The sequence below is a fragment of the Mugil cephalus genome, chromosome 14 (assembly GCF_022458985.1).
Source record: "Mugil cephalus isolate CIBA_MC_2020 chromosome 14, CIBA_Mcephalus_1.1, whole genome shotgun sequence".
In the NCBI taxonomy this organism is placed as follows: Eukaryota; Metazoa; Chordata; class Actinopteri; order Mugiliformes; family Mugilidae; genus Mugil; species Mugil cephalus.
This window is the reverse complement of record NC_061783.1, coordinates 6,380,961-6,525,139: the sequence shown is the minus strand read 5'-3', so window position 1 is coordinate 6,525,139 and position 144,179 is coordinate 6,380,961. Positions and strand designations below refer to the sequence as shown.

Below are 144,179 nucleotides of genomic sequence, written 5' to 3'. Positions count from 1 at the left end.
TCAGACACATTAAACCTACATCGCGTATCTTAAGCATGGCTGATGCTACATGAAAGTGTCAGATGATGGCATATACGTCTGATACCTTTTTAGCATGTCTTTTTTAGCGCTAGAGAAGTGGACAATAGTCATGTCCATGGTCTCCACACCATGGTGCAGATGACGTGTGTGACATCCAGTTAGTGCTTCGACAGTCGCGTCAACTGCTGCGCCGTCCTAACAACGACAAAGAGGTCAGGAGAGATCAAGTTTGACACCAGGATGTCAGCCTGGTTTTTAATTGCCTGGAGCCCTCCCACTGTAGTGTGTAACTAAAGTGGTGAACATACTGTTCACTGTACTGCGCAAGGGAAAAAATATCACTTTGTCCTTTGACAAAAAGACAAGCTCAGCACAAAGCCACACGTGCAGCATGCAAGAAAATTGCCCAACACCGCATAAATCCCCTCATCTTGCACTTTTCTGAAATTGACTTCCTAAAATCAATTTTTCTAACAATCACATCCACTCCACGCACTGACTGGCCAAGACACTTCCAAGCTGCGTCTTTCATTTTTTCATGTGTAAAAACCTTTCAAGGAGACATTTTTTACGGTTTTGAGTGCGGCCAGTCGGCTATACAATCTTTACCTTTAAGAGGTAATGCTGGTTCGTTTTAATTATACCCCCAATCCCACTATCACTCTCTCTTTCCCTTACTTCAGGTTTTCTTCCCCACTTCTGACCCCCCCTTTGAAATTCTTTGACCTTAGTTGCTCTTACTTTGTTTCTCTTATCCTTCTGTTTGTCACTTGTACCCTCCTTATGCTGCGCTGTAGTTAGCACATATGGTTTCAGCATCCCTCTCGCTTCATGACAGCATCCAGCTGCCACTCTCCAGAGAGAAGTCCCTGGCACTGAATATCTGACAAGGACTTCCATACCTTGTCATGACTGAAAACAGACTGGACGGGCACAAGGGAGACCTAGACAATAGGCAGACGGTCATAATGTTACGTCTGATTGGTGTATATCCAAATGGCTAGGTCAAACACAGCCCCTTCTTTTCAGTCAGTTAATGGCATATGACAAACCTGCCAATAGAATACGAGCAGTTGATCCTGGTCTCTTTCCCTTATGAGGACATATACACACAAATGTTTAGCTCGGTAGTGTGCCAGTATTAACATCCTGAGCAATCTGATCACAAGTGGTCAGCTTTAGTAAAGGCGTGAACACAGCCGATAGGCATTCAGGATGCATGAGAGTGGATTAGGTGGTGTGGGTATGTTCCTTTAGTAGTGTAAACACACGTGCATGCTGGGTGCTTGTGGTGTTACTAACGGCTGTGATCACAGCAATTTATATACAGGTAGTAATAGCTATTTGATAGTATTTAAAAAGGTGTGGGCAGCAAACACGGCAGATATGACAATGGAATATGAGATATAATTTCTTTTCAAATAATTTTCAAAACGGAGGTGTTTTAAACACTACGCCTTCAGGTGCATCTAATTTAAAAAAAAAAAAAATTGTTCTGAAGCACACTCTCTCTTTTGTTCCATACCCAAGAGCTTCCATTTAATTGTGCGTCTGTAACCGGCTGTAGCACCATGGACACTTCCAAGGAAGCACTATCTGAAAGTGCTCGCCATTATCCTCTTTTCTACAATTCACAGCATCTCGGCTTTCTCTGTAATGGAAGGCTTTTTGTCCGGTGCTCGATTGACTTTCAGAACAGACAGAGCGACGTTGCTCTTGAGACGTGGCCGCATGACAGGTCGCGTGAACTAGTTAGCTCAAGACATTACGTGACATGCTAAAGCACTGGAGGCGAGTGAGCGACTTCCAGAGGCTGCTGCTGGGCTGCTCTTTAAAATGTGGAATGATCTTGGTAGGTATGTCAAGCTTGGTTTGCACAAATTAGAAACACAGTATTTCCCAGTTACCTCTAGCAGTGTCCATTCACTTGGTTTTGTTCGTTCGTGGCGCATCACAGTGCCTGAACATAAATTCACCATGACCTCATTTTGTTGAGCTGGTGGCAAAATTTCAGATGTAAGCAAAACATTTTCATTCAAACCTACACTTTGATAAAAGGACTACTTTAGATCAATTTACATCAGCCCATAATAGTCTTTGCAGGCACAGTGAGTTGTGGAGCGGCAAAATAATAACTCAATTAAAGAGGCACTTTAAAATGGATGGGATTCTTGCAGAGGCTGGAAGGTTATTGGTCAGATTTATTCATACAAATGTTTATTTTTCAGTTCACATCCAGGTTCTCATTCCTTGTATTTGTGTGCACATATCTCGAAGACCAGATATCCCTTTAAATGTTTTTGTAGACAAAAGGGCCAAAAATAGCAGGGGACTCCCAGATGTTTTCTTGTCATGTTAATTATCCTGTTGTGGAGCGAGCGCGCCTCTTAACAGCTCTTTTACTGTCAGTACACAATGTACCACGCCATAGGGCTATAATTGGACTGAACTTTCTTGGTTTGCAGCAAAAATTACAGTATCTGTGGCCCTAGTCTGACTTCTAAGACAAGAACACAATGATGCAAATGACCTGCTTGTCTTTGTAATAGCTGTGAAAGATATGTTCAAAGATCCTTTGTTTTTTTTCTGTATCAAGGGTTTTATATTCTGCGGCACAGAAACCAGCGTAAATATTTGCATGTAATAACCCTCTCAGTATCTGGTTTACAGCAGAGATGGAGTTGCACTTCAGAAAGGATAGGGAAGGGTTTCAGGGAAGTGTGGCACGCTGGGCCACGAGGCTAAAATATGTGAAGCAATATCGTGCTTCATTCTGTTTTTACAGTGTCACTTATTTATTGTTATAATAAATATTGTGACTTTACAAAATGCAACTTTGATTAAGTGGCAGTAAAACTCCTGCCTGAGCTCACACTGATCGGATGATGGGGTTTTTAAAAACTCTCTAAAGGCCAAACTCAGCAACATTGTGTTTTAAAGGCACCCAGGACAGAAGTAAGAACGTTCGGCCAGGGTGAAATCTGAACACCTGCAGCCACAAGCGACGTTTTTACTTCCACCAGTTAAAAACTTTAAATTAGAAAATCAGTAACAGCTTTATTTTTAACATTATTACCAGGGAGCCTCTTAACCATGTTCCTCACTGACCTGGGTTGTGTTTTAATAACATACAGAATCAGGTGAAATGTGTGAACACACCGCCTACCAATTCAGTGCTTTTCTTTTCTTTTTATTAATTCCTACACTGTGGATTAACTAAAAAGGAACACATATGCAGTTATGTAGTAAAATGAAAGGTGTAAAGTTCAATTAATTTCAGTTTCATTTAGTGTCAGTACCAATACAAACTACCTCACACATCTTCATGAGGTTGTCACACCGAATAGATTTCAGTTAACTCGTCTCTCTTGTCAAGAGTCAATTTGTGCAATTTCTTGCCCTCTTAAAGCATTTGACACTATCATTTGTGTTGTGGTTAGGTAGGAATGGTAAACAGTTCTCTACAGCGAATAGCTCCATTCAGCTACCGTAATCCATGTTATGGCAAGAACCACTTAGCTGAAGTAAAGAGAAACTATTGTCCATCATTATATTAAAACATGAAGTTCAGTCAGTCGGTTAAATATACTGAATACATTCTCAAGTGCAGCTGCAAAAAACAGCAAGTAAAACCACCGCAGATCAGAGCCCACGTACAACTGTTCAGAGAAGACTACGTGAGTGAGAGCGAGACATGGTTGAACTCCAAGCAAAACCACTTGGGCCGAGAAACATAAGGACGTAAAAAAAGCCTGTAAAAAAAAAAGAATAAAAAATACAGAAAAAAAATACTGAATGAGACGTTGTGTCCCAGACTGATTGTGAAACAGGAAAGGTGTGGACAGGGTTAACGTGTTAATACATGCATATATATAAATATATATTATTTCAGTCAATATACACTCTTAGTCATTAAAGTGGGAGGAATGAGTGTGCCAACTGATGCCCACGGGGAATTTTTCTCTAGAACCTGCCACTGGATATTCCAACTCTGTTGACAGCAACTAAATACATTTTAATTTTATTTTTAGGCCACTGACATGTTTTATGACAGTAATCTCCTCTTGCAAGCTGTACTGAACACACTGCATGCTGTGAGTCTGAATGCATACACCTGTGCAGCAGGTATGTATTTCCACATCAATTCAGTCCTGTGGGAGGTGTATATTTCAGGAGCATTTCATATGTCAGTCTCACCATAATATGCTGAAGATGAATGCTGCGTATGGGAGGGATGGGCATCGATTTTCGAATATTCGAATAGTCATTAAATCACAAAAAATCGAATAGTTCATCGTATCTGAAAAAAAATGTATGTGGTATGCATGTGATGACAGAGGTGCGGAGCTAACGGCAAAAGTTTTTTGAGTGGCATTTGTTGAGCACGAGTCCCATCAAGAAAAACAAGAGGGGCATGTTAACGGGCTGTCTCTCAGGTATGTTCCCGCACAAGCACCTTTTGTACTGTGATAAGACATGTGTTCGGGGGTGGGGGGGGCTAGACCCTGTGAACACCTGGTGTCAGCCGGTAAACTTACTGCAGCTTAATTCAATCATAACAGGAAGATAACACGTGCGGCTTGCGGTGTGACTTCGAGGTTAAAAGGGATTGATGGCGGCTTGTGTGCTGCAGGAGGTGATATTGATCTCGACTCATGATCTCACATTGAGAAGAAGCTGGAGCTGATTTTAAGCAATGTGCTATTTAATTATTCGATAATTTCTTTAAACAGAATTTTTTCTTTTAATGGTACATGAGTTCATTGTTTTCCTTTAAGCCTCAGGGACATGTGCCTAAACAGACGTGTTTGTTGGTTTTGTGTCTGCTTGCGTTCAATAAAATGAATTCAAAGTCACGTTGACCAAGTGAGGATTTACCATCCACGCATGACAGATCTATGATCTAATCTCTATTACAATGAGCCACCAATGATAAATACATAATTGACAACGACAGTAATTTCCGTTGTTAAGTGATAAACTTTTATGGGTAATAGAAGTCATAATTGTAACCAGAAGCAGGCCTCTCCGCTCCTCTCGGCCTTCTGGACCTCACTATTACCTCACTATGCAATATTTTTGCAGGTTCCAGACTAAACTATAAACTCAGCTTGTATTTGATTAGCAGAAATGTGCTGCTCCATTATGCCTCACTCACCATCCAATCAGGAAATGAACTTTTTTCTACGTCAACATAGAGGAAGAAAAGTCCCAGGAGCCGACAGCACCGAATTTAACAACTGCGTCTGGGGCCTCCACTCAGTTGGCACTGTTTGCTCTTCAGTGATATTCAGTTTACTTTCTGAAAACCCATTTCCTATTGATACTGTTGATAGGTAGTCATCTTATCGTAAAGTCACGACTAAAAAAGACTAGAAAGAACTCTGCCAATAAGAAGATGTGCCAGCTGAACACTAAGATACTCTCTGTAATTGAAACTGATGACGAAAAAGAAAGAAACAACAACAACAACAAAGAAAATAACATGAAGAGTATTTAAAGCTGTGAATAGTCACTGTCACTCCGGGTGAAAACAAAATGAACACAGCCGTCTCGTTGAGCTGAAGGAGAACACTCTGTGTGCGAGGAGTGGCTACCAATTACGAGGACTCCAACTAAAAATGTTCATCGTCACGCAATGTGCTACAGTCACATACAAGAACACACACACACCCACAGGGTTGTGTATAACCTGAACATGATGCAGCATTTCTATTATTTATTCTGATGAATATCAAAGGATAAAATAATTACTGCTGCTATCTTTTTCTGTGGTCGTTAAGATCATTTAATTGGCACTAAAAACCACCGTGCAGTAATACAGGGCCTCAAATAGCTGCTTAGTCCTGCACAGATGGAGCAGCTTTAACTCAGTGAGATCTCTTTAGTTGCACTTGACTTAGCTGATTGCTTTCAAGGGTTGCATTCAGGCTCCACCGTTAGTTGATGATACCTTCATGCCTCCAGCTCCATTAACCCCTCTTTTTTAGCACTGTTGCTCTTCCACTGAGAATAATTAGGCTCCTTTTAACTAATCAACCCATTTTATTTATGTGTAGGTTTTGTGATAAACAAAAGCACACAAAAAAAGGCAGGTGGATCTGTTTCCTGGAAGACATTTTGCCACTCGTCCAAGTGACGATCCCAGAAACCAGAGGGAGTTGAGTTGCCTTTGCTTTAGCTTTGTTTTAGACACACCATCGGACGGATGTCTGAGAAGCTTCACATCTTCGTTCTGTGTTTCCCTTGTGTTTTCTGATACTTTACCGACTCTCCTGAGTGTATGTGCGTCTCTTGCAATCTTAAATCTTCTAACTAAATTAGCCTGGGTGTATTCTACTAACCATGCTAGCATTAACAGTTAACTAAAGCACATCCAATCACTGTGGAGCGTAAACGCGGCTACACTCAAAGCAGACTTCATGTACATGTACATACATTTATTATCACATTTTGCATTTTGGAACAGACTGACATTAATTGAAGAAGTGAGAAGACACACAAAAGCACAGCTAGCATACAGAGGAACGCTGGAACTTCTGCAACACTTTCACTGGACACCGGGAACAAATGAGACACCACGTGTTGCTCGGGTGTTTTTATCTTTGAGATGCGTATGAAACACTAAGTCCAAAGAACCCTCTGTTGGCCTCTATTTAATTTAAATTCATTTGTCTAGTATCATTACAACCCCAGCTGGTTAATACAACGAAGACCTAGAGAACTGCGAGAGAAAGGAAGCCAGTAAGGGACACTCAAAACACGATCAGGCAGCTGTTGGTAGGCAGCTGACGTCCGCATAACACATCACGAACACCACATTGCGAGAGGTAATGGAGTCATTCATAACAATGCAGAGGCTGCCGAGAGAACATCGAGTTGGCTCTATATCAAGAGAACAGATCTGTGGGAGGTTGCCACAAGGGAACAAGCTGAGGCCTGATAGCTCTCAGATGGGTTGCCTTGATGAGGGTGTTTGAGAGACACCCAATGTCAAAAGAAATACGTCACTAATTACGTGCCCCAGCCTGAGCTCAGAAAATGGATCTTCACAAAAAGAAAAGGGTTCCCAGGAACACAGTGGTTTCCCTAATTGTGAAATGAAGTCTGGAACCACCAGTAGTCTTTGTAGAGCTATCTGTCCAGCAAGGTTTCATAATAGAGCCAAAGGGGGCTGTCACAGAGGTCACCTGGGAAACAGCAGTCCCACCAACAGAGCTGCAGAAGTCCTCGATAAAGATGGGCAAACCCAGCAGAAGGATGACCATGTGAGCAGCACTCCGTCCTTTAGGCCTTTATGGATGATTTGAGTCTCCCAAATGGCATTAAAAGCACTGCAAGAGTGTGAGAGAGAGAGGAGTATCTGCATTCAGCTGGACAGCACCCTTCAAACACGTTTTCACATAGATATTTAAGTCAAGCTCTTCAGCGGGTAACCGCACACGGCCCCACTCATTAATCAGCCACCAGTGACCTTAAGATCTAGCTTCATATTGTGCGATTTCATATAAAAAAGTAATTGTGTGGCAAAGATGTTTAATTAGTGCTAATAAATGCAACACCAGTGATAAACCATCAACAGACATAAGTGACCGGGCACAAATTTAGAGCTTCAGATATTTGAATGTTATCATGCAATCTGTATGTGAGACATTTTTGGAGATAGATGCGGCGATGCAAACTGCAAAAGCGTTGCGGCCTTTTGCAAATGGAATCTTTACTGGATGTTTACATGAGGCCTTAGCAGGCAAACACAAGGATGCAATTGATCTGAGACAATGGGCCGGTAGCATCTTTAATCAGGTATTGACAGAAGTGTCCTTATTATTCAAATCTTGATCTTTGGACATGTGAATAAAAGGGCAAGTTGAAGATAGCCCATATGTGCCAGAAGGAAAAATAGAAATCCGTGTAGTGCTCGAAGTGATGACTAGTTAGATGTCCTTCCAGAGCAAGGGCATCTGGATATAAACTGATTTCTGATGCTTATAATGTGTGTAATTTTAATTAAGTGCAGAATAATTTGTAATTTGCACATAACTGATAAAGATAGCAAAGAGACTCAATACGTTTTGCATTTCTAAATGTATGGCCCTATGTGAAATTTGAAATTCTGTGTTTAGACCCCATAATTAATGTTTAATTTATTAAAAAAATTGAAATGACCAATGAAACCAGCAGAGACAAGACACAACTGACACACCTTCCAGGCAGGTTTTAAATATAGACAGAATACAGAAAGTTGTCTTTTTTGTGGGGCAGAAAGGGATCCTTACACAGACAGTGAGTCATTAATACGTGAACTAATCTGGAGAGGAGTAGTCTTAGATAAAATTCAAAGAAACATGCTGATGAAAAACAAAAGGAAACTTACTAAAGGCAATGAAACAATTTGTTAATTCCAGGTTAATTAAAAAAAAAAAAGTTGCATTTTTACAAAGGGCATCTAAACTACAATAGGAGATACGGTAGTTAAACATTAAACATCGGTTGGATTTCCACAGATGTGTTTAAGCCTCGACACTCTGGGCGATTAAATCTGAACTCAAAGTGCATCTTGCATCACCCGACGGAAGTACTAAAAGTTTTACCAGAGCAACCCATCCAGGTAGTTTTGTTATAGGTGAACACACAAGTCCGATCTGATCTCGTCTGTCCTAACGATCTGATTCGAGGATCAAATTGGATTTACCTGCAGTGTGAACTTTCAGAATGGTCTCTATGGATCAGGGTTGTTCCAGTGCATCCTACAGATACCTGATCAGTTTGGAAGTGAATTCTGAGGCCAGGTCAACACTTTGTGCTGTTCTTCATGTTTTTATTTGAGTTGGGGTTTTTTTCTATCTGGTGTAGTGTTTAGTATAGATACAATCATTTTAATGGGTGACTTTTATGTTCATGTGGACATGTCAGTGACAGCCTCAACTCTTCTTTTACTTCATTACTAGATTTAATCCGATTTCTCAGAAAGTAAGAAAACCAACTCATTGATCATGTCCTGACATATTTGTCAGGACATGTTTGTTTATTTTATCTGACCATTTTCCTGATAATATTTGAATTTACATTTACATTTACATTTACTTCGGTGCCTTGTGCCAATATAATGGACGACTACTAGAAAAAGTTTATTCCACAACAAAATGGTTGTTTTGTCGGGAGCAGCCTCGCTCAGCACAACTGCTAACAATGTTGCCTCTGAGAAAAAGAAGGTCATGTAACAGGCTCCTTGGCATAAATTGCTAATGCTCCGACAGAAAGCTGGAAAGAAAGTGGGATTCCACTAATACAGAAGCATGTACTGGAAAGATAGTTCGACTAAGTCCAACAGAATGCTGGGAAATCCTATTATCTATCATTAATATATGAAAAACACAACCCTAGATTTCTTTTCAGCGCCGCTGTAGCCCGGTTGACAAAGATTCTTGGCTCTGTTGAGTCATCTATTTTTTTAGCCCTCAGTAGTAATGACTTCCTGAGCTTCTTTACCAACAAAACTGCAGCCATTAGAGAAAAAAAGATTAAGACATTCCTCCCACAGCTTTCAAAGATGTAAGTACACATTAGAATGAGGCATTAGAAACATCTGTAGGATCTAATCTATACTTGGACTCCTTCTCTCCAAGCAATAATTACGGCATCTAAACCGTCAGCATGTCTTTAGACAAAGCCCAACTAAACTGCTCAAAGAGGACTTTCCAATCATCAACACTCAAATTAAATCAGACTAATTTACCTTTCGTATCCGGCTACGTGCCACAGTCAATTAGCGTTGCTGTAATCAAGCCTTAAAAAAAAAAGGTATAGATGTAGAGGCCACTACGAACTACAGGCCGATGAACAACTTCCGAGTCTGTACTCGTCCTACTAAATCTTAGTTCTACTCTTGACATTACTATTTTACTACAGATACTGGATCTTTCTTCCTGATAAAGGAAGTTTTTCCTTACCACCATCTACTTAGTGTATGCTCTGAGGTTTCAGGCTCTGGGTTCTGTAAAGTGTATTGAGGCAATTGCAATTGTTGTTGACACTATATAAATAAATCTGTATTGCAATGAAGTGAGTTGAGTTTAACTGAATGGAGTTGAACTGAATTGTCTTTGTCTTTATCTCTTCACCTCTTCACCTTGCCCAGCCTCATCTGTGTTAACCGGTTAACACCACATACATGCAGTATCGTCCCACTTAGTTTGCCAGGAGTACAGAAAGGACCTTTTCTTTTTTCCTCGTCACATTCCTCTGAGCCACCACTAGGCAGCAGCTATGTTAAGACTGGAGACTTGGTGAATGAGTACATGAATCAGTGGATGAAATGTGCTCTTCCAAATCTAAAAATCCATTCAAATCCTACCGCAGAAAACAGATTTGGTAAATGCACTGGCATTACAGCAGGAAACAATTGATCCTCAGGGACTTGTAGCCAACAGCAGCAGTATTATTGAATTCATTAACCAGATTGGACAGTCCTCTTGGTATGCATCCCGTATTTCACCCTGACCTGACAGGGCTCAATAGAGAGAAAGCGTGAGGAGGAAAAACTGCCTCCTCTTTCCTCCTTTAACTGAGGGATATAAATTTAAATTTAAATACAAGAAGAGGCTGCCAAAAGTTGTTTTAGGAATGGAATCGTGAATGAGGGCCACACCCTCTCCTCACTGTGGTAGTAGTGCCAGGAGAACTCCTACGTATTTCCCTGTCTGAGTGTGATTGATAATGTCTGGGCTTTGTCCTTTACGTCATTGCTCGTAGAGTAGCTCCACTCAGTGGTGCAGTCATTCAGGCCGGTTGGGAACAATGAACAGAGCATTTGAGTCATGCTGCAAAAATTCCTTGGCTCACATCATGAGCAACTTTGATTACTCTGAGAGTTATACAGATTTTCAGCGATTAGAGAAAGAAAATATGCTTAATACCTGGCACATTGCATGTTGCGTTTTCATTAGTAACCGCATCAGCTTCACATGAACACTTTCAGACGTGGAGGTCAGAGCAGAACATTTCATGAACGTTTTAACGAACAGTGTGATGGAACTGTGTCTCATGAGGACTGACCCAAGTAATGAAGTCCCCCCCCCCAGTCACAAAGGATAAGTCCATCAGCCGCTTGCCTCGGAAATTAACTGTTAACAGCCACCTCATCAGTGCTTCCCTGAGTTCAGTAAGCAGGTACATTTCAGCATCAGCTGTTCAGAGGACGAACTCCTGAAAGATCAAACTCCTGCAATAAAGCTACTACTGAGGGAGAGTTTCTACAATGCAGAAAATAATGTAAAAAATAAAATAAAAACTTGAACTTCACTGATTGGCTGTGTGTGCCCAAATATTTGTCTAGTTCTGTATCTTTATCCAAAACATGGGTACAACTCATTCGTAGTCAAAAATCTCAATTAGATCTTCCAAACAGTGCGTTTACATGCAGAGCTTGATCGAGCTATGCTCAAAATTCGACTTTCTCACTACAGTCCTTGTCTCAGTTTAAGTGCAGTGCAAGAAAATCGAATAACTGTTCCTCCACACTAGGTGGCGATACGTGTCTTTTCAGCGGGATAATACCACGTTAATACAGCCCGGCCCGATTTCCGGTTGACCCATTACATGATATAACAAACTAGAGTCGTTCATGAGGCGGACCGGCATTTCAAACAACCACCAGACGGATTTTTTTAATCTTATACGTAATGTTTGCGCTACTTCTGATGCAGGTAAGATCCACGCTATCCCTCAGACGGTTCTTCTAGTGGCTCCGTTTCTCTTCTTCTTCTGCGACCGGCTTTCTTGGACGTTTTTGTTCCGGGTCACACGCCAGCGATTGAAAACTTGCATTATCTAGGTGTCTCAATCGGATAATGAGAACTCCGATTTTAATCGGAGTAACGTGTTTACATGAGCTTAAGTTCTGCTGTTATAGTCCAATTAAGGCAATAATTCGTTTTTTTCACGTGCATGTAAATGCACTGACAGACTCTGTGTTTAGTCTGAATCAAGTCACTGGATGTACCGATCAGCCACAACATTAAACCCAGTGACAAGAGAGTTGAATAACACTGGCATGTAATGGCTTGGCCTGGTCTCCAAAGTCTCTTGATCCCAAACTGAACGAGAGTCTGTGGGGTGTCTGTGAAGGTTCAGTCATCCAGGTCACTGGTACTTGTAACTAATGACAATAAAGGGTTTTCATTCATTCAAGGTAATCCTGATAATCATGGTAAGGAGTTAAAAAAAAAAAAAAACTCCTTTAAACTCCCTTATACTCCTTTTTATCATCTGTGGGATGCACTGGAACACGTCTGATCCACAGAGGCCCCTCCCCCTCAACCCACCAGACCCAAAGACCCCCACTAACAACACTGTGTTGCCAGACACCACAGGACGCCCTCAGAAGGCCCATGTCCATTCTCTGATGAGTCAAAACGGTTCTGGAGCCACAAGGGAGACCTACACAATATTAGACATGTGGTCCTAAGTTATGCCTGATCGGTGTATATTTTAGATATTTATTATCACTATGCAAATTGTCTGAATAAAAAGAATTACTCCGTTGCTTAATGTCACTCTAGTGAACCACTAGGGAAACTAAACAATAGACTATGAATAACATTTGTTCAGTGTCAGGACTGGTCGAGGCCCCCTCATTCTAACATTACCATCCAAAAGGTAACAGTAAGGGAATAGTTAATGTACTGGCAAGTAATATGTACATTATCATAGCATGTCTGTTGTAGGATTTTAATCAGTGCTCTTTGTCTAAAATTTATCCTCTGGAGTTTGAGGATTTTCCCCTGTGTTTATCTTTGTTTATAGTGGCAAGACGTGTCCACCATACAGGACTACACCGACAAAAAATATTTATACCTGTGTGCTGGTGTGCAGGCCATTTTCCTCAATCGGCTCTGAAACTGGATTTAAAGCATAACGACAGCAATATTGATTTTATTGAGTAAGTAGTGACAGAGAGTGTGCCTCCTGTTTGTGAGTAGCTCAGAAACAGATGTACGGGAAGATAAGATAAGAGACATGAGCTAACAAGATAAACATACATCCAACAATCATTACATCTTCCATCTTCTATGTACAGGGAGGGATCAACACTAGCTATAAACAATAGATAAACAATAGCACAGCTGCAGCAGTTGATATATTTGTCTTTAAATATCTGATGGAGATGGTCTGACCGGATGCACACACCCATGCTGACTCAAAACAAAAAACATTTTCAGATTTTTTTTTTTAAACTTTTGATTATTTATTTATTTCCTACTGTTTTTTTATTATTATTATTATTAATCACTTCATGACTCCAGGACGCTGGAACTCAATGTTAAGCGTTCTTGAGGTGTGGTGGTCACCCAAGTTAAAACATGGGTGGAGGGAGGTGCCCACTTGAAAACCCCAGTGATGCACAGCATACAGCCTACTGCTGTTGGCTAGGCTAGTTAGCTGGCGTCTTCTTGTTGGCTGTTAGCTGGTAGCTGACTGCTAGCCTGCTGATTGGTTTTCAGTTGGACTGTGATTCTAAATGTGTTTTGCCTTGGATCTTGGCAATGGGTCCACTGCTGCACATGTGCTCTGTATACTCTACATTTACAAGACAAAACACGGTGACCTCTCACAGCAGAGTTGAATGAGCTGAAGGCCTACTCTTCATGGCCCAGCCTGGGTTAAAAGATCTCTGAAATGGAAAGACTTGATGGGTAAATTACAGAAACAACACCATGAACTGGAAACAGGGTGTTGAGGGATGTGCTGGAACAGATCCCAGAGGGCACCTTCAGAAGTTAAGGGTTGGAGAGGCACGCAATGGACCAGCAGCTTATTAGACAGGTGGTCTTATCTTCCACATGTGTGCGAGATCATCCCGATCATTTGGCTGCAAGGTTACGTTTTCAGTTTAGATGAATGAATACAATCCCCAAATCACTATTTGGGGACACTATAATGTATAAGATACTGTATAGTCACAGTTTTAGGACACAGTGAAATGATAACTCCAACTTTCTGAAACGATCACATTCTTCACTTGTATCTACACAATCAGGCATAACATTATGACCACTGACAGGAGAAAGGAACAACATTGACCACATTGACAGCAACATGGAGAAACATTAAAAAGAGCACAAGGTGCTGATCTGGCCTCCAGCTTCACTAGATCCCAAACTGATCAAATGGAACAAGCCTGATCCACATAGGCCCCTCCCCTCAACTCATAGGACCCAAAGGCCCCTACTGACTACATTCTGTTGCCACTACCACAGGACACAAAATAAGAAAGCACGAAATACTTGGAAGTAATTCTGAAAAAAAGAAAAGTCTAAGCTCAAGGTGCATTTCATAGCTTGTTCTAGAGGTGCTGAACCGATCAAACTGTATTCATCATCTGATGATTCAAAAATTTTGCTAAGGAAAAAGCTAAGGAAAAGTCAACCTTGAGCTAGGGTGTTTTTTATTATGTATAGAACAAGCTGTGTAAAAACAGACCTGTCGTGCTGCTTTCGGTAGCAGGATGTCCAGGTTGTTGGTGTGTTGGAGCGCACTGTGTGAACAAGCTGGAGGTCCACCTCATTTGGCCCGGTTGGCCGCTTGGGGTGCTTGTGCAGCGGGGGAGGAACTGACCTGCAGAGCATGACCCTCCCACGCCTCACGCCCCACCATCGCTGTCAGGTACACACAAGCGGCGGGTGATGCCATGTGTCGTGTCTCTGCTGAGTTAAAAGTGAATGACTCCTCTGCTCTCCAAGAAATAAAAAAGTTTCTTTTTCTGAGCTTGGTGTTTATCAAAAGCCTATTTGAGTTTTTATTTGTTATTTTTTTTAATCATTCAGTTTTTATCCTTTAGTGACACGGCACCTTAACACCGTGGTAAAGTTTAATATGTGTTAACGCCGCTGTTTGTTCAGGCCTGTGTGCAGTGAATTGCTGAATTGCAATTGGAAATCCACAACAATAAAACAATAAACTGTGCAGTCCAGTAAAATCTATTAAATCAGTTTGCCCAGCTTTATACTTAGCAAGCATTCATTTTACATCCTCATCTAATCCTAGGAAATGAAAAGGTGCAGATATAAAGTTTTATGAAGGCACGGGCTCTGAGGCACGGCCTTCAGTAGCTTCAGTGGTCAGTGGGACAAACACGGGAGCTGGTCTCTGGTCTTATGTCAAGCAGTTGAAGGGACGCGCAGGAATGAAAGCAAGCGAGGGTTGCGCCATGTACCGAATGTGTGGCAATGAGAGAGCGCCCTGCAATTACAGCTGACGCGTCCCATCTGTACCATCCTGATTAAAATTCCTCTAAATGCAGCCTTCACTTGCACTGAAAGACAGTCCCTCCTAAGCGGCTTCTGAAAGGTGATGCATTCCTCTCGTCGCAGATGTGCAGTCCAACTTCTGTAGCAAACCAGATTCCTGCAGATGTCACGTTGTGTGACTCATTCTTGTGTCATCCAAGAAAATTGAAGCTTCCCTACAACCTTCAACAACAAATTGCATTTTGTGCCGCGCATGATTTGTGTGTGTGTGTGTTTGTGTGTGTCCATTTGTGAGAAAAAAAAAATAAGTTGTTTTTTTTTTTCCACTCCATAAAGACACGCATAATTTCATTCTCCCACCGCTGCATTCGTCCTACTGTTCTATAGGTGCACTTGACATTCAGCAGGTAACAATAGTTTACTGATGTTGACGCTGTGAAGTGCAGATGACAATTGAGCGTCGATTTGTCCGAACGCCTCTCACTCTGGAAACAAACCCCACACACTGGGTTCTTGACGCTGGAGCCCAGCCACTTCATTTCCAGCACTCCACTCTAACGAAAGCCACGAGTGGAATATTTGGGTGTCAGTATTACGTTATGGCTGAATTGTCTGCAAATAAGATGTGTTAAATATTCTTCTTCTAACTTATTTGTTTTAAGGACTCCACATAGATAGTAATATATGTATCAGGTACATATCTGGATTGCGTCCAGTGAAATATTTTTGAGGGACGGTGGGTTTTGCATTTGAAGAATAATGAGGTTTTATTCTGCCCCGTCATTTAGGGAGCTTTTACATCTAGACCGTTCCAATTCTGAAGCGTTTCTCCATCAGGTGGGTTTGTTCAGGCTGGTGTGAGAACGGACAAATCGAGCTGAAATCAGTTACAGTCTGAGGTCTCAGCTCATTTACAATCACTCCGCAAAGCAATTCATTTGCAGTGTGAACAGATGTTACCCACAGACCGATATGACCAGCTTATAATTATGGTTTCTGGAAATCCAATTTTTCCCAAAATGATGGCCAATCAGTGTCCTAGCATGTCAGAAGTTTGTCGTGTACCCCGTGAACACGCTCCAAAACAAGGTTAAATGCAACACAGCGACAATATTGTTTCAGTCGCTCGCTGAGCCAGAGAAAAATATAGGTGTGAAAGTGTCCTTACTAACACGGCATTCCATAGTAAGGTGAGTCATCACAAGCAGTTAAGCCATGCTGTTTTTGCCGGAGGGTTTGCAAAAAACACATTGTGCTTTATGTTCTATAGCATCTTTAAATTCAACATGAGTCACCTCCCTCTTCACCAGTCGGAGGCTTTTCATACAAAGCATCAGCAGGAAAGGTTTGGTGCGCTTAGAACTTCTTCAGTATCATTCGAGGTAATCAGTAAATGGTGGAATGAGGCTGAAATCTAGGAATTCAAACAGAAATACACAAGTGAAACTAAACCCGAAAGTCGACTTCTTGAAACAAAGCTTCAGAGCGGGTCACAGGTTGGATGTGGACAGCCCTGAGAAGCTGTAGGACCACTCCAGCATAGCTTGGTGCAGCTTTATGGCTTGGGTAAAAAAAATAAATAAATAAGAGTCCAATTTCCCTCAGGACAACGATGCTCCTCCAAATTAGGAGCAAATGATAAAAGGCAGCAGGTTTTCACAATCACTGAAAACTGACCAAGGACCACAGGGACATGCAAACCCCTCTGCTGCAATTAAGCAGCACATAGAGAGAAGCTGGTGATGTTTCAGTAAACAATATAGGAGTATTGGACTGTGGAGGTGATAAGTGAGCCGAGTGGGAAGGCAAACCTGTTTAACTGTTGTGTCGCTGCCAATTGTCACTACAGCCCGCTGACTGAAAGACTGAGACTGCACATTGAAGCAGCTGAAATTAATTTCCTTCATCCCTTGAGACAAGGTAAGAACACGAAGAAACAGAAAGTCAAGTCAAAGCTACTTCTCCTTTTGCTTTCCTTGATTAGGATGCCCTCTGGCCACTTCCCTTTGGAGGTTTTCCGCATCTGGTGCGCTGGACGGATTATGTCTTATCTGGGCTGGGAAAGCCTTGGGATCTCACAGAGTGAACTGAAGGGCACAGGTGGGGAGAAGAACAGCTCTGCCGCCTCACTTTGACTGCTGCCACATTGACCCACGGCTGATAAGTGGTGGGACATGAACGGATGGATTTAAGTGAGGATGTGGATTTCCACATGTAATTAGACTTTTAAAAGAAAGTGTCTCCAGATTCTACGACTTTTGCCACACTCCTGCCATTTATGAAATCTGCACATAAATCTGGGTGTTTGGTGTCCTCAACTAACAATCATCATTTCCAGCACAACATGAGGTTAATGGCCAGCGAAGCACCGACTCTTTCCGAGTCACATTTACAGATCTATAGATCCAACAGAGTGGCTTTGATTCAGATTGACTACTGGTCATGTTACACCAGCATTCTTTGAACAGAGACACACAAACACTTTTTTCTCATAGGATATTTACTCTTTTGTTTTTGAGGGTATTTTTGGGGGGGAGTAATAATTTTAAGAAAGTATTTATATTTACAAACAATAGGTTCTAGTGTGTTGACGAAACAAAAAAAAGGAAGAAAAAGCAAGATGGTACTTCAGGTTTTAAAGCTGGCGTCAATGGCGTTTACTGTCTCTGAAAAGAAAAAGAGCAGCAGCAGATTAAGGCAATCCCCGTGGGATCACGCACACCCACTTCACGAGGTAGAAGTACTGGCTGCCTCGTCTACTGCTATACACATAAGTGAAATACATTACCCAGCCCGCCTATTGAAAAACAGTATATTAGAACGGGAACACATGGGACACAAATTCAGCGGTTTTGTCGATATTACACTTTTCATGATGACAGGTGACAGGCCCCTCCTGACTTCACATCGCTGGACTGTTCACCATTTCATCTGTAACTCCTTGTATTAAAGAGACCAAAAGGCTGACAGAAAAACCCAGGATGTGAAAGTAGAATTCCCAGTGATGCAAAATGTAGGAAAGCAGGGGGCTGGTGGGAGTGGCTGTCAAAAATAACAAAACAGCGAAAAGGCAGATGACCAGGACAGAATGAATAAAACGAACAAACAGTGATACACAGCAGCTTCTACTGATCGAGGTTTTTTAGATTATCAATGTTTATGGGCCATCGTTAATTTAGGGCGGGGGATATTTCCAGGCAGTCGGGAAACGAGTCCATCCAAGTCAGCAAACGCTTAATGATGCTGTTCTCACTGTTCTCACCATTTCTCCTTAGTCATTCAGTGCGAGTGCGTCCCGAGATGCCACTCCTTCCTGTCACTTCCTGCTTCAAATGCATTTGCCTCTTAAAGGCATGTTCAAAGAAAATACTTTCCTGATAATGTTCCTATATAGCAAATCCAACATCTGTGTGGGCCTCACCAGCTCTGTGGCGACGCTTGTTTCCTCTTTATCTCAGACAGTGAGTTATCAATATTCCTTTCACATCAGCCACCCGCCCACAAGTAAGTATCCATTATCTAGATGGAGCCCAGGGGACCGACTCCATCAGAAGGTCACAGCATAACTCATGCAACCAAACTCTGAGCCACAAAGGAAAAGAGCAGGATTTCAGAATCCAGTTGTTGATCACAAACAACTTTGGTCTAAAAAAGATAAATTTAAAAACTAGTGACAGAGCTTCTTAACGAAGCTTGACAAGTGTTTTCAGACAATGAAAATGACTGTTTTTATTAGATTTTTATTTTTTTTTTACAATTTACTGAGAGAAAAAAAAACTTAAAGACCTCTGACCTATTCAGGAAAGTTTTGAACGGGAAGAAAGCCTTAGCCAAACCCAGCTCAGAAGAAAAGAGCAGCAGCGGCAAGCAGATGAGTTCATTCGTCCATCTGAATAAAGCACACACCAATCAGCCATAACATTAAAACCACTGAGAGGAGAAGTAAATAACATCGATCATCTAGTGACAATTCAATGCTCTGCTGAGAAACTTTTGCACCTGGCATTCATGTGGGTGCTATTTAGACATGTACCACTTATCTAGACCAGACCAGGTACCCCCACCCCATAGCAATGACACAGCAGAATGGCAGCAGCCATCTGCAGCAGGATGCAGCCTGAAACAGACACACACAAAATCAATTTAGGAACAACTCAAAAACACGAAAAACAGCACAAAGTGTTGGCCTGGCCTCCAAATTCACTAGATCCCAAACTGATCAAGTATCAGTGGAATGATCCACAGAGGCCCCTCCCCTGAACTCCCAGGACCCAAAGACCTCTGTCCATTCTCTGATGAGTCACCACTGTTTTGGAGGCACAAGGTTGACCTACACAATATTAGGGAGGTGGTCATAATGTTATGTCTGATCGGTGAACATGCAGGATATAAACATGATACAAACAAAAGTGCACAATACTAGGCGATGCATGATACACTGGCATGATAATGAATAAAAACTATGAACAGAGCCAGAATTCAACATATTCCACAATATCATTCAATTCAAGTGTGTAACAGGTTCCACTTTGTTTTTTCAAACACAAATTTGATCATACACATTCATGTTGCTGAACCGTCAATAGCTGACATTTATTTGATGTATGTGTCCCTTGGGATATGATTAACAATAACACTGAGGAAATTAAATTGTGGAGAAATGGAATTAATCTTTTGCTGGGAAGCTGATTAATGGTCTCTGGAACACAGTGTGTGAAATACACAAGTGAAGCACTAAACTAGTTGTTTTAATCATAGTACATAGCACCAACAGGAGATGGATTATAAGGAGCAATGGCAAACTATGAAGATTGTAATGAATGTAAAATAGAGTAGAAGATGCTGGAACTGAGCGTGTGTGCTCAGCAAATACGAGACCACAGTACCTTGAGCTCAGGACTTTGAAGTAGTTTTAGTCAGCAGGTCAAATACCTCTATTTAGTAAGTGCCCCTTCATTATCTTCTCGTTGTATTTTGTGCTGGCATTTGTGGCCAAATGCATCAGTACAAGCAGCCAGTGCACTGACCTGCATGAATACCCATGAGATTCTAAATGAGAGTGGGTGTTTCTTCATTCACATGCACACAAAAACAAATGATTCCAGGTCCTTTAGTTTGTAGTGATGGGAACCATCGTTTTTTTACTGTACCGAATCACTCGAATTAGTGTCTGACCCCCGTTGTTTTCCACAAAACTTCAGCACTGACAATTGGGAGTTTTGAAGCAATTAAAACATTTCTAACCTCACCAACAACAGAGGCTTATGGGTAGCGTAGGCTTTTTTTTGCTATCGAAACCATCTGAATAAAAGTTTATTTCTCAGAATCAAAGGAGGAAAAATTAAAAGTGATGGCCACAACATGAAGCTACTTTATTGTTGAATTAGCAGTGATACTCGGATGTGTTTGTGTTGAGAAATGTTGACGATATCATTAAAAGAAATGCTTAAAACAGTGAGAAAAACACTTCCGGGCAGAGTGTTCTCGATTCTCCAATCAGATTGAAGCTCGCAGCGTCATATTTCGCCACGAACGGGTAATTGGTGAATGGAGGACTGGAGCCTCTGCTTTAAGCGTCTCTTACCGCCGCGTACCTTTTGTGTCAGTATCAGACGTCCAGGGGCTTGGCAAATCGTCGGTATATTATGCCTTGGGAATTTGCCCGTTCTCATTCCCAATATACCGACGATTTGTCTCGCCCCTAGATGTCTGTTACTGAAGCAAAAGGTAACCTTCCACGTCTTTATGAGACGCTTAGACGTACACACATGGAACAGGAGGCCATGCTTCTGGTTAGCAGCCTTCCATCATGCCACGATGTGAAGAGAAAAATCATCTGCAAATATGCCAGGCTGAGGTTAAGGATTGCGGCAACCTGCATCAGGGCTGCAAGGAGAGAAGACAAGAGCAAAGGTTACCTTGGCAGCAAGAGTCGGAATAAGAAGGCCAAGAAGGCTCATCCTCCTGCACCCAAGGCCATAACATCTAGGCCACTACCAAATACCTTGCTTACTGCCATGGATGTATTTGGCCTCTGCAGTGCTTCTCAGCCTCCAGCAACCACTGGCATCTTCCTGCAGCCATCAGTGAGACACCAGCAAACAGCCACCACCAGCCACCACAAACTGCAGCAGCCACCGCCAGCATGAGCAGCCGACGCCAGTAGGAGCTGGAGATGTGTATTGAGCTTTGTCCCTGTTAAAGAAATTGTTAATGTTCTTTAGTTGTTTTATCGATGTCTTGTAAGATGACTTTGAGTGCTTTGAAAGGCGCCTCTAAATAAGATGCATTATTATTATTATTGTAGTAGTAGTTATAGCAGCAGCAGGAGTAAAACAGCTAGCATTTAAGTTAACAGTAGCAATAATAGCAGTAGCATTTCAGTATTAGCAACACTGGTAGTATTTTGGTAATGTTTTAAAACCTAACAATCAAAACAACTTTACATAATGTCACCTGACAACAAAACATTAACGGACTTTAGTGAAATTGTCACGTTAATTATCTTGCGTTAGCCTCCGTTACCAAGCTTTCAGTTAGGTCCCTAAATCCATGACATTTTTAACATCAACATTTCATGCAAAGCAAATGTAAAAATAACGATGTCTACGAGTATACCTCTAATGCCGTAATTTCATCAATTTACCAATAATTGTTCTTGACGAGCAATTGAGATCAACGAAGCTCCGCCCCTTGTTTGGAACTATTGGTCCCTCTATAACCCGGAAGTGTCGTCCGCCATTTTTTATTTATTTATTTATTTTTTTTATTTATTTTTTTTTTTACAACGGGAGTCAATGGGAGTGTCGTAACTCTGTTTTACTCCATAGCTTTGAGACAGACCCGTCTCGGACCCTGGGCCACTGTGAGAAAAAAAAAGTAAGTTCCGACTTTAAACTCAGAATTCTGAGAAAAAAGTCAGAATTCTGAGTTTAAAGTCGGAACTCACTTTTTTTTATCCTCTTCTTTACCCTTGAAACGTATGCATTTACACACAAAATAAATAAAATCAATGTGGAACAGGAATTTTAATTTAGTAATTTATGCTTACTGTGTCTGTACTTTTTTTCAAGCAAGCTTGGAGTAGCTGTTGGCTACATTGCTGCTCATGGTCAGTTGGTTTGTTTATAGTGAGGACAAACACCCATCAGCCACAACATTATAATTTGGCTGGAGAAGTAAATAATGTTGATCATCTTGTGACAATGCAATGCTCTGCTGGGAAACTTTTGAACCTGGCATTCATGTGGAAGTTACTTGGACACGTACCACCCACCTAGCCCAGACCAGGCACCCCCACTCAATAGCAGTGATACTTTTGTCACATCACTGTATATTTCAATGAGTATTTGAATGTGTTTTATTATTATTTTATTTGATTTCTTCCATGCAACAAAACACCAAGGCAAATTCCTTGTATGTACAAACGTACTTGGCAATAAAATAGAGCAGCAGAGTTGATAAAACTTGAAAAAATGACCACAGTTCACTGTGTCCATATGAATCCTCGACATGAATACACCAAAAAAATCCCACAAATGTGTGTTTTCATATAGAAGTTGTACAGCATATATGTATGTGTATTTCAGATAAAAGCAAGATGCTGTGCAGCCGTGGGCTTTCCGGGCGCTGCAGGCTAACTCTTCTGTCCGTGCAAACAAAAACCATCCGCTCGCAGAAGGAAAGGCAAAGGGCGGACACAGCTTTTTTCCATTCATTCAAAAGTGCCCAGCAGGCCCAGTAACAGGGAACGTGAAACAACAAACAGACCCGGCAGGACCGGGACCGCTGTTCTCCAATTTGTCTCCTACCAACATCAACCAATTTTCTTTGAATGCACAATAATATTCCCATCACAACAATGTAGGGTTTCTGCATGCTTTACCTTTACATTTAAATAATGATAATCTGAGCCTCATACACATGGCAGAGTAGTGCATGTTTGGTTTTCCAAGTACCAAGTATCTTAATTAAATTGCAAGCAGGCTCTTTTTATTAAATAATTATCCAACATATGCCATGGACTAAACTGCACCTTAACTCTAGGTGTGGCAGATTTTTAAAACCATATTTTTTTTTTATTATTTTTTTTTTAATGTGAATGTAGTTCACCCATTCAGCCCATTTGGAGGATACATGGAGACAATCTCAAATGACTTGCGTTTGTCCCTGACGCTGGAGCCTCTGTCCTTTGTTGCAACCTTTATGCCTTTGATGTTTCGAGCCATATCTACCACTGCCATCAGGTTATTCTTGTGAAAGAAAATGAAACAACTCGAGCTCCTGTTGAGAAATATCTGCTGAGCGTGAAATACCCACAGAGAACATTATTGTGTGGCCACCATGTCTAAATTATCACAGCATGTTTAATTTGCAGAACATAAAACAGAAAGGCACCCTCGGACAGTTTGTATAAAGCCATATACTGTAACTACAGACGTATACTGTAACAACATAATGTTACTACATTAGCTTGTACTTAAAGTAAAACTGATCACCTCTTGTCCTTATTTAAAATTTGTTATATTATGTTACATACATGGAAAGCGTATGTTGGGAGTTTGTTTTGAAAAACAGAAATGTCTTTATCTTCCATGCAAGTTTCTCGGAATATCGTAGTTTGACTTTCTTTTCATCGAGGATCATCTTGTCCAAACATAATGTGTGGTTGGTTTACACCACGGATTTCCATCATTCAAGTTACGCATGCATTATCTATTGGCACCGTGTTGCACTGACTCAGTTGCCCCATCCAATAAATGATCCGCTTTGGATTCACTCCATGCGCAAAATCGAGTTATGCTTTAATATATTCATGTATGGCATCAGCGTATCAGAGTCAACTTGTTGCTGGATGCCTTATCAAACTTAGAGGAGCGTCCACAGTGGCCTGCTACGCAGTCCAGTTAATCTACGCAGCAGATGCTCTATTTGTCCACGTTTCCTCACGTAATCTGCATATCTGTTCATCTATGTGCCACAGCTCCAATGGTTCCTGGCGCTCCTTGCCTCCTACGTCTTCCCTCTTGATCCTCCCCCTCTGTGGTAACTCCCTCCCGTGGTTCCAACCGCTCCATCACCTCTTTCTCTCTCTCTCTCTGCCTTCTCCCTGTCTTTCCAGCTCCCTCTCTCCACACCTCCTCCTCCCGCCTGTTAATTGGGTGAGCTGTCACAGTTCTGAGGATGATTAAATTCCAGTCCAGAGTGGCTCTGGGACCACGGAGCCCCCGTCGGAGGAAAAATAGGTAGTGATCATTACTGTAAACCTATCCACAGTTCGTGCGGCTGCTTCGCCAAGTTCAAGAGGAACTGTTCACTTTATGCGATCACGCAATCAGGCCTGATCTAATCATGTGCACCCTCAGTGTAATAAAAATGAGCACACAGGCCTTCACGTCAAGGTCAAATCAAACCAATCAATGCCATTCTGTTGATGCAAATGGTGCCGTATCCTGGATGAACTGGAAAGAGGGGGGGAAACATTTGCATTTGCCAAATAGCACATGGGTAAATAAAACGAACTTATTGTGAAAGGAATAAAAGCACTTGAGCAAATCAAGCACTCGTTCAGGTGCATGGACACGGAACTTAGTGGGGCAGCTTTTCTAATGGTAATCAGTAGCACCTTCAGGTCACACGACCTTCTGCTTTTCATTCAGGCTTTGATATGAGAGGTTTGCATACATTGTCTTCTTTGGGCTGGAGGAGGAGGTTATACAGCAGGGGATTATATACAGCGGCGCCGGGTCTGTGAGGCCTGGCCAAAGTCAGTTTAAAGGCATAAATACAGATATACATTTAAAAACTTCAACAGTTAAGACGCCACGCGAGTCCTGGTGCGTCATCCTGGCGCTTACGTAAGAGGGAGCGTAACTTTGCAACTGCATCACGTCTGCTCGTAGGATGTCAGCAGACCCAGCGTCCTCTCAGCTTTCTCAAAGCTGTCCGGGACTGTTTGTGCGGATTTCACCAGTCATGATTTTTAATTAAAATTCCCTCACATAAGTAGTCTGCTGATTTTAAATGTAGGTTTCCATCATTCGGACATTTGGAACCGCTACTTTCATTTTGCCATACAAAGGAGTTGTCACACCTTGTCACCACACAATGTCTGCGCTTCCATTCCTTTCCAAGTCTTCTCTCAGACAGCTGTCAACTGTCAAATAAAGACAAAAAAAATAAAAAGTGAATAGCTTACATCAAGGCAGGCCCACTCATTGGGCTTCCTCGTGTGGGTTTAAGAAGAAATAAATAACACAAGTAGGCTATTCCTGTCGGTGCTTGCTAAGTTTACTCACAATGGAGGTCCGTAGAGGTCTTTTTTGTGTTCAAATCAAATTACAATAGCATTAAAACTCTCCCCGTGACGCACACAGTTTACAGCTTCCGATGACAAAGGTGCTTCAGTTTGAGTAGTATCGTGCCCTTGGCAGTGGGCTACAAGTGACTGGGCGCGAGTAATCTGACTACTGTAATGGCGTTACTAGGCAACACAGTTCAGACTATATAGGTGCGCACGCGAGGGCGTACCAGACCAGGAGAGGCTGAGAGCGCGGAGAAGCTTTGGAGACAGTGGCGGGATCCACAGCATCCTGACGCACGCACGCGCTATGGACTAACCATTGATCAGTGAGGGAAGAGGCACCGAGCTAAAAGCAACCACTGACAGCCACCGTCCGTGCGTCGAGCGCACTCAGTTTACTTTCTTGTTTTGTAGTTCCCACAGTCGGCGTCTGTTTTCGTACAGTTTCAAGTGTTTGTGAATTTTTACGCGTCGAAAAACAGCTCCGGCGTCATGAAGTTTCTCCTGTTGCCAGTTTTAGTGGCTTTTTTCGCCGCCGCTCAAGTTTTTTGCGAAGAAAACGGCCCAAAAGAAGAGCCTGACTACTGGACGAGCAGCAATCAAATTCAGGTATCTAAATAGAATATTTATTTGGCGTTATATTTGAAACTTAATTGAAAAGATACACTTGAATACATTTCACTCATTATCTAGCCTGTTATTAGGTCCTGCACTGCAGCAGAAAGGGCTGGGGTTGTCCCTTCTCCTCTGGATGAAACTGACAGAAATGATTTGGGCCATCTATTGTTTTAAGTTTGTTTAACCGGTAAATGAAAAAAAGGGTAGAATGAGGTAAGGTGGACTGATAAAACTAGTGTGTTTTACTTTTTGTGAAGAAACCTCCATTTCCTGGAGTAATATTTCATTTTGAGAAAATTTTGCATCGATCCAGATGCACATTTTCTCTATATACATATATGCAGAAAACGTGACAATTAGTGAGCACAACTTAAACATATGCATGTTTAAGTTGTGTTCACTAATTGTCACAATTTAACAACTTAAACATACATATATATGTATATATGTATGCATGCATGTTTAAGTTGCGCTCACAAATTGTCATTCGTTTTTCCAATTTCAATTTTCATGAATATATTAATCCAAATGCAAAGCTTTACAGAACCCAGAGCCTGGAACTCCCCAATGCACCACCATCCAGGCACACTGCAAATGAATAGGCAAATCTAATAGAATGAGCAGTTTACCGCATTGATTTGGGGAAGAACCCGAGAAGAAGCTGATCTGGAACAATCTGACTGCACTTAGAGGAAAAACAAGATGTTAATTCTCAGTAATGCGCAGGATGAGGATGGAGACGGTCGCAGCGATCAGAGCCGGCAGCCAGCGGGGAAATTAAATAAAGCCTTGAGTGCACACTGTGCGCTGTCGTGGAAGCTGAAGCATGTAGTCCATCTCTCCATTGACATGGAGCGCACGTCCCGCGCTTGACTTTGCGAGTTGGAGACGTGCCAAGCCGCTCCTCCAATAGCGTAAAGTGTAGGGGCTGGAGCCACCCTGCAGATGAATGAGAATACAATCAATCACTGCAACTTAGTGTGCGGGACATTAGTGGCCCCCAGGTCCCCTTCTCCGCTAGACTAATGCACAGTGTAGAAATATGTCTTGAGATGGAAATAGAAACACTCGGTGAAAGTTCTAAATTCAAGCGTATGAATTATTTCTCAGTATAGATTATGCGCGAAGGGTGGAGGTGGTTTTAAGTAATATTTTTCGAGCTTATGACATTTATATGCAATAGCAGTATCCGGTTTTTGGTCATTTAATTCCATTATTTTGAGGCGCGCAGGTGTAGGATACATAGGAGACGCGTTCAGGTACAGTTTTGGAAATTACAAAGTCCTGAAAGCGGCTGCAACATAGATACGATGTTTATAGACAGTTGTCCCGCCATAAAGAGTGACATTTTCTTTTCCCCTCAGGACGGCTGGCTTCCCAACGACCCATTCAGAGAAATCCTCCTGAGGATGACGAGAAAGCCGCGGCCGCACCAGTTCATCGGTCTGATGGGGAAGCGCTCCATGGGTAAGAGCTCGCTCCCACTGTGCAGTTTTCACCTGTGTACTTCTTGTCCTGACCCCTTCTAACGCGCTTCGCTTCTGTCCTCCCACAGCAAATGCACAGATCACCCGCAAAAGTAAGTGCATTCAAGTCATATCAGTTCTCAATCTCCCCCGTCTTGCCCTTGACGCCGCGTAAAAAATGGGAATATTCCAAACTTGATTGCGAGCACTTGCTGCCATAAACATTAGACAGACATACAGTTGCTATGTTTTAGTGTATCTCATTATCCACACTTGTCTCATACCAACCTCTGTAGTCTTTGGACTTGATCTAATCACTGCTCTACTCTGTCTCAGTTATGAAGGGGCTTAGTAGTCAAGAAGTCTCCTGTAAATGCTCGCCTGTGAACCTCCAAGTTTCAAACTTCCACATCGCAGCAAATATAACATATAATGACATCAGTATGGCAGTAAAATGAATAAATTATATATATATAATTTACATTTATACAACTAATACACAACAATATATATATAGGTAATACAATGGTCAGTCCAAAATACGCCTGTTCTTCATAACTATATATATATAAAATATATAAAATATAATAATATAATATAAAATATAAATAATATATATATATATATTATATATAATAACATAACACACTACAATACATACACACAATATATATAAAATACTATATATATATAAATACATACATCATAATACATATATACACACATACAACATACATACATACATACATATATATATATATACACACATACATACTATACATATATATATATATATATATATATATATATATATATAGTATAGAGACAGCAGGTATATTTGCACCTGACCATTGTAACACTGTACAGACACAAACTCACCCCCACTGAAAATGTTCCAAAGAACAGCACAGTGGGGAGAAAAGACGAATCCATCCATTTATCCCCCACAGTAAATACGCAAAATCTCATGAAAGGCTGAGCAAGTGATGGACCACGGGGTTTAAGTAACTGACAGCCAGCACGGCTCACATGTAAGTCGGCGTTTCTTTCTTTTCTTTTGAGCAAAATAAATTGTCAGTAGGAAGGTGGTCCAGAGCAGATGTCTGCGTGCCACAGAGGGAGAGGAGATAAGTGGGGAGGCAAAAGGAATGAGGAGGAGGGGATATTCCCTTTTTTCCTCTGTAGATTTTTTTTTTTTTTTTTTTTGGTCCCAATTAATCACCCACTCAGTGAAGCAAAACAGCGCAGTCTAAGTAAGTATATGTCTAATTTATTCCTCTTATGGAGGCACGACTAGGAGTCACTCTTCATTAGGGAGAGGGAGAAAGCTGGGATCAATGCCCCAAGGACATGGGGGAGTTAAATTGGATTGTTTACGCTTATGATGGGAGAAGTTGTGCATTTCACCCTTCACATGAGGATGCCTTCTGCTCTCACAATACACGAGAGAAAAGGAAAAAGATGAGGCAAGACAGTGTTTGGTTCCCTCTGCTCTTCTGACTGATGAGTGCTATATTCTTTTGCAGTTCAACCAGATGCAAATATTGATGTGTGGAATGTGAAAGGTTCCCTCGGGGCTCTCTGTGTTTAATACGGGCCCGATCTGATACGCCACCACCACCATCATGATCATATTACGGTCCATTAGTCTGATTGACAGTCAGACCCATTCAGTGTGTGATGCGGCCGTCTATCAGATTTATATTTCCACAAACCTGACAAACCGGTTCAGCTTGGTTCTCAGTCCATGTGCTGGAATCGGGCTCACGCTGCGAGACATCGTGATCATTTCCGTCGCTTCTGGAGTTGTGGCTGTTTTGGAAACCTGAGGAGGAGCTTTAATCAAACACAAATTACAAATAAATCAGACTTTCTTTTATCTTTTAAATACTCAAACACAGCGCGAGAGACAATAATGATTTGCAAGCTTGGTTTGGAAACAGAAAAAAACGGACTAAACGTCTCTTAATGTGTTTCATTTAATTCCACTCTGACAATGTGATGACATCAGAGAAACTTTTAGATTAAAGAGCTTGTGAAGAACATTAAAGCAGTAGAGGAATAAACAAAATGAGAATTCATTATTTTCACAAATGTTTTATAGTTCTGATTTGAACTTGGGGGATATGAGCTTTTAGTTTATCTGAAATTCTGCAGCAGCACTAAATCACTGTTTACTCTGTTATGATTCTTATACTTCTTTTTGTTGTTGTTGTTCTTTGAAGGACATAAAATCAACTCTTTTGTTGGACTGATGGGAAAAAGGAGCCAAGAGGAGCCAGGTAAGTCACTCCAGGAAAATTCACCGTTTTTAATCACCAGTTTTCAACATGGAAAACGATTTCTAATGGTTCCTCCTCCCTCCACAGAGTCTTACGAGTGGAGCACAATACAGACGTACGACAAGCGCCGCTGAACTGCCTTCACCGGCCTCTCATCGAGTCATTCCTCCCTCCCACTCCCACGGGAGGGGAAACCGACGCTGGTTTTTTGTTTTCTCCCAAACTGTGTATAGCTGTTAGTCAAATAAAATGATTCTGTTTCCACATTGTAGTGATATAGCAGTGCTGTACCTGTGCCCGTTTCTTTTGTCCCCAGCAGAAGGCAGTCCACAGTGCGTGGAGGGAAAATGGTTTGATTATCAATGTTAAGTGGTTTCTGTGAGCATTTCACACCATCTGCCACGCCACAAAGACTAAATGTTGTTGTGGACCATCAAAGCAAGGCTTTACCCTAGGGTATGCTGAAAATTGCACTGCCAAAGTCACTGCATAGTGCCTCATAACTGATTAATTGTAACTGAATGTTGTAGAAACACAACACACTGGGACAGGCTCTCATTTTGGTTTCCAAGTGACTTTTAGAAGAGCTGTCATGTCCTCCACCTGGACAGATGGTGTGATGTGACAGGATACCTGTGTGTGTAGTGATTTGACAAATATTAAAATTATTTTCTTTACTGGTTGAACTTCAGCTTGCAAGTCGTGAGTTCCTTGTGATCTTTAAATGGGGGGAAAAAAAGAAAAAGAAAGAAAAGCGGTCTCTCTCGGAGTCTTTCAGAGTGACGAAGAGCAGACTCTGGTGGTAAACAGAGGTACTGCACTGAACACAAACTCAAAAGCCCACGTCAGTGTCAAGAGTAGAATTTATTTTTGAGAAACCAGCGGTAACAGAGAGAGAGAAGTCAGGACTACAGACCTGGAGACATTGTGCCGCCTTGTTTTCTATTAAGCTTTGAATGTTACATAGAGCTTAGTTTCATGCTGTAAAATAAAGGCCAGGCATCACCGCTTCCGTACTGTAGTTCATGCCAACACTTGAAGAAGGGGTAGAGGAAATGAATGAAAATCATACATTGTAGGGAAATTTAATTTGTCAAACACTAAATTCCCATCAGCGTAGCCAGTTGTAACCTGATATGCAACAGGCAGCGAAACAACAGCCGATAGTATTAAGATAGTATTAATTAGTGTCAAGTGGTTCCACTGCGCACATGACTCACCTATGAGAAAGTGGAAAGATGTCCTCCGCACAAATTGCATAACATACCAGTCAACAGTTATTATTATTATTTTTTTTTTTTTTTGCTTTGTTTTGTTTTTGGTGTTAGTAGCTCTGAACACTCCATTTTAACACACAACTTATTGATGTCGCTAGTTACTCATGAGGCATCCTAGATCCGAGAAGTAGCAGCGCGATCCTCCTAAGAAAAACACGCAGGGTGTAGCGTTTGAGACCCACTTGAAAACAGAAAAGAAATAAATATGTCCGGACGCATCAGAAAAGATTATACAACAGGACCGTGGCAGGACATTAGAGCTATTCCGAGGACTATTTTATATTAGACAGGAGCTGCTCGCCGTGCGGTCGGCTGATTGATACGGCAAACAACAGAAGAGGTGTTTAGTTCGATATCTATCTCCAGCAAGATTTTGGTTATTTCTCAGAGCAGAAAAATGAACAAGAGGCAGCCTGGAAGTTAGGACACACTCCCTAGCAAATATGTGCTTCAGCTGGATAACTGTTGGCGAACAATAAAAAAAATAAATAATAATTGAAAAAAATACGAGCATGGTCCTTACAACAAAATGCATCAATAGACTAGACAGATCAGTCAGACCCCATCATTAGCATGTCAGCGAGGACAGGCTTGAACCGGTGGAGCTTGTCAGACGAGGCTGTAAAAGAACAATTTCACTCACTTCAAACCCTCAACTAATTTTTTATCCATCGCTCAGGCCCAGGTGACTGGTCACACAGCAGCAGTGATGATGTTTAGACGATCACACCAGCACACTGCATCAGTAAGTTTCTCCGCTTACACTCTTTTGGCCACACAGGAAATTACTGTTAATCAATGACATGAAGTAGGTTGAATTTTAGGGGGGCTGGAGCCGTTTCAATGAGCCTATCAAGTGCAGTGAAGTAGTGAAGTAGTCTCAAAGGTTGTTCTCCAGTAGATTAAGTAGATGTAAAAGTACATGAATTGAATATTCATATATTCCTCATTAAAACAAACTGCATGGGTTCGCTCCAGCGTCTGTTGGTCCGAGCTCCACTTCCACTCGGACGTTTCCAGAGAACGTGACCAGCTGCCAGGTGTGTTTTTCAGCCACCTGCCTCATGAGCGTCCCACGACACAGATGCTTGATTATTATTTTTTTTAAATCAATACACCTCACAACTTAAGGCTCCTTTTCACTAAGAGTCCAATTTCTTTCCGTCTTTGTGCCAGGTTCACTGACTGTCCAGCGGCTCAGGAAGGAAGCCGCCGACCTGCTGCTTTCATCACACCGTCAGTGTTCAAGGTGGCATTTTTTCTTTTCTTTTTTTTTTTTTTTTTTTTTTTTAAATATCAACAAAAGTAGCAAATAGCATCAAAAGCAGAGACCTTTGCAGATTTTGAAAGAACCTTCAGCAGAGCTCACACTGGAAGCAAAATGTAAACCCACATTAACAGAATTAAAGGCTGCAGATGGAGCACGGGCTTCAGGCTTTTTAAATGGCTACAAAGGTGCGACACGTCCTTTTTAGAAGATCTCCTCCATCACTGCCTGACAGACAAACATCGTGCGGGGTAAGACCAGCTCAGTGGAAGTACTTCCGAATAAATTAGAATTTAAACATGGGAGTTGTAAAATAAAGCTGATTATGACACATAAAGAAGAGGCCGTGGCCTGCGCTAACGGGTACATGTGGCCGCGGGTTCCTGACGATCACTGGTCTTTGTCTGGTTTGTAGATTGCAAGGGTGCGGGCGGACGGGTCGGTGGCGTTGATCCAGCGAGGCATCCAGTAATGGGAGAGCCACTGAGCCCGGCCTGGAAAGTGCTTCTCGAACACTTGCCTGAAGTAGTAGGCCTCTTTGGTGCGTGGAGGGTTGTGAGGGAACGTTTTGTGCGCCTTCTCCATCTGGTCGTCGTTCACCTGAGAGAACACAGCGAGTCGGAAAATAATAATAGTTAATACGTTATCCTGTAAACTCTCCGAGCTTCTAACACTCCTGCCTCCTTACACATCACTCTCATCCACCTGCATTTACTGAACGGCCTGAAAATGAACACTGACATATTCACGAATCATTTTTGGATTTTGTTTTGAAAGTTGAAAAGAAAAAGTTTGCATAATTGTCTTTTTATTTTAATTGGTTAAACGTAGAGCTTGTTAATTTGACCTTATCGTTCCGAACTTTCTTTGTTTTCCGTTTGATTTACAGCCTTTGGGGGAAATGTTGTTTGGTTCTAATGACGCGACATATTAATTGGATCTTCGTGTACGTTGATTCATGATGTGGTTTAAACGCATCTAATTTAATTTATGAAGCTAAATTGAAACTTGTGGCCTTTTTTTTTTGTTTGGGCCTTTTGTGGCGCAAGTTAACCAGGCTAACTTTCTATTAGAAACTGACAGGTTGACAATATAAATTAGTCTCCTGTCTGGATCCCAGATATAATTTTGATTAACTCTACGGTACAACGTGAATCTCACTTCCCTTCTAATCCAGGAAAAAGATCTCATTTCCTTCTCCTGCACTTTACCAGCTCAGTATCAAATTCAGATTTCGTGTGTAACTTTAGGAACCATGAAGATGTTTTAGAGAAGGATGTAGTCTCATTAACACATAGGTTTACAAAAAGAAAATTCATCAGGAGAGCTTCAGCCAGTTCCTACTCTCCTCCTTTGAGCCTAATTTTTACTATTTAGTAAAAGTGCCACCATTGAAAGTGACAACTGGCCATTAGGAGAAACAGTTTAAAATGTACAGACAGCTCTGCCTGTGTTGGTGCTTAAGAACTAAAGAATGTTGAGATCAGATCCTTAACTAAATTGTGGAGGTTTACTTGTTTTCTATTACTCCTGCTGAACATCCATCTCAATTACAGGAAACATATCAATTAGTTTAAAACTAGTTCAATTACCACGACCCACAGGGAATATTTTATCCACAACTTCCCCCTGTGATGCCAAACCCGTCTGAACGGGGCTAAAGACAAAGAGTCAGTGAAAGCTGTGCAAGCAATCTGCTGCTAGTGGTGCGACTGAAAGCTCTGCAACAGCTACTGCCTGGACCTTAGCGTGAGGCAGTTTTTGAAGCTTAACGTTAAAGCAAACACAGAAGGGTACACGTTCACAACAGCTCTCTCCACTGATGTAGTCGTGCGAAGGACAAGAGATCAGTGTGTAACGGAGCTTAACATCAGATTGAGGATAAACAGCTGGAGGTTTTGTGAACTGGTCTGGTTGGTTGGTTGATAACTCCTAGGAATATTTGTGTGATAATCAAAACTGTGGCACTTGTACATTTACAATTTAACCGTTAAGCCTCGGCCAACCTTAGGGACATTTTTGTCCATTTGGGCAAACTTTTCCTCTTCATTTGGCTGTCAGTGCATATTGCACAAGTTTTTATAACAAAGTCAATCTCTACACAAATTTTGACATTAAAAAAAAAATAAAAATAATAATGATAACCTTAACCTTAGAAGACAAAAACATCATGCCCAAAAATCTGCTATAAAAAAAAAAAGAGAGATTTATATTTTTTTCTGCATAACTCTGTTAAACCACTTTACAAATGACCAAAAATTCAATCATTTGAGGAATTAGGGATTAGTTGAACTCACTTGATGTTTTTAACATGAAAAACCATCTATTTTCCATAAAACTAATGTTGAATAGCTGGGGCATTTTTTCCAAATCAGTCTTGGGTTTGACCAAGATCGTCTGAAATATTGACTTAATAGGATTATTAGTTTTTGTGTAGCATCAGATTTAAAATTTAATACCCTCTTGTAACCTTAGTGGACAAAAACGTTCCATTGATGTCCATTATCAAAAAAATGTAGTTGTAATGGAAGTCAATGGGACATTTTTTAGTTTTGTTTTTGTTAGTTGTTCCTAAAGTGTTTTTGTGATTGGTCTGGTCTAGGTGGGTAGTACATGTCTTAGTAACATGAATGCCATGTCCAAAACATGTCACACGACGGTCATTGCTAATTCCTTCTCCTGTCAGTGGCCATAATGTTATACTTGATTGTTGTATAGTACCCAGGTTATATAGTAATATTCCTGACTCCACAGCTAAGCACCATTATATTCAGGGAAACAACAGCTCTTAAGAGGCGTCTTAATGCATTTCATCTGCACATAGCACAGCAAGCTGTCTCACAGATGAGCTTCATTGTATTTGTAGTCTTAATGGATGTGTTCTTGTGAAGCCTTCAGGTGCCTGTCACACAATCAGCTTTGAGTGCAAACTTCCCTCAGAAAATACCTGTAATAACAGTCTTTATCACCACGCTAGAGTGAGATATTAAATGTTTACTTCCATCTAATCAAAACTGAATTAGCCAGCAAATAACAGCCTTATAGCCATCAGCAAGTGACACTGAAGTTATTGAACGTGCTCTCATCATCTGTTCTGCCAAAGTAGATGGAGCCGAATTGAAGAGCGACAAAAACACATCAATTGTAGTCAGGAGTATGGTCCAGCTCCTCTCGTGTCGGCCTTTAGAGAGTCCTCTTTAAGTGCCGCAGCGTTATGTCGGGTGTAAGATTTGAAAGATAAATAAATCAGCTTTACATGCATAATGACATTGTCAGAATCCCCCCACCTCATGGCCAGTAAATAACCTCAGAAGTCGTGGTCTGTCTACAGCTCAAAGGCATCCATTCAATCCCATTTTTAAAATGGAAGTCATAAATCTTCCCCCTTTTCAGGGAATTAGTTCAGGCCTGAAGATTTGTTTTTATAACCCGCAACAGCAGTGTCATTGTGTTAAAGCTCAATTATTATTGAACTTTACTAACTGTGTAAATTAGTCTCCACAGAGACTCTTCCCCATCTGCCTCCTTAACAAATAAAAAGACACAAGGACTCTAGCCTGGACTAAAACTCAAGCTGCAACCATACATTGCACTGTTGTATATAGATCTGCTTTTTCTTTGCATTTTGTTTAATTACATTTCTAATCTGTATATTCTTATGTGAGAAAGAGATTTTTCTATGTGCTGTAAACGTACAGGGAAACCGATAATGAAGAAATCTTGAATGTTGAAGAGAAAATGGATTTTGATAAAAAACCTTGACACGTACCAAAGACTCTACGTGGTCCTGCAGGCAGGTGTACCAGGACTTCTTTGCAGACATCACGCCATCACTGAAGGCTTCTTTGCGCCTCCACAGGATGTCATCTGGGATCAGGTTGAGACCTTTGAAGGCGTCCCTCAGAAGATGCTTCTCCACTCCGTTCTGCGGAGCGTCACGGGACATAGCACGTCCGCGTTGTTAAAAAGAGTTCACTCAATGGGTCCATACATCAACTCCATGCGTTTACTCACCTTAGGAACCCTCATCTCCTCCGGCAGGGACAGATAGTACGCTGTGAATCTGTGGTCCAGGAAAGGCACTCTGAGCTCCAGACTAGAAAACAACCAGCAGCAGAGGTTGAGCCAAACCAAAAATAAAACACAGTCTATACTTCATCACTGACTTGAGGCAATTGTGGGACGTAAGGGTACAAAATGAAGCAATTACGTATCCATCAGTCTTTTATCCAACTGAATTCATGTATTAGCATCAAAAATCAGTATTGCTTAATTGTTTTTTTTTTTCATTCCGCAGATAATGACGAGCACATTAAAGTATAATCAGTGGCTTTTTCCTCTAATTATTAGTTTTACCATTGGTTCAATCATGTTGTTGTCGACCACTTTGTTTCCTGCTCTTACTCCAATGAAGGATTTGTGTACATGTAGTCACAATAAAAACAAAAATGTTTGAACCACACTCCTGAAAGAGGCAGTGCTAAAAGCTGTTGCTCAATATTCATTTGCGCAATTTCTGATCTCAGTCCAATTAATTAACTATCATCAGAAAATTAATGAGCAGCAATTTTAATCCACTTAGCGCACACAAAATGCCAAGTAAACGCTGGTTTGAGCTTTTCACATCCGCTCAGATGACATTTTCTAGCCGGTTTAGGTTAGAGTTTCTCCAGCCTGACTTGTGTGGTGACGGCGAGGGGTCGAGAGGCGTTACCCGTGTGCAGCTGTGGTGCGGTCAGCACGGAGGACGTCGAACAAGTAGAGCTCCTTCATCAGACGCACGCTGTCCTCTGCTGCCGCTTTGGGAGTCGGAGCCTGGAGGAGGAACAGAGTCCTTGTTAGAAGGGACGTCACGTTTTTAAACAGCCTCTCCATTTTAATCCGACGTCATCGCAGCACGTTACTCTAATGTCTAAATCCTCCTGATCTGTTCAGTCTGATAAACATTTCTGGACCACTTCTGACATGGTGACAACAGTGTCACATATTCAGTGACCCAGAGTGACATGAAGACGTCTACTGTCACATGTCCTGGTGCCACATGTTATAGTGAAGGTCAGGTAAAGATAGAACTGCAGCAAAAACCATTAGACTTCTAGATCACTGCAGGACTTTGTCCACCGGGGGGCAGCAGAGACAAGGTTTTCAGTTGCTGATTTTATCTTGTTCAGGAAGTACAGTTCAGTTCTTTTCGTTAGATTGAAGTCAACACTAACAAATAACAAGTATAATCAATTATGTTGTAGATATTTTAGGATTATAGTATTATTATTATTAGATTATCAGAGTATTACTATTAGGGCCATTTGTTTTTTTTTAATGTCATCTGTGGCACCATTAGTACTACACATTAAAAAGGGGTTTTGCACAAAAAAAAAAAAAAAGATCTTCGTCTTTGTCATCTATGATACAACAATCTTGATGTATGTTGTGGGCTTTATTTTTTTTTAAAGAACATTTTATTCATGATTTCTGTCCATTTGAATGAAACAAAATGTTTAGTGAGGACAAATGTTTGGAATCATGTTTTCTAAGGGCTCAATGAAGCCAATGATCTGAAAACACTACTGTGTTGTTAGGGCCGTCAAATAAATTGAAATTTAATTTTTAACTGTGATCAGTCACATGATTTCCATAGTGAACTGTGTTAATCCAGAGTTTTGAATGTACCTGGAAGGGATTTTTTTGTTATGTTTTATTTTCTCATGTTATATGCAGAAAACTGTTCTTTTTGAGAAAAGCTTCTGTTAGGACCTCGTCATCCCTTTTGTCCTTCTTCTGCTTCTTTTGAGATCTCTGGCAGCACTGACCCTACGGCGCGCATTATTCTGATTTCCCAAACTAGGCTTTGGGCCGAGGCAATAATAACAGAATGTGAATTGCTCGCGGGTTTAAATGAATGGCATTAAAAGGAATTTGGGAAAAACTAGTTTCCATTCAAAATGAAAGAAAATCAAATGATGACTGGTTACAGCAGGACTTGCCTTGTGGAAGTAGATGTATCCCTGAGTCAGCTCATCAGATCCCTCACCAGAGAAGATCACCACGCTGTCCGTCTTCTCTCTTATGTACTTGGACACCAAGTACATCCCTGTAGAGGGAGAAACAGAGTTGAGGTTTTGAAATCAGTGAATCCTTCATCAATTGTGTCAGCTGGAAAATACTATTACAGCTTTGGTACTCCCAGCACCAATGATAAAAGGATGCCGGTATCCCTGAATCCTATCTATCATTGGTTTGAGTAGGAGATTCTCTGTGTCAACTTTAAATGAACCAACGATCACATCTATTGCCAAGTTCACATCCTCAACGTTAAATACCATGAAACTAGAAACCGTTCATACACATTTTATAAGTATCTCATATTTCATAACTTGGGTCATGTTATCTGCATTTGTTTGAAGCATTTGTTCAGCCTGTATTGTAGTTGTATGGGATATGAACAATGTTGTCAATGTTGCAACTGCAGCACAGTTAAATCCCCCCATGTTGCCCCCACGGACCTCTTCACCTATTGAGCTGATCTAAAGCAATTCAACGAATCCAGTCAGGTGGAAAAGGAATGTGTTGATGCAGCGTAGCCGCTCACATTTATGTCACATCAGTCAGCTAAAATATCAGTGCGAACCCAGTGCGTGCGATTACTAAATGAAAATGGCTTAGTATTTTATGACACGCTACTGAGAGGTTGGAACTTCTTCTAAATGGTTTCTGAATCAGATCTGTTGTATAAAACACCTTAGTTAGATTCTTGCAAGATTAACTTCTAGTTCATCAGGTAGAGCCACACAGACCATCCAGACCAAACACAGACCACAGACGTCCTTCAACATTTAGTGTCAACCACCGGAGCTTCATAGAGGAGCAACGTTTAAATGTTACGTCAGTACTACAGCCCTGCTCATCTCACACCTGACTCTTAATAACCGAGTGTTCCCAGTTGCGTTTTATTGAGGAACGTGCAACCTCGGTTTCGTTTCAGTTTGTTGCACTCACCGACAGAGGCACGGATGGTGGTGATGTCATAGGTCTCCAGGTGGAAAATGACATCCTCCACAGCTTGGATGCCTTCTTCTGCACTGAAGTTCACTTCGTGGTGTTCGCTGTTAATGTGGGCGGCCACCTGAGAGAAAGAAAAAAGAAATGCATCAAGTGATTGACTAAAAGCAACAAAATGATGTTTTTCCATCATCTATAGACGTTCAGTGTTGCCATAAGATGTGAAGAACTGACCCTGCGAGCAGCGAGGATGTCTGGACTGTCGTCGGACCCGATTGAAAATGTCTGGATGGGATACTTCAGCTTCTCCTCTTTCCCCAGCTTCACCAGAGTAGCAGCGACCAAACTGGAGTCCAGACCACCTGAACGATGGACAATATGAATGAGGAAAGCACTGTAATAAGACGATGTATAGCACACAAAACTTCCACACGTGGATGTAGTTTACTTCGCAGACGTTACCTGAGAGAAGACAACCGATTCTCCTGTGAGCCATGAGACGTTTCCTCACGGCGTTCTCGAACAGAGCTCTGATGTTGCTTTTCACCACCTTCTCATCCACACCTAAGGAGAACACTCGTTTTAACGAACCGTGACCCAAAAAAAAAAAAAAAAAAAAAATCCTGAGCATCTAAGAAAATAAAGTGGTTTAACCAGTTTCTCACCTGACTGCAGTGTCTCCGCGGTGTCGTAGTTGGCATGAGCCGGCTCTTTGGTGCAGCAGTGGAACTGCTCCTTCTGAATGGACTGAACTTTGCCGGTTGGTTTCAAGTCAAACACCTCGACGTAGCCGGGGGGGAAGGGGACAATGTTGGCTGGGGTGGACATCGCATGGGTAATTTCTGTCAGGCCTGCGATCAGAAACACAACAAAGTCAGGCAACGTTCAGGACATAATGGAAGAGTCAGGTCTGAGGTTATAAACTATTCCGTTACCTTTGGCCTCGGAGCAGACTGCAAGGAACCCGTCTTCTGTGACGAAGTTGAACAAAGGTCGGACGCCATACGTGTCCCTCCCCAGGTGGACCTTCCTGTTGGCGGTGTCCAGCAGAATGAAAGCGAAGACGCCATCCAGGAGAGAGGCCATCTTCTTGATGCCAAAGCGGTCGTACAGATGGAGCAAAATCTCACCGTCCATTTTAGTCTGGTAGTCAAAGTCAAACTCCTTCCTCAGCTGGAAACGCAGAATAAAAAAAAAAAAGCAGGTTTATTTAAGCTCATACAAGTTAGATTTAGAGAGCAGTGGATAGCTGGGGGGGGGGGGGACTTAACAACTGGTTGTTATAATAACACAATAGCAGATTCAGCCTTCACCTTGTGAGTGAACTTCCAGCTGAAGTTCACTCTGTATTGATACCATCAAGTTATTGTTAAAACACACAGTGCGTGTGTTTTAGTTGTGCTAACAGCACGGTCCTAGGGTTGGCAATGTTTTTCATTCAGTCAGTCACCACTTTTATCCAGATATAAAAACAATCTCTTGAATGGACCGCCTGGAAGCTTTAAGGGACACGCATTTCACCCATTCGATTCTGCCAACTACCGATTTGTAGTGTCAACCAAATTGTGAAACTGTAGTTTCAAATTGAACGTCTCAGCAACTGTTAGATTGTAAGCACTTTGTGACCACAAAATGGCACTTGATGGAAAACACAGTCAAACTAATGGAGGCCCTGTCTCTAGTCTTTCCCTCCACTGTAATGTGTTTTTTTTCAGTGCATTTCTATCATACTGGGGCAAAATTCTCAGAGAAAATACAGGAGAAGCTACGGCCCAGTGAGAAGGGCTTTAGAGAGCTGAAGGCTATAGGTCTGCAGAGTTCTGTGTAAACAGAACGTAGTCACAACTAGCTGTTATCTACCTAGATAAACTTACTTTCGAAATCACGAGCCCAAGGCTCTCAACTAAAAAAACGTCTTCTTGAATGAAATCTTAGTTTTCAACAAGAGACAGTTCAAGATCGAATGAGACGAAAAGCATCACAGCTCTCCTAGATGTTTCCCAGCAGCTTTCAGTCGTCCCTGTGATGGGACAGAGTCTCTTTACTGGCGACATAAACGCTCATGAATGCACTCATAGCGTAGGGTTATGGGATCTGGAGAAGATGTTGGAAGCACAGATTGTATCTTCAAGGCTGGTGATGGGCGCAGGTGGTCACATAATCTTCTTTTCCACAACAGGAGGGTGATGACGCAGAAGTTAGAGATACAGCATAGCTGTAGTGAGTGTCCTTAACCACTCGGGGGACTGGCAGGAATATACAAGATTTTTTTTCCCTTTTCTTCTGGAAATCAGGTAAAAATCAGACGTTGTCTCACATTTGGGGGCCTCTACAATCAGATAATATTTTTGAATTAAAAGTGACCGTGGCGTTTTGTAGAGTGTTTCATCATGGGTTGTTTTACAGCCTTAATGATGGCTGGATGCCAAATGTAAAAGTAAAGCAAGTCCTTCAGGGTCCGTTTAGTTCCCAGAAGATACACGTAACACGTTTTTCTTGCCCGGCAGGAAATAAATTGAGTCCAAGTGTCTCAACGTCTTAACAGAAAGAAGCAGAAACAAACATGGGTGCGTCAGGTGAGCAGCTCACAATGAAAGTCTGGAAAATGTTGACAATTGATTGGGTAAATATGTCCATTTGTGGTGAACATGTAGTAAAGTTTAAACACTGATCCCAAATTATAGTCACAGGTGGAGAAAGTGAGACCAGCTAGTACGACGCCACTGCTTTCCAAGCATCTGCAAGTTGTTGAAATGAATTTACTTGTGCATGTGTACGTAGACCAAAGAAGCTGAACATAGGTTCCCGTTAACCTTATGCTCCAAGTCTTTGCAAGCAATCTTTCAAAGGCAAACATTAGTTTAGATATACTAGGTGTAATTTCCAATGATAACTCAAAGTTAAACCATACTCTCTAAACACTACCTTCACTCATTAAAAGAGAAATGTTTGAATAAAAAGGCTGAAAGTTTAATGGTAGAAGTTATGCTAATTATTTTATATAAAGATAACCTAGACTGGATTTCTGCGCCTTTCAATCATACTGCAAAAATATTGGTTAGAAATAATGTGCTAGGGGCTTTTAGTCAAAAATAAATAAATCAAACCTCTGTTGGAAAATCTCGTGCCTCTCTTCTGGAGTCATAATAGCAAAAACATGACTACAGAGAAGGAACAGATTTTGGCTTTGACTGATGAAAACTATTTAACCGTCCTCATGACAGCAATAATGGATAACAATTTTAACCTTGTCTGAGTGGGATTCCTCACAAAAATATGCACACTGCAAGAACCGGTGACTCAAATTAGAAAGTCTATACCCCAACCAAAAAGCCATTGTCGCCATAAAAGCCTGTGGAGAAAATTATCAGTAAAGTCAATGAAGTGGTAACTGCTTGTGGTTACAGAACCCCACCCTTACCACTCCACCGCCAAATCAACTCTGATATCATTCCAGAGCAGCAGGTAGAGCGATCTTACCGTCTGGTGGTTGTAGATCTCTCCATTGTAGCAGAGCCATAGGAAAGGAAACTTCTTGATGCGCAGTGGCTGCATGCCATACAGCTGGTCCACGATGGCCAGCCGGTGGAAGCCAAAGCAGCAGTTGGTGAAGCCGTTGACGTTCTCAAAGCGGAAAGCGTCAGGGCCCCTGTGAGCGATCTTCATGGCGCACGTGCACTGCGCTGACAGGCACTCATCGCTGCCGAACAAAGCCCAGATACCACACATCTCTCAGCTGTGGAGGACAGACAGAAGACAGGGGCACACGATTTTGATTAGTGAGCGGTTTACATGTAGAGAATTAAATAATCTGAAAGGTAACTAACTGACATTCAAACTGTGTCAGAAAAGCATTTATCTAAATGACAGTTGAATATTAACCCTACTCAGTCTCAGAGGATTAGATTTCAAAATGTGCTTCTATTAAGGTTAGGGATAAGACTGATAGACTTGATTACAGCTTGACAGAGATTCGTAAACCAGTACCAACATGAGTCTTAAGAAGTTGCGCCCAAACAAGGCCACCTGGTCAGACACTGAATGAGAAACGCCCACCTTCCCTGAACGCAGCCCGGAAGCAGAAGGGAGGCGCTAATAGTCCGGCTAAAATGATGGCTTCATGCCAACCATGTGCTTCCATGTACCCAGCGGTAGACAAACAGAGAACACGGGGTACTTTTGAGAAGAGAAAAAAAAGCTGTGATTTGTGTGACTGGTTGTGTTCCTATTCTAGGAAAATTAATTAATTAATTCAACAAAGAAAGAACAAATTCTTGATACACGATTAAACAACACGTGTGACCTGGTTGTGATGCGTCATTGAAACTAAAAAGTTACCAACTTTAACTATTAATATTCATTCATAGTCAAAATCAATAATTAATCGTGGATCGTGGAAGAATGCTTAAATGTGACGAGAGGTGCTGGGTTACTGAGTTCAATTTGACGTTATCCCCAGACACCTAACGCCGGACTCCATTCAAAATCCTACCAATTGAAACATTCTCAGCTCCAGCCAGCAGCTAACTAATAACCACATGTTTGAACACCTTTTGCAAATGTTTATCTTGTATTGTTTAACTCGGCGAACAAATACAACCAAAACGTGAGTTGCTTATCTCCACACCACGTTAGTCTGAGTCAACCTTTCATCCTCATCACCTTCTCGCACACGTCTTCCACGCCGGGGCGGTCGCATATTAGCAGCACATATCATATTTAACATCTTTTTAAGATTTCTCGGAATAATGAAGGTTCTTCGTGGCTAATGTTAACGCCGAATTTTCATTAACACCATATTACAGCGGTAAATAGCCGACAGTTATGCCTTTTACACGTGTACTACCTTAAATTAATAAATCGAAGAAAAGATGAAAAAAGCCGGAACCCTATCAGAATGACACAGTATTTCTGCATTTCCATACAGCATTTCTGGCCTGACAACGAGGATACAGAGACATTTAACCTCGGATAAATGACTTACCGTGTTCTTAACTTTAGTCTGCTACAAGATGACGACTCAGAAAGGAGTTCCTACACTTGACACTGATGCAACCGTTGATGTCGTGTTTATAAAGCGACGCTGCACTGAAGAATGGGCTCTTCAAAATAAAAGCATATAACGACAAGGCCACATTTACATTAAAGCTAAAAATAATAAATAAGTGCAACACCGTCACGCGTTCTAAGAAATCAAACGTATACATTAAAAGTATAGTTTTGAAACAAATACTCAGTTGACGCACATACGCGGTTTACAGGGCGGACATATTTTATAGTTATTGTGACAGCTATGGTGCAAGCATGAAAAATAGTAACAGACTTACGTGCATTTAACACTGGCTTAAAATAGCTAATTTTAATGTAATTTATGGCGGTTTCTGTTGTGGTCATACAGTAATATCAAAGAGTTTATAGACATTTTTTATAAAAAAAAAATTATTTTGAAGGCCGATTTGCAGTTTTGTTTTTTTTTTAATTGTCGCAGGAGACGCAACGGTGAAGACATGTTGCATCACTGCGAATTTAATACGGAGTTTATTACGAAGAATGTAGTGATGTGATGTGATATGTAGTAACAATGGTTATGCCACTCCAAGTTTTTTTGTTTGTTTGTTTTTTATTAAATATAAAACTTCTGTTAATGTAAAATAAATCTTGCCGCCCTGGAGCATATGCTAAACAGTTATTCAGCTCTATTTCATTGCTGTTATAAAGCGAAACTTGATAGCAACCCTTGCATTTACCGTTTTCTTTTTTTAACTTTCAGATCTGGCACAAGGGAGTTAAACTGTCAAGTTCATGGCGGCTTGGTTCAGCACCACGTACGTGTAAGGTTGCATCACCTGAGGAAGTGGCGGAGTGTGTGTGTCAACAGGAAGCACGTTAGCCTGAGCGGAATAGTTTTATAGTGTGTGATCTCTTTAGTGTCAGGGTGGTCTCGCCCCGGTCATTTATTGGGAAGGCTGCCAAGTATTGTGTAATAAACAGTCAATGGTAATTAACTCTCAGAATATACTTTCCAAAATGGCGTCCATTCATGCTGCAACACGCCCCCCCGCCACACTGCAATTAAAGTACATTCTCTTCCGGGATGGTTTCCCCATTCACCTGTGCCTAGTGCGTGTCTGGCACCTATTTAAAGTTTTACTGTGGCGAAGGGTCAAATAAGAACTGATCGGACACATTTTATTATGTAAAATCTTAATGTGAGATATTTAACTTTGCCAACAATACACGGAGTGCACTAAATGCACGGGTTTATTTTATAAGGAGCCCCTCCTCTCAATCCATAGGATCCAAAAGCCCCCACTAACAACATTTTGTTACCAGACACCACAGGACACTCTCAGAAGGCTCATTCTCCGATGAGTCGCAACTGTTTTGGAGGCACAAGGGAGACCTACACAATATTAGGTTATGCCTGATCAGTCTACATGTACTATATATTTTATCTGACACCTGCACCCATTACAAGATCTGCAGACCACTTCCTTCCTTTATTTCTCCTCCATTGTTGTTGATTCCAATAACCTTTATCCTGTTAAGATGTTCCTGTTCAGTGTTCTTTCCAAAGTGGTGTCAAAAAGTGCTTGCCCCTTCCCGATTTCATATTTTTTTGCGTGTTTGTCACACTTAAATGTTTCAATAAACGTTTAATACTTCAAACATTACCATACACGGCTGGTACTATATTCTGCCACGTGTGCACTTAGGATCAAAGGAAGTCAGTGGGTGCAGCCTCACGAGTCGTGTTTGCACGGTTTGTGGTACGAAGTAGGAAGAAAGAAACAAGAAACTTCACCCAAGGGGCAACAGTAGTTATGTTGGCGCCAGCGTTTCAACACTGGCAAAACAGTTTATTTATTTTATTAAACAAGCAAAAAAAAATAATAATTTTTCCATATATTGTGTAACTTATGAAAGTTGAACATTTCAGTTTGACCAGTGTTCTATGTAGTACTGGACTACATTACAGAGTAAGTGGATTTAATTGACTGCAGCTCATTCTTATTTCACATTCTCTTGCTCTGTATCATCCCATTGTGCCTGCAAATAAATTAAATCACATGCAAACAATTCTGGACATTTCTGTTGTTTCATTGGCATTCCTTTGGGCTACAGTCAAAATAGTACAGATGGTTACTCTGTAAAATGTTATCTGATTATATTTACAGTGTATATTATATATATGAACAGCTGTGTAGTCTTAAGAAAACAGCTAATCAGAGAGGCTACCCTGAGAAAAAGGCTTCAATTTGCTAGGGAGCATAAAGATTGGATTCTGGAGCAAAGGAAGAAGGTCATGTGGTCTAATGAGTCCAGATTTACCCTGTTACAGAGCGATGGGGCATCAGGGTCAGAAGAGAGGCAGATGAAGCAATGAGGTCAGCTGACTACTGGAATATACCAAATGAACAGGTTATTCCATCATCGGATTTCTTTCATCCCTGATGACACAGGCTTATTCAAAGATGACAATGTCAGGATTCATGCGACTCAAATTGTGAAAGTGTGGTTCAGGGAGCAGGAGGCACCATTTTCCCACATGGATTGGCCACCAGAGTCCTGACTTAAAGCCCATTGAGAATCTTTGGGATGTGTCAGAGAAGGTCATCAAAACAGTACCATAGTGACTGTGTGGTGTAATCAAAGCTAAAGGCGGACCGACAAAATATTAGAGTGTGTGATGTTTATTTTTGTTTTTGGTCAGGCAGTGTGTATATTATATCCCACTTCATTATATTCATAAACTTTCACCTCCTGTTACTGCTGATGCTATTTGTTTGTGTTGGAAAGCCTGGAGGAAAGTCTGTTTGTTTTGCTTGCAATCTATGAGACCCTTTGTCTCTGGGATTTTGTTATCGTTTCTAATTGTGGAGCGGATCACTAGCTCTATCGCACAGGAAACACGTCCGGATGTCTTGATATTTTACTGAGGAAGAAAAATACAGAGGAACCAAAAACACAAGAGGACTAATTTTGCTTGCTGATGACAGATAAACCCTTCTCCTCAGCCACCACCTTTAACAAGCATGTGGTCTCAGGTGCACTTACTCACTCACTGCTGCATGTTGGAACAGCAACGGCTGAAATCCCAAAACACTTCTGCCTCCAGTGGTGCATTTGAGCTCTGAATGTAATCAAAATCCTGCTTTAACCTGGAATTGTGTTGGCCACCTGGGGGCAGCAGAAACCTGTGAACATGGGATATGGGATATAAAAATATGGATAACCTGCACAACAGTCTGGTTACTTACTAAATATGCTTCCTGTAGTGCTGCCACTGTGTGAACCAAAGTAAAGTTTATATCACTAGCAGCACATCACCAACACTTCTTTAAATGTCACAAATGGAGCCTGTCCCAGCTGCCATTGGGCGAGTTAGACCCCAGTCTATCACAGTGCAGAGAGAGAGAGATGGACAACCATGCACACTCACACGTATGGTCAATTTAGAACACAAAAATTGTTACTTTCATTTTATAGTAATGACACACAAAACAGTGTGCAGCTTTAAACCCATTCTGGATTGAATTTAATGTTACATTACAATAAAATGAAAACAAAGGACATGGGCATTTGTAACTTCGGCCATTTTGGTCAAAGCAGGTGTTTATTGACAAACTGTAAAGTGTGTTAAAGTAATGATGAAAGAACCAATATATTATTTTCTCACTGTTTATGGTGAAAATGTAGAAGTATTGCAGAAAAAGCCATCGTTTTGTTTGTGAACATGATGAAAAAGCACCGTCCTTTACCGAAACAAATGAAAACATCCACCTACACCTGCAGGGTTACTGCAAAGTCTGTTACATACTCTGTGTATTTCACAAAACCAAGTACACTACGTGGGCTTAAGAGCACCTTTACAATTTGACAAGGACAGATGAGCCTGGAGACCAGTACTACCTTCACTGAAAGAGATGCGAGAACAAAACGGATTCTTTTTTTTCCTCGATAAGTCAAGTTTTTTTAAATCAGAAATGGAATGCGTATTTATTTTCCATGGAAATTAACACCAGCAGCCATCATGTAGCCTTGAGATTTTCACCCATCAGTACTGGTTTTAGATCAGCGTTCACCGGACTTGCGTGTAGAATATGGAACAGACTTTACCGCCACCGAAACCGTTCTAAGCTTAAACATTTATATTAAACACAGACACAACATTGCAAATAGAACTAAATCTGTTGTATAAATGGTATCAAAAATGTGTGCATGACAGGGAAAAACTGGCAAGCAAATAAAAGCTAATATATATATATATATAAAGTAAAAACTTACCAAGATAATATTACTGTTCTGCACTGCCATGCAGGATAAAATATGATAAAACTGTTGTGCTTCAATTTAGTATTCACCTGCAGTTACACACACTGTTTATATATCGATTTCAGCGGCGAAACCAGATTATTTAAAGCCATGCATCAAACACACCAAACACTGGCATCGACTTAAAAGGGAAGCAACTCAAAAACACAACCCAATAAAATTAGCGTAAAAAACCAGACTGGAAATGTATAAAATACAGTGCCAAACCTCTATTCTGACACAAAATACTGTCCTGAAATGTCTCAAATGTATGGCTTCGTTTACTTCCTCTGATCTTTAATTTATGCGTCTTAGTATTCCTCTCCTGCCAGATATCCACGAGTCAAACTATCTAACAATTGTCATACTGTATTGCACATAGTAATTGCATGCGTCACTGACATTGACCATCAGAAAGCTAGAAAGGCTGCGACAGCGTGCAGTGATTACAGTGGCCTGTGGCAGGCGTCGGGCTGCCACATGCGCAGATCCACCAGAATCTGGTTCAGTTTGTTCATCCACAAATTCCTCTCATCTTTAGTGTCCGCACTCAGCCAGTTTCTGCACAGGAAAACAAGAAGTTCACTGTTATACGCAGAAAAACATTTAACAGGCGATTAGTGTGTGAGGGAGAAATAAAAAAAACGTCGGGAACTTACTTGGTGACACACATGGTGTTCTTGCACTGGCTCACTAGTGTCTCTCGGTCGTCGTCTTTTTGTGGCCTGACTGTGATGAGCTCAAATGTGTTGGGTCTGGCGCAGAACTCTCTGTTGGCTGGTTCCACCTTCTTACTGGTGCAGTTCGCCAGGTTGATGCGACCAATGGCATTCTGGGAGAGGAGGGAGGGACTGTTAAGGCTTTTTATACGATTAGTTTCTAAGTAGCGTCATTGTTCTGGTTCCATTGTTTCATACCCACCAAAGAAAACCTTCCCCATCAACCTTAAACACACACAACATGTACCCATTTCCCTTCACGTTCTCAGTGGCTAAACTCATAGTTTTACTCCTGTGTATCTGTACAGTTAGAAGTTTGAAAATCTGCATTTAGATTCTTCTTCAGCTCGTTTTTGTTTTCTATGCGTCACGTTATTTGGATTATTCTTTACTTGTACCCGAGTTTTTCAAAGGTATATATCAATACAGCTGTACCTGCTTCCTTACCAAGTCTGGGAACAAGTTTGCATCAGGTATAAATGTCATGGCTAAATTACAACTTTAATTACAAATACAAGTTCATTGGGAGTTAGTAGTAAATAGATGGCCATGGAGGTAGAGGTCATGACAGTGGCTAGAAACAGCCACATGTGTATTTATATGTCCAGAATATTTGTATTCTAACAAAGCAAGAAAGCATAAAAAAATCTAAACGTGAAATGAGCTGGTGAACTCAAGAAGCCAGTTCTCGAATAAAAAAAATTGGCTTCTTTCAGAATGATGAAATGAGAGAAGTGTGGTAGAGCCACTTCATCGGTCACATGCTGGTGGTGAATGTGGACAGTGTGTGGAAAACGTAGCGCAAGCGCCATTTGACTGATTGCAGCTATTCATGCCGTGGTTCACATGACCCACCCCCCACTACAGACATATCCTTAAACCCTGAAAGTGTCGCAACTAACAGATTTGTGGCAAATATACCAGGCTGACAAAGGCTGGAATACATAAAAAGCAGAACCACCAGTGGGAAAAAAAAATTTAAAAAAAAGAGCTTTATGATGACAGTTTTGCTCGTCGCGGTCACCTTTCTCTTCTCATCGTCCGGGTAGGTCCAGTAGGAGATGCAGTACCCGGATAGCACACACCATCTTCTGTGCCACGCTCCAAATCCACTGACATCTTCAAACATTGTCTGGAGTAGGAAAATAAAAAAGGGTGATTACATTTACAAAAATGCATCGAATCATGGCCTGTCTTGGCTCTCTCTGATCTGTGCTCACGATTTGATCCACTTGCACTCACCAGGAAGCCCTTCTCCTCCACCTTTGAGCCCACTTCACACTGCATCTTGATGTATATGTGGCCCTCCAGAGGGCACAAGAATGGCACCTTCAACCCAAAGTACATACATTTAATTTAAGGTTCAGACGGCACGGTGTCATTCATGTTAAAGTGACAGAGACGCACAATGCATGGCACACATTACACAGCCTTATGTGAACAGGTTATTAAGTTGTTAGTGTAACAACACTGTCAGTGTCTCTCACCCATCCCCACACAAACAAAGCAAAAGAAACAGACAATAGGGCAAGTAGTAACCTTGTTATGAAACATGCCACTGAGTAGTTCTCTTTCACTTCCTTCATATTTGATCTAAAAGAAAGATATGAAGGCAGATGAATGAATGCACAGGCAGGACATACTAGGAGGACCACCAGAGTTACTGCAAGTCTTTGACGCCTGTACAAAGATAAACAATAAGTGAGCCATTTGTTGGCATAAGTAACGTGTCCTCAGACAAAAGTCAGCTGCATATGAAAGGCAGACTGAAGAGAAAAGAAAAGTGCTCTACATGCGTTAATCTGGAAAAAGACACCAGAATAATATGAAAAGGTGGCTTTAATGGTTTCTATACCTTCTCCAGAGGAAATTTGTTTTTCCCAATAGAGGACAGGGTGAGCTTGTGTGATCCGACCATGATGAAGTTGCTGGTGCGAACAGCATTGGGGCCTCCTGGACTGGCCACAACTACAGAGAGAGAGGTTGAAATTATTAGACAGAAAGAATTGAGAGGCAATCTAACAAGGTTAGATGAGTCCAGATGAACATTACTCTTCCTTCTGAAATAGTTGCATAAGAGCCAGATCTGACCAAATGACCGTGATCGTGTCAGCGGAGTCACGACAGCTTCAGCTCCACAAACTTAGAAGAGTCAGAGTTTAAAGGCAAACTAAGTGTCATTTTCCATTTATGTTATGGAAAGGGTAGGACAGCTGTAAAGAGACAAATTCGGTTGGATAATGTCGCTCATTCAGTGCGTTTACATGCACAGCTTAATCAAGCTATGTCTGAAATTCAACTTCCTGACTGCAGTCCTTGTCCCGGTTTACATGCAACGGAGATAACTGAATAACTGACGGGAACACGTCCTGATGATATGTGTCATGTAATAAACAAGAGTCATTCATGTGGCAGACCAACAAGATCAATAATAGTACAGCTTTTTTAATCTTGTACATGCTGTGTGCTACTTATGATGCAGATAAGATAAGCGCTACTGGCTCCGTTTACCTTCTTTTTCTTCTGCAACTGGCTTTCTTGGATGTTTTTGTTCTGGGGTCACACGCCAGCGCAGAACTTGTGGAACATGCACACACGCGTTGTCCAGTTAAAAGGACAATTAAGCGTGTACATGCCAGAGAAAATCGATTTCCAATCGTATTATCTGGGCGTCTTAATCATATAAGGAGAACTCAGATTTTAGTCAAAGTAGCGTGTTTACACGCACTTAAATTGTCTAGTTAAAGTCAGATTGAGGCAACTTTTTTTTTTTTTTGTTCATGTGCATGTAAATGTACTGACTGTTTAATGATGTGACCTCAACAACTCTACTCTACATGCTTGTGACTTCCGGAGGTAAGAGAATATTCATGACCATCCAAAAAACTGAATCACAGAACAAATAAACCAACATTGGACAAAACAGTACACACTTTAGATTGATTTTATAGTTTTACATACCTGGTGTCTGTGCACTTTTCTGCAAGAGAAGATAAAAAACAAATTAACAGGGAAGTAGGAGGTCCATGAAATTCTTTAGGAAAAGACGTTTGTATTCACAGGCTAGAGAAAATAATCCGAAAACTTACAGTGATGGCTAGGAATCTCTTTGGAGTGATAGCCTAAAACAACAAAAAAACAAACACATTCATTTTGGTTAAAAAGGCAAAGCGAGTGACAAGACAATAGGCTTGAGGGATATGCATGATACATGTCAGTTAACATTCCTCTCCACTTGATAAAACGACCACCCGAAGTTGTGTGGAGAAAACAATACTGCAGTAGTGTCTAAAGTCCACTCAGTGCCCACCCACCAGCACGTGAAGAGCTGATACAGAAACTGTTCATACCGACATACACAATTCATGGGCTTCATGAACCTGTCTCCAGATTGTCTAAACACACACACACACACACTTCAATCATTAGAGCACATTCCACCATTTCCTGATGATCCGTTTTTATTAGGCTCGAGTGTGGATTTACTTTTGACTTGGCGACTTTCTTCTTTTTGTCACTGCAGACCTCACGTTTCTGCACCTGGAAGAGATCGCAATGAATCAGAAGTTAGCAATTCTAGATATAAATCCAACAGTAAAACATGCATGTACCAGTTATTCCAATATGTTGGCATGTGAAAAACAGCCATTGTGGGTTAGGGTTAGCAGTAGAAAAACTCTGGCCTTACCAAACAATAGACTTCTACATCAATTTCAAAGTTACTGGGGACATCAGATCTGAAAGTTCAGAGTAATTTGTTGTCAGTACATGTACAATGTGTATGTGCAATATACAATCAGATGAATCCCACACACCATTAACTGACAGATGTACTCGTTTAAGCAACTGCAAAGGTGGATAACAGTGGATAGATCACAGTCTGTTTAAGTAGGAGCCTTAACTTACATGGTGAACTTGGTGGGGAAGGTGAGGGTGTCTCCACTGAGGCCACGGTGGGTGCTGGCTAGCGGACTAGCCACAGTGTGCTCTGCTCCGGCGCGAAGCATGATGAAAAAGGAGTGTTTGGTTGACTCTGATATGAAAAATGCAGAATCAGATCAGTAAACATTAGTAATGTTAATAGTGTTTTCACCTAGAGTGTTCATCACTTTTTCTCTTTTAAAAAGCAGAGATGTTTTGTGTCGGTGACAAATGATGATGTCTGGAGAAAAGGTTGAACATAATCGTGTTACTTTAAACGACCATAATTTTGAGTCTACCTGGCTTGTTGGCAATGGAGCAAACAAAGTCTGCCTTGAGAGGCAGGCGTAACTCCTGCAGGGTGATGGAGCCCTTGGAGGCCGACATGCTGACAGGTTCTGGGACCACAGAGGCCTTTTTATGTTTTGCTGGGTCTCCTTTCAGACGGTCGAGCTCCGCCTTCAACGCCTCCCTCTTCTCCGCTAATGCCATAAGGAAGAAATGATGTCAAGTATATCATGCTGCCACTAGGAGGCACCAGTTCTATGCACAGGGCCAAGAAGAGACGGCTACAATGTTAAATTGGTGGATGGTAATAGGTCATCCACAGACTTCTACATGTTCTATAAATAATCCTGTTGTGCCAGTCTTTTGTTTTGAGGAACTCACTTGCCACCAGGAGCAGCCTTTCTGCTTCGGCCTCCACCTGGGATCCTTTGCCGTGCTCTTCATCTGTGCAGCAGTTCAGCGCCTGGCTGGCCTGATGGATGACCGTCTGCTGTAGGTTCATGTCATTCGTCAGAATCTACACAAACAGAGGGATGGTTTATCATTTAAAAAAAAAAGACATTTTGTTAAGATATTCCTGACACATTCTACCACCAGAGCTTTGTACCTAAAATATTTCACATAAAGACACATTTCCCATAATCTGACATGATCGATGAGTATTTATCCCAAACCTTCATCCTCTGCTTCATACTGAAGAGACTGGATCCTCTGGGCTCCTCCGCTCTCTGAGAAACGTCCTCTTTTCGAACAATAACCTGCTTCACATCGGGTCTCTCTGTCTCCTTAACCCTGGTTGACCTATATGCGTCGATGCTAATGCACACAACAGCACACAGAGTCATATTAAAGCGCACATTCACAGAGAGCAGACTGCTTTAATGTATTTGGGCGACAAGTGGTGGCACTTACCTATAGGGCAGTTTGTGGTCCTCATCTAGAGTCTCAATACTATCTGAGGAGAGGGTCCGTATCATGTTGGTTCTCTGGAACTTGCTCGGTTTGGAAACATTCCCTGGAGTGCTGTCCTTCACAAGGAATGAGCTGGCTGGAGTTGATGTCTGCACAGAGACGTGAAGAAAGTATTACTGTTAGGCTGTTTATTGCAGTCATTTGAGTGAAAAAGATGTCATGTTAGCATTTACCATCATTCTCTTCTCTGGGCTCTTCACAACAGCGGCCACGGTCTCTGCCAGTGGAGTGAGGATGGACATGGAGGAGATATTCAAATCATCTTCCTCGTCGTCATCCTCATCCTGATCTTCACTCTGCTCCAGGACGCCATCAAACAGCTCGTTGATGACGGCAGAGTTGATGGACTGGTCGACATTCATCTCTCTCTCCTTAACCACCTTGTTTTCTTCTTCTTCCTCCTCCTCCTCCTCCTCCTCCTCCTGCGGGGCTTCGTCAGTCATCTTCTCCACAGAATGGGAAACCACTCTCAGGGGGCTGGACGTTGAGGCAGGAGGTGAAACCAGCAATCCATGACCTGCTATTTGACACAATCGAAGTTGAACCATTCATTTTCCTACGTTGCTGACAGACGGTCGAGAAGCACATTAAGCCGTCACAATTGAAGCTCAGGTTCAGACTGAACACTTCTACACTCACAGTGGCTCTGCAAGTTTAAACTAAAATCTCAAGTAATACTTTGTGTAATATAAGCGTCGTGGAGTACCTGGAGTAGGGCACTTAGTCGGTGTAGCCGCTTTCTCATGAGACGGTGGTGTGACTTTGTCCTGTGGCTCAACTGACACCTTTTCACTCTCCACAGGTTTGTCAGACTGCTCCTAAAAAACATTATTTGTTAACTACAATCTGATAAATAGACAGAAATATGACTCATTTGTAAGACATCAAATATAACTTTGCCATTTGAGTATCAGGTGCTCGCTCTCCAACCTTATTGTCTGTGCTCGTCTTGTTTTCAGCTCCATCATCTTTGTTCTTCCATATGTTGTTACCCTTCTGGAAACGACTGCGAATCTGAGCCAACTCAGACTCGCGCTCCTGAAAGGATGGGAGATGGGGCTTTTTAAAATCTCATTTTGATGCCAAAGTTATCACAACAGTTACACCAAACTACGGCATTTGTAAGATTGGCCTACCAGCTTCTGTTTCTGAGTGAGATCAGCAGTACTTGTGCTCGCTGTCTGGGCAGCTCTGAGTCTCTCTTGCACCAGTCTGGTGTTTGGTGTGACTGCGGGAGTTGCCGCTGAAGTTTTGGCCTGTGCGGTGACTCTGGCTGGGGTGCTGTGGTTGTTGCGCTCCTGGCACCTCTCCCCAAAGCGCTCCAGGAAAGATTTTACATCTGTTCATCAGAAAAGTAGTATTCTTATGATTGGTCACTGTGTGTGCGAAACTATGAGTGTAACTAACTGCAACATCAAACACAAAAACAAATGCATCCGTGGGAATTAACACTTCCAGATTATACATAAGATATTGTACATTAATATACAACTGAGGAAAACTAAAATCCTATTTTGGCTCAAAAATAACAGGGACATAAAGACATAACAAAGTATGTATTTCCAAATACATTTCAAATTTGGTTCTTTAAATAATTCACTCACTGGGAGCTCCAGCAGCGGCTTTTTCCTGTGGGGCCGATGGGCCAGCAACAGTGGGCTTGGCCCGAAGCTCTGCCTTTTGGGGGCTGGGGGCGAGGTTGAGACCTCTGGAGACGGCTTGATTTCTCTGGGGACTCTGAGAGACTGATGCTGCAGGAGGGGGGCCGGTCTTCTGGGGAGTGGTTGAGGAGACCGTTCCCTGGTTGGAGCTCTTTTGAGGACTGGACACTGAAGGAAGTGTTGGTTTGGATGCGGGGATGTCAGCCTTTTGAGGGTTTTGGAAACCCACACGATTAGGCTTTGCTGGAGAATACACAGCCTGCAGAAAAGAAAGTTCCTTTAATCATGAAGCATATTAAAAGGTTTGAGGTTTTCACCCATCAGCCTCCCCCTCCCCTCTAGCCATCCAAAATGAAAATTCTCACAAGTACAATCTCTAAGTGACTTAAGTGTCTTTTTCAGGGGTTTTAGTAATAGATCTGGCTGAGACCCAAAGTCTTCCACACAAGCAGACATTTATCCTTTGATTTCTTCCCACACTTTTAGGCCATTCCCACCCATAATACCAGTCAGACATGTACAAACATGTGTGCTGAAAAAGACAACATCTGGTAAACCTACTGGATTAGTGCTGGGTGTGGACTTGCTTCCTACAGTTGAACTGGTCACTGCAGCGCTTGGCTTAATACCGGAGGCCACAGTGGTATTTCTGCCAGCAAATTTGGATACAGGGGCAGTATCGGGCTTCTGTTTGGGGATATTAGCGTGGCTAAGGTCATCTTCCCAGGATCCAATGGTTGCAGCCAGGTTGGCCAGTCTGCCTTTCCTTCCAACTGGAGTTTCTGAGGATACAGTGGGGGTGGCTGGCGGGTCATCAACTTGTCTCCTCGGCAACGGCAAAGGAGTGTTATCCTGAACTTCGTCAGAAGTGCCTGAAAAGGTTGCAAAATTATTTTATTATGAAGGCGCAGAGGCAAACCATGTGACATTTGACAAACAGTTGGCACCTTTTACATTTGGCACTTGCAGCACTCAGCAGTATCTACATTTGTAAAATCAAATGTCCTATTCTGGCAAAATACAGACAAAACTTAAGGTGGGGCATTTTCTCAAAACACCAAGAAGCCGTTTTATTTCTTTGATGTTCTGACTGCTTACAGGCTACCATAACAGTAACAGCCTGACGAGGCAAAAACTAGTTGTAAGACTATTTCCTTCGTATAACTTCAGATGTATTGAGTTACCTCTCCTTATAGCTAATGGAAGTACTGATGTATATGATAACTGTATTTGTTAAGATTTTGATTGTGGAATATGTACTTAGTTACTTCCAATTTAAAGTGACATTGTCTGAAAATCTTACCAAACTAATATCATCTTAAAACAGCACAGAAAACATACTTACTATCACCATCCCAATGCTTTCTCTGCTCTGCTAGCCTCTGCAGACGTGATTTCATGCCAGCAGCAGATAGAAGTGGATTTTCCTCTGGTTCCTCCTTGTTCATTTGCAAGGGTGAACTTGACAGCTCCATCTGCGCTTCTCCTCTCCTCTGTGGACCCGAAGCAGGGGTAACAACCATCTTCTCCGGCTCTGGTTGCGCAGTTTTCAGCTGACCTGGCTGAGACTGGACGACGGGCCGCGTTGCGGTCTTCTCTAGGGATGAGGAAGATCGGAGGCTGGCAGGGCCCACAGGGGGTTTCTTGTCTGTAGGAGGATCTGAGATCATTGGACCTCGTGTCAACGTTGGCTCATGGATCTCCTCGCTGGCTGCAGGCTGGATATTTTCCCCTGAGCGACTGCGCTTTGACGGGGAAGGTTTGGTGGACACCTGTGGAACTGGGGAGGAAACAACACGGAAGTATTAGTCAACACAAGAAAACTGCACCCCACAAGCAAAAATGTAATAGCATAACAATCCAACAAGCATTGCCATACCTTTATCAATGACAGACTCACTGATCACACTGTTGGTGTCAGCCAGTGGCTCTCTGGGTCTTTTGACCATCTGCCTGTTTGCTGCATTTGGTCTGTCTGCCATTTTCTTCTGCAGGTTTTCTCTGCGAGCCCGGGTCCGCTCCAACAGTTTCTGTTTTGAAGAACAGAGCTAAGTTTATTCTCCAGTGGTTGCTTTATATATTTTCATACTGAAAATGGGCTTTAAAAAAAAAAAAAAAAACAAAAAAAAAACAGCTGTATGGTGTTAATAATATGACAGCACCACAGCACTGTTGCATTGGACAGTAGTAAGTAGCTGATGGCATGTTAGCAGAAGATTTTACAGTTAAAGAGCAGTTAAAGAGCAATCCACAGTGCTTGCTCTTAATTTACATCAATCGAAAGGAAAGTGTAGGCAGCTTGTTACACAGACCCATTTTATGCGATGCCAGGAAATTGTTTGAAAAACTCAATCACAAGAGAATATGTTGACAACTAAATCACGGCCAAAGTTTCCAGTAACTCCTCACGAGACACTAATAGTTTGAACAAACGTGCTTAAGCCCAAAGCGTGTAGCTTTATTAGTCTGGCAAGACAGACTTCTGTGTAACTTTGTGAATGTGTGATCTCGCAAGAATCCAGCTCCCTTGTAAGGTTAACATCAATTGAAAAACATCGAAAGACTCAACCTAATGGTTGGGCACTTAATCCAAAGAGTTATGGGCAGTCTAGCATTGTTTAACATTTACTAGATAATACAACCACTGCACCAACAGGTTATTATACTGTAAAGAGAAAGCACTGACCATTTCTAAATGTCAAGTCTCTCAGACCTTCAATATACATTTGCACTATAACAATAACTCCAAAAATAGAACAAGTGTGAGTCAGGCAGATATAACTGCTGACACTTTAGTCTAATTTAGTCTGTACGCAGATATGTGTAAAATAACAAAACTATTTATGCTTTTAGAGCATTACTGCCAAACGCACAACGTTAAGTGGACAATATGCTCCTTCAGAAGCTTGTCTGGACACTTGAATAGTTGAAGTATATGGCAAACAAGCTGACATTCACACCTAAATCCCACAGCAACTGGGCAGCCCTGCAGAGAATGAGTCAGTCTATTCAACTAAAAAACCCCCAACATCAAATCCCCCAAGTCTTACAATTACACGTTTCAGTGAAAACTATAAATAGCCTCAGCGAATGGTAGATTTCTAATAAACTTTAGTTTCAGAGGAATAGCTTCTCATTTCACTTGGGAATAAAAAAAGTTTGCTCTTTATATCCTTTATAGTCTATAGCATCTACAAACAGGGAAAACGAGTTATTTTCCCATGCATAGGAGCCAAAGACACGCAAAATGGTTGTCTTCCGCCAGAGATAAATAGTCCTCTGTGTGCTCGCACTCTTTCCTTCCTCTTTTCTTAGTGTGACACTCCCCACCCATAGCCTCACACAATCTGATTTACTGTGCTGTATGTTAACCATGCAAGCCTCAACACATTCCAGCTGCTGTGCACTGCCAGCACAGTTTCTCCAGGCGGAGTGGAAAACCTGAGGTCACATTTAACAGCATTCTTCGGGAATGAGCCACTCCTGCTTGTGGCTCCTGCTTTTGAAATGTCAGACTCTACTGGTCAGCAGAGAGACAGGACTCATTATCACACATTCATTTCTTGCAGAGAGAGTGGATCAAGTAAAAGAAAAAAAAGAAAACATACAAATCAATCAGAGTTGGCCAACTTCTGGCCAGTTTCCAGTGGACACACATACCACTTCCTTACATGGAGATAATGTAGCTGCGTTTGACTAATGTGGACGTTTTGTGGACAGTGGTGTGGTTTGTCCGAATGGACGTCATACTATTTATGTAGAACCATTTAATCAGCAACCTGGCTAAATCACCTACCAGCGATGTCAAAATCATATATTACGATTAGGAGGTAATAGTTGTAGCTAGATGGTAGATTTTATTCTAGGTTTGTATTTACTGACAACACAAAGAAACAGCACGTGATGTGTTTTCAACTGACTTTATGCGTTATAATAATAACGTTACATTTCTGTAAAGTGACGTTATCTTAATGAAAAAAGAACGATGGGAGTAAACAAGTTACTCTACTGACTCCGTGTGACTAAATTTACCAAAATGTCACGTTGGTAACATTAGCATTAGCTGGTGAGGTTAACGTAGCAATTTTCGAAAAGGCGCTTTCGTTATTTCGTTACAATAATTCAGCGACTCACCTCAGTAAATGGATCCATTCTGGACCGGTTATGCCGACGGAAGGAATATTCTACGAACTACTTCAACTATCTTGTACACAGTCAGTGTACACAAAGAGGGCGTAATATAGCGAGCTGAACGACTCCCGTCTCCTCTCTTTCTGCTCTGTTCTTCTTCTTCTTCTTCTGCTCAAAACAACTGTTCAAATTTGAATTTCAGCGCTGCGCCTAGTGCGCAGACTCCAACCGCTAAACTGGTCGCTTGGGAACCAATCAGAATGAACGAGCTGGACTTCCGGTTGGTCAGCCAATCACAGCCGAGGATTTACAAGCCGTCAAACTTATCACTGTATGAGCACGTGCCGAATTATTTATGATTCAGTCTTCTTAGTATGCAGAAAACAAACGGTTAAAACGTCACGTCCAGACAGTCTTTGAATAGGAGACATTGCTTGTTACAGCAACATAGCCTGCATGGTTGCCATTCTAAATTAATGCAACTGTATATAATCAAATTGCATGTTTTGTATTTTCTGATCAGTTGTGATAAACAAAACTCATATTTGATTTTAACCGTTTAATCCAAATGTTTGGATTTGCTGTACGTTAGTATGCAAATCATACCCTTCAGTATGTTGAAATAAATGGGCCACTATAATTTTCCTAGAGCTGATTAAAAATGTTATCAAGGTTATGTATGGGTTATAGGTCATCTAGGTCATCTGGACTTTTTTAAAATTACTTATTGATGTTTTGTTTGTTGTTAAAAGGTTATTACAGTGAAAATTGCAATATTACAGAAAAAAACGTACATCATGACTTTGAATTAAAAACGACATTTTGTTTGATTCCATGGTTAAAAAGTAAATATTTCTGAATCTTGAAACATTTAAGACAAGACAATTATCAGAGGGACTTCATGTCCCATGAGCATCACGTGTACACGTGCGTCGTTACGGTCGTTACCGACGGTACCATGGAAACAGATCAGTCGGTGCGGAGGCTGCAACCGTCTCCTCACTGGCAGTTGGAAGCGTTTGGCTGAAGTTCGGCGTAGGCGGGGCGACTAACGTCAGCTGTGCTGTAAGCCTTTAAAAAAATAATAATATATGTGCGTGTCGTAATACGCTACAGGCATCTCGCTTTCATCCTCGGGTCTCTTTGGACAACGTTAGCCGGCTAGTTTAGCTAGGTTTCCACAGCTCTGAAGCGTTTGTGCTCCTCGAGCAGCTCCGTGGTGTTTTAGGTTTACAGAAGACTTACCAGAGGATGCTGGAGTCAATAAAAGTAACAGGTAATCTTACTCTTACTCTTATTTCATTCTAGAGACATTAATATCATAATAATGTTGTATCATAACAGTAGCGCCGAGAGTAACTAGTTACTGTAAATAGCACGAGTAAATTGATTTGGATTAAGTTGCAGTTAATGAACTTATTATCACGAGAAAAACGTGAATGAACACAAATAGAAATAAAATATATTTTAAGGAATGATAAATGTATTCATTGTTCTTCCTTTATATAGCTGTTCCGAGATTATTTTTAAGATATATATATATATAGTGCATCCTGCATCCAGTCTGACAGGGAGATCGATGGTTTGCTTACTCAGACCCGTTATTATGTTCATGTTAATATATATAATAAATCATTTATTTAACATTAGCATTTTTATTTTTGGTTGGGTATTAGTTAATTGTGTTTTCTGTAATGTGACCACCACAATGAAAATGTCTGTAGGTTAGGTTTGTATAACTTCTGACATCCAATTCGCTAAGTAGGGATGCTCCGTTGATTCATTTTGCCCACAGTGTGATGTTATAGTTGACTATAATACTAGTGTAAGCTGATAATGATGAGACACTCAGCCGATGCGTTAGATAACAGTATTTGATTTGGAGGCTGAGCGAACCAATGAGCTCCAGTTTGTAGTCTTCCAATCATTACTGTACATCTGAGGTCATTAGTCTGTTTGTATTTATCCCGCCTCAGTGCTCCCGTCCCAACAGATATCCTCCTCACTGGGATGATGTCCAGGTCATCGACTGCAAATCGCAGAGCCTTTCACTTTGACTCCTACGCTATACTTCTAGTCTCAGGAGACACGATGGAAATAATTTCCTTCGTGAGAGCGGGATACTGACTCATGAAACTGAATGGTGCATTGTCACAGACTGCTGACGTAACAGCAGTACAGTTAGGTTCTTTAGAGTCAGCTCGCATCAGTATGATTGCGGAGAAAAAGTGGAACATTGCAGCTGTGATATCACTGAGTTGTGAGTTATTTTCAGGTTATGGTATCTATTTGTTGATTGCCTTGTTGTTGTTTTTTTAGCCTGGCACCAGAGTAGATCTAATTTTATCCTGCCTTGATAAGAGGATTAGTCTACAAAAGGTCTGCATGTGACAGTGATTCTAAAGCAAGAAAGCAACACATTCACTTTCCTTTCCCGCTGGTCTCATTTCGTCTTTCAGAAAGACTCCACTGGCCCCAGGTAGAAATGTCCAAACAGCACATCTTAAACTCTGCTGACAATGCAGTGAGTCCAAGCCAAGTGTACCTGGAAAAGATCTCTCCCACTGCCCTCAAAGACTTCTTCGACCCCGGTTCTAACAGCTACAGCGTCCTGTTACAGGCTGAGGAGGAGGAAAAGAAGGGCCAAAAACAGTCCCCGTTCAAGAGACCAAAGACATCGATGAAATGTGGCTCCACATTTAGTAAAAGAAACCGTCCAGGCATGGCCCCTAAAAAGGCGCTCGCTCCAGAAGGTGTTGGTAAACCTGCACAGACAAACCATGTTCTCTCAGGCAGCAACTCCAATCTTATCAGGCAAGCGCGCAACATTGCAGTAGTGGGCAGGACAATGGGCTTAGCTCCTCGTGTGGTTCCACAGCCCAGGAAGAAGATGTGTGTCCCCACCTCGTCTCGCCCCAAACTTCCCTTGTTGTTCAAAGCAGCAAACACACGGGAGGTGGAAAATACAAAGAAACTCTGCATCCTTTCAGCCATCAAGCCATCCAATGTTGACAAAGAGAAGGCCAAATTTTTTAAGTCTGACTTCAACTACAATCCGCAGTTCGAGTACAGCAACCCTGTTTCTCCTCCAGTCCTGGCGCGGCATAACAATGCCTCAGATCGCTTCCTGACACAGGTAAGGCTCTTTTCTTTTTCTTTTTGGGCAAGCAAAAAATATGGAAAAGTTTAAAAAGCAACCTGAGAACGCAGAAAGAGAACACAAATGGGCTGACTCACCAGACAAAAGTCTCATTCATTCAAAAATGTGAAAACACTGCAAAATTTTCACTATGTGGTTGCGATTACATCTGACACATTTGCACTGCAGGATCATAGTAAACATTATTAATTCAACGTTATTTTCAGACCATTCATATCAAACACTTGTCCCAGCTCCAAGTGTTTCTCTGAAAGTATAACAAGCACTCTATTAAAGTGAAAACTGGGTTAAAGAAACTTGCTTGTTTGCACGAAAGGTTACAAGCAGTCGATTCTGCTCCACTAAATTCAGCCCCAGAGACAGTGACAGGTCGTTCATCACGACTACGGCGGCGTCCCTGGTGCAGGTTGGTGCTGAGCTGGCTGGGTTGAGATCAGCAACCTCATGTCACATGCCAGCAGTCAAGTTCGATGCTGTGATCACAAGGACCTGCTATCAAAGCAGTTTAGCTGCACAGTCTGTCTGAAACTGCAGAAGAATCACTTCACTATGTCTTGCAGGAGAACAAGAATTACAAATTCATGTTTTGCTAAACACGGCACAAAACAATGCATGGTGTTGTGGGCGTCACTGGTGAGGAGGAAAACAACCTGTGGTGTCGTGTTGCAGGATGTTTTAGTAACACGAGTACTAAAATAGTAAGACAAGAAAAAGCGGGGGAAACAGGAAATGCGGTAAGATGATCGTCAAGAGGTCACCATGCACGAGTGTGTGCATGTGAGCGAGGATTCCTTGAGTCTACCCTACTTTGTCACGTTTTCTTTTCTCTGGGTTCAAGCCTCGTTGGGCAGCCCATACTTTACTGTATACATAATAACATAACAGTTTTACAGACACGTAAAGTAGCTCTTTGGCAAGACTCCTGTTAAAGCTGTTCATAAACCCAAGTCAATCTGCAGGACGTCAGAAGACACAAAGGAAAATCTAGTGGTAGGTTATAGTTATTAAAAAGCCAGTTTAATTTTGCTGCTCACTTTTGTATTTTCCTGATGAGACATGTCATAAAACCATCAGAAATCTAAAGTTTATAATGATTGATTAGACACACATAATAAAACAGTGTTTAAATATGGGGTGAAAAACTTTTTCGTGAGCAGACAGCAGAAACCCACGTGGTGCCACTGGTTACATAATAAGTAAGGCATGTCTAAAGCAATTGTCAAAGACAGTCATTAATCACAGGCAGCTTAACTTTATGAGTTTGTTATATCTTGCAGGCAGTGCGCATCATGGAGCTTGCCCTTCAGAGGTACGGCAGCTATGAAAAATTTGAGCAGGTCACTGGGGGCAGCCTCCTCTCCAAGAATCGCATCTGGCACAACGTCAAGAAGTACATGGAGAAGGAGGGCTGCATGGGGGAGGTAAGAGGACAGGTGGCTTGGGACCTGGATGGAAAGACACGTCATATTTTATTTACACATTGCTCCTGTGTAGCTCTGTCCATTCCCACGGTAGAGAATACTACGCACGGTAAAATAAGTAGTACAGAGCGTTGATTTGTGCATCGTCAGTAAACAGCCGGCCGCCAAAGTGAATGTGCTCCGGGTAAAATTAGCCCTTCACTTTACTCACAGGGCCCTGTTTATGTAACCAAACAAATGCATGTTACATCACCAAGTTCATAATGACCCACTGCACACATCACACCACATTTACATGCACACTGCAATATCCTCATGGGTTTTACGGATTGAACGCATTGGACAGTGGAAAGAAAATATATAGGATATGACAGAAAATTAATATATATGAACATTTGGAGCCTCTTCTTCGCTCTTATATTCACATTATTAACAGTGGTAGATATTCATTTGATAAACTGTCCTAGATGTTTCCAGCTTAGCTGCCAAGTTAGAAAAACATACTTTTTTTTACAAGAAAAAGTAAGAAACGTGCTGTGTTACAGCAGCCATGGCACCGAGAAGCAGTGTGGGCATGATTTAAGGTATAAGTGGCTGGAAATACCATGACAAGCTCATCCATATAGAAAGTGTCTCTATGTTCTTAACTTGCTGTAACAGCTCAGTTCATTGTTCATTATGACAAACAAGCAGGAAGATGTTTTTTAATCCTGTGTGAACAGGTACAGTCTATAATGCTTCTCTCTGTGTTGTGTTGTGTTGATAGATAGTAGTCCAGGTGACAGATGACCTCCTTTCCAGAGCCTCCATGACAGTGGTGAACAGCCGACCCACGCTAACCATAAACATCTCCAGTGCCCGAGAGCACTGGCTGGAGGGTATGCTGAGGCATGAGATTGGTGGGTTTAGAGGCTCTGACATTATGACTTACCTCCTGTAGGTCACCACGGATAAAGTAGAACTTGAACCCAACTGCACAGTCACGCTAATCTTTGTCCATGTCCACCAGGCACACATTACTTCCGAGGCATCAACAACTGCCACCAGCCGTGGAGCAACAGTTTGGGCAGGAAGAAGCACAACCTGAAGCCTCTGAATCCCACAGAGGAGGGTCTGGCCAGCATCCACAGTGTCCTGTTCAGGAAAGACCCCACACTGTGGCGTGCTGCTCTGCTCTACTACACCGTGTATCAGGCTAGCCACATGTCCTTCTCTCAGCTCTTCCACAACCTGGGGCTCTTCGTCCAGGACCCCAACACCCGCTGGGACTACTGCGTCCGAGCCAAGAGAGGCCAGACTGACACAGCTCAACCAGGTCACTGTTTCACTAGAAATGATTTAAGATTCAAATTTGAGTTTGCTACTACATGTATCCAACGCCTTTAACACATATAACACTAGTTGTCTTAACCTACATCATATTAATTCATGTTATACATACAAAATAACATCCTTGTCTTCATTGGTCCTGTTTTCTCACATTTTGCAGGGTGCTTCAGTAAAGACCAGGTCTACCTGGATGGCATCCTGAATATTCTGAGATACAGGGACAAGATTGACTTCCCCCTGCTGATGGCTCTGGGAAAGGTAAAGTTATTGTTTAACTTTGTTGTTTCACTGTGTTGTTCTCTGTAGATACAAACCGGACAGTCGTTATTTGTCCTGTGCCTGAAACACTGAAAGTGTTGTGTGATCCTATGACCTGTCAGTGCGTGAGGCTGTATAATTTACTAGCAGGAGAGCTGCTAGTGTTCCAGCCAGACCTTCCCTGTCATTAGTGGCGCCATCATCCTCGCACACACACAGTTATCGGTATTTATAGTCAATAGAGGAGGGTGATGTGTGTCCCTCCATGACTGTAACCATCTCTTGTCAATAAAAAAAAGTGGAGATTTTCATAGATTTCTAAAGGCAAACAGACTGTGGATAAGGGTTATTGGTAGTTAAAAGAAGAATTAATATATCGGAAAAGAAATATGTCTTCTCAGCTGTGCCAGTGAATGTCCCATGTGAAGGTGAATAAATTCTTACCCTGACTTCCAGTCAATTATGTCCCATTTAAAAGCGATTTTTTCTGAGCCCTCTCACTGTTGTGGTCCTGTCATACTGTCTAGTGGTATCATGGTTGTAATGTCTCTCCTATATCTGCCGTTGCTTCACTGTAGCAGACCACAGAGCACTATCGTTTGTGACATTCAGTCACATGAATTCAAACTTATACTGCACAGAGGATAGTTGCAGTTCAGAAACAGTGGAATGAGGAGAACAAGCTTATATAACCACTGTGATGAGGGAACATACCACGTTCTTCTGCCTCTGAGGAAGTGAATGCACTGATGAGTGAACGAGGCGCTCATTCCAGCTGTAAATGTTAAACATGACGTAAGAAGGTTAGAACACTAATCCCGTACAGCACATTGAGGGCAGAAGACGAGACAATAACTCATCACTCCTCCTCATCAAATGGTTTATTACCTATAATTTCATTTTCATAACATAGGATAAGAAAAGAAATTTTTGATTACCCCAGGATCGGGGAAATAAACTTCAAACTTGCATACCATACCGGTATTTGTAGTTAAGCATGATGCTTAATCAGTCTCTTCTGTTTTCCTGTGGGCTCAGGTGTCGTTTGAAGATGTTGACCGCCTGAAATCCACAGCTCACATGGAGAAAGTCCGCATCCCACACTTCATGCAGGACCAGGCCAGGTATGCTGAGCAGCTGACTAACATCATGGCAGTCAACCAGCTGAATGACGAGGAGCTCAAGAGCATCATCTGAGTCCAGCCTGCACAGTCCTGAATAAAACCTGACACTGCCATTCATAGCTGCATGCATCAAAACACCAACACAATCAGTGTGCATGCAAGAAGAGTGTGTGACATGTGCAGAGTACTACATTAACTGCATGTAGTTTAGAGTTGTCTCAGAGTGGTAGTGATAATTAGATCTGATATTCACTTTTATTAGAAATCCACTATAGCCCAGTCATAAACCCACAGACAATGAAGGGATCAACTAATCAGTTCAGTGCGCTGTGTTTAGGACTGAGCGTTAGAACATTTTCTGTGCCAATACAGTACCTGGACTGCTGTATCAGCTCAAAATGATACACATCCCATACTTTTACTGAGCATTTGGTGCCAACTTTCGTTTACTTCCTCTGATATTCACTTTGGATTAAGGTTTGAAACCCACCTTCTTCGTCAATAACTTGCATGAAACACGGGGAGTGTTCAAATGTACACACACAAACCTAGACCGAACTTGAAACGCCTCGAGTGAGGCTCCTGTCATTCCTGTTTCCTATGAGGTCATTTAGGATTTGGCGACAGTAAATGGGTTGTGTTACAATACATTTGAACAAATTTCATGCTGGCTAAACTTAATTTTTCTTAAAGTGAAAAATCATTTGGCCACAATTGACTGAAAATATCAGCCATGCCGGTATATTAAATGGTGTCTGATATAAAATATCCTCCAAATGCTTAAAATATATTAATAATTTAATTGGAGATTCTTGTTTTGTGGATTAATGCACGAATAACACATGAAAACGTATTGATTTTATTGTGAAGTTCTTTCTCCCACGCACCTATGATTTAAGTGTACTTACCTGACTTTTATGTATCTGCCTCTTTAGTGAAGATAGATACGTTCCTGCACTTTCCTGTAGGTACCACTTAGGTTCCTTCTTTTGCAGTACACGTCTTGGACGTTAAAACGGAAGGTTGCTGCTCAAAAGAATGAAGGTAAATAATAATAATGAAGACGATGATGCTTAATGCTGCGTCCTCTCACTATGCAGAGATAAAGTGATACGGTACTTCATCAGCTTAGTCACACAGGCCTGCTAATTAAAGCCGAGTCTGTCAGCATTGCTCTGCGTTAGAGATTAGCTGAAATGTAAAATAGTTTGAAATATTGTTTATGACTTTTGGAATTGACACATGGACATTTGGTTTGTTGTTCAGTATGCTCAATGAAGCCCGAGTGGTCCTAGTGCACTGACTTGAAACCCTGTTTGACTGTTTGCACTTTTTTACCTTCTACCTTGTTAACAGCACAGATATCAGCAGTTACTGTGTTGGCGTCATTTGTACAGATGGATGGATTTATGTTTTACATAACAGACCAAATGCCTTGTGGTTTTACTGTGATACTTGATGGTTTTTTGCGTTGTCGATACCAGGAATGGCTAACACAGCGAGCCCTTTGCCTCCTCAGAGATCCCTTAAATGGTACAGTTCAATAACTTGGCATTTCTATGTGACGTTTTCTATTTGAATGATTTTTATGGTTATATTTATAGGTAGAATCTTTCAATAAAATGGACTCCCCTTAAAAGCTATTGTGTGTGCTTAATATCTTCCATTTTTTAATTTTTTTTTTTTTAGTTTTTCATTAAGTCTACCATGCATTAATTTTGAAGTTAGGATATGAAAGTGATTGGTCATTAAGGGTGAAGGATTTAAATTCATCTGGTATATTTATCCAGATGTAACCCGAGGTTCCTCACACAATGACTCCAGATCACATGGCTACGAAGGTCTAGGAAATAAAAAAAATATATAGTTAAAAAGTGTGTTGCTGAAGCTCTGGGCCAAACGTCCAACATCTGTTTTATTATAAGTCAGAAATAGAAAATTATAGGTCATGCAGGAAAACCTTAAGTTTAACTGAACAATTTTGTGTCATCCAACTTCAGGGATTAATTAAGCTTAAGGCATTAATAAAGTAAAAAGTATGGAGCCTGGCACTGAACCCTGAGGAACTCCATGACTCATTTGTAGAAGAGATGATATAATTGAAAGTGCTCCACTCAAACCTAAAGCCAATAAAACTTTTGTAGAAAGTGAGGTAAAAAATACAATCTTCATTTTACGCCATGACTCTATAATGCTGCACAAATGTACTTAAAATTTTACAGACTTTAATGTTTGCCTTTGTAGTGTTATAAAAAAAAAATGGTCCAAAGTGATTAATGTGTTATTTTAGAGTCCAAAGCCACTCTTTGAAAGCTGTGATGACAACTTGCACATAGTCAGTTCAAAATGATTGTGATGCTATAATCACATTTATGTGTTTTTTTTCTAGCATGTAACCAAACAGTATTGCAGAACTGGGGACATTCTGTGTTGATCTGTGCATTTGAGTGAGCCCTTTCACATTACACATAGTAACACTGATTTATCATCAGTAGGACAGCATTAGTGGGAGGAGTATTAACTGACTGGGCAAATATCTGTCATAATAGTCAATATACTAATGAAAGAGCTTTAAAAACACAGCAGCTCCATACCAGAGTACTCTGTCTATCCTGTGTTGGCACAGACTCTCGAGGATTAAAGAGAAAAATACCAAATACATAAGATAAAATGGATTAGCCTAATCCCTGCAGAGCACCCGGTATTCAGAATAGTCAGAATATAGACCAGAATATCTGGAGCTCCTCTTGGTCATCTATGAGGAAGGGTTCCTGATATGAACATAGCGACCCACAATCTGAGTGACGGCTCAAACCAAATCTGCCACAACACACTGTTGCCTCCCCTTAGCCCTGTTCCGAGGTGTCACTCCCCTCATTCATCAGCGTTCGGTTTCACTGGGAAACTGGAAACCAAGGAGGGTCACAGGGCTGAAACTGACAGCTACAAGCAGTGACATGATGGACAATGGGTATCGGTCTTCACACACACACACGTGCACACAAGGCTCACTCCAACCTCCCATCGCATGGTCATTGTGTAGCCGTATGGTGAACACAATAAAGTCCATAAAATTAAGTGGAATTGAAGCTGCAATGTAGCCAGGTCCCAGTGTTAAGCCGGATTTCCATACATGACCTACCTCCACACCGCTCCGCACCGCCCACTTTAAATGGCCATCCATTGTAAGAAGGTGGGCTGAACGAGGCCAAAGGGATACTTTTCTGGGTAAGTCCCAGAAATGTCACTCACAACTCAAGAAATGTCTTCATGCCGATACTGTCAAAGAACTTTCCACTTGAGGGCAGTAGAGGGCAATTTCAATTTCATCATAACTAACAACAGATATTCTTGTAATGTGCAGGAAGCAAAGCTTCAGTAACATCCATCCACAGTGAATGTATCTAATGGAGCCTGCATCATAGTGGATGCACCCAAAGAGATACGGAACTACAATGGAAGACACAGTGCATGTTGTGATTACTTTCTTTTTGCACAGTTTATGTCCACATTTCATCATTTTAAACAAAGAATCATTTAATGTCGAATTACTTTTCCTTTTAAACCAAAGTGTAAAATCTTACAGACGATCTTCAAATATGACATTCGGTTGCAGCTCTTTGTTGCACTGATGTTATCACGTCTGCAGTTCATTGACAGAAGCTTTAGTTGTGTTTATTCTCTGGATGTTCTGTGGACCTTCAGAGCTGCTGCTTTCAGTCCCTGCTGATGACCTGTGAATTGTGACACACCTGCGCCTTGCACACTGGCATTCGGTGCTCTTCTTCATGGCTTGAGTGACTCTTCTATTAGGCATGGCAAATGCACAGACGAAAAAAACCCAAAACAGACTGGAATTAGAATGAGACTGCCCATGTGAAGGCCGGTATAAATACAAGACCCTTTACCATTTAAATTATTCTTCTGGTTTTAGGTGGCAGTATCATCTATTTAAATTAGAAGCCATATTCTTTTTATCCTTCATTTTTTCATATTCTTTGATCCTATCCAATGTAGTATTTAATGCTAGACATATCATATAATGACTTATTTAAAATGATTCCAAAAATAAATATCAGCCGATAAAAAGTTCACCACATTTACATATTCTGAAATACATGTTACGTGTACAGATATATGAATGGGAGAGAGATGTACGTATGCACATTACTGGATGGATCACCAAAGGACCTCACTCACCCAGGAGCCCAAAGAAGGGCACCTCATCCGGGACCTTTACAAATCTGCTGGTTCGGCTTGCAAAGAAATGACAGACTCACACACCAAAATGTGACTCGGCTCTTGCGAATCCAGACTGAGTGGCACTCTTTTACCGTCACAGATCATTTGTCACCAGTCATCACCACGTCTTATCAGTGTTAAACATCTCTGATGCTCTTGTGGCTGGTGACAAAGTGTAAGGATGTACTTTTATCTACTTTTGTATGTACTGCACGGTGAAAGGGTATTCGCTGAAGAGTATTTCCTGTGAAATATAATTTCTGTTGTTTTCATATTGACCGGCTTCCAGAAACTCGGGCTTGTGAGGATTCACACTCAAAAGCCGCGCTGACGTCTAAAAGTCGCTCAGCTTTGAAGGATGAGTTCAGCATTTGGTGCACAATGGCCCAGATTAACATGCAAAGATGCTTTTCTCGAAGACGATTTGCAACGAAACCCCCTCACTCTGAGGCAGCAGGAGCTCCCATCACACCGTTACCTAGAGTTCTAACTCCATAACTGTATATTGAAATTCCAAATGCAACACGGATGAGTTTCTTGAGCATAAATGTCACATTTCAACTTAATTCTTTGATTTAACTGATTCTACCTTATTTGTATACACAATTTAACACAAGAGGCCACGCTGCTTCTCCTGTTGCCATTTCGAGGTCCAACTAATGGCCACATTTGGTCACTAGGGGGTGCGCTTGAGCCGTAACATAGGTTTACCGTGCTTCAACATGGCAGATCTGACTGAGGGTCATGGGGCTTGGAGTTCAGGTGGAAATCCTGTTCCTGTTGGGGGTAGATGAGGGGGAAGGGTACGCGAGGAGTCAGGTGTGCAGGATTAGAGAGGGTAAACCGAGGGCATTTGGTATTGCAGAAATGGGGCAATACAGTAGGGTCGAATAGCAATACAGGTGCCAACGAGTGGAGTGGTGTAACTACCTGAGGAAGCAGTCCTTATTTGGTGCTGAACGTGGCACTGACCAGCAGCCTGCAACTCCAGTTTGAATCTAATGTCCAGACAAAAGGAGAAACATTTTAACAAGACATTTGCTAGATTCTGACATTCTGGCCCCCGACAGAATGAATGCTTGCATGTGTAGCGATTGTGTGTTTTCATCTGCAAAAAGGTACAAAGGTGCGTCATCAGGGCCGGACATTCACGGTTTTACGATGGTGAATCCTACCAGCTTTGATAAGGCCCCGCTCTTCCATCTTTATGGCCAAATACAAACTAATACATCCCCGGGGAGGGATGTGTGCTCACTGCTAATAAGTAAATGTTAATATACGGACAATGCAAATACATTTGAACATGGCAAACATTACACCAGCTGCATGTCATGTATCTTAGCATGTGAGCGAGTGTTTGAGCAAATATCGCAGAGAATAGTCTCGCAGATAGAGATTTAGATCATTTATTCAATATCCAGGAGCATCAGCACAAAGAGACACAGTCAGGAGTATATGAGACTTATTTTAACCAGCTGTTATTCTGTAGTTTATACAGTTTCCCGTGCTGTTGTGTGATACGGTTCCTTATCATTTCACAGTAGCATTATTTTGATGTGGAAAGACAGCGAGCGAATGATTTACTCACCCCATCCCTTCCCCCCATTGAAATGCGGGTGCGTGGAGCTGGTTAATGAGCAGTCGAGGTGGCAGCGGTGTCCTCTGATGGCGTCGTGCCCCGGCACCTCATTTCCATCACAGAGGAAGTTGCCAGCTCGCACATGCTCTCGGAAGGCCTGGCTTACATAATTTAAAGAGCTGCCGTGAGCTCTCCGGTCTTATCGTCTTCCCTGCTCGCAGAACAGACGAGGGTTTCAGTGGTGCCGGGTCATTCGGACGGTTCTGATAGCACTTATTTGAATGAACGAGACACAACGAAAACAGCTAGTAATCTCTCTTTATTTTATATACACATAGAAAATGTTTGGCACATTTCTTTTTAAAGTACATTACACATACGTTTCGTCTGAACATTTTGTATGGCTTGACGATCTATCATTTACTTCTTTACATTGATAAATTGGAAACAGAAAGGCAATCTTGGCGCTTCTTCACATTCATCAGGAAACTCTGCTCCACCGCAAACCGAGACAGAGCAGGATCCGGGAGGCTGAAAGTCCTCCTCAAGTCACCCTCTGCTGTCTTTGCCGTGACCGTCGTCACCGCTCATGTTTAGGCATAATGTCTCCTCTGTCCACCACTGCCATGCCAGGCCTGCTCAGCTCCTTCGGAGATGGGTCTGCGTAAAACTCCGCCACCACGGGGCAGTGATCCGACGCCACACCGCCCCACGACCAGTTGTCTGGAATCCAGGGGTTAGTCAAGCCTTCCCGCACTACCATGCAGTGGCCTGTCAGCAGAAAAAGACATAAGGAAATGCAAAGTCAGCAGACATGCGGGACGCCATGCAACACACACTGTACTGAAAGACTCCCAGAGGAAGGTAAAATGTGATGTAACGGAATCTGCAATCACTTCAACCAGCTCTTATCAATTTAAGAATTCGTTCAAAGGGAAACTGAGCTACATCCATCATTCATAAGGCCGGCAGTGTAGCTGCTGCCATGATATTCAGAGCAATCAGGTCAATTGAGACTTCATGTTTTGGCTTTGAAGGGAAATCATACACGACATGTCCTATAATAAAAACTGCATCTAGACATGCAGTCAGATTATGGTACGGGTTACGGGCTTTGACTAGTTCCAGAAAACTGGATCTGGACTTATTTGAGTGACCTGAAATTCAGATACCTTTAATGATACTACTTTTAATTTTTCAGACTGAACTTGCTGTGAACAACTTGAGATTTATCTCAAAATGTCAAATGACTTGGGCTGTGATTTGAGTTATCCAGTATAGCTGGAGCTTGACTTGTCTCACTGATTGTGAAACAAGATTCAAACTTGATTTGTCTTATATTACAACATTAACCCATACTTGGCCTGGACTTCTTTTCAAATATAATTCTAACCCTGAACCATTGCAGGACATCCCAACTCAATAATGTGCCACTACCAAACAACAACTGCACAAACCTGAGTAAATCTTCTTGAGGGACCGGCTGATCCAGATGTTGTCCAGGCAGCGGTTGCCCTGTGGTGAGCGTGTGCTGATATTGGTGAACTGGGTGGATGGTACCAGGGCACAGAGTTTCTCCTTTCTCAGAATGTCCAGCTCTGAGCTCTGGGGAGGAGAACCGAAGTCCCCCAACACTACCAGCTCCTTCTCGCCTGCAGAGAAAGGACGGGAGATGACAATCTGTGATCACTTTTGATACTGAAAACCGCATGAATGGCGCCCGTGGGCCGACCTGAGTAGTCGGTGTATCCTGACAGGACTGACCTTTGAGTGTTTCCTGAATGCTCGGGGCGAAGCGGTGACCCTTGGCTTCATTTGAGTTGTGGTTTTTGCCATTGGACTCTCCTGGCGAGGCTGCTGCCTTCATGTGGACGTTCACCACCGTTAGCTCGTAGGAACCAAGCTAACGAAGAAAGTTTTGATTTTAGTCAGAATGAAAACCAGCAGGCAGCTGGTAAGTACGATTACACAGTTACCAATATGCTAAAGTCCTTGTTTTATATTATGTCCAACTGCTAAGCACTTATGCTTACTTAACCCTGACAGCTCCCTTAAGTCAACAATGTGCACCAAAATATATAACTAGAAACAATGAAATCCCAATGTCCTCAAATGAGTACTTGTCAGTTTGTTAAATATGTCATATCACACTAGAAAAATGAATAAGTATAAATAAACAAGTGCACAGGGCAGAATAAGTTGCAACAAACCTAAAACATAATGTCCCCATACGAGGACCCCGGGTCTCAGGAGGTTAAGCCTGAGAAGGGTGCTCTGTATCTGGGCTCCCACTTGCTCCCTCCCTTTTTATTTTTTCCCCTGTTTAAAGGCTCCAGGCAACTGGATGTTACTTTGTTTGAGAAAAGTGCTTTTCTTCTTTTGGGGGTGGTTATTTTAGGTTACGTAACAGTTGTGCTTTTAGAATACATTCTGTTCAAATAGGGGGTTGCTTTTTGTTTTCTTCATCTAAAAAAAAAAAAAAGAAGAAGAAGAAGCAGCTGGTTTGAATCTACTCTGCGTCCACGGACTGGGTGCCTTGAGCAAGTACCTAAAACAGCACATGTTTAGCTACCCACTCTTCACACAGGCATCCACACTACTGTGTGCGTGAGGGGACGGATTCAATGCAGAGGACAAATTTCCTCTTGGGGAATTAACAAGCTTTTTGTTGAGCTGAGTCCACATCTCAAAGGCTCCATAAGTAAATGATGATGATGATGATAAAAAAAAAAGCAACACACCGTAGGATGAAGACTAAAAAATGGCTCAAAGTCTCATGAAAAATCTATCTATCAGGCAGTGAGTTCAGACTTTTTAATAAATTTATAGTTCCCATTTTTAAGCATTCATTCTCCCGCGCAGCTCTTTTCACTCAACAGCATCTGTTAAGCCTAGAAGGCAGTTCATTATTTATCCTTTGTCTCTCTTTACAAAAACAATGATGACTGATAGCAGGAATGGTAATGGCCCTCTTATGTTTCATTAGATGGTTAATGAATTTGTCATGTCACAAGTTGGCCTTTTGAGAGAAGCATTTGTACGAGACCTCCTCCTACTGTGTTTCTTGCACCAACCATGGCCATATATATAAAAACAATCTGAATTGTCGGCTCACGGTTGTATGCACGGTTGTATGCCTCTCCAAACCGGTCAAGTTGCAGATTGCTTCTGCATCGGCTTCAGGCTATGTGATAAAGGTCTTTCAGTTGACATTATTATGTGGAGCTGAGCCTTGACCTTCTGGATCTAAAACATCATCACCTTAACATCTGAGGGAAGATAAGCCATAATTGATGGATGATTGCTTTAAAAACACATCCTGTGAGGTTATGGTGACCCTGACCTTTCACCACCATAGTCACCACCATCCTTGAGTTTGAGGAAATCCACTCAATATCTCCATGGAACATTGCTTTCATATTCATGGAGCCCCCAAAAAACCTGGTAACCAGTTGTTTTAACCATTAGCAACATCCCTAATGTAATAACTAAAATATTACTTACTAGAAAGTGAGCCAGGTAGAGTGGAGGGTATGCATGACTGCCGTTGCCATTGACAACAGGGGGCTCCAGGACAACGGCATCCTTGAGGTCAATACCCGATGAGCTGTCCCACAGAAATCCAGAGTAGGTGACACCCTGTCAAAAATGAATTATGGGAAATGTGGTCAGCACCTTTACCGACGAATGCCTTATGACCCAGTTCACTGTATGGATATGAGCTTTCCAGGCGTATTACTTGTGCAGCTTGAGCGTGGCCGTGTATGACCGACTGAATCATGACTACTGATAAGTCAGTCACAAAGATCGTCAGTCACATTGATCTCCTAATCTCCACTTGATAGAATTATGTTCTAGAGTAGTGTCGGGAGGCGGAGGCAGTCTCCAGTTTGACAACTGTGGTTAGTTAATGCCTCAATATACCAAAGGAAACTGCAGGAAGCTGCAAAGGTAAACTGGGAACGGTATTTTATTAGTGAAATACTGGCCGTACTTTGCCGGAGTGTCCCGTGGGTTTTTCAGACACGATACTTTTCCACAGCCCCCGTGGCCATTTCCACTTCCGCACACTGGCCAGCGATCCTTGGTTTAACTCCACACAGAACTGCAATGCAAAAAAAAAAGATTATCCAAATTAGCACGCAGGGCAATGCAAAGTGACCAAAGTGAGCTGATAACTGTAATATTTCTGTATATATGTTATTAGGTAAATTAACAGTAAAGTACAGTAAAACCAGTGCCTTCCAAAATAAGCTAGTCATGCTAATGTAATCTGATAGAGAGACAAGTTTGAGTCTTTTGTCTTTCTGACATTTTAAAATACATTATCATCATTTAGTGCCTGTGCCCTGCAATAGACTGACAGCCTGTCCAGGGTGTTCCCCCCGCCTCTCAACCAGTGACAGCTGGGATAGGCTCCAGTTATAAAACCACTGAGTCATTAGTCAAAGAGTAAACCAGTGCCAACCGGAGCGAAGAACAAGTTCCTGTAGACTCAGTTTTTGGTAGCACGCACAGACTCAATGACGTAACGTCAGATGGGCTAAAAGTCTGCTGAAGCACAAATGGCCATTGAGGCTCCGGGGGAGTGGAACAGCCATTCAGACCAAGTACAAGAGAGTACAGCACAGTGAAATGGCATTTCTACAAGCTCAGTGCAGGTACATGTGAGACAACATCTGACAGACAAAACAGACGCAGAGGATGAATCATTCAAATGCTGCATGTGGCAGAAGGTTTCACAATGATTTGACCTTTCTGGGTAAAAGGGTGAAGAAAAGATATCGCATTATAGCACCAGTTATAGCACTAAAATACACCTTTTATCATTGCTGCTGGCTTTACTCAAATTCTGACCCAATTAAATACATGAATTCACAGAAAAACACACCAAAAGAGAAGTCACTGGAGGAATCTGAAGAAGATACACTGGACGCTTAAAAATGTCTTTTCAAAATCATTCTAAAATTTCATTTTTTTTCATCGAGCTTTCAGAATACCTGAGGATATTCAGGTTGAAGTGTTAATTAAATACTGTAGTATGACTGTGATGGACTCTCATGAACATTGTTTTACATCATAGGTAAGCAAAAGTTTTTCTGTTGAATTTACTCACTCAATGAAAATCACAGGATCTTAAACACAGAAAGGGACACATTGTCTATTCTGAAAATATCTACGTTATCAGACACTTAAATATCCACGGGGCCTCAACTCTTTAGTTCCGTTTCTAATCCGGATGATGAGCATAGCAAGTTGTGGTATTTATATTTTAACACTTGAGGGCCAATATCTGATCGTCAGCAAAAACATGTTTTGCACAAACGTCTGACAGTCGCTGAGGAACAATACAGGGTTCAATGAACTCAAGTAGCCTCATCTCGCAGAGGAAACACTGCAACAAAGAGGAAGCCTCTCATGTCGACATCACTGGAAGTGTGTGAAACCAGTGGTGCTGCAATATGCTGGAGGAAAAAAAAAGGCAAAAGTAACTTGGGGGCACAGGGGAAGATGTTCTTAAGAGTTCTGATAGTTGCTGCGGCTGACCTGCAAGGCTGCAGCCTCTAAATTTAACCTGAGAAGCTCCCTAGGGGACCCCCGGGAGAGTCAACGACACCCCACGTGCATGACCTCTCTGCATGAGGCCCAAACTGAAATGACACTGATTAATATTTAAAGAGACAATCTGCACTATTTAAATAATAAATGTTTACTGCACTAAAAACTTTACACATGGTTTATATATATATATCTTGATATAATATTTTGTACATGGCTGAATTAGCAGTCTTTGTTCGGGGCCGGGCAAGAACACACCCGTGTAAATAGAGTGCACACATTAATCTGTCACTGCCGTGAAATAAAAGGTGTGCATGTGAAGTGGGTGTGTATGTTGGATTATCTTCCAACAATCACACTTATTTGCCCATCCAATAAAGGCTTCTGGTGGAACATACTGCACGTATGCACACAGTGACTAAAATCATCCCTTCATCCGTTTCTCAGTGGCCAGGCTAATGTCTGAAAAAGGCAACTGGACTCGTTCCTTTTGTTTTTAGACACCTTACTAGCTAGCTAATGCTAATGTTAGCTAATGTTATTGCTGCTACTCTACCTGTAACATTTGCCTGGTGTGTTTGACTTAGAAGGAAGAGGCACAGGCCGGAAGAGGCTGTTCTAATGGACTAATGTTCTTTCTTCCGAATGTTATCACGCTGTGCAGTGTGATGTGGGTGATCCAGTCCAAATGGGCTCTGCGTTGTAGTATGATCTTATATATGGGAACTGGGAGAGTGGCTCCAACAGATCCCAGGAGCAACACCTGAAGCCTCCGTCAAGAAGAACGAAGTCCTTGGAACAGCTAAGATACTGAGCAGGAGCCTCAAACTCCCAGGAATCTGGTAGAGGACGCGGCCTCGAGTATAAATGCAGGATCAGTATTCACACAGTCTATCAGGCCATCTCACAGTGCCACCGCGGCAGTATCACGCAGCAGTGACACAGATATGCAGCACTGCTGCTACAATGAACTGCATGCTGCATTCACTGGCCTATCACCAAGGAAGCAATAATACAAATAATGGAGCAATTTCACACTGTCAGGAGGTTAGAAACCACCAACAGAATTTGCCTTCACAGTTAGAGTCCTCGGGGGCTTAGGGGGATGAATTGCTCCCAAGTATTACTTTGGCAAAACACAAAACACCCTCATAATTCAGCCTGTTAGGACCAACATGCAGGCACAGCATGTAGTGTGGCTCCTGGCAGAAAGCCCAGGAATCACCTAGAAGAGGTGTGAGACTGTGAGACCTGGACTAGATGGGAGGGGAAAGGAAAAAATGCTGAAGCCCAGTCTCTCTGTTAATTAGAGGATGTTAAACCTCTTTTTAATCTCACCTTGTTTACCAGGTCTTTCTGAGAAAATCCTACTCTGTTGTAAAGATACCTCATTTGTTATGGAGCCACAGGGTATTTACTAGCCCAAGTACTGTTCCAAGTCAAAGTCCCCCTGTGTACTGCATGTGTACTTGTCATGTATCCCACCCAGAGTCCATACTTCAGAATCGAACATGTCAAGTCTGAGCCACCAAGTGCAAATATCAGAGCTTTCTATACTTACTGTTAATAAATGCCTTATGTTTCAATCTAGTTCCTGTATAACCAAAGGTGCTCCGGATTTTTATTGTGGGTAATGTTAATAAAGATCCACCATTAAAGGAACGAAATGTACTATTATGTATTGATTGCTACGTACTTATCTTGAATTGCTTCTGCTAATGTGACTGTTTAAAACCCCGACACGCCTGCGTTCCTTATCTGTTCTCTTTCACTATTTAATGGTGTACTATGGGTTTTTGGTGGCACCCTGGTTTAGTTGTGAAAGAATCCCTGAACCTGTGTCTGCTCCGCTTCCCGCCTCACTGTTTTCTTTTTGCCTGTGGGATTCTCTGCTCCTCCCTCATTAGTTTCACCTATGCCTCAGTTCCCAGTATTTCCATATATGTGTACAGTCCTGTCTTTCCCCAGTGTTTTGCCAAGTCATCTGTTAAGTCTTCCTGGATGAACCTGTTTTTGTATTTTCTTGGTTCGACTTACTTCAGTAAGATTACCTCTTTGCTTCGACTTTTGAATCGTCTTGACTCTGCTTTGCAGGGCCTTTAGTTTTTTATTAAATTGAGTTTATCACTTCACTCTTCCTCATCCAGTAATATGTGTCCTACCTGCCTTCTGTGGAAGCCTAAAATAGAACTGTCTATTTATATGTTCATCTCCACCAAATGAATATTTACATATTACGGGCACTCATTTGTTTAATAGTGCAATGGTAGTAATGGTTCCATGTTGCTTTCTCACTGTTTAAATGCCTAAAGGCCTGTTTCATGTTAGAGCCATGTTGAGGCTTTGATTTGCTCAGCGTGTCCCCGCCCCTCTCTCTCTCTCACAGAAATTGACAACAGACCTGTCCGTGACGAGCCCCTCCTCTCTTTGTCTTTGTCTTTTATCGCACTCCACATTCCTGAATAGAATCAATGCAGAGCTAATGAATGCACCAGGTTTGGCCAAAACTGATGCATTCCAGTTAGGTCTGAAACACAGAACCTACTCTTAGCGCATTAGGCGCATAAGTTTAAAGAGAGCTGGGGGTTAACATTAGAATACAACCAGGCTGTTGAGGTCACAATGCTGTACATAGCTGCTGGTCAATAGTGACTACAAGTGGATAACATCTAAGGTTGTTCCTTAATTTGTTCCCTCAATCCCTCAGGTGAATACTAAGAAACATTTCTCAAAAGGGAGCAACCTCAAGAGCAGCAAGGACCCATGACCTTCTGGACTAGAGGTGCTAGGAAATGTCTAAAAGAATATATACATGGGGTGGCTCATGAGCAAAATAACTGCACGGTCCAGCAGTGAACCCAGTGAACCTTCAGATGTGTGCCAGATAGCTGTGCCGGGGTTGCCAGTAACCACACAACACAGAACAATAAAAAGTGAGTCTTTGAAGAATTTCTAAAGCAGAAAGCTGCTGCTTTCTCCCATTATTAGATGGAATTCATAGATGTCCTGTTGTCTAACAAAGCTGTTAAACGGGACTTTCACAGTATGACTAATGATGAAATCTAATTATTGACGAAGGGGTTCCTTAGCGACAAAACAGCGAGTGCAGCAATCTAAAACAGACACACACTCTGTGTGACTAATCACAACAGATGCCCAGCAAACATGCTACCCTCAAATGCTCTCGTGGGGATTTTGAAAATGTCTAAGTTTACTGCATGGAAAGAGTGGAGACCATATCCACTTTTTTTATGGTAATCGGCAGCATGTGCCATTTCATTGTGTGTGCTAGAAAACCACTGTGTGATGATTCCAGGCAAGTAGCATAAAATGTAATTACTGAAGTAAAGATAACGTACCTCATAAATGTCCAGTATTATCGTACATGTTCTAGGCTACTTTCTGCCATCGCTTATATCAGCGTGCCTTGATGACACACTGGTCTGGAGAGGAGACTTCACTGTCCTACAGCTCTAAATTCAACTTCAACATGTAATGGTTTTCAAAGATTCCAAAAGCTAATATAACATATTACATACCCTCACCATACCCACTCTAATTATAGCCTGACATATACCTACTCTCTGTAATGAGTAGTGCAGGCCATCTACATCACTAACATATGTCTTGCATTGGCCTTCCGGGGAACCACTGATTCAATTGGAAAGCAGGAACTGGCAGGCTGAGCTCAGTCAGACCAGCAAGCAGGTTTGTGGTTGTTACCCTGGATACCAATTTAACACATCCTCTTTTCTATAAAAACATTGTTAGAGTACGATGTCAGCGATTGGAACCCCACAGCAGGAAGTGAGGGGCGTTTAATGAGAGAAAATTTTACATGTATAAAAAGAATATTAAGTGGAACGAGGGGATTATTAGTCCTCTCAGAGTGTCGCCACCTCAATGTGCTGTTGGAGGCAGACATCCCTAGGAAATCGATCCTGAGGATAACCCTGAAGAGACTGACATTGCGGTCATGTGCTAGCTTGCCTCGAAAAGGGAGACTGAGGCCCTGTGCTGTTTATCAGCACCTGGATGCCAGTCATGACCCATGGGGCCTTGTTGAGCATAGCCCCAAAAAATAATAGAGACCAGCTTTGAGCTCAGCACTTCCAGGGATAGGTGCAAAGTCCAATGCAAGCGGGAAAAAGACTATGGACAAGAAACATGATTTCTTTGGTGGGGAAGGAAATAGATGTGATGCAGACTTGGTGTATTAGTAATCACATGTTTCTTTCTTTGCACAGCCTCGACCCCAGGAGTTTGGTTCCCCAGAAGCACAGGTTAGCACAGATTAACCAAACCCCTGGAGTTTGGTTCTCTAACTGGGAATGGACAAAAGCGAGAGGCATTGGGCAGACGTGTGAATACCTGTCAAGCCCCTGGAGGAAGCTCAAAGAAGAGTTCCCTTTCTACCTTTTGAAGTGGTTTGGGTATGATGGGAAATAGAGGGGTAGACCGAGAACATGTTGGCATCTCATCTGAGGAAAAGGATGTCTGGACTAGTTTGTTAGAGAATGAGTCCTAGAGAATACAAGAGGATCCTTCTACCAACACTTACACTATGTAAACTTCACAATGGATCTGTAATAACTTCGCTGCTGCTTTGGTTAATATGCACAGACAAGACCACAGCCACGTACTACACTGTCATGTATCTTCAAACCTCATCTGTCATGCAAGAAAGCAGCAGCCAGTGTTAAAACCAGTACATCCATACAAATGAGGTAGGCAAGGCAGCTTTTGTTATGTTTGCAGAAGTGAAGCGAGTGGAGTAATGTTAATGTTATATCGTTGACATTGGAACAATTCCTGATTATAAGTCCTGCGAGCTTTGCGTCCAAGTTTAACTGATCTGGAGTTCACCTATTCCAACTCACCTGTGGTACAGTGCCTTATCAAATGAGCTGGACAGTCAGCCTAAATGTGTTTGGTCACAGTGTGGAGCACCAAATGTGGAGGCATGTTGCACAATTAGAATTTGAGTGGCCCAGAACTTCTTTGCCAGAGCGTAATCAGTAATAATCAGCCAGCTCAAGGGAGTTTATCAGTACAAGTATGCGGACTTCGGATTTCGTGACTTTTAGGCTCTGTAAACACAGTGACCGGTTTAGGAGTATACGCCAAAGTTTTTTGTCGTATGTTTGTTTTGTCCACAGGGAACCGGCGTTTCAGGAGCCCGTATACACCGCTGTGGCGTTTCTGCATGTACAGCCCACACAGATCTTTCTTGAATCTTTCTTGAATTGCGCCTTCTCCTTAAGTTACACACGTGCTAAAAATCATCCTCTCTTTGTGTTTGTGGTTTGTTTCGCATGTCCTTTCACTTCTTCTTTGTTTTGTTGTATTTGTGTGGCTGTGTCAGCACCACCGAGTTTCAGCGGTTTCGTGCGGACACAAACATTTTCTGAGACGGCGCTGCATTTCTGTTTCCGTGTGGACATGGCCTTAGTTGAGACTTGACCAGTATAATTTACGTGAGGCAAGTGTACCTTTGGGTATTCAGACTGTACTTAGTTATAGGCTTACTTTGAATTAGGACAGTGCTTAGCCGGATACGTTTCACAAAAACACATGTTCAGACAAGAAAGTGCATCAACAAACGCCCCAATTTTCTGCTGCAAACATTTTGTGGGTGGGGGATGTCAGGCTTTCAGGGTAGGTTTAACCAGCATCCTTCAGTAATTACAGAGGTGACTCTTGTGACACTAACGTGAAATCAATTTTGTGAAGAGGAAAACAGATAAATCAAGTTATGGGAATACTAGGAATGTAGATTACCTATCAACAAAAATATATTTGAAAACTTAATTTTCAAGACCAAAAGAATAAATCTTCTTCGTTTGAAAGTGTGAAACTAAAGCAATAAATCTATTTTGGCAGTTGCATTTTCCCATGGGGGAAACGTTTCCCTTTCGCTCAGCAGGAAAAGATACTGCAGGGGTAGCAGATGAAAAGAGAGGGTGGTAATGACTAAGGAAAACGGACAGAAAACGAGTGTGGGAGGAGGGCAGGAGCAAAAATGCTGCAATGTGGGCTGCCACTTGTCCAAAGGTAACTCATCCTCCCACCGCCTCCGCCTCTCAGTCCGAAATACTCTACGGACGACCTACTTCTCTTACACTGAGCTCTCGTTTCTCTGCCACGGATCCATCTGGTAGCCAATACAGAAAGTGGGAGTAGCTGAAGAAGTGTGGAGGCTGTACAGCACACCAACACATCATGCTCACAGTTTCCTACTGAACTGTGGCATTTTAAGGATACACCGGCGTCTGTGCGTCAGTGCAGTGACCTACATGTTTGTGTACGAAGTGCGTGATGTGGTTGCATGGCACACTTAGTGTTTCCGTTCGTGTGTTTATGTGTTGATTTCATGAAAACATTTTGCATAAAATAATAGCCAGGGGTTTCCCTTGCGGAACGGAGATAAATCCTTGTAAATCTCTGTAAAGTAATGACCTTAAAGGGCTGTAGAATGTGAAGAAGGGGATGTTCACAGTTTATGATTTTATTATCCGCTTTTATTGAAGGGTTTACAGACATTTATGACACAGAAATATATGGGATGTCATGTGAATAAACTCTGTGACCAGTTGTCCAATTGGCAATGGTGCCAACAAAGCTGCTAACTAAGAGTTATGCACGTGTCTATGGTCTCAAACCAGTCAGCAAGACCTCCTTAACCTCGTACCCTCAGTGAAAACACCATTGGAAAATGATGTGTAAATACAGACATATAAAGAGTAGAGCTGGCATTTTCCTGGCGAGCTCAAATCGTAGCTCACTAGCTACCGCGGTTCACATATGCGTAAGAGGAAGCAGAAAAGGATGGGATGTCCAGTTCATTTATTTAGTCTAGTAATATTTTGGAAAGTCTAGAAGGGTTATCAGGTTCACTGAGGTGATCCCATTTATGTCGTTGGTGAGCCAACAGGCAGTTAGCCAGTTCAGGCAGGGAACATCATCAACCTAGACCCCAGGAATAGCACTGGACTGTGTGCCCTATTTGGGCATAGCGGACAAACTGCATGACTATAACTTAAACATGTGGTGCATGTCCGTCTAAAAAACACATTTTACATTGGAAAACGAAGCGTCTTTTTGACGTCCTCTGTATGCAGCTTTCATTTGCATGCATGAGGGGCATGTTGTTATTGGGTATCCAATTCTCCCAAACATATCCATGTTTTTGGATGGACACGCTCTCAAATACCTCAGGCAGGTTCACAGCTTTCATTGGAATCAATATTGCTCCATCTTTGAACATGTCAACCAGCTCTTCATGAGACAAATTTACCTACCAACTTCCAGTTTGGTAGGTAAATTTGGTAAATCGTGTCAGCATGTTTTCAGTAAATAACGTTCTCTCATGTGATGAAAAATCAATCACAGAACGCATCCTCATTCCTGGCACTGCCGTGCCGCCCAGCCTCCTACCCGTAGCAACAAGTGACATATTTATAGTAATGAAAGCCAGGGAGAGTGCTAACACAGTTCAAACCCAAATGTGGGCTAGAAATAGAAGCCGTTCACACACGGGAGGCACAGACGCATGCACGGGGTGGATGGAGTGGCGGGAACATTTGCAAAGCCGCATCTCAATAAATTCCTGGTAATTTCCTTAATGTATTTGTGTGTGACGAGTCATCTCATTCACGGAACAAAGCTACAAATAAAAGTGACGCAGGCTCCACTTTACCTTATCAAGAGCTTCCCGGTCCAGCAGGTCCTGCACCGCCAGTAACTTGACGCTGCAATCAGAAGCAAAGGTGGAATTTTACACTTATGCACATTCATATATTCATTCTCGTATTGTGACAGGGTGTGCATCCTGACATGCACATACATACTTTGTTTTACACATTGCTTAAAGCCACACAAAACTGTGTGCAAGGCATTCTTTCTTTATCCTGCCACTAGAGAAGACAGAGCCTGGAATGTCTTTGCACAGTGGCTTTAAATCAATCTTCTGCTGGAACTGATAATTACAGGAACTTGATTCCTCTTGGGTCAGTTACTTTGAAAGACTGTTTAGCCCTTTTGCAACTCTTGTGACAGAATCTCTAAACATTTTCATAACTGCTGAAAAGACTAATCTGTGTTGATTAAAGGTGCATATTTTCCACATAAATATAAATACACACATCAGCCATAACATTAAAACCACTGACAGGAAGAAATAGATAACATTGACCATGTTGTGACAGTTCAATGTTCTGCTGGGAAACATTTGGACCTGGCATTTGTGTGGATGTTATTTGGACATGTACCACCCACTAACACACACACGCACAGTGGACATCGTCAGAAGGCCCATGTCTATTCTCTGATGGGTGTTTTGGAGACTTATACACCACCACAAGTGTCTAGTTGGCCAGAAGCGATGATTGAGATGGATTACTTTTGTAAATGACTACATGTGTTAACATTACACAGTTAATACCTTGGGCAAAATTACAGAATATCCTATTTTACATTTGCACACTGTTAACACATGAGCTGTTCGCACCCATGCCGCATGATTCACAGATACACCCTGGGAAATTCAGATCTGCGACACAAGCGCTCGACAGTAAAGACGCAGGCGGTGAATGCGTTTCTAGAGGTATCTCGTCGTGCTCCTCTAAACCTCTAAGGTGCCTGCCTCCACGCCAAGACATCAGAGGTGAACTGTATCGAAGCAGAGAAAGATTACATACGAAAAGTTCTGGTCCTCTGAAAGGACCAGAACTTGATGTGAGGAGGTTTGAATGGAATTACTACAAAAGAAGGAATAGCGTGTTGGCATCGCAGCCTTGAGGAAAACAATGAAGGCCATTCACACTTTTACACAAAGACAGCGAATGCCAGGTGCTCTTATGAGAACCGTTTGCTTAGGATGCAGTGTTTTACACCGAGCGTTACATTATACCAAAAGTGGGGATTGATTATTATTATGTAGTGATGTTACACTAAGCTGTTTCATCAGGGTAAATGCAGTGTTTTTTACAAACTGGCAGAGTACAGAGAAAATCTGACTAACTCTTACTGAGGTACTCTGGACTGCTATCCTAAATTCAATGTGCCAGTGTGTTATAGCGCTGGGAAGGAGAGTCCTTTACAGCCCAATAAACATTTATCTGTTTACTTTGAAAATGATTTTCCAGACCAGGAGTCAGCACAATAAAGGGCAATAAATTTCTGAGGGGCACCAGTGCTTTGCCTCTGCCTTCATTCCCCTCTCAAGAGGAACTGCTTACCGGGGCAAATTGCGACTGAGTATTTCATTTGTCCTGATGTCTTTTACAGAAAGTCTTATTTAGCAGCGGGAAGCGGGTGAAATAAATTTCCAAAATCCTGCGAGGTGATTCAAGAGCTTAATCTCAAGAGCTTAAATCGGAGAAAAAAAAACAAAAACCTGTCACTGCGCTTAGTTACACAAGGCATGCACGCACACGTACATAAACACACACAAGCATGCAACTGACCCGCTTGTGGTGCAACGCCGCGCAATAACGTCGCCTGCATCACTTTGACCTCGTTTACCTCTGACCGCATAATCCAGAATCAGCCACACAGAAAATCACATTGCATAAGATTCTATTCTATTGGGAAGTGTTGGTGCCGCTGGGAATTGTAGGACATCTATACCCGGAGTGTTTCACATAACTTGACTGCGTGCCGTTGTTCCACTAGGGCCAAGGAAGAGCACCAGTATTATGTCATCGCATATGATGCAATCGGTCGTGACTTGTGAAAGCGGAGCAAAAAGAGAGGTTACAACATGAATCCCGGGCTAATTCGACACATGCACCTTATGAATATGGACACCTTGTACCCAGTTCCTTACTTTGACGAAATGCAAAAACCTTCGTACGTACGTTTTCTTTGTTTGAGATCCAGTGAATTTGGAGGCCTTGTCAGCAACTTGTGCTGTTCTTCATGTTTTTTGGGTTCTTCCTAAAGGAGTGTCATTGCAATATTTGTCACTTATGTAAACAGTAGCGACACAAAGCAGGAGAGAAGAATAAAGGTAAGGCTCTTTTTGAACTGCACAAAGCCCATGCAATTTTTTATTTTTTTTTGCAAATTGGAAAGATATTTAGGATAGATTATCTAGAGACACCGTAAAAAGCCACACTGCTACAGTCTAGAATTTATCTGTGAATGCACCGCCACCAGAAATGATCCCAATTCCAGTTTTCCCACAAATCCACGTGCCTCTGCTGCTCCGTCATCCCGCCCCACCCCAAACGGCTCAAACAGCCTCGCGTTACGTAACGCGGAGCCGGCGAGTTCACCAGCACGAACTTTGTCGCCTCCGTGAACCTCGAGTCTGTTTTCAGTACAAACATTCACAGGAGCCGCACAGACAATACCCCTTTCCTCTCCTCTGAGCCCGATCACTCCGAGACCCCGCTGCTACGCTCCTGCTGGTCAAGATCCTGATCCTCCCATTCTCACTGGCGGGGGTTCAAAGCCGGCGGAGCGCGAGCGGACCGGCCGTGGCATCGGAACGCGCGGGGCCACGCTGAGTCAGTGAGCAAACTCACGTAAGAACGAACACAAAGCGTGGTGACCTTAGCGACAACAAGTCTAATCCTTTGTTGTCACGGTGACAACAGAGAGCATCACTGATGTCAAACAGAGCTCCGTATCTGTTGCTGTGCAGACGCAAACACAACATGATGAAGCTAAACAGAGCGCCCAGGGCCCGGGCGCTTCACCCAGATTAAGACGAGTCCGGGGGCAGGCGCAGGGTTGCATAACGGGACGTGATGAGCGTCGGAATTGCAGATGACCTTGGGCATGAATAACGCCTCTGGGGATTTTCGCGCCCCGAGCGAGAAAACGGCCTCCGGACTGCAGCGCGGCTCGGCTCAGCACGCGGCTAAAGAGCGCACGGCCTGGAGCGGTGCTGACGAACACAAGCACATCTGAGAGATGTTCATGTTTATGACTTCAGCTCCTGCCGTTCCTCTTTTGGGTTTCCTAGTTCCCTCTATTGTCCCGCTGTTAATTTCAGGAACTAATGTGCGGCAACATGGCAACGCAGAGACATGAAGTATTACTGAGAGTAGTTACAGATCTACAGACGTGTTAGACTTGCATTGACATCTGACAGGGGAATACTGGAGAATGAGATGCATCGCAGATGTCAAACACAAAATATGAAAGAAGAAGTGTAAGTAGTAACTTACACTGGTCAGCCATAGCATTATGACCACTGCCAGGAGAAATGATTAACATTGACCACATTGTGACAGTTCAATGTCCTGCAGGGAAATGTTTGGACCTGGTATCAGTTCACATAGATGTCACTTAGACATGTAGCACCCACCTAGACCAGACCAGGCGCCATTAATCCCCAAATGAAGACATTTAAGACACAGTCTTCAGGTCTGTTAACACTCCAATGCACACTCCACCACACACTACACGTGTAGAAGCAACTGCGATTAGCAAACATAGTGGGTCATTTCGTTCTTTTAGGGCAGATGTTGTTACTCGGGAGGTGGTGGAGGCGAAAACTGAGAAAAAGCTAGGGAGAATGTTTAACTTCTGAACTTCAAATGACTGACTTAAGCTTAAGAGCCACAACTATTAAATTAGCAAGTGATATGGCGTTCACCTTATTTATTCATTTATTTTATTATTTTCCAGAAATCCATTTATTCAGCACTAAGCAGCACGTCATTTGGAAGCACTGTCTTTTTTTAGTTCTTACAGCGAGGTTTTTCCAAACACGAAAAGGCCTTCAAACAGTTGAATCCATCCACATTTGTACTCATCAGACAAGGCATACGGTTCTTTAAGGTTCACTGGTAAGCTCAAGAAATCGGGTTAAGCAACCTGCTTTTTACATCAACCCTCAACGCAATGCAGGTCGAAGTCTACGTCAAAGCTAATGTATCTGTTGCCGCCACGCTGCTGATTAAAAGGGAGTTGTACTATCGACCACAGCAAGCCAGTTTCGTCTGCAGCAGGAGACAAACAGGCTCAAATGAGCTTTGTTTAGCAGAGGGAAACAGGGCTGGGAGCGCTTTATTGGCCCGAGCGACTCCTGGCTGGCAGGGACTCGCGGGGCAATGCCCCTAACTCACTGTCCACCCTCCATGAAATGCTGCGCCAGTGGAAATTTCCACATGAGCACCCAACTCCCGGCGTCAGCTCAGCACAGAGCTTCTTTGCTGCGCCCCGTTCCTCATGACCTCAGCAACCACGCCGGGCACAGCCTCTCTGGTTTCCTTCGGTTTCTAGAACATCACCGACGCTGGGGGCTCAGAAACACCGAAAACGTGTGTTTCGGACAGTTTCCGACGGTCTGTTAAGGCAACACAAAGGAGCGCGTGGCGCCGACGCCAGAAAGCTGTGCCGGTCTGTTTCATAATCCAGGGCTTCTGTACACAACACAGATGTTTTGCACATCCTCTCAGCTTCACTGGGTTTGTGTAATAAATGAGTACTATCTTACCCACACATCAGATATGAATCAGAATGGTCCTTTTTATGGCCCCATCCACCCATTGCACAAATAATGGCCCTGTTAATAAAAGTTAGCCTAATAACACATGCATAAATGAAAGGGATATTACAAGATGAGACTGTGCAAATGAACAGCAGAGCAGTACAGCAATACGTGACGGCAACGTTTTACTGGCATGTTATGTTGTGTTTTTTGTTTTTTTTGCAGCCACACCTGCCCTCCAGTCTTTTGTGGCTTTATGGCGCGCACACAAGCCAAATGAGTTTCTAAGCAAAAACTGACGGATATATTACTGTCAGGTTAAGGCCTCGCGGTCCAATCAGGAGAAGCTTTCAGCTGAACAATTAACAATGATGGGAATTCAGCCATTTCTGTGCCAGTGTTTGACTGACTGCTGGCGAGGGCTACAGGAAGAGATAGGGATAAATCGATTTTGGTAGCAGTGCTATAAACCTTTACCTTTAAATTTGTCGGAGCAGGGGAGGCACGGGCGTGTTAATGGCGACTAATTCCGAGGCCCAGTGGACGGGGGAGCCGGCGTGAACAAAAGCAAGACCTCCGCTAAGTGAATTTCAGCCGTTAATAATACACCTGCGCTTTCCCTGCTGCGACGACTCCAGATGTCCGCTGCTAAAAATATCTTCAAATCGATTTAAGATAAAAAATGTTATTTATACACCACCAAATCATAACATACGTCATATATTATATTATGGAGAGAATATCAAACCTTTGCCACTATGAGGTCTGGCAAGTCCACAGCTGACTTAGTCTATAACAACACACCGATCAGGCATAACATTATGACCACCCTCCTAATACTGTGTAGGTCTCCCATGTGCATCCAAAACAGTTATAACTCATCAGAGAATGGACATGGGCCTCCAGAGGGTGTCCTGTGGTGTCTGGCAACATATTGCTGTTTGCGCAGAACTAGTTCCACCGCAAAGACGTCCACAAAAGACTGTTCTAGACTGTTACAGGTGTGTCTTGTAAATGAAGACAGAGAAAGGCCATGTATTACGCCCCGTTTTCCAGACTGTAAGCTAAGCCAAGCTCACCACGTCCACTCCTCGGTTCTTCTCGTCTCACTCAACGCTGAGGCGGTGGATATATTTTTTTAAGGTGTAGCAGAAATCGTGGCTCATGTGTCCCGAGCCTGAATGATTCACACCAAGGTGAGGCCAGGACTCTTTGGACAGGTCGTTTCCTCGCCGGCGTCCAGTAACTCAATTATCTGGTTTGATTCTTCCCTTCCTGTGCGCGGCGGCTAAGCGTCGGGTCAGGTAGGATGCAAACTGGATGGATACCAGCTGTCACTCTGGGAACAGGGTGGTTCTTCTCTCTCTCACGCAGTCCTGCTGGAAAGAGAGGGTGGATGTTGCACGGCTGTGCAGCAAGACACATTAAAGTCCATGGGAACGTTCTGAAAACTGATCACGGAATTCCACCGTGTGACGGCAAGAAGAGAACTACTAAGTCACGAAGAACAGACGGGAGGGGGGTCTGACGGGAACGCCGGTGCTGCGGCCACATTTGTCCCGGGTTAAGAGAGCCCCTGTCGACCCACGTCCACGCCGTGATCTAGAGTAACCTTGCAGTTAAGAAACAGAGTGCTTTCACTTCCACACAGCACATGAAGATGACTAACAGACAGCTGATTACTAACACCAGCAGGCCTGGGAAGCTGTGGTGGCTGAGCGCGGCATGCCTTGCAACCTTTGGTTAGTGGGAGTTCATTGAACTCTAGTAGCACTCTGCCTGTGCCTGGAGGGAAGCCAGGAAGTGTGTAAATTCAGCCTGGATCTTGTGATCGCTCCCACAGTGCAGACTGAGCACTGAGCAAACACAACACATCTCCGATACGGCATCCTCCTCCCGCTGCCGCCCGTTCCTCCACAACAATGATCGGTACAATACCGCCATTAGGGCCGTCAGCCGTGGCTTGGGAACAGAGGAAGTGGGAGGCATGGCGTAAAGGAAGCGGTGGGGATTCGAAAGAGGGTGGGCGGGTTGGGATTGAGGATGGAAGATGGCGCCAAAGGTAATCAGACAGTTCTTATCATAACACATGCTCCTTGTTCAAACAGACGGGTCATGTGCAGCACAAGGCTGAACCCGGCACCGTTTGCTCTTGGCGTGGCGAAGCTTTATGGACGGTTGATAAACATGTTGTGCAAAGAGAACGTCTGACCAAACACGGCCCATCCATTAGCTGTCCACAATGATCCTTGAGGGAACATACAGTGTCTACAGTATGAATGGCTGCGGCCAGTAGGTTCAAAAAGCCAGTGCTCTTTTGCAAAATGTGTCAATCACATTTAGTTCTTAGGATAAATGATCAGGAGTGAGGAGGTCTTGAATGTAACCGGTGCCTGAACACTAGTGTACACTGTTCAGAAAAGCAAAAATAAGGTTTTGAGAGGAGGACGTCTGTTTGCGGTTGCGGGCATGTCTAGAAGCAAAAGTGTGGCAACTGTTCTGAATGTCTGCCCTTTGGAAAATAAGGCAAGACTCCAACAGCCTCTCTCTGATTTCCATATTGTGTAAATGTGGCAAGAGTGACTGTCAAATGCTTGGCGTGAACTATAAGTTTTGCAAAAGGGTGAGGATTTATGAGTCCTTTCAGCCTTATTTCCACTCTTTTTAAAAATCTACCACACTCCTTTGTAATATTGCTGACATACTTTGTCATTTCCTTACTGATAAGGAAAGCTAGAAAAACCACGAGTATCTCCGGCCAGCAGGAGAAGGCCGAACATCTTCTCCAGGATCTTTCTTTCTCTTTGTCTATCAACCCATTCAACCAGCTGAATGATTCAGCCGGAGCCAAACGAGAGGCCTTGGCTCAGAGCTCGGAGAACAGGAACATTTTGATGTACTAGTAGTTTCCTTCTTGTTACACTTTAATAAAAAGTAATATCTTCAAAGCACACAAATAATGCTTTAATCTGGGGATGCGTCCACAGAGACTGAATGGTGCAGTTCGCCGACACAGGTTTACGTAAAACACAGAATCAGAATTGTCTTCCTGTTGAGGATGAGACTTTTGTCCTCCTGGGTCAAAACTGACGTATGTATATAAGAAGCCTTGAATAAAACATATTACATTTTTAGACACCTTCACGTTCGGCACGAATGCCCCCTCATGATCGCACCTGGACCCCTTCCTCCACCCCTCTAAACAGCCCAGCTCCCTCCCCACACCCAAGCAGGATACTGCACAACTGGCAAACCAGTCAGCCAGGACAGCGGCTGCCAATAGACTCTGAGAGGCTCTGGTCACACCCTGTTCAAGAAAGTGTGTATTGTACAAACAGAACGACATGTCAGCTGTGTCAGCAAACCAAAGTTGGTATCTTGCTGTGCCATCACAGACCTGGGCTGAGCTTCACGACCAAGTGATCTGATCTCATGCAGAATCCTGTTGAGTAAGCCTCGCGTTCAACCTGCCTCCCTCTGAATGCAGCCGGGCAGATTAACCTGAGCCTGTCCTCCCGTTATCAGCTCAAATGCTGCGCCTCGCAGCAAAAGAACACGATCACTTCCAAACGGATCACTGCTCTCGCTGCTCGGCACTGAGTTTCTTGCCAGCGCAGTGGAACCGACTCAAAGTTCGGTGAGGCCCAGATCCCTCAAACGTCCTTAAAAAGGCAGGTCTAGTGTGGAACGATCTCCCAGGTTAGGTTTTTCTTTTTGATAACTCGTCGAGTTAGGGTTGTTTTCATACGCCACCATATCAGTGTGTATGTTCCTAACCTGACCTGTGCTTTTCTGCTGGTACCTGCTGGTTCCAGGGCTTCATTTTTCTGATCTGTCCTCCTGGCCCCAGCAGCCCTCCCAGTGTTGACTGCTCACACTTAACCATTCCTACCTAACTCTTACGTGTAACATTCTACTCTCCTCATGATAAATGTAGCATTCCTACATTAAGTCAGCCTGGTCTACTCCGATATAATCAGCCACTGACATAGTCGTCTGCATCAATGCTCTTTTTTTGTGGCGTAATTAACATTTTGAATGCTGTCTCTATCTGCTATATAGTCATGTGCTGGTTATGCATGTATTATGCATAAACCGTACTTATCATGTAATGTTGTTTGTGTCCTGTGTATATGCTCTTATATACATGCATCAAACCATCGACTGCTCCTTCTCATCTCCTCCTTCTCTTTTCTATCGACTGACTACAGCCTGAAGCGTGTGAGCTGCATCTGCTCAAGGTTTTTTTCCTGTTAAAAAGATTTTTTTTTAGTATTTGTTCTGCAGGTTTTAGGCCCTGGTTTCTGTAAAGCACTCGGAGAGTATTTGTATTGTTATAACTAATTAATTACAGCTGAACTGGAGCAGTTTTGATGCTGAACCATATTTCTCTTGCTTTTGTATGGTCTAACTTTAAAACCCCACTTATAGGATTAAGCTATGGCTTGGCCAGTAAAAGTAAAGTTGAAGTGTCCCCTTATTTTTTTATTTACATTTTTTTTAAACTTCTGGTACCTTTAAATTCTGTGTAAGGCTCTTTGGTCAGGGACTCTGACAAACAGTGTCAGTGAGGGTATCCTATCACCAGTCCTGTGACTGTAAATAACAGTGTTATCACCAAACTCAAATGGCAGGAGGTGAACCTTGCCTTTTTGTGCCTGCTGAAAGTCAGCTGTTACTTCTTAGGTCTTGCACAGGTAAACAGAAGGGCAACAATGTGGTGGCCAGTTTGCGAATCTTCTAGCAGAAAGCTTGCACTGGTCATTGATCTGAACATAGAGTAAGATCATTTACGACTTAAACTTTGTCCACTGCTCACTCCTCCTTCTGGTCGTAACATTGCTTTAAAATGTCACTCGTAGTAGCAGCAGATGGATCTGGCTGGATATAGCTTGTGGATGACACAGCTGGCACCGGCATCAAGAGTCTGTGCCAGGAGTGGACCCAGAGTGGTGCTGATGGCACTGTATTAAAGATGACATTTGTTGTCAACATCCAATTACAACCGGAGGCCACTCTCTTTTGGCCAGATTTGAGCCACACCGTACTTTAAATCTGTACTCGGGAGCTGCTACATGTTAAAGAAAGAGAACTGGGCGATGCTGTTGCCAGTGCTGGGGAGGAAAACTGAGAGTTCCTCATATGTGGTAAATGTATTACAGGTTAGCTGTCAGAGTGCACACTTTCCACCCTCAGTTCCTAAAGAAAAGTATATAGCTTATAATTTGTCTTGCAGTAAATTTTATATATAAAACCAATATTATAACGTTATAAGAATATTTACATTTTTCTTATCTTAATACCTCGTCTGTCTACTTATTCTACTCATTATACAAATCCTAACAGAAAGACATGTCAAGACTCACTTGGCATGTCAAAAACGAATGAATGAATGAATGCAGGTGAACTCAGTTAGTTGTACTCACTCGTTTTCCAGCAGGGTCATGCACACCACCTCTTTGACTCCTGGGTTATTGGCCTTATCGCAGGAGCAGCCCTGCAGGCTCCAGGTGCCCAGACGCACGATGGGCTTCCCGTCCCGCAGCCCGAGCGGGGGCTCCACGTCCGGCCGCACAGAGATGATCTGCGTGGGTCCTCCCGGTGGGAGGTCCAGGTCGTCACTCTTGAGGCTAAACGAAGTGGGGCTCGGGTGAGATTTGGTGGTGCAGGTCAGCCCCCCGTTGGTGTTGGTGGAAGGCGCCCTGGAGCGCTCCACGAACACGTGGAAGCGGATTTTGTCCAGCAAGGAGCTGTTGATGTTGTTGACCCTCACCAAGTCCTCGATGCTTTTGAACGGGCCGTGCTCTGCCCGGTAGGTCACGATGTTCTTGGCAATCTTCTCCGTGATGCCACGGATGCTCATGAGCTGCGCCGGGGTGGCGGTGTTAATGTTCATCCCGGTGTTGGACTGGTGATCCAGGTCTTTGCGCAGCGAGGACGGCGAGTGCTGGGACGAACTGGTCCTGCTGGACACACATATTTCCGGTTTGATCACCTCCAGTTTCGTGGCTCCGATCCCGCTCACCAGAGCCAAGTCCTCTACCTTTTTAAACCCGCCGATACAGTCCCGGTACTCCACGATGTTCTGCGCAACGGTGCGGTTGACTCCCGGCAGTGTCATGAGTTCCTCCTCCGTCGCCGTGTTGATGTTGAGCCTCTCCTGGTTGACCATGATGTGGCCGAAGTTGCACGCCGCGCTGAATTTGCGTTTGCCGCAGCTGAAGTCCGTGGGGTCCTTGGGGATGGAGCGGTGGCAGCCTAAACTCCCACCCATGGCTCCGGTGTGTCACCGGGGCACGGATCAGCGTAGCGGACGGGAGCAGACGGAGGGCCACGGCAGAGAGAGAGTAAACTGGATCAAGTATGGAGCAAAGAGAGATGTCAGTCACACCGATTTGCACCTCCCCACGCACGAACAGACATCCATTCCTTTCAGCACAGGTTCATTATAGATAACAGGAGACATACGCACCATACAGCGGCTGCGCTCAGTCCTGACTACATGCTGCTGCTGCTGCTGCGCACACCGGCTCTGCGTCTCACTGCTCTCTGTGCGCCTGGACCCTGTCTGTGTGTTCTGATGTGATGAGAGAGATAAGAGCTGGACACACGGCAAACTTTGCCCCCACCGACACTCTTCACCCTCCTCTGTGACTGACCACAGGTCGTCCTCCACGCACGCTGAGACTGACAGGGAGAGACGCCAGCCTTCAAACACTTGATCCCTCGGCATGTCAAGTCTCACTGGTTCACGGACACAGGCCGGATCACTCAGTGTCGGTCTCCAAAATAAAAGCGAGCCCGCATATGGACATAATGCGAGCAGTGTGCCAGCACATGCAGGAGATATTCAAATAGTTCTAATCGTCAAACATGCGCACATCTTCTTGTACAGTGTTTTTCCCTGTTTATTTTCATTAGAAAACATATTCTGAACACCGTTTTATCCTTAGGGTTTATTCGTGGTTTTGATGTTTCATGTCAGTATTAAACTACTATATATATAGAAACAAACAAACGAACAAAAAAACAAGAAGCACATTAAAATGATTTATTCCTACATTTATTGCCCCATATTAATTATACCAAAACGGTAGCCCAATATTCTTAATTTATTGCCCATTCTTTAATTTATTGTTGATTGGATATGAATGTGTCTGCTACCACACACATCCTCTATTCTCGCTTGTCTACCGAGTTACGGTTTTAATTTACTTCGCAACGGTCTCATAACACATTGGAAATACTTTTACACGTTTCCTTTAAGTTAACTTGACATTCAACGATTTGCTTAAAATGTTTTTATTCGCCGACACTTTATTACCCGCGCATACTCGTGTTTTTACGGTAATTTAAAGACAAACTAACACAAAAGGTATGCTCTTATTTGTTCCCGTATAAACTAGTAGTAGTACTTAATATTCGGGACAGCAATATGATTATGGGCTTTTATTAAGACGTAGACCACGCCCCCTCAAAACAAACAAACAAACCAAACACCAGAGTCTCCTGAAAATATTTGGGAACATTGCTGCTGAAAGTCTCAAAGCCCACAGCTGAAAACTGGTAATTTCTCAACCTGGCCTTTATTTTGAAACCAGAAACTTGTCAGGTTAGATGCTTCCTTTGCTGTCATCCTCAGCCAGGGAGAGAGCAGCTTCACGTAATAACCACTGACCGTACACTCTGTATATACTGACAACCAAATGTTTTCTGTCACCAAGGAAGAGGGGCTGACATTTTTATATTCTAGATCTAGATTTTCATTTTGGTTAATTATTTATTAACGAGGATTCAAAGTTTAATGTCCAGCTGTGCACATGTAAAAAAAAAAAAGAAAAAGAAAGAAAGAAAGAAAGAAAGAAAGAAAGAAAGAAAGAGGTCTCAAAGGCAATTTAACTTCTCTTAAGTCACCTATTTCTCGCATGTAAAGTGTTTGTCCTTAACAGTCCGACAGAAATACAGTGCTAATTAAATCTGAAACATCCAGCTTGCAGCCATCAGGACCTGAACAGGAGCAGTTTGCTTCATGCAGTCAGAGCATCGCATCCTTCCATCAGTGCGAGGATTTAATTACTACTACGGTTCCTTCCGCTCTGATTCTGACTGACTGGATTAGCATAGCATCATCATTTCAGATGAGGCACAGCCTTTGTTTACATTGTTCTTGGACAGAGCAGGTGATTACCTATTGATCTTATCTTCTGACCGCGTTGAATCATCATCTTGGGGTTTATGAGTTCAGTTGGTTGAAATGTATGAACAGAAATGAAATGGGAATGTTACACAATCTAATGAATAGTGTATGTGCACTGCTGGTATATTATTAACAGTATTTAATTTATGGTGATGTAAGAACTGCTGCGACACCATATTTACATCAGAGCAGATTAGATTCAGGCGCCAGCTCACGACGTAAGAGGAGATTATACATATTTGAAGAGATTCATGAGTTCTTGAAAGCGTGCCACTGATCACCTGGGAGATGGCTCTTTAAAAAAAGATTGCAGTGGTTCTCGTGGAGCACATGGAGCTTCATTTGAGGGTTACGTTCTTTGTGTGTGTTTTCTGTTTTGTTTGTTTGGTTTCTACGAACTTTTTGGGGGCTTATTGATCTGGTCAAACATGTTCTTGAGGCCGATTTAAGGAGATCCGAACAAAATGAAGAGGAGTTTAAACGTTTTGAATTTTACTAGATTCTATTGTGCTTCGTTTTAGGGATTTGAGTGAGACCAGTCCAGGACCCAGGTGGTTCTTCAGGGGTTTTTGAGAGAGGACCAGTAGTAATGGGGGATTCTTATGGGCTCCAGATGTTCTGGAGTTGTTTAAAGAGGTTCCAGTGCTATAGTTGGTGGAGGTGACGGAGTAGGTTGACAGGAAGAGTTTGGATTCTCGAGGTGTTCCAAGGGTTGAGGAACCCCTTCAGATACCCTTATACAGGTGCTGGCCAGTAAATTAGAATATCATCAAAAAGTTGAATTATTTCAGTAATTCCATTCAAAAGGTGAAACTTGTATACTGTATACTTTCCTTCCACACATAGTGATATATTTCAAGTGTTTATTCATTTTCATTTTTATTATTACAACTGACAGCTAATGAAAACACCAAATTCAGTATCTCAGAAAATTAGAATATTCTGAAAAGGCTCAATATAGAAGACACCTGGTGCCACACTAATCAGCTGATTAACTCAAAACGCCTGCAAAGGCCTTTAAAAGGTTCCTCAGTCTTGTTCTGAAGGCTCCACAATCATGGGGAAGACTTCTGACTTAACAGTTGTCCAAAAGACGACCATTGACACCTTGTACAAGGAGGGCAAGACACAAAAGTTGATTGCTAAAGAAGCTGGCTGTTCGCAGAGCTCTGTGTCCAAGCACATTAACAGACAGGCGAAGGGACGGAAAAAATGTGGTAGAAAAAAGTGTACAAGCTCTAGGGATAACCGCACCCTGCAGAGAATTGTGACGACAAACCCATTCAAAAATGTGGGGGAGATCCACAAAGAGTGGACTGCAGCTGGAGTCAGCGCTTCAAGAACCACCACGAAGAGACGCATGAAAGACATGGGATTCAGCTGTCGCATTCCGTGTGTCAAGCCACTCTTGAACAAGAAACAGCGTAAGAAGCGTCTCGCCTGGGCCAAGGACTGGACTGCTGCTGAGTGGTCCAAAGTTATGTTTTCTGATGAAAGCAAATTTTGCATTTCCTTTGGAAATCAAGGACCCAGAGTCTGGAGGAAGAGCGGAGAAGCACAGAATCCACGTTGCATGAGGTCCAGTGTAAAGTTTCCACCGTCAGTGATGGTGTGGGGTGCCATGTCATCTGCCGGTGTTGGCCCACTCTGTTTCCTGAGGTCCAAGGTCAATGCAGCTGTCTACCAGGAAGTTTTAGAGCACTTCATGCTTCCTGCTGCTGACCAACTTTATGGAGATGCAGATTTCACTTTTCAACAGGACTTGGCACCTGCACACAGTGCCAAAACCACCAGTACCTGGTTCAAGGACCATGGTATCCCTGTCCTTGATTGGCCAGCAAACTCGCCTGACCTTAACCCCATAGAAAATCTATGGGGTATTGTGAAGCGGAAGATGCAATGCGCTAGACCCAACAATGCAGAGGAGCTGAAGACGACTATCAGAGCAACCTGGGCTCTCATAACACCTGAGCAGTGCCACAGACTGATCGAGTCCATGCCACGCCGCATTAATGCAGTGATTGAGGCAAAAGGAGCCCCGACTAAGTATTGAGTGCTATACATGCGCATGCTTTTCATGTTCATTCTTTTCAGTTGGCCAACATTTCTAAAAAAAACATTTTTTTCATTGGCCTTTTCAGAATATTCTAATTTTCTGAGATACTGAATTTGGTGTTTTCATTAGCTGTCAGTTGTAATAATAAAAATGAAAATGAATAAACACTTGAAATATATCACTATGTGTGGAAGGAAAGTATACAGTATACAAGTTTCACCTTTTGAATGGAATTACTGAAATAATTCAACTTTTTGATGATATTCTAATTTACTGGCCAGCACCTGTAACCATATGGGATCTTCTGGACTCCCATCCTTGGAGATGCAAGTTCAACGCTGAGTGACTCAAAGTGCGATAACAGTTTTCCAGTGGGCCTACAGTGATAATACCAGGGACAACAGAGTCCCATAGTCATCACAGTAATAATACTCTTCAGGGGAGTTTTCTCTCGTAGGGTTTTCTTAGGACTCCTGAGAAGATTCCAATGGTCGTTGATGGTGTCTCAGTGGTTTTAAAGTGGAGGGGATGAAAACTTCTCCAACGAGGGCCCTTGTGTGACCCAATATGCTCCGGTAGCACTTCAGGATGTTTCCCTCTGGTGTACTAAGTGTTTCCTGCTGTACTGGGAGTTCTCAGAAACAGTCCGTAGCCTCTCCTGTCCATTCATACCATTGTTGAGCCTACATCACCCTGGGTATCCGTACGAATCGCTCACGCCTCTCCATTGCAGGCCAGATGCCTACACCATACACTTGTTAAGTCAAATAGCTCATCTGCATGACACGCTAAGTTTCGTGGATTAAATTTATGTCGTGAAAATCAGCTCGGTCTTCACTGTAACGAGTCAGAAAGTGATATATACCGTAGCTGTTTGCACAGATTGGCCACATGACATACACCAAAAAGTGAGTGAGGGGAGAACAGCACTCATTCACGGTTCCGTTCCTTGTGGTCGAGAACAGGGTCCTTGAGGCGGTTCCTGGCACCTTGAGTGGTTAGGCAGTTTCGAGGAAATCCCGCACACGATGTAGGACTGAATTCAATGAAAGGTTCTCACGATCAGCTCCGTTCCCTACTCTACAAACCGCTACGTGATAAATGAAAAATAAGTTCCCACAAAAGCTCGTTCTACCACAGGACACCGTTTTATTTTACCTCTGGGACTGACGGAGGCATTTGGTGCCGACGGTCAGCTGAGTAACAGGATTCTCTGGTCGGGAAGGCGTAAGCTGCAGTTCAGACCACAGCTCTATTTACAGGCTGTATGCCCCATGGCATCATGCTGAACATTGCCACCTCTGCCTGACCTCTTCTCTTATGCAACACGGACTGAGCAGAAATCTCAAGAGATATATAAGATAGAGGCAAAGGGGAAAAAATATCAAAGAAACCATTGACAAGTGAAGGCATCCAGAGCCCTTAAAAGGACAAATGGAAGAGAAGAATGACTTTGACTGATCTGAATCAGTTATGGGGATTTAGATTTTATGGTGATATATGCCCAAAGAACAGGATAGCTGTCTAGGAGTCTTGTTCTCTGATGGTATCTTATCTTGGCTGTGTCTTATCAGTCACATTTCTTGGACTTGATTTGGTAAGTTTACGGAGTGTGCTTTATACCTTCATGCATTAATTTTACTGTGCACCATATATGACAAGGTACTGTGGTCTAGTTTGAGATAAATACTATCAGCACAGCAGCAGACAAATATGTTTGCAAGGAGTAGAAGTAGATGGAATTAAAATGCGGACGATGGTGGTGGTCTTTAGAATCAGTAATAGTTACAGTTTGTTACCTGGTTCTAGTGGCTGTTCCAATGCTACCTGAGTAAAATGCTTTTACTGCAGTTACAACACATTTAGACAGAGTGAGTGCTGTTAGACTAAGGTACAGACCTATGACTTTGCCCTGGGCTGAGACACTAACTCAGAAACACAGTAGGTCTCGGTGCACCAGAACATGTCAGAACATGTACCAACACGGTTTCATCTCAACAGGGAGAATACGGCAGCAGTAGTGTGGACGCAAGGCGAGTATAGCGGGATTCTATAAGTCATGTGATATATGTAATGCAGTCAGGGAAGTCTGGGTGGTTTACGTTCAGCTCCACTGGGCAGAATTAGATTTGTGACCGCTTCCCAATTCGACATGTGGGCTGATGCACAAGGTTCGAGAGCAGGCTTTTGTAATTGGCCGAGAGTGTCTTTACCTGGCCGACCTGAGGGGGAGACCGGCCAATCAAAAAGAAGAGAGGGAAAAGCAGACCAGCAGTCAGACTGGTGCAGCTGTGGCGTGATGCTGCAGTACAGCAGTTTGTGTGTGTGTTTCATATTGCACACCTCAAGTCCAAAGGGTCAAACGTTTGTTTGAACACGTCAGAGGGGAAAGACGGATTTCAAATGAAATTCCAAAACACGTAGACCTGATCAATAAACCGGCCGTGGGAAGAACATCAAACACTGGTCAGATTAAAAGGCAACACTCAGGTTAACAAACTTTTGGAATGGTAACACATTTATCTCCTGGTGCAGTGTTTGCTGAAATCATCCACGCAGAGCGCTCAAACCAGGACTCAAGCGGTTTCCTGGAAATTCCTAGACATTCAATTTAAGCAGGAAGCGTCCCACAATGGTCTAAATGCAGTCCAGATTTTTTTGATCCTGACAAACCGTCCCGAGACCTTGATTTGTATATATACACCTTAGGATAGTGCGCTTTCTTTTGTCCACCAAAAGATGATGTAAAGAGGCAGAAGTACACCAATCAGGCAAAACATTATGACCATCTTCCTAATATTGTGTAGGTCTAACATGTGCATTAAAACAGTTGTGACTCATCAGAGAAGGGGCATGTATCTTTGGGTCCTGGCCTTTGGTTCCCATGTGCTGAGGGGAGTTATTCTCCTGTCAATGTTATGCCTAAGAATGGTTACATGAACAAGACCAAGAACCGGCTAAATGACCTCACATAGAATCCTTTTTTGACAATTACTGCACACACCCAACTTGAGAGGCCAATTAAGAAGCATTACATGTCCCACAATAACTAAAGACACTGCTTATACAATATCCTATTACCAGAGTTACGTTAACAACCCTGTCATAAATGCCAGAAGCCACTTAAAGACTCAAGTATTCCAAGGCCGTGTTCAACACACCCTTAAAACCAGTTAATAACGCGTCACCAGTGACAACCGAGAGCTTGAACCCCCAAAAGATTCACAAGGATTAATGTCAAGAACTCTTGCAAAGCCTTTAGGGATTGGATTCCAGCCGCCACCTATGGAGAGGCTGGACTCTCAGAGGGAAAGGGGGGAGGGGGAGACATCCGATCTCCTCTTACCTCTCTGGAGCCTCATGAGCCTTATAAAAACCTGTGAGGAACATTGTAATTCTCCTGAAAGGCTCCCCCGGTAACTTGGAAGTTTCTCCAAAAATCACAACATCAAGCATTTTCTATGAAAAAAAACAACTACCCCTTTATTTCTGTGATTCTGGGAACTCAGGAACGACCTCCTTTTAGGTACATACTGAGCACCTACAAGAATGACGTCGTAAATCATCAAGAATCACTTAAGAATCTGATTTTGAGAACAAACTCAGCACTCAAGTTGAATAAAATAAGAACATCAAACCATTATAACACATACATGTAATTTGACTTACATGCTGACTGTACACTAAACCCTTCAGTCCTAGGACCAAAGTACACACAGTGTCCCTGATATAGGCTCTAATCAGACCTGTTTAGGCAGAAAGACAGTATGCCGGAGGTCAGAAAGGAAAAGCTTTTTGGCAGGTCAAAGGTTATGACAACACAAACTGACAGGGAGCTCTTTGCTCAGGGTAGCTGGGGTTTTAAGTACATCAAGACAAAACCAACAGGGTCATGGTAAAAACTTGGAGAGACGCTGATAAGGCTGATCAAAGGCAAAGCTCCTGTCCCTGAACCCATCGGCAGGACAGTTCAGTGTGCTGTTGTGCTGCCACCTGCAGGACACATAGCAAACCTCTGAATATTTCACCCCCGCCCCAAACTGATGACAGATGAAGTAGGGACCCCCTACCATCTATATGTGTTCTATATTAAACCAGTGCTGTTTATAGATATACATCATTATTATCATTTTGCATTCAATAGTAAGCTATTTAAATAATACACAGGTTAAATTATCTTTTATTTCTATCTGGGCCTCCTGTACAGATTAGGCCCTGCCCCCATCGCTACTGTGCCAATCACAACGCTGCATATTAAATGCTGACTCTGTCAGGTTCCTCTAATGACAAAACATTTAGCTACGTTTAAAGTTAAAACTTTATCTGTCAATTTTACATTATATATATATAATTATTTTCATGACAGTTTTAACTTCAAGTGTATCTACATACTAACATACTAAAATATGTTGGATTCATGTTAATGTGTATTTAAAGATATTTAAATTTGCGAGTGGAAATTTAAAAAAAACGTCTAATCAACCAAAGATTTTGCGCCCCCTAGAGGTCGTGGACCTATGTTTAAACGCTACAGGATGGGGCCAAAGGTATATAATGCTAACCCCTGAAAAATAAAGGAAGTCATCCATGTCAAATTGCAAAATCCTCCTCTGAACTGAGGTGGACTGAGATAAAATACTAAATCTCTAACCCCGAGAAGTTTCACAACTGTTCACGCCCTGAGAACGGAGCCATTGACAAATAATGGGTCATTAGAGAACCATTCATTGGAGCCAGAGGACAGGGCCAAACTGTCTCTCGAAACTACAGGTAAGCATCTAGTCATCAACAAACACCAGTCGAGCAAGTTTCTGACGAGTTACATCCACAGATGTTCCTACTGAAACCTCAACTCCCCACCAGTCTCTTAGAACTCAAGAAAACACTTGGACGAGCGGTGAAACGTCTTCAAAAAAAGTGGCCTGTGGCCTTTCCTGAATGCTTTGGATATACAGTTTTAGTCTCATAGGTTTCTGGAGCAATTTCCCCACCCTCCATGTTTAGTCACTTTTCCAGTGTGACCACATTACATTCTCAATATGCTCTTGGAATCAGTACGTAGTTTGGTATTAGGAAACAGTTATTGTTTGGGTGTGTGGTGTAAGTAATGGAAATCATAATGTTGTATCATGAATGTGCACCGACAAGTATTTTGTGTTTCAGTTCTTAAGCGTTTCCTAGTTCAGTGCAGGAGAACTCAGCTGGTCTGCGGGGAGTTCTGACCTCAACAACATCCACCACACCTCGATGAGCCAGGTCTCATCTCCCAACGTCACTGTCAGTGTTGACCTCACTAATGTTCTCGAAGTAAATCCCTGCAGCTACGTTCAAACGCCTGGCGCGAAGCCTGAAATCACAACGTGGAGGTTGTTAGAGACGTATAGCCAATTTACCATCACAATTTTATTATGTGACTTTGTACAATAAAAACAAGACATCGCAAAACAGAGCTGCAGCACAACCAGTGTTAAACGTGACGTAAAGAAAGCCAGCCTGGGAGGGCGATCCAGTTTCCTGTCGTCTGACTGGAGCGTCTCAGCTCCAGCTTTCCCGTCCACCGACATCTAACACAGGCCTCTCCGCATCCTGCTCCTCGAAAGATTCTACTCCGTTGGAGAACATTTTGACACCGAAATCTGCACAGGAAGCTCAACTCGTTGCACGTAGAAGCACCTCGTGAGCAGTTCCTTTCATTTGTTACACTCTTACACTTGAGTGAAGTCAGGAATACATGTTTGGTTCAAGAGCAAGGCTGGAAGACAGCAGCTATAATACTCGAAAACAAAAATGACACAGTTTCTATACCAGGGCCAATACAAAAGAAGAAAAGAAATGAACAACAAGTAAGAAAAATATCACGCGAAGTTGAAGTTAAACACTGCAGCTCGAGGTTAGACAATTTACACTAGAGGAGTAGGAGGTGCCTAATGTCTTGTGAGGAAATTAAATGTGATACCAAAATAAGTGAACCGAGAGATATTCGTATATATATAAAAAAAAGAAAAAAAAAGAAAAACAGTGCCTGAGGTGAGCGTCAGCCTGACGCCATCTACCAAATGTGCAGGAAGTGAAAGGCTGGCCTCTTGGTTTGTTTGTATTTTTTTTTTTTTTTTTTTTGGATTAAAAGGATGCATGACAGAACAGTGCAGCATCAAACATTCCCAAAGTACATCAAGAAAAGGGGGGAAAAATGACTGGACCCTGAACTTCCCCCGACCTTTAATCAAAAGAAGGTTGAGTACCAGTTGTGCTTTCCGTGTGAACATACTTTTAGTGAGCGGTGACCCAAAAATAGTATACCGATGCAAAGATCAGAACAGTACTTTAAGGAGGGGAAATTCAGAGTCCAGGCAGCGCTGCCCCCTGTCTTTGATTTGGTTATTACTCAGTAATATTGTCAGGTGATGGATGTAGTTCATTGACGGATGTTCTGACAATCGAAGCTGGCAGGTTGGCAGAGAATAATACGCTGTAACATTGGGAAGGTCCTCCAGAGTTATTAAAATATCTTCTTCTTTTTGATCTTTTCCAAGGTCCTGAAGAAACAAGAGGAGAGAAAAGAGTCGTCAGGCATCAGTCAGTCTGAACAGGCTCGATGTGTTTTCACGGGATCTTACTCACAGGGGGAAAATATTGTTATTTAAAAAAAGTGGGGCCTTGCAGTAAAATTTCTATTTTATATTACTACACTACTCCAGACAGATCAAAACGTTCTGTTTTTATTCTTCACATTTTGAGTGATTTTGTGGTCAGGTCCCTGTGGAGAAAAGCTTTGCTCGAGGGTGAGCGGCTACTCGTATTTAGACTGGAGCTGAGACACAAACACAGCCCTTTGACTCCGTGGGTCATTACTGGACATCATGCAAGGAGGTGCATTTACTTGGAGGCGTCTAGTTTCTGCTGCTCCAGAATCCTCTGCTCAGCCTCCCAGCCGGCCTTCTCGTCCTCGTACTGACGGCGCTTCTCCTCCAGTTCTCTGTGCTGGGCATCCAAGTTCTTTTTCATCTGCTCGTGACGTCTCTGGAGCTGCGGGGGGGCACGGAAGCACAGTCAGAGGACGGCCGAGGACAAACGAACAAACGAAAACACGCCAGCGAAAACGAAACAAGCGGAACCGCCTCGTTAATTCACCTCGGCCTCAGAGTCCCTAAGCTTCTGGAGCTTCTCTTTGACCTTCATTTCAAACACTTGCTCCATTTCCTGCTCCATCTTCTTCATCTTGGCCACGTGCTCCCGCCGCTCCTCCTCCATCTGAGCGAGAGGACTCCTGGAGACACAAACCAGTGTTCATACAGACAGCACGCGGTGGTAGGAGCCCACACATAAAGGCTGGCACTGCAGAGCGAGTGCAGGGGAAGAGACAGGATCAGGAAAGGAGGAAAGGGCCCGGCATGTCTGGAAGCCCTCCGTGGTGGACGGCTTCCAGAGGGCGCCAGAGCTGGAAGGCAACAGGGGCAAGAGGCATTCCGAGAGAATAAACCCATACCACCTAAACCCCGCTATAGCTGATCATGCGGCCTGTCGTTCAGTTGAAAAATAAAGCTATGCAGCTATATAGCTGAGGTCCAGTGTGTAGCAGGTACCACAATGGCAACTTATAAACACAAAGAACTTCATTACAGCCTGTGTTCGGTTTGTCCATCGTGGTCTACTGTAGAAACACGGCCTCTAGAAAAGCTCAGTCAGAATAGTAAATATTACCCAACATGCCCACATATCAAGCGTTCTAGTTTCGCTGGCCCCAGGTTTAAAGCCATGGTGATTTTCTCCGAGCAGAGCATCCACGCTGACAGCTTTATAGTCGGATAAACAGCAACTAAGTATTGTTTACAACGACATGAGCTTGGCAGAGCCTCAGAGCACTGAACATCACTATAGGCTGATTTTTATAACATTCCTGAATTCCTCCATACCCACACCACACAACATTTTCAGAAAGTTCCCAAGCTCTTTAAATCTAGCTGGTAGATTAATTAGCAGCTGCCGCGCAGGATACAGGCCTGAGTTGCGCCGTAAATTCTTCAGCAGAAATGCATGATGAAAGGAAAGTAACCAAGCCAGATGATTGCATAATATATCTAATCAGCGGCATTTCCTCGTCCCTATTGGTGGAGATCACGCGGGGCTTACGAGCCAGTGGTTCTTAACCCTTCAAAGACCGAAACCAAGAGGTGAAATAAGAGCATTTTTGCATTTTTTAATTACAGGTGAGGAAACTGACTGTAGTCATGTGAGTTTCTGATTGGCCACACTGACAGATGTCCACCTCCCACCAGTCTTCGTGAGACGTGAAGATACTCGGATGAGTTGTGAGACATCTCGAATAAACCCCTTTAAGCCCAGTTACCCTTGTTCCAGTTTGTTTTTTGGATATACCATGACCTGAAAACCGGAACACACATAATCCCTTTAGAGGATAAAATCACCCCCGGGCGCCTGCAGAGCGTTAAGAACCACCGTTATAAGCCACGGCCATATTTGATGACATTACAGTCTCTGCTATCAAATTATTGAAAACATTTGTTCTCACAAATAAATAGATTAAATATCGCAGAGAAAAGGGGAAAAAAACAGCGAATAATGCAGGGGAAATTGGAAATGATCAGAGGAGAGAGGAGTAAAGTCCATTTTTTTTTTTCGTGAAAAGTAGTTGTGATGAAGTAGTGAAGTAACACTTACATGCCTTCAGCCGTGTCAGGTCTAAAAACAAACAAATGCACAGACACTTAGCATGCGGCTGTAAACCATGCATTAGCTTGTGAGAGTGTGCTGAGTGTGACGGCTACAGCCGGTGGATTAGGAGTCAGATGGTGCCTGAGTTAGTGCTGTCGGATTAGACACGACTGATACCGGTGGTCAGTTAGTCGTGGGCTGGAGCTGCCTCGTTTCCGTCAGGAATCGGTCTGCTTAGTGACAGCTTGCCAGCTTTAATCTGAGGGTCCTTTTTCTACAGACTTGGACCCCTCCAGCGTTAGGGTTACACAATAAGTGAGCGGCTCAGTGCGTCCTCACACGACCAGCAACTTTGTTTAACTGTTTATGTGCAATTGAGAATCGAGAAGATGTGCAAACGACACTGATGGGCTTACTTGGTTAGCTGTCCCTTGGTCTTATTGTTGTCCACGCCGTTGTAGGTGACGGCAGCCAGTTTCCTGCTGCGGTAGTTTTCATAGTGAACATTGTTTGTCACATCCTTCAAGTCCTGCATGTGAGTCCTGGAAAACATCAGGAAGGAAGAAGAAGAGGAGTGTCGGTAAATAAGCACGTTCGCTCGGTGAAATCTCTCCAATCTTTCCACCAGCGTCGCATGCAAAGTTAGTTTACTTTAACTGAAACTCGGGAAATTTTCAGTTCGAATAAACACATTTCACACTGCTCTGCAACACACCTCGTTTTAGCCCCTTCAGCACAGCAGCTTAAATACCAAGTGTGCAAAATATTACCACCAACTCTTTAAAGTCCCCTGTACAAATATTTTTTCAACTTTAAGTGTTACAGTATCAGCGTAGTTGGAGGCTGCTTCTGCGTGAGTGACATCCTGTATGACGGAGCTTATTTGAATGTTACAGATCACTGAGAAAATACTGCAGACAACAAGACTATATTCAGAATTCGTGCCTAGAAGTAAAGTGTTACCGTCCTGTGCTGAGGATGATGTGTGAGGTTTTTACTCACCTGATGAGCATGTTTCGGAGGATTGTAAAGTCACAGTGCTCCCCGTTTTCCACTGTCAGAAAAATAAGCATAGAGTTTAGTAAGTGTTATTTAAGTAGATAAAAATGAGGTAGACAGATTATTAACATGTAGGTAGTTAAATCAAGTATAACAAGTGCTCTTTGGGTTATATAATTGGTGTTAGAAAAAAAAGGAATTTTTTCTTTGCTCTTGCATATATTCATTCCTTGCTTTCCCTAACATTTTATACCCTATATTGATCTTTATTTGCCTCATGTTAAAGATTAAAGAACTATGACGGTGCCTCACACTGACACATTCAGATGTTCTATTGCCTTTTGTTTCATCATACCACACTAACACGTTAAACTTCTGCTCGCCGTGCTTATCAAGGCGCTTCAGGCCCTGCAGTACCAGAAACGGCCAGCGTGTGGCATGACGTGTTGCTTTTTCCGTCCCTCCTACAGTGACGCTCACCACAGTCCTCTGAGGTTTCTCTGTGGTAGAGTGACTTGCATAGCTTCTCAGGGACCTTGCCCTCTTTCTCTCTCTCTCTCCTCCGCCCTCTCTACATATTTATGCTGACAGGGAGCCAAAAACATTTTTGGTATTCCAAAACTCACTCCTCATGGCCGACAAAGCCCGGCAGAAAACCAGTTTCATAGTAACGCTCCTGTAAGTCGTCCAGAAGCTCGCGACTTTCTGCAGTTGTGTCTCTTTTTTCTTTGTTAAATAAACAACAGCGCTATCGGTACGATCTGGAATGTTCCCCTCACGGCCTCCGATTCATCCGTTACAGTAAATAGTTTTGCTCGACCACTTTAATGTGCTCTCATCACTTCAGGCTGCATCTGTTGTCATATTTGATTTGTCTCGCCACATTGTGACTGCAACTTCCTGTGTCACATTAGAGATGACTCTCATATCCTGTGCTGAGGAGAAGAATAAGTTTGCTTTATGTGTCGCTGCAATTCTGTCGTTATCAGTCCTTCTGGCTGTCGTGGCCAAATGCAAAGAGTAAAACCCTGACGCCGTCTCTCTTGACGTCAGTTCACGCAACATGTTTACGACACAATGGAATCTGGAGAAAATACGATGTTTACTGTTATTTTCATACTTTTGCTGAAAAAGTTCCTTTAACAAACATTTTCTGTGAGGATACTTGTTGACTGATTTTTATTTTCGACTGGCTCTATCTGATCGTCTCCAGATGTCTTCTAATTACAGACGTGAACAATAAATAGCCTTCATCATAAAGAATTCCAAAGCAGATTTTTTTTTTCTCCCCCCTCCGTATCACATTTTTGGGCATGTTGCTCCCAGCGATTAATGAGGAGACACTGAGGAATGCCCTATAGATGCGTTTAAATAAAAACTCGAAGCCGCTTGAAGCAGATGCCAGTTTCGTTAACCGTCACGTCACGGTGAGATTAAAAATGTCAGGAATGTTCTGGAGCTTTCGTTACAGTATCGCTCTGAGATCATCATCGTTTCGCAATTGTTGTTATTGCTGATTTCTCAATTTTGCCCGTTTTTTTTTTTCCTGAATACCTTCCGTCTCGTCTAGGTTGGCACGTGACAGTCACACCTTTAGACAAACATGTGATACACGGTAAAGGAACGCTATCAATGTAGTGAATACTGATGAGATATTTACAGTCGGTCACATGTTGAGACTTGTTGGCGTTTTAAGGCTAGCGTGAACGTTTCGCAGTTCGATCCTCTGGTCAAAACCTCTGATCTGTTACGTAGTAATGATCATTAACAAGTATCTGGCTGATATTATTTTGGTCCATAACTATAAATTCTTATTAATGTGTCACCTTCAGCAACTAGTCCTTTAATTTAGAGGCAAACTAAACTGGCTCCTGATGGATTTTAGGCTTGATTCATAGGAATAATTCATTCATTTTAAGGCCAGGCTGCAATTTACATTTGAAGATTCAGTAAACCCAGACATAAAATAAACCAGATATATCATCCTCGTTTCCTCTGTTGATGGACACTGATGCACATCATGCAATCCTTGTTTTCCCACCATCCCTCCGTACCTGTGCCGTTGTCATAAAGTGGTGCTTGTGTTTGGGAGGAGTGCACTCAGGAGCACGTGGACCGCGTTAGCGCTTTACAAACACATGGCGCCTGCTCAATAACGCTTAGCAACAGTGGAAACATCAGTGCGCTAACGCACGTGTGTGAGACACATTCTATTTTAGTCGATCAATTCAGAGGCTGGAATCAGTTGACCTTTGTCCTCTCACCTTCAGCCACGCCCCAGGGGTACTGCCTCCCACGAACTCGCTTTCCATTGACCTCGATGAGGGTGTTACTACCGACCACAGCCAAGGGTAAACGATCCTACAGAGGGAAGGGAGGGGGCACAACTGTTACATAGCTCACACACACACACACACACGAGGGCTAAAAATACACGGCGGTCCGAGGATATCTGGAGATGTTCGTTCACAGAAGAACTGCGCGCAAGCTGGAATTCAAAAAACGCCGCATGAAAAACTGTTTGGTTACTCTAAAAATAAAGGCTTGATCCGGGGCTGACCTTGATTTTCCTGACCATCTTCATTTCCTCCTCGTCGTCCGTCTCTGGGAACTCGTAGATTTTGATTTTGTGCTCCTGGATTTCTTTCATAATCTACGTATAGCAAGAAAGGCAGAGAGAGAGGCAGCGGGAAACACAAGATCAGCATGTGAGCGAGATCTACGTCGGTTGAATTATTTAGCCACATTAAATGAGTACAAACCTCTGATGCTCAAGCAGATCGTTAAAGACAAACCTATGCATTAAGGCGGGAAAGCTGACACACACACACGCACCTGTTTCTTGAACTGTTGGCACTCCTCAGGAGTCATTGTGTCAGCTTTGGCGATGAGAGGGATGATATTGACTTTTTCATGTAACCGTTTCATGAATTCAATATCGAGGGGCTTCAGTCTGCGGGGAAAGAAGAAGAAGCAGTGACGGTTTAAAGGTTAGGGACGCAGTAAGGTTTAAAGGTTACAGTGAATAGCTCTGGCGGAGCGGCTGAGTGGAGCTGGAGGGCTGGCTGACCTCAAACTGCACATCTGGACGGACCAAACAGCGCTATAAATCTGTCCGTCTGGGTCAGGGCGTCTGCAGTGTATATATGGCTCTTATATGGTCTGTATGTTCCTGAAGGCCACAAGTTTTAAAGGAATAGTTCAACCAAGCCCTCACTCTACCACTGTGCTTTATTTAGTCAGAGTCTTCTGACGTATGTGCATAGAGACTTCTATTTCTTTTTATTCAACATGCGGCTCGTGCTACATACAAAACACATAGTGCATTTAGAATGTATATACAAAAATACCAGTAATTATTAAAACCCAGTGGACCTACAACAGAATTAGTGTCTTATGTATTGATAATGTATTTGTCATGTTGCACACAGACTGAAAATCATTTGTGTATTCTCAAGCAGGAACTTCATGCAAGTTTCACTTTGGCGAAGCTCACTACTGCCTCTGTGCACTTTTCATACGCTTCGTCAATTGAGTTTGCGTTTCTACAGCTACAGTTACTACACATGCTTGCCCATAATTGGTCACCTCACATCAGGCCACAAAGCAGCACGTAACAGAGAACCGGGTGTACATTAAGAGTCGAGCAGAGCGGATCGCTCCGAGCGCTTAATGGAAGGTCACATTCCTTTAGCTGTTGTGCATTTGCGCGGCATCACACTGGATAAATACCATCAGCTGCAGCTCGAAGACGGCGTTAAATTTAAGTATTTATCAGGCCTGGGATCAGAACAACTTCCCGGTATCAGCATCCGTGCTGTTCTCATACGTGTCATGTGAGTGTTGTGGTGTTGCATTTGTTTAAAACCAAATGGTTCAGACTGGTTGTAGGACTATCCAGCTTCATGCAGAGCTTTGTGTTGTTTGAAAGATGCCCCATAATGAAATCCAAATGGCGTTTCCAGAATATTAACACCACGACCGTAATTCAGAAAAGACTGTGCAGTATTTTAAATAGTCTCATATTAAATACAGTCATAAGTCCTCCACTCTCTTCTCCTCAAAAGTGAATATAAACTGTGGCGATATGAATCAAAACAAGCTATTCCCACAATGCAACTCATCCCTGTCTAATGTAAGAGGCCATTAACTTTAAGTATGTTGGACTGACACAGGAGGAGAAACAAGCAGCAGAGGTGCAGTTTTCACCTGCTGCCTGGTTCTCTGGACTGCGCTCAAGTAGTTTACGGCCGCCTGTGGCTTCCTACCAGGCTACCATGCAGGAATAACATTGGTGCAATCTGCCCTGTGCTCACTGACCTGGAGACCTCATACCTCCCCATCTGCGTCTTGGCCGCGACCGCTGCCAAACATACACACAGGCACACCCACGCAGTATTCACACACACACACACACACACACACACACACACCAGGCCACACTGAGCCGCGTACAACAACAAAATGTGGTTACGCAGTCCAGCGCTTGTTCAGCCCGTTGAGCCACAGAGACCCAGCGTGGGACACTGACTGCAGCCTCGTCGGTTCCCTTGGCAAATGAAGAGCACCATATGGACCCGTTTATTTCCAACATCTGCCCTGGAACTGTGTTTGCTTTTGAATGTCTCTTTGCGTGTTTGCCCATGACAGAATTAAAGCAGCGTTTCTAAATCGATAGAAATGTCGCAGGCTGGTGGTGATTGTGGGGTGATGTGGGGTGATGCTGTGTGAAAATCCACACTGGTGATGGTTCTGTGAGGTTTGGGGATGAAGCAGAACACAAAAAGGAAATCTATGCAGCAAAATGGAAGAACTGAAATTTAAATATGTGCATCCTTCAAGCAGCAGAGCCTACCTGATGCTTAGGGCAGTTTGGACACATCTCCAGTGGCTGAGATACACACATATACCTAACAATCTGGTGTCACTGTCCATTTTGAACTCAGACTCGGGAATGAAATCAAGTCACTGATTAGGAGTTGAATTATACACCTTTCATCTGAATCTTCATGAATCCCCATCTCCCAGCGTGCTCTGCTTGTCCTCAGGAAGCTGCTCTTAGCATTGGCATGAAAATTGCACAGCAATTTACTGATGTTGTTTTTAAATATGTCTCGACTTGACTCTTTTAGTCGAACGCTGCCCACAAAATGTTCTTCATGCTTGAACCTTTGGTCTCTATTGCCAGCGAGGTGAGAAGAGCAAAACCCCCATTTGTATATGAATAGAATAGACTCAAAGGTCATAAACTAATGCTCGTCCAGTATAATTAGCCAATTAGACCCGCGCTAAACACAAAAAAATATTTAACTTTCATTCAGAAACATTTAATAACACACAACCTAGAGCCATGTTAGACAGTCAGTTTATTTACAGGGCCTGGTTTTGAAAATCTCAAATTTCTTAAGTTTTTCTTGGTATTTTTATTTTGACTGCAGCACGATTAGCATTATTTTACTTCAGATGAACTGTTCCTGCGATGAACACTTCGTGGACAATACTTATGAGACTGTGGCGCTGTGAAGCTTCTTATTCTATTCCAGGTATTACAATTAGGAGTATGACTTATATTGCAAATGTGGACAAATACTTGCTACATGGCTTTAGTTAGAGTAATCATAAGCTATCTCGTTCTGTCTGCCATTCCAGCAATCCCAAATCACATGTGTCAGCAACCACGTGTGACAGTCAGGCCTCTGCTCTGAACCGGTTGCTCACATCTTGATGCAGCGTTTGTGTGATAAAGCCCATCACATAACACTATATTCTATTGAATGTCCATGTGTGAAACTCTATTGGAAATACATCCTAAAAATGTAGCGACTTAAAAACCTGTGGTACTTACCCGTGCCCTGACGGGGCGATGAAATACAGGCAGCAGTGCACCCTGTTGTCCGGCATCTGACGCCTGTTGACGCGCGACTCAGCGTTGAGGTAGTCCTCAAACTTACTGTCGATGTAGTCGATGACCGGCTGCCAGCTGGAGACCACACACAATTCACGTCAACGTCAAGCAGCGCATTACGTTTTCAGCCTGCGGTGACCGGTGTCGACCAGATCGCTTAGCTCACCAGTTACTGTTGTCGACGGCATCACCAAAGCCCGGGGTGTCGACGATGGTGAGCAGAAGCTGCACTCCTCCTTCCTTTATCAGAACCCTCGACTGCTCCACCTGCAAACACAAGAAAGGCAACGCACATCCATCAAGATATGCTGAAGATATGTTGGAAAAAAAAACAGGCTCATAACCTGTTGGAAACAGCAAGTTATTATTTTAGTTTTGGGATGCATGTCGTATGATTTCCCTTTAGCATTAATGAAAATAACAAATTCAGAGGGGTGACAATGACTTTCCTTGATCTGCAGTATCTTGGTGAAAAATTCACACCAATTCAAACCATTTTAAGATACTAGATGGTCAACCTAAGATCTAAGGAGAGAATGGACAGAGAGAAGTTGCACGGCGATGTGGTGACCGCAGTGGAACGAGAGCGAACCTGCCTCAGAACAAGCCGGCGAGCTCCAGAAGAGGCCAGACTTTGATCTGGTCGAGGCGAAACTCGTGATCAGCAGATGAACTGATTTGATCAACGGATCTGAACCGTACCTCGTATCAGACACGGTTCCCAGACTGTGAGTGACTGATGAGAAACAGTCAGCGGGGCTGAGGTCAATCCAGGACCACACAGCGGTTAGCAGACATTTCACTCCCCGGAAAACAGATGCTGCACAAAGCCTTTGATTTCAGTCCACGTGAGAACATAAATTTCCCTTAAACTGATAAGTCCAAATTTAAATTGTGAATGCAGTGGCTGTGTGTAGTCCAGTTGGAAAATACTTTTAAGTTTACCTTAGTCTAATTCCCTTTTGGACAGTTGCACTGTATAACCATGTCCTCATAAAACAAACCTTCGCAAGAAAAATTCCAAGTACAAACGTATAACAGAAGCCTGTCGTCTGAGCAGAGAGAGACTGCTGGACTAAATGAACCACACGTTTTGACATCAGCCTAACCAACAGACACAACACTCAGTTAGTGGAGGATGTGAGGCAGTTCTAATGTAGTGTTAAAGCACCACAGTGGGACACTAAAACCATGGGCTCCAACACACAGGATAGCTCCAAAATAATGTCCACCTCCATCATATATCAATATCTGATCCAGTGGAAAAATGTATTGGAGCCTGATCCAACCATCTAGAAAACATCATAATCAAAAATGTTATGTATTCATGTTTATTTTTGTGTCAGCTTTCATATTAGCCAACTCTTTTTGGTTGTAGTCCATTCTCCGTAGGCCTTTACAACGTCATCAATTGTTTGAATTGTACTTGTAGCAGTCTGATCTGTATGGTTGCTTTTATCAAGCCTTAGGAATACGAAAGTCATGACTCTGACATACAAGAATGAACAAATGAGCAATTCTAGTCATTTTTAACACAATTGAAGTATTTAGCAAAAATGCTGCTGATGCCCAGTGCTTTGCTTAACAGTATAACAACTACATCATTTGTCGGGTTGAGGAACTGAATCTTGGAGGTTGGCAGCGAAACCGAGTTCTGCTGGTTGGCCTATTTCTGTCCCCTGTGATGAATGCCGTTACTTTGACCTTTCATGTTTGTTATCCTATTTATACAAGTTTGCAATCACATTTAAGATTAAAAAAAATTAAACTAATCGCAGTAAAGTCCCTCCCTTAAATTCCTTTATCTCCTAAACGCTGCAGGGCAAAACTCCCGAATGGAGTAGACCTTAATCCCTACGACCCCCACCCAGCACAGTCGTGGCCTGGAATCCATTATGGGCTGGCTGTCTTTAAACTGACCTCTGGCCTCCAGAACCAGCTACTAGGAGGGTCAGTTAGGCCACACAGGATCTGACAAACCTATCACACAGAGAGTGCAAGTTCAGGCCTCCTTCAGTCATTGGAAAATATAGACTCTCTGAACATACAAAGGTTTACCCTTCTAAAAAGCATAAATGCTTGATACTGGAGATGTTTCAGTGAAGGAAGATTTCTAGTAGTAAAATTTCTAGTTAGGCTACATAAAAATTTTGATGATCACTTATTATTCTCTCCATTCCTCATCCTTAAATGCACTCGGCACAACCGGTTCTTGCCACACGAATGGCATAGCCACGGTCGGCTGGATTTCCTGAAATAACGCCATCTAATCTACATTGACCAAACCTGCTCTGCTCTCTCAGCAGGTCTGAACAAGCCCTAAGGACTGCGACGTCACAGAACTTGCTTACGGCCTGATAACAACACATCTTACTTAAAAAAAAAAAAAAAAAAAAGATGTGGGTAAAATGCGATCAGGGACAATACGATGCAACAATGTTTAAGATAACTGGGGGATGGGGGCGAGGAGGTTACAGATAGGACAACAGGGAAGATACTTCAGGGCATTTCTTCTACTACTAATGCTGCATAACAAGATGAGTCAAGGCACAGGCATTCCAATTAACTACACAGACAGTGACCTCATGGGAAATGGAAACCAACACTGGCTGCACTGTCATTCAGGGAACGTAAGTATTAAAGTCAGTGGCTGACTGGATCACGGGACTGCTGGCTTAATGTATTATTCTGTGACCGTACTGTGGTCAGTCATGTCATCACCGTGTTTGGTTGAGTAACACAATAACTGATTACAAACTACAAACTCAGTGCCGCCAAGTCCATGACATAACATTGTTTTAAGGCTGGACAGTTGCCCTGAAGGGTTGGCTTAGCATTACCAGCTGAATTTAAGCTGATCTCGTTGTCTGATCCTGTTCAGGGGTGCGTATGTTGCAAATATATATATATATTTTTGTTGTTGTGGTTTTTAGATAAGCTGCTATAAATGGTTATTCTCCATTTGATGCCATTTAAATGCAGAATAGGAGGTGAAGGAACTGAAAGCCCGTTAGAACACCCTGTCCTGCACATGAAGTCATCTCATACATTTTTAGATTTGTTAGTTGCTTGGATACAGTCATACAATCAGATTTCAGTTGTATGACATCACTGACCGAGTCAAATTCACAACTTTCACATCCTTTGTGTCTATTGCTATCAACCAAGCATAACATTTTTAAATCACTGCATTTTTTTTCATACTTTATTTTTGTGCATTTGCACATTATGTATTTATCTACTACATCTTTTAAACACAGCGTCGTTGTTGAAAGCTGCGCCCGGTGTCAAACACTTTATCTCGTTATTGTCATCTTAAAATTCCAATGGAGCGGGAGCAGGTTTGTGATATAAAATGCGGGGCATGTCTGCGCAGAGCTCAGCGTGAACGCCTATTTGCTGGCTAATAACCGAGCCCGCGTCCTAGTGTGCTCTTATTAACCAGGAACAACAGGGACCATCCATCCACTGTGGCAAACATCTCACCCAGTGAACACCCTCTCCACCGGCCGACCCCCTTATCTCTTTCACAGAGCTGGATTCTGTTACAAGCAGCGTTCGTCATGGTTTCAATTCATGTTTTGGAAAATATGGAAGAATAAGTGGCCACAGTTATTTGAAATGTAATTAGTTTGCGGTTCCTGGAGAGGGAAGGAGAAGAAGATCATCTCAGTCCTGGCAGGGATAAACAAGCAAAGCACGGTTTCAGTCCATGAAACACACACAAACACACTTAACTTTAATTACCTTTAAGGAGGTGTAATGGGCAGGTCAACAAATTGGAAGAAACAGTGCGTTGAGGGCAGACAGAGTCTCTCAAGGATTATAAGAGATTTTGAGTACAGAGCTAGATAAGTAGGAACAGGTGAAGAGAAGATCCTCAACATGCAGCTGATCTACTGTACGGCAACCCTTATAAATCCCCTCTGCAGGCGGTTGAGTGGAGAGGGGAGCCCTTTGGATCTCCTTACGCACCAACACTATCACCTTTCACTGTACAAAAGGAAGCTCAAGAGAAACTATGCAGCTGTGAGCGCTGTTTGATGAAACTGCCAAACTCTTATCCTCTGCTCTGTCACTGCAAACAGAATCAAAGTCTGGAAGGCTCTGGGCATAAACCACATGCCTCACACATTCAGCATAATTCCGGGCAGAAATGGAGTACGTCTTGGCACAGTCACACCTGCAGCTTTGATGTGTCTGCTATTGCTTGATCTATGGCAAAGATTCAACTTACAGAGGGCTCAGGGGGGGCTTTATCATTTGTTATTATAAACAGATGTCTGGTAGGAAAAAACTTGGATGAGTTTTAATCAAATTGTGGTCAGTAGGCCCGGGTCATGGTGGCTATCCCTTGCGGTTGAGAGCGATGGTCTTTGTCCCAGGGCTCTGAAGTGGCTAACCCTAACCCTAACCCTAACCCTAACAGCTCGCATGGCTTCCCTATCCGTATCAAACCCTCATGGCTGCAACAAAACTTAACTTTGGAAAAGACAGATTCAATCATTTACTCGATATATTTCACCTCAACACTGTATCAAGTGGTGACTTGTAATGTGAAAAGTGAGGGTTATCACCAAGTCTGTAATTCCCATAAACTCTACATTACTCTACAAAGCAGTTTAGCATCTTGCGTTGGCTTCATAGCAGTCACGGTTTCTGTTGATGTGGTAGTTTTCAATACTTAGTTTTCTGGTAGAAAATAAAACTAAATATATAGACTTAGTTTAAGATAGGGCTTCACAGCCTAAGTAATAATATACCACAGCATGGAAAAAAATGTTGTGTAATGGTCTAATCCACTGAGAGATGCCTGAAGTGGATAAATGTGCTGCGTGATTGACATAATTAGCTCGGTTCATGACACTAACTGACAGATCTCACAAGTGAAATTAGCCTATGATGAACTTACAGGGCCTGTGAAGCAAATGCTTTTCGTCTTGGGGCGGAGTAAAGAGATTTTGTATCGTCACTGGAGACTCATGCTGTCAACAAGTCATGAAGAGAACACTTTTCATCTTGGAATGGGAGGTCCGGTGTACTGTATGCGAAGGCGCGTGCCTCCTTTTATCAGTACATCGTCCCAGGAAGCCGGCTGCTTGTTTGGGGGATCGGCGTAGCTTATACTTGCATACACAAGTGTACAAGATCTACTATCATTGTGGAAACACAGGAAACACAGCGCCAGTCAAGTCTAATCTTTTTAATGGAAGTAGTTGTAGCTTTGAGGTCAACAGTGCATATTTTTCTAGATGTACATATGTAAACCTGCTATAACATTTAAACCACTGACAGGAGAAGTAAGCTACATTGACCATCTCGCAACAACACAATGTTCAGCTGGTGTGGATGTTACGCAGACATGTACCACCCACCCCAACCCTCCTAGACCAGATCCAGGCTACCCCACCCCATCGCAATGACACTCCTTCATGGCAGCAGCCATCCCCGGTAGGATGCAACCTGACACACACACAAAAAACAGTTTGGAAACAACTCAACAAAAACGGCACAAGGTGTTGACCTGGCCTCCAAATTCACTAGATCCCAAACTGATCAAGTATCTGTGGGATGATCTACAGAGGCCCTTCCCCTCAACCCACAGGACCCAAAGGCCCCCTCTTCTGTGGTTCTGTTGCCAGACACCACACAACGCCCTCAGAAGACACATGACTATTCACGGATGAATCACAACTGTTTTGGAGGCACAAAGGAGACCAACACAGCATTGGGGAGGTGGTCATACCTCTTTTCCTGAGAGACAGACATATGCATGGCTGAAAATGAAGATTAATTAGAAACCTGATATATTTAATGGCTCAAAGGATCATGTTTGATTTTACGCATGAAAGATAAAAATATACGTTGGTAAATGCAGGGAGAAAATTAAATACTAAACTGGAAATAAGCTCTATATTTCTCCACAATCTGGTAAATCTGAAAGACGGTATGCCAAACCTGCGAAAGTTTTCCTAGGCTCTCAATCTGCAAAGGAAATGCACTGGGAAAAGAAATAAATTCAACAATCCTAGCTGACCTTGTGATACTAAACAGATGGCTGCATGAGAAGTGTGCAAACACAGATCCGTTCCAGTATGAGTACACACGTTCAGGAAAAAGAAAACCAATAACCCCAATCTAGGTTTGAAGGAAGTACGATTACATCCAACCCTTGGGGAGCATAAATAAATAAATATAATGTTTGTATGCAGCACTCAGCTATCTAACGTCACCACTAGCGTTGGCGTACCTTACTGTAGAGGAGTTTACACATGAGGCTCTCTCACTCAGACTGTGTACCAGCACATGACACCAATATTCTCACCGACAACTTACTGTGGCATAACCTCAGCCAACCACTCAGATCAGCAGCATCAGTTAGCACGGTAGCTTCCTTTTAACAGCATTTCATCTACGCTCCAGGCCACATGAAAGAGTTCCTGTGGGGCCCGATGTGCCAAGAATAGATTTGTTGGTCCACTGGTTCCGGTCCAGCCTTGTAAACACTGATGTACACAGATTGAGAACTTGAACCAATAATGAATTTATCTTAATAAAATGTAGTGATTTATCCTTTTCCTCTATGACCTAAAGGTTCCGTTTTTAACAGCCAGGGTAGTTAATGTGTCAGTTAATGGTTTTGTCTGTAGCCAACAACAGGAAAGTAAAGGGGAAAAAAAATATTCTTTAACTGCAGCAAGCTCCCCGTGTCTTTTCTAAAGTAAATGGTCTTATGTTTATAAGTGGCTACTCTACTGATTGGTACCCAAAAAGCTTTACAGTCACAATAACAAATCTGTCTCTTCAGTATATGTAGCATATGCCACACTTCTATGTACATTTGGTACTATACCAGAGCTTAGTTGAGGCACTTCCTGCAAAAATAAGCCTAAAAAGAAATGATTTTATTGGTTAAATTGATATGATTACATCCCATTGACAAAGCAGAGGAACTAGTTTTGCTGTGTAACACAAATGCATAGAGAGCAACAGCTCAGAGGAACAGGTTCACACAAAAGTTATTTAGTAGTTGGCTGTCGCTGAGAGACAGAAAGGTTCCGGCACACCTGCGTTATAGCAGCCTCAGGCTCTGACACATGAACTGGTCAGAGTCAGAGTTCAGGGAGGAAAATCATCATGCAACAGGGGATAACCCTGTCTTATAGGATTAACATTCAATTTATTATTCAGACTGAACATAGAAACATATGCTAACGGATGAAATTTCAACAGTGTTCATGCTTGAATAGAAACAAATACAAGATGTCGGGTTTTGTTCCTGGAATGAAAAGAAAATTACCTGAACAGTTTTTTTGATTCTAAGGGAAGGACCCGGGTATTCAGTGGAGTATAAGTCTGTCAGAAAGAGAGAGTTGATCAGCGTCGACTTGCCCAGCCCAGATTCCCCTGCAAGACAAAGAAAGGGCCAGAGTGAGTGGGTGGAAGCGAACTCGAGAAAAGCATTTCACGCTGTGCTTGTATTCTAATCCTCTCCTATGCCGGGCCGAGGCGCAACATGACACAGTTTCCAGATGTTTATCAAGTCCGTGTCTAATGCAGCCTTTTGTTGTTTGACATTCTGCACATATTTCTGAATGTAAACATATTTCAGTACAGGAAGTCTCCCCTTAACCTCCTTTTTCAAAAAAAAAAAAAAAGAGAAGGATGAGACAGAGAGGGTGGAAGTTTGGTCTTCCCGAATTCTTTTCCTGTCTGCATTTCAGGAATTTAATCAGAGAGTAATGAGCAGGGAGGAGAAGGGAAGGACGATTTTTAAAGCAGTCTTCATGAATTCATGTCTCCTCGTGGAGGAAAATCACAAAATAAAACATTCCATCACGCTGCGATGAAAAGAAATTTGAGAATTCATACATCTAAGATCGGGTGGTGATCAAAGAGCCAAAGCTTCACATGCACTCAGACTAAATGCTTTCGTGAAATGTTCAGATCATTTCGTTAGAGTCGCAGCAGCTGGACCGAATAAGACGGACTGATGATTCTCATCTGAACAATCTCCCTTTTTGTGCAGACGCTGATAAGACGGGGTTATTCACGAGAACTGTCACAAAATAATAAATGATCACACACAATCTTATCATTGCACTTGCAGTTTGCACGACAACTACACTACAGGGGAAAAGGTACAACTTCTCGCAGTATCTTCTGATGAACCACACCAAAAAAAACAAAAATAAAAAAATTAAATAAAATACAGGGACCTTGGAGTTTTATGAAGAGATGTGTTGAATAGTAAAGTCTGAACGACCACACAAACCTAACCTAATTCATTTCACACTAGAACCCTGTATGAATTTAGCTATAATGCAATATAATAATGCATTTAACTAATTATAAACCGACCCATCTGTAAAGTGAATCTGACTTAGTAGGATTCTCTAGTAAACTATGGTAGTTTACAGCCAAAACACAAACTTTAAATTTGCTTTCTTCTGTTGCTTTTAACCTTCAGTTTCAGTTTGAAACCCCTGCGTCCCTCCTCCACCCAGTCCCCCTCCCATCTTCACCCCGAGAGCCCAGTTCCTGCTCATCAGAGCCCACTCCTTGTTACACACAGAGCTCCAGATATATCCTTTGCTCATCACCACCACTGGGATGTCTACACTGGGCGCGGCCTTATTGTCTCTATGTTTGGTCCGATCGTCAAACACTCCCAAGTTTCTCTTATAAAAACTATTTTCCTATTAACTCAGAAGGAATTCTTTCCTGATTAAAATAAAACACAGAAATGGCAGTCGGTTTATCAAACGTGATGATTTAGTACTTGTTTCGTCTTATGTACTGTATTCTTGCATCTGGAACACTTTGGGGGTTGGAATGTTTGGGGGTGGGCTGTTTCAGATGACATGCAAACAAATCTGTTTAAATATGACGGCTATGATCATTTGTGTCAAGTGGTGATTTTGTGCTTTTTGAATTTTGGAGCTGCTACAAACACACGCACTCAAAAAAAAAAAAAAAAAAAATCTTCAAAAACAAGAAAATAGAAAGCTGGAGGTTTTTACTGTGGTGAACCAGCGGCATCAGTGGAGTGCCTGTTAACGCTGGGGTGAGCAGAGGGCTGCAAGGAGCTGCCGAACAAAAGCTTCAGTGTGAGCGCGGAGGCAGTCATATGCCGGCCTGGCACCGCCGCCAAGGATCTCCTCCCGACCTTTACAGACGGCCTGGGCCGGCATGGGCCGCAGGAACAGGGAGGAGGACGCTGCAACGGAGAAAGCCGCGCACAAAAGGATCCTTCACTCAACACATTCTCGGAGTCGTAAATATTATCCTAAGAGGGTACGGCCTCCGTCTGATAAAAACACGAGGGACGACTGGAAACGTTTCTTCAAGGCTACAAACTCTCATGTCTCTTACGGGGCTGAGGTTTTGAGCAAACTGTGGGTGAAATGCGCGCGATAAAAACGTCAGCTTGATTTAGGCGAGCTCACAAATGACAAGAACAGCTGAACCGCAGAGCTGGTGAGATCCGGGTCCAAGTCCAGGACTAGCGCGAAGGGGGGGGGGGGATGAAGAAAACACCTCGTCGGACTTAGACTTATGATGGCGGTTGTGGCTTCTTCGGTCGAAGCTTGTGGGCTGCCCGTTTGGATGGGAGCAGGTCGACAATCTGACAGGAGGCTGCGCCGTTACGTAATGAAGCCAAAATGAGCCTCGGAAGATCTGATCAGCTGAAAATTGGCTTTGACTGACTGAAAAATATTCTCCATTTTGAGATAGAATTACCCAGCGAAGCGGGACAATTCAACCGCGACAGCGAAGTGAAGACGTCGAGCTGAGCTTCACAAAATGGCGTCACATGTCTTTTACTCCATTTTGGCTTCACTAGCAATGAATGCTTGGATGTCAAGCTGTAAATGGGGCTATGCATTGCATGGACAGGACGTAAATCATGCAGATGTTTAACATTAGGGTATGATAATGATTTATTTGTATTTTTTTTTAGCCTGTCTACTACATAAACTGCAACCTCCCTATAATAGGAAGCTCAGGCCGTGGGTGCATGTTGCTGAGCAATGAAGCCCATGCAGAAATTCATCGAGTGGCTGCTTGAAGCTTGATGCAAAACGGAGCAAAATTTCACTATTCATGACAACTGCACACGGGGTGATTTTTTTTCCAACTCAATTGTCTATTTTTTATTACGGTTTAAAATTCTGCATAATTAAGAGCGTTCTCGTTTTGAGTGACAGGTGACGCATGGGCGCTGCCAGAGGTCGCTAGCTGCTAGCCTTGGTCTCTCTGCTAGTCCTCACCTGAGCTAATGACAACATTTCGGTTGAGCGAGGCCTCCGCGTTAGCTAGCACCGACCCCCATGCCCGTACTTGGAGCATCCGAGTGTGGGCGGAGTAAAGCACAACCAACACTTTGACCATTTTCGAGGTTCAGAATCCATCCATCACGATGGGTTTGTCCGTCGTATATGTCAATGGCGACTGTCCTCTTTTTCCTATTACATGTGTATTTAGGGGGAAAATTACACACAGAAGTCGTACCAACCTACTATGATTGGTGGCAGAGTGGCCGGCCCTTTATAACAGAGTGTCGATCACACTGACTGCTGGATGAAAGCAGAGGAAGTGGTGACAGAACGTGCTCAAGTACAGCCAAGCTGGCCTCAAACAGAGGTGAAAGGTGTGGAGGCGGAGCTTGTCTCACGCTGCTGTGCAGTCGTTTCCATCTCGCTCCGTCGAGCAGCCTTCACAGAGGCAGCTGGATAGTTTCGTTTTTATTGTGTGAAGTTGTGCGCGATGATGAGCGATAAATAATCTGTAGGCGAAGTGGCTGATTTTGTGTACCGTTTGGAGTCCGTTCAGCTGCAGCTTTCAGGCTTTTTGCATCACTCAGCACAAATACAGATGCTCTATGAACCTGACAAAATGTTTACGGATTATGCTGAATGAATGAAAGCACCTCATTATTATAGAGTTTAATTGCAGTCCTTCATGACAGCAGGCTATTAAACAACGATGACTGATGAAGGCATTTACTGTCATTGGAAGTGAGCATCCTGGCTGCAGAGCGAGAGGAGGGCCACTCATGGCGGCCCCGGCCCCGCCGAGCGGAGGCCCGACAGCTCTCTCACTTCCTTTAAAGGAAATTTCCAGCAGCTGTGTAAACCATGGGGGTTTATTCAAAGGCACTTCCCACCGCATGCAAGAGGCTAGTGGAGGGGAAGCAGGAAAAGTTGGACATGGGGCAGGGAGGCTGCATTAGGTTGAATCATTTGCGAGAGCCTTCAAGACCCCCGGTTATTAATGTGTGTGCATTGTGAAGCAGTCTGTTGGTTTTCGAAAGGGAAATTCTGCGTGTTCATCATCATCACCTGAAAGCAGTCATTTTCTCTTCCCCGCCGTGTTTACGAACGGGACTTTCCCTTTAAATGCAAGAGACAGCGAAGGTTTAACAAGTCTACGGCATGACACAAAAGTGTTACGCAAAGATCTGTTTGCAAAGCCGCCAATTTCCTCTAGCTTCAGAGACAGATTTCGCCGCCTCCCACAAGCCTCGCTTACTTACGTCACGTCATTTTGCCCAAAAAGATAACAACAGAGATCACTCAACACAATGAGCTCTGGCTGCAGTGGCCAACATCAAGGTCAGTTCCTACCGACATGGAAATCGCTGGCAAATATTGACTTTAACTAACAAATGTCTGTGGCCCACTTTCACCGTCCGATAACAATGGCCTCCCCTACAGCCACACTACTCACACACACACACAGGCCTTTAAACTAAGTACATGTGATGTCTCCCGTTCACTCCTTTATTTCAACATTTTCCAACTTTACTAGATAAGAGATACTAGATACTTAAAATTTAGCCCACGGTGGGATTTATTCCAAACACATCACAAAATGTGAACAAGGCTGCACTAAAATCCCAAACTGACAAATAGGTGTTATTTACTGGCACACTGCTTTACCCTGTCTTCATATTTCACTGTGTTCTGTGAAGATCCGCATTCTGGTGCCATGTACATACGAACTTTTATTCAAGCTCTGCGAGGATCATGGACGTTTTTGCATGTTCTGGTTACTTCCTGGTCCAGGGCCTCAAACAACAACTTTCATTACCGTTAAGCCCATCATTTTTGTCTGACTCATTTACCGTGTACAGATCCTAAAAGTATGCACACATTTGCAGGTTTTTGTGATTAAAGAAAAGGCAAGAAAGATACATCAAATCAGAACTTTGGAACATATATTATAACAGATTATGTGACTATTCAGAATCAAATTCTCATCAAGTTCATGTGGAACAGTGCACACCTGTCTTCATCTAAACCGACTCTCATGAACTTTAAAATAAACCCCAGCTTTTATTGTCGGATACTGTTTTTATGCAACATTAAAAAGTGCAACTTTCAGATATGACTTATCTTCTACCTGGTAGCATTCCTGACGCGTGCATCTGTTTTCATGGTGTATCGTTTCATTGACTCCCTTATCCATTTTAATATGTTAGATTTGTTACAGTAGAGTAGATAATGAGTGGACACTGGGTGTGAGTTGTAAATGTGGTATATTCCAATGAAATCACCAAAAAAAAAACCTTAAGCTCATGAATTCATTCTGATGTGTTCATATTTTCCTGTAGCTGTGAGCGACCTGGTTTGGTCCAAATTTCCTCTCTAATGCTGTAACGTCTAATAAAGTTTGCGCTGAACACAAGAAACCTGTGTGTGATGTACTTCACACCGTCTCTGTCTCCAGTATGCGTCTATAAATTCCACGAAGCCCCATAAATTCCATAACTGCTTTAGTGTATTTTTAACACTACCCTCAACACCTAAAAAAACTTAAAACGCTATCTGATGCTTCACCTACTGCGACATGACAAGAGTGTGACTTTGCCAGTAACGCTGTTATTCTAATTACACGCTGCACATAAAACTCCCACATAACAGCTTCTTTCCTGAGAGCGTGCAGTTGGGGGAAACTCCAGGGCGTGACTACTTGCACAAATCCAAAAAGGAGGAGGCTGCTCTGATTTCCACAGCCCCGGAGGCAGGTACAGCACTATAAGCCGTGAATCCAGGGGACAGGATGTGACATCACGCAGGCATTCAGGGCAGCTTCCTGATCAGGTAGTGCTATTCGGTAGCCGAGCAACGGCGCGGCAAAGAAAGGAAGGGTTGTGTGGGTGCGCCTCCCTTTCGAATCAGCTGCTCAGGCATTGACTTTTGGCTGCATGAATGGAATGACAGGAAACCTCCTCCCTCCCCTCAATCCAAGAGACACACACACACACACACACACACACAAGCAGCACTAGTGGGCTGAATGCACCGGTGAATGGCAACCACTCGTTTGGAATTTGCTTTCACGGAGTCTTTCAGAGGTCTGAGCGAAATTCAATACAGACACACAAGAACAGATACACTGGCAGATTATGCGGATGTGCCATCGTCTTCTTCAAATCACCATCATCTTCTTCGAAGGGACACGTGTAAAAAAAAAATAAAGGTACAACAAGAGAGGTACTCACCCACTACCATAAGTGTGAACTCGAAACCTCGCTTCACAGATTTTCTGTAAACTTGGTTGGGGAGATTTGCAAAGCCCACATAGCCCTCCAGGTTCTTTGGTTGCTGTAGAACGAAAATAAACACAGCGCATGCTTTAGCCCAAAGCCAAGAAAACTGGAAAATGAGCACAGGGTGGCAGATTGTACCATCTGCCAATACCAATTTCAGAAACATTTTATACTGGCACGACAATATCGCAAATACAGTGCGGTTGGATAGAACTGATCGAGGGGTTTTAAGCACAATTTAAGCACTGTCGTTCAGCAATAATTGTCTACAGACCCTTTTTAGGGATGGTGATGTAGGTTCGTCATATCTCTATTGAAACCATTTCTTATTTTATAGTCTGTACTATATTCAGTGTACTAGATATATGACATCATATGACATAGAACGTATGCTGTAGGCGTGACAAAGATAAGAAGGAACAACAAGTAGCAATTTGAAGAATGAGGTGAACACAGTTTCTTATTGAACCAGTTCTACTGCAGTCGTGGAACAGACCCTGCAGGCTGATGAGACATAAGTACAGTACTTACAGCTGGATTGGAGAGCAGGCAGGTTGTTGTGGTGACAAACCAGCGACATGGGGCAGGCGTCAAAGCAGACAGGTCCACGAGGCAGGAACAAATCCAGATAAAAGAGAATGAGAGAGAGGAACCGTTACAAATTTAAATGACACTGGAATTAGTTTTTTTTTAGTTATGCTGGCAGATTTGCTAGTTCTTGGTAGAATGACGATTAAATTGACCAATTTACTGAAATACAGGAAATCTGGCTCAGGCAGTCAGTATAAGCAGAATGGAAACACGAAGAAAAGGCCGGAATATCACTTTGAGAGCTGACACAAAACACAGATGTCCCTTGAATCTGAAGCACAGGTTTTACTGGGATTTTTTTATAGGTCCCCACTTGCTCTTTAACAAACAATAACGATCCAATGATACAGAACTGTCCCTCCATATTATCACAGCTACATTATGATGTGTTAAATAGTCTTTCTTCGTTCGTAAGGATCAAGTGTGAAGAACTGAACTCCTCCAGTTACGATGTGACGTTATTTGTTACATTATCAACCACTGAGGAGGAATTTCAGCAGTGGTCGACTTGTTTATTGGAACTGCTGCAGCACAAAAAGCATAATGCAAGTGTTTCGAAACAGAAATGTCTCTGCATGAATTGATACTGAATCGAGGAATCGTGACTCTGTGAATTAGAGTCGATTCAGGAAACCAGCAGCGATAAGCAGCCCTACAGTCACGACTAGTAATCAGTCATGACACTGGCGCCATGTCAGTGTTTTCTCCGGTCTGGATCAATTAGAAGCAGCGGGTTTAGTCATCAAAACTAGCTGATGTGTGGAATAATCATTCCTGAACATGTCAGGGAATAAGGGATAAAGCATTCGGCTCAACGTACATTTCTCAAAACCACATCCACCAGACCGCCACGTCAACCACCTCAGTCGACCGAGTTCTGGGGGAGGGGGGCTTCATAGGAGATCAATGAAACAAACCCTGTGCACATTTCCTTACTGCAGTAATATGGGTCAACGAGTCAGACCTACAGTAGAGCAACTGCGCCGTGTCCCCAGGCACTTATTTCCCAGGTGTTTATAAGAGCCGTCAATGTTAATCTGAGTGCTTAACATGCATCCTCACACTGTAACTGCAAACACATACTTTCACATTTCTGACAGGCTACCGGCCTCGTTTACATCCCGGCGCCGTCACCCAACCGCTTCCTGCTCTGCAGACAGTTGACGAACAGCAGAGCAGTTAAACATTCAGCCTGAAACGGCGCGCAGCTGCCGAAAACATAACCTCATTTCTGCCGCAAAGGGACGCGTGAAACACGAAGATGCTTTTCAAATAACAACACAATATTTGGGCCCAGTTACAATATCATGTCTCTATCATGTAAAAAAAAAAAAAAAGCATCCACAGCCACTGAGCTGCTGTCTTCTGCTGCTTTGCAGGTGGGGCGCTATTATCTGCAGGACAGGTGTCACGTAAACGGATGTAAGCTTCGATTTCTGAGCAAATCGGTAACCACACATGCACATAAATTTGTATTTCAGACAACAGCTTGCAGAATTTCAGCAGGCAGCATAAAAGTAAATGTAAAAAAGATATTTACACAATTTCTTGAAAGGAATATAGGATTTTTTCAAAAGTGAGGAAATAAAAAGCTACGGCATCGCTGTCAAAATCATACCAAATCAGGAAAACTAAATATTGAAATCAGTGCAGGGAAGGAAATTGGCTGTAACAGACAGCGAAATGCATGGCGCACTTTTCTGTTTGCTGAACTACCGGAAACAATGTGGTGAGCCTCCAGGAAGCTGGGGTTACAAAGACATCCAAGCAGCCCCAGAGGCAGCAGGGCCCTGAGCCCAGAGTTTGAATTCAGCAGCAGAGAGGACAGCGGCGCTCTCTGACAAACCCTTTCCCACGACCTTAGGAGAGCTCGGACATTTCGTGCATCGTCCCACACTGTTATTCTCCCAAACATCTCTGCTGACGTGACGTGGCTCCAATCAAAGTATGTCTGTCCCTTCACAGCTGAATACAGAGAGTCGCAAAGAGATGGAAATACAAAATGTAAAGGGAGTGTTCCAAGTTTTTAAAATGAATATGTAGCCTCCGGGCCACGGCGTAAGCTAGGCAGACGATCTCAGGAGCACAGAAGGCATTACACAACTATTTTAAAGACTCATTAGTAGACCTAATGACAACTTATCGTTTTCATCCCTCGTATATAATGAATAATATGCTCCCATTTGATGACGACTTCATTCACCTGTTGTTTTGTGTCATACGTAAGGACCTGTCGATAACATGTACATACAGTTAATGTGTATTATTTCTTAGCTAAGACACTGTGCAGAATTATCTGCAACAGATCAAAAAGCTGATGTTCTTTAGCTGCACATGGCTCCAGTAAGTGTTACATCTCTAGTGGGCATTTCTCCCAGTTCATACGTTTAAAGCACTCGTCATTATTCACAAACAAATACAACGTATCATGCGTCTCTGCTGCAGTTTTCCCAGTTCATTAATGGCTTCCAGTTCCTGGAAGATGCTGCTTTTTAGCTATCCACTTTTGCATTAGTGTCACATGGTGAATGGCCTACTTTAAGTCCTAGAGTCACCGGAGTTACTTTTTATCAGAATATGAGGCGGGTAACACTCCATTATGGTGCAGGTTTAACCGATACAGGGGAGAAAAAATACCTCTGCATGCCTAGTCCTACAGCCAACTAGCAATCCATTCCCAACGGAGAGACTCCAGACCAACTTTCCGCCACAAAAAAATGTGTGGGCGGTTAAGTTGGTCTGGCTTCCAGGATAATATTTCACTGCTGCTCAACTCTCATAAGAAAACTGTTTATTGCTAGTGTTCTTTTGCTAGATGACTACCGCATGCTTGCATATGACATCCTCGCCGACATGTGCCCCTGTCGATTACGGTGGCTGCAGCTGTGTGCCACATAAAAACCGCCAGTCATTGTGTGCCAGCGACAGGTGCACGTTTTCATCAGCACACACTGTATCGCACTGCTAGGAGATTCGTACTCCTGATGTGACTAATGTTGCTTTTCTACTAGCTTAGCTGGCACGGCTGGCAGAGGCTACTAGCTCTGTGGGTAAAACAACCAAATATAATTTCTTTTCATCCAATTCAAAAAAGAGGCTGCCAGTGGAACAACAATCTATTGTGTTGCAAAGTGAGTTTCATAAAAAGAAAAGTTCAAATCTGGTTGAACTTAAGTGCTTTCATAATTTTAACTTGGCTAAGACTTCGCTGCAGTCTGCCAATAATCCCCACAATACCTTTTGCTTACCGTACGTTACTACTCCAATTCAAATGATGCCCTCTTATCATCTTATCTTATCAGTCATTTCATAACGCAATACATCCCTACACAGGCATAATGTTTTTCAGGTTACAATCATCGAATGGTGATTTCAAAAAAGTGCGTTTGTGATGCAAGAATCAGATCCAAAAGAATGCACCCGAACTTTAACGCACCGCAAGGCCTATTTCAGTATGCACAGCAAGGCAGTCGACATTACACTGACAATAAAAGACACTACAGCACAATCTACAGATTTATCTACACACACTAGTCTGTCCCAAGGTCTTACTTTGCGTAAAGAAAAGACTCCTCCTTTGACAGCTTTAGCCATGACTCTATTACACAAACTTCGAGCACTAAGCTTCATCATCACAGACTTCCTTCTGGTATTTGACTGCCATGCCATCTGACACACAGCCTCGCCTGGCAGGACGCCTGACCTGCCCATCTGCGCTATGTCAGTGCCACTATGCGCCAGAGACAACACGTCACTCCTATGTTTTTATTCCCATGATAGCCTCAGATGTTTCCTTATGAATTATGCAGAGGCAAAACAAGTCTTTACAATGGACCTCAGGGCCATTACAATTCTCTTCTTTTCTTTTCTGGATGGCAGGGTAACTGCAACTGTACAGGGAGGTGCTAAGTCCAAATGTAGGTGAATTAATGCGGATGATAAAGCATATAAAAAAACCCAAACATATCGCAATGCTGAAGCCGGTCTCCCGCCCACAGTCTTAACAGACGCCCAGATTAACATTAATAGCGATGTGATCCACGGGCATTTGCTAAAAAGCTTATTTTTGTTGCCGTCAGGGGAATGATGCACCTGACATAATGCTGGGACTTAGCAGACTGACCTGTTTCGCCACCTGATTAGATCACGCTAACTTACGTAGCCCAGACGTCCTGCTAACAAACACAGTCGTGTCGTCGGGATAAATACACTTTGACTCTTGTTCATGGTACGTTTGAGTGCAGCAGAAAAAAAAAAAAAGTTCACTCTTCTCCTGCAGTGAACAGGCTTCACTGTGTAGCTGCTCGCTCATGACAAAAACACAGGAAATGCCTGGCTAACACATGAGCCAACGAAAGTATTGGTTAAAAAAAAAAAAGCTGCAGTTATCTAGCGACTTCCTACACAAGCCACTTTCTGTAGATGCAAAGATCTTTAGTAACTAGCTCAGACGTTACTTCGCCAATCTGTAAGATTGAGTAGTTACAAGTGTTACATTATTCATTACACTAAAACTAGCCGTAACGTTTAACACAAACCGATACAAAAAAGGAGGGTTTCACATTTCACGCTTTCGAAATACTCTCTTTATATAATAATAATATAAAAAAATGTAACAACACATGGTAGGCGGCAGCGACAAGCATGTACCTGGTTAACTTTACTTTTAAAGTAACATTAAGTGCCAAATGTACAGCTAACACGCAGCGCCACATTTACCGGAAGACCACAACAATTTCCGAGGTGTGTACCTGCGAAGTTCGAAAAACTAAACGACGTTACACTTTTAACGTGAAGTTTGATGCGGTGTGAAAGCAAGAGGAGCGCTGCTAAGCTAACAAGGGTGTTCCGGGGCTAATTCCCACTTTATTTCCGAGCATTCCTTTTGACTCCGCAGTAAAAACTGTTCCCTGAACAAAAGCTAAACCATCGTAAGGAGCTAACGTTCGGCTATGGCCAACTAAACCCACAGAAGAGAACGGGATGTTCACAAATCTGACTAAACTCACCCATTATGCCGCCGTTCCCGTCTGCCTCACTGACCAGTGGTTCCTCGGTTGACATTCCCTCTCTCAAACTCGGCACAAGTAGTAGTAGTAGTAGTTGTACCTAGAGGGATACGTTCATTATCGGACGTAGTGGTATGTGATTGACACGAGAACGTCAACGCAAAATGCGTACACGCTCCTTGGAGAATAACGAGGAGGAGGTATCGCGAGATTTGAAAGGAAGCAAATCCCACCCGCAATTATCACAACCCAGTACGAAAGGTATGTTGTTTATTCTTCATTACGAATGCTGTTTGGTTTCTATTCACGATGGTAGCGACATCTAAAGACAAATGGAGAACCAATGTGATAAATTCACAGACTGTTTACGCGTGTTCGATAACAACTAATGCCTGTGAAGAAACGAACAAGCGGACACGGTATTTTTCCATCTACTGGAAAACAGTCAATAGTGCCACCTAATGGATATTTGCAGTAGCTGCACATTACACACCCTTTCATTTTGTAGTGACAATGTGGCAAAAAAAATATCAAACTGAGCTGTATGTTTTTTAGCTTCCCTTAGTTCATTGATGATATCAAATAATAATGCACAATACATAAAAGAGGAAAATTAACAGATGTGAATTATATGCAGATGTATGTATGTAACAAGGGTTATATGTACAATTGTTTAATTACACTAAATGTATTTTTGTTTTGTCCATGATTGGAGCTACTCCTCCTCAGGCGGGACCTTAATTAGTCTTTGTTCCCTCCGTTCCTTTTTCGGGGAACGACGTGTTTCTCCCGCCAAAACTCTCCCTCTTGCCTTTGTGTTCTGTGGGAGCAGTGAGCAGTTTTCTTCATTTCATTCTCTCTTGTGTTTTATTGGGCCTCATTCCACGGGTTAATGTAAATATATATGTATCCATGTTATGTCCACATTGTAGGAGATTGCTTGAGGGAGGTCAAAGCTGATCATTGTTGTTTTTATTTCATCTTAATCATCAGATAATAAAGAGCTTGTGTGCTGATCTCCTCCCTGCTGCTCAAAAATAATAATTAAAATAAATAAACAACACAAGAGAGGAACTGTACCGGTTAGATATAGAAGATACTAGATTGTATTTCATTTTCCCTTTTCAGGACTTATTTAATGTTTACTTTTTTAATTCCTGTGTGCCAATACAAAAAAAAAAAATCAACTCACTTATATTACCAGTCATTCAGTATTTTATTTATTGAAGCACCGTGGGCAGCTATTACAATCTGCTTGTGTAATCTCTGCAGGCTTTGCACACATGGATTTGTGCAGTTTACACCATTCTTCTTGGCAGATCCCCTTAAGCTTTGTCAGACTGAGAGAGCGAGGGTGTCTGAGAGCTGTTATCCTCTGGATGCTTTAAAGATGTTCTTTGGAGTTTAAGTCCAGGTTCTGGGATGGTCACGTAAGGACAGTCTCAAAGCCAATTTGGTGTCGTCTTGCTTTGCATCCACACTGACGCAGGGTTTCTTCATGACTACCTTGCACTTGGCTGCATTTTTTTCTCAGTTCTTTCCAGTTCCCTTGCTGCTTCTGCTGACAAGCAGCTCCATATCATGCTACCACCACCCCACTTCACTGTAGGGAGCTCCTGCTGTTCAACAGAAATTGGTTTTTCGTTCCACACAAATCGTTCCTCAGTGTTCTTTCAGCCTTTCACATCTCAAGGGTTATTAAAGCAAAGAGGATGCACCGGACAACATCTGAGATCTTTGTAAATAATTTCTCTAAATCATGCTTTTACCTTTTCAGTTTTTCATTTCAGCTTCATTTTCACAGACACAAATCTACAGTGAGTATGTATTTAAGTAATTATGTGTGTTAATCAGTGTAGCTGCTCATGGTCATCTATCAGTCTATTTCAAATCCTGCTCTGCACCTTGCGTATTAGACTGACTGCTAAGTTACCATTAGTGTGGTAGTAAGTTGCAGCTAGTCATTTGCAACTTAATGAAGTGCACTGGAAAAGAAAAGCAACAATGTGTAGGAGAATAGAGCCACGCAGTGCTGCTCAGGCTTCCGGCTGGTTTGGGGAATAAACAAGCAATCAAAGAGGACAGCAGACATGAACCATCCTACGCAAAGCAGCAGTAAGATCAATCCACGGAGCAGCCTCACTCGGCTCCGTATACGTGCGCGACAGCCTCCGGCTGTTAAATCAAATGAAATGGAGTGTGGCGAAGGGGGAGAATGAGCTTGTCGATCACACTATATGAAGCTGGAAGCTGATGTACACAAAAGCTTTACATGAGACACCTGTGCCTCTGTGTTATTCCCATGTTGTGTTGACTAAGCTGCTTTGTTGCTCTTGTGCGCGCTGGAAATGAACAGCCGTCTCGCGTGATTAATATTCCTTAATGTTGTTTTACAGCGACACTGAAAGAGAATATTTGCCTCCACTTCGTTAATGGCATCATCTACAAGTAGTGCTGCAACAGATTCAAATGCAATGCGCCTCCATCAACATACCAATGAATTACAGTGTGTTTAGAACGAAAAGTTTGTTGTATGCCGACATATATAATGTGGTTGTCCTTAAAAACACGGATCGGAGGCATCCATTGGCTAATATGTGCTCCAGTTTAATGTGATGCTCATTTAAATTCTCTTTCACAGCATCTTTTAAATTGACAAATCTGATTTATTTTACTGTTTTAAAACTTACATGTGTGCACAAGCAGGATGTAATTTTATCATTTAATTTCCTACATAATAAGTGACAATAATAAGAATTAGGTATAATAGCATAGGATTATTATATTGTATCATGTACATGTAGATATATACAGCGCTACAGTGCAGTGCTAAATTTTCTACACTTCTGCATATAAATGGCTCAAGTAGACAAAGGCCAAAGTCAAACATATGAAATATTATACTTGTGTATTTGTCTATTCAAGAAAATGAGCCAATCACATGCCTAAGAAATTGCTCTTCTACGGTTACATGTTAATTTCAAGACCAATTTAGAGCCCACCTGTTCAGAAGTGTTTCCAATCAGCTACTGACTGAGGAGACTCAGGTGTTGCTCAGTTACCCGTGTCATCATTGACGGACTAATGAATTCTGGATGGATGTCAGGACATCTGTCTGGCACGCAAGTCCTGTCAAAAGAATGGTTGAAGAACTAACTAATCAAATGTTTTGGAATGGACACGTCAAAGTCCTGACCTTAATTTAGTAGAAAAGTCGTGGAAGCACCTGAACCAAGCAGTTCATTTGAGGAAACACACCAAGAGAGCGTAATATATCTGTATTTGTTTAATTGGTTTCTCTTTATCTACTGTCACGGCTTGTGTGAGTATCTGTTTATGTTTTTAGTCATAATTTCAAGCGGCAATGTTAATACAAACTGTATATAGATCTATATTTTGTCTGTTTTTTTTCCCTATTTGGTTCTTTTCAGTTCTCTTTTGTGTACGTACTATAGTTCCTGAGCACTGGATATATGTATAATAGTGTAGTGTACATAGGAAATCCACAATATTCTATATTATATGAACATACCTGTATGTTTGCCTCTACATTTATACAACATAGGGATGATAGGTCAATAGGTCAGTTTCATTTGTCTGTGTGATTCTGGACAGATATCCCTGCTTAAGTTATGGCACTGTACACACACAAGGTGTCAGTGTGGGTAATATAATACAGCAGACGAGGAGCCTGATACATTTTATGAATAACATCATAGTTACATAAGAAGACACTGAACTCATACTCGATTATTTTGCAGAGAAGCCCAAAACCTTATCGATGAAGGACACAGTGAATGGAAATGCGTCGTGCAGTGAGACTACTGCCATAAGATTTAACACCACCATTGGGACGGAATGACTGCACATAACAAAGCTGTCTGTCCTCCAAATAGTCTTTTCGTGAATCTAATTTCAAATCGAGGAAACTGAATTATGGTTCAGCATCCCCATGCGATTTTAATTTCATCATCAAGGAAGCCATTTGCTTTCTCGAACATTTAGGGGCCCCATTGGCGGAGACTGAAGGGCACCACATGCCTTCCTGTTATTCTAACGTATATTGGCAACTGGCTCAATGTGTGCAAATGCTCTGTTTGCCTTTTCGCCCGGCCTATTATTTAGCAATGGCAAAATGTTGAAACAAATGGATGCTTGCCTCTGTTTTTCATTAACACTGTTTGTCTCAGTTCAGTAGTAAATGATTGTCCCTTAGCCAATTCAGAGTGGATTTCCCGAGCGTTCATTTAACGCGCCGTATCTATTTACCGTCCCTTTGTAGTAGAGGGCTAGGGGAGTGGCTGCACATATGCACTCATGCATGAGCTACATGGGCATGCAGTGTGGTCGGCATGTATGAGGGAATAATGATTGGAGCCGGTGGAGGAGCTGCCTGTCATCTCCAGCAGCAGCTCATTAGGAAGGAAAAGAAAGTGGGCTCTTCCTCCCAGAGCAGACCAAGGAAAGCCAATTCATACAGCAGCCTAACAGGCCTCTCACTCTACAGAGCATTTTCATATGTGCGCAATCTCAAGAGACATTCAAACGGAGTTAAAATCATTCTTCTTGCACGGGAGGCACACAGACTGTAGATGAGGCTTTTTACTCTCTGAAGAGACTCGTTGGGTTCCTCAGACACGTGATGAATGCGAACATCAAGGACAATGTCAAGCAAACACTGGCAATATAAAAACATAAAAAGAACTGATATAAGTGGTGCTTACATACTAATGATTTTGTAATACATTTGTATCATCCAGCAGTATCATTATGATGATATTACATTACTATTGCAATGCCTGGCCCTTGCTATTATATAGGTAAATAAAATAAAAATAAGTAGGGTTTTAGAAGTTTAGTTCAACATACAGACAAGAAATGAAAATATTTATAGAAAGATTTAAGAGGGTTAAGTAGAGAATTCACTGTAGCTTTTATTGAGAGCAGATGCTTTCTTATATTTAGGCGTTTCAGTTAACCTACTCTTAAGGTCTTGAACCTTATTTGTCAAGTTAACATTGAGGCTATGCAAAACAACACGCGTGAAGCCGCATGACCGATTACATCATCTTTGCTGCAATGGCTGAAGACTGAGTGGTAGATGAGACTATCAAGGTAGATGAAAAAGAGGAGGTTGGTGGTGACTCCATATGCCGTGTATATAGACCCTTCATGGCCTACGTCACTGTGACATCACAATAGTTGCGTTTACATGCAGAGCTTAATCGAACTATGCTCAAAATTCGACTTTCTGACTTTCTTTCAGTTTACACAGTTGGAAAAAATCTAATAACTCACGGGAACGTGTTCTCCTCCTCCACACTAGGTGGCGATATGTGTCTTTTCAGCGGGTCAATACCATGTTAATATGGCTTGCTTTCCGGTTGACCTATTACGTCATAAAATAAACAAGAGTCGTTCATGCGGCAGACTGGCATTTCAAACAACAACCACAGGGACAATACTACATTTTTTAATCTCATACGTAATGTTTGCACTACTTCTGGTGCAGATACGGTTCTAGCAGCTCCATTAACCTTCTTCTTCTTCTGCGACCGGCTTTCTTCACAATTGCCCAGTGTAAACAGACTTAGACCTAGACTAGAGATTACTTCTAACCACAGATGGCCTGGCCTTGCTTGGCAACCCTATGGTTTGTATGCAGCTCATACATGTGTGCCTTCATCTTAATGGTTTATTTAAAGTATGTTTTAGGCTCCAATTTGTACCATTAGCGCGCATTATCCTCATGAAAAGGATTGTACAGGGTATGAGAGGGTGAAGTGCATGTAGGTGTTTTAAAACAGCGTGAAGTTCGCTTACAGTGTCAAAAAAAAAAAAAAAAAATTCTGCTTGACTGAGTCATAACTCAGCCAGATCTGAACTCAGACATGATACACATATTTTTAGATTGAGTGTTACATTTTCTGGGAATATCACATTCTCCATTGTCCATCCAAAACCAACTAATAGGCCGAAGAAATGTCACAGAATTTATGTTTTCTCCTACATAAAAGTAATTGGGTAGCATTCATGAGTACATCCAACAGATGGTTGGGTTTTAGCCCCGCGGCAATGGCAGCAATATACTTCCTGCTTATTGAAACACATTCAACTTTTTGTTTAATGTTTAATGAAGTTAGGTCATTTTTATCACAAACCAAGGAGGAAATAAAAACAGATTATATCGGGGCGGCCACATGATGCTTTTGGTTTCTAATGAGGTCCAGATCTCATGATGATGAGCTCGGTTCTCATGAGATGAGCAAACAGAAGTAACAGACAGTGGGTCATAATTACAAGATAAGCCCTTCAAAAAAACAATGTTTTTCTCTTCGAATGAAGTGCGCAGTCGCTGGCTCACCTCTAGGTGACCGCTTCCTAGCACACAGCCTCATAGTGACTTTTAGCCATAATCATAATAACAACTCCCCATTACACCTTTTAAATTACATTACATGGGGTATTGAATCATTTAGTCATGTATAAGAAATTATTATATACTCATAACCTCCCACTCTATGTTCATAGAAGACTGAAATCTGATTAGAGCATCTTTAGTAACGATAGCGAGATAATGATCAATGAATGTTAACCATCTTGCATATTTTTTGGGTTGTCATTACGTAATTTACTTTATTTCATATTCACTTATACTGCATGCATGAATACATTTGTCTCCAGAGCTTATCACTGGCAATTCTCTCTTTGATGCCCCTGCAAGTTTGACATAAAAAGCCTCATTGCCATCATTTATTAATATGTGAACGTATATTTCTGTTTCATCTCTCACCCACACCCGCCGCACAAACCCGCGAGACCTGTGCCGCCATTGATCCGGAGACCCACCACATCAAAACTTCCACGGAGAAGCATCGATTTCAGGTTCACTTAGGTGTTTCAAGGTTCACGTATAAAAAAAACACGCAACGCTCTCCCTTGAATATCCACTGGCCTGTTTCCAGAGTTCTTTAAAAAATAAGTCAACGCGTCCATTCTGTGGGGAGATTTGTAGTCTGTTTCTTCCGCTTCACTTTTATCTCCAGGCTGGTGTGCTTCAGTGTGGGAAGCCCAATTATTGGAAAGTGAAAATTTCTAGCCCTGAGGTTGGAATTATACTTCTTGCTCTAGACATTACTATCAATGCAAGCAAGTAAGAGCCACAAGAGCGGCTTCTCCATTTATCAGCCTCCGCAAAAGAGCTGAAAAAATCACATATGAGCAGCGAGGAGAACAGACGGGAGGCCTGCATGTGCTGATTGTGCGTGTGTGTACAGTCTTTTCTCTTCTTTGTTCATACGCGATAACCGGAGCTCCGCGTCCCCCATCTGCTGCGACATGATGTGGGTCCCTACAGCAACGTCAGCAACGCTCAAGTGAGAGGACTGGGCCACAGGAGACATAACGTATACCCAGGAGATAAACATAGTGTGTGTTCTAAAAACGTCTCTTAATCATAGGTAAATACTTGGTCACAACTTAGGCGATTGTGTGTGTAGGGAATTTGTTTTTCAAGCTAATAGTTAGCTGGGAGGTGTTAGGGATGCAAATCGTAATGCAAATTGTGATGCAAATCTATCTAT

General features: G+C 42.6%; 6 protein-coding genes across 12 annotated transcripts; 2 read left to right on the top strand and 4 right to left on the bottom strand.

The window, feature by feature from the left end:
• The first annotated feature begins 25,790 nt into the window (after positions 1-25,790).
• On the top strand, positions 25,791-32,531 carry tac1 (tachykinin precursor 1). Its single transcript, XM_047604555.1, has 5 exons — positions 25,791-26,181; positions 27,555-27,657; positions 27,746-27,769; positions 29,882-29,938; positions 30,026-32,531. Exons 1-5 carry the CDS (start codon positions 26,065-26,067, stop codon positions 30,070-30,072), a joined length of 348 nt encoding a protein of 115 aa, XP_047460511.1. The 5' UTR covers positions 25,791-26,064; the 3' UTR covers positions 30,073-32,531.
• On the bottom strand, positions 30,784-44,553 carry asns (asparagine synthetase). The gene is made up of 12 exons (XM_047604554.1): positions 44,466-44,553; positions 42,962-43,217; positions 40,417-40,654; positions 40,147-40,332; positions 39,944-40,045; positions 39,716-39,843; positions 39,479-39,605; positions 38,467-38,573; positions 37,197-37,297; positions 36,497-36,578; positions 36,252-36,407; positions 30,784-33,082 (listed from the first exon to the last, which is right to left on the bottom strand). The coding sequence occupies exons 2-12, from the start codon at positions 43,208-43,210 to the stop codon at positions 32,873-32,875; spliced, it is 1,686 nt and encodes a 561-aa protein (XP_047460510.1). The 5' UTR covers positions 43,211-43,217; positions 44,466-44,553; the 3' UTR covers positions 30,784-32,872.
• Positions 44,554-47,991: 3,438 nt separating this feature from the next.
• anln (anillin, actin binding protein) lies at positions 47,992-63,163 on the bottom strand. Of its 5 annotated transcripts, none has more exons than XM_047605483.1 (24): positions 63,034-63,163; positions 58,237-58,387; positions 57,703-58,137; positions 56,919-57,229; positions 56,301-56,616; positions 55,833-56,035; positions 55,627-55,734; positions 55,403-55,514; positions 54,870-55,216; positions 54,637-54,785; positions 54,399-54,540; positions 54,106-54,241; positions 53,736-53,918; positions 53,422-53,548; positions 53,204-53,252; positions 53,002-53,055; positions 52,605-52,637; positions 52,477-52,495; positions 51,371-51,483; positions 51,055-51,108; positions 50,758-50,844; positions 50,540-50,647; positions 49,456-49,628; positions 47,992-49,357 (listed from the first exon to the last, which is right to left on the bottom strand). In XM_047605483.1, exons 2-24 carry the CDS (start codon positions 58,337-58,339, stop codon positions 49,243-49,245), a joined length of 3,477 nt encoding a protein of 1,158 aa, XP_047461439.1. In that variant the 5' UTR covers positions 58,340-58,387; positions 63,034-63,163; the 3' UTR covers positions 47,992-49,242. The 5 variants fall into 5 exon arrangements, with proteins under 5 accessions (XP_047461439.1, XP_047461435.1, XP_047461436.1 ...); XM_047605479.1 differs by lacking the exon at positions 63,034-63,163 and adding an exon at positions 60,492-60,675; XM_047605480.1 differs by lacking the exon at positions 63,034-63,163 and adding an exon at positions 60,492-60,675 and having other exon boundaries at positions 54,870-55,213.
• kiaa0895 (KIAA0895 ortholog) lies at positions 61,350-69,419 on the top strand. 2 transcript variants are annotated; one of them, XM_047605485.1, is made up of 7 exons: positions 61,350-61,553; positions 62,948-63,624; positions 64,926-65,069; positions 65,836-65,968; positions 66,079-66,384; positions 66,559-66,656; positions 67,695-69,419. In XM_047605485.1, exons 2-7 carry the CDS (start codon positions 62,974-62,976, stop codon positions 67,851-67,853), a joined length of 1,491 nt encoding a protein of 496 aa, XP_047461441.1. In that variant the 5' UTR covers positions 61,350-61,553; positions 62,948-62,973; the 3' UTR covers positions 67,854-69,419. The 2 variants fall into 2 exon arrangements, with proteins under 2 accessions (XP_047461441.1, XP_047461440.1); XM_047605484.1 differs by having other exon boundaries at positions 61,355-61,764.
• A 4,486-nt stretch (positions 69,420-73,905) lies between these two features.
• On the bottom strand, positions 73,906-98,362 carry eepd1 (endonuclease/exonuclease/phosphatase family domain containing 1). The gene is made up of 8 exons (XM_047605440.1): positions 98,081-98,362; positions 97,035-97,960; positions 86,860-86,911; positions 77,596-77,706; positions 77,106-77,240; positions 75,366-75,504; positions 75,059-75,253; positions 73,906-74,372 (listed from the first exon to the last, which is right to left on the bottom strand). Exons 2-8 carry the CDS (start codon positions 97,880-97,882, stop codon positions 74,182-74,184), a joined length of 1,671 nt encoding a protein of 556 aa, XP_047461396.1. The 5' UTR covers positions 97,883-97,960; positions 98,081-98,362; the 3' UTR covers positions 73,906-74,181.
• Positions 98,363-107,244: 8,882 nt separating this feature from the next.
• On the bottom strand, positions 107,245-136,757 carry septin7a (septin 7a). Of its 2 annotated transcripts, XM_047604552.1 has the most exons (15): positions 136,597-136,757; positions 136,282-136,283; positions 130,949-131,051; positions 124,739-124,845; positions 117,605-117,705; positions 117,379-117,513; positions 114,369-114,486; positions 114,094-114,186; positions 113,798-113,894; positions 111,537-111,588; positions 110,951-111,076; positions 110,541-110,561; positions 108,993-109,128; positions 108,742-108,887; positions 107,245-108,397 (listed from the first exon to the last, which is right to left on the bottom strand). In XM_047604552.1, the coding sequence occupies exons 1-15, from the start codon at positions 136,649-136,651 to the stop codon at positions 108,361-108,363; spliced, it is 1,329 nt and encodes a 442-aa protein (XP_047460508.1). In that variant the 5' UTR covers positions 136,652-136,757; the 3' UTR covers positions 107,245-108,360. The 2 variants fall into 2 exon arrangements, with proteins under 2 accessions (XP_047460508.1, XP_047460509.1); XM_047604553.1 differs by lacking the exon at positions 110,541-110,561.
• Between the last annotated feature and the right edge of the window lie 7,422 nt (positions 136,758-144,179).

Bases quoted from the DNA above. Each gene is read 5' to 3' on its own strand.
- tac1 (XM_047604555.1), top strand. From the start codon at position 26,065: ATGAAGTTTCTCCTGTTGCCAGTTTTAGTGGCTTTTTTCGCCGCCGCT. The intron at 26,182-27,554 runs GTATCTAAATAG...TTTTCCCCTCAG, and splicing joins CGAGCAGCAATCAAATTCAG to GACGGCTGGCTTCCCAACGA. The intron at 29,939-30,025 runs GTAAGTCACTCC...CTCCCTCCACAG, and splicing joins AAGGAGCCAAGAGGAGCCAG to AGTCTTACGAGTGGAGCACA.
- asns (XM_047604554.1), bottom strand. From the start codon at position 43,210: ATGTGTGGTATCTGGGCTTTGTTCGGCAGCGATGAGTGCCTGTCAGCG. The intron at 39,844-39,943 runs GTAACGTCTGCG...TCCATCGTTCAG, and splicing joins AATCGGTTGTCTTCTCTCAG to GTGGTCTGGACTCCAGTTTG. The intron at 38,574-39,478 runs GTGAGTGCAACA...CTCCCTCTACAG, and splicing joins CACCATCCGTGCCTCTGTCG to GGATGTACTTGGTGTCCAAG.
- anln (XM_047605479.1), bottom strand. The intron at 54,541-54,636 runs GTAAGTGCCACC...TGTGTGCATTAG, and splicing joins GACCACAAACTGCCCTATAG to CATCGACGCATATAGGTCAA. The intron at 54,242-54,398 runs GTTTGGGATAAA...CTGTTTGTGTAG, and splicing joins GTATGAAGCAGAGGATGAAG to ATTCTGACGAATGACATGAA.
- kiaa0895 (XM_047605484.1), top strand. From the start codon at position 61,740: ATGCTGGAGTCAATAAAAGTAACAG. The intron at 61,765-62,947 runs GTAATCTTACTC...TTCGTCTTTCAG, and splicing joins GGAGTCAATAAAAGTAACAG to AAAGACTCCACTGGCCCCAG. The intron at 65,969-66,078 runs GTGGGTTTAGAG...CATGTCCACCAG, and splicing joins TATGCTGAGGCATGAGATTG to GCACACATTACTTCCGAGGC.
- eepd1 (XM_047605440.1), bottom strand. From the start codon at position 97,882: ATGGGTGGGAGTTTAGGCTGCCACCGCTCCATCCCCAAGGACCCCACG. The intron at 86,912-97,034 runs GTGAGTACAACT...TTCTGATTGCAG, and splicing joins ATGACCCTGCTGGAAAACGA to CGTCAAGTTACTGGCGGTGC. The intron at 74,373-75,058 runs GTTTGTGCAGTT...TTCTGCTGACAG, and splicing joins CCTCAAGAAGATTTACTCAG to GCCACTGCATGGTAGTGCGG.
- septin7a (XM_047604552.1), bottom strand. From the start codon at position 136,651: ATGTCAACCGAGGAACCACTGGTCAGTGAGGCAGACGGGAACGGCGGC. The intron at 117,514-117,604 runs GTGAGCTAAGCG...TGTGGTCTCCAG, and splicing joins GCCGTCGACAACAGTAACTG to CTGGCAGCCGGTCATCGACT. The intron at 114,187-114,368 runs GTGCGTGTGTGT...TGCTATACGTAG, and splicing joins GCCAACAGTTCAAGAAACAG to ATTATGAAAGAAATCCAGGA.